This window comes from Aplidium turbinatum, chromosome 9, assembly GCF_918807975.1.
Source record: "Aplidium turbinatum chromosome 9, kaAplTurb1.1, whole genome shotgun sequence".
NCBI classification, from domain to species: Eukaryota; Metazoa; Chordata; class Ascidiacea; order Aplousobranchia; family Polyclinidae; genus Aplidium; species Aplidium turbinatum.
Window position 1 is genome coordinate 3,963,208 of NC_137480.1, and position 111,959 is coordinate 4,075,166.

At 37.3% G+C, this 111,959-nt stretch overlaps 4 protein-coding genes across 4 annotated transcripts; 2 read left to right on the plus strand and 2 right to left on the minus strand.

Moving 5' to 3' along the window:
- Nucleotides 1–6,897: 6,897 nt before the first annotated feature.
- LOC145777536 (uncharacterized) lies at nt 6,898–9,161 on the plus strand. The gene is made up of 3 exons (XM_082588939.1): nt 6,898–7,084; nt 7,467–7,628; nt 8,096–9,161. The coding sequence occupies exons 1-3, from the start codon at nt 6,937–6,939 to the stop codon at nt 8,302–8,304; spliced, it is 519 nt and encodes a 172-aa protein (XP_082445065.1). The 5' UTR covers nt 6,898–6,936; the 3' UTR covers nt 8,305–9,161.
- An 11,818-nt stretch (nt 9,162–20,979) lies between these two features.
- LOC145777455 (tonsoku-like protein) lies at nt 20,980–72,792 on the minus strand. The gene is made up of 23 exons (XM_082588829.1): nt 72,693–72,792; nt 71,206–71,301; nt 70,502–70,596; nt 68,773–68,957; nt 65,237–65,452; nt 37,483–37,654; nt 35,923–36,028; nt 35,274–35,413; nt 34,607–34,759; nt 33,830–33,955; nt 33,391–33,610; nt 32,420–32,556; nt 32,141–32,213; nt 31,247–31,410; nt 30,580–30,687; nt 29,194–29,933; nt 28,732–28,961; nt 28,203–28,306; nt 25,786–25,986; nt 25,222–25,437; nt 24,723–24,904; nt 24,186–24,281; nt 20,980–21,255 (listed from the first exon to the last, which is right to left on the minus strand). Exons 1-23 carry the CDS (start codon nt 72,721–72,723, stop codon nt 21,219–21,221), a joined length of 3,828 nt encoding a protein of 1,275 aa, XP_082444955.1. The 5' UTR covers nt 72,724–72,792; the 3' UTR covers nt 20,980–21,218.
- LOC145776932 (uncharacterized) lies at nt 41,588–46,256 on the plus strand. The gene is made up of 3 exons (XM_082588174.1): nt 41,588–41,825; nt 42,396–42,557; nt 44,899–46,256. Exons 1-3 carry the CDS (start codon nt 41,678–41,680, stop codon nt 45,054–45,056), a joined length of 468 nt encoding a protein of 155 aa, XP_082444300.1. The 5' UTR covers nt 41,588–41,677; the 3' UTR covers nt 45,057–46,256.
- A 7,070-nt stretch (nt 72,793–79,862) lies between the features above and the next one.
- Nucleotides 79,863–103,241, minus strand: LOC145777456 (somatostatin receptor type 2-like). Its single transcript, XM_082588830.1, has 12 exons — nt 103,112–103,241; nt 95,546–95,644; nt 94,568–94,666; nt 93,002–93,164; nt 92,330–92,501; nt 91,155–91,370; nt 89,122–89,222; nt 88,431–88,560; nt 86,325–86,414; nt 85,789–85,977; nt 85,224–85,301; nt 79,863–80,368 (listed from the first exon to the last, which is right to left on the minus strand). Exons 1-12 carry the CDS (start codon nt 103,239–103,241, stop codon nt 80,288–80,290), a joined length of 1,548 nt encoding a protein of 515 aa, XP_082444956.1. The 3' UTR covers nt 79,863–80,287.
- Nucleotides 103,242–111,959: the final 8,718 nt, after the last annotated feature.

Consider the following 111,959-nt stretch of genomic DNA (forward strand, 5'->3'; position numbering starts at 1 on the left):
TAACATGATAAACGTGCTATTTTTTACAGGCTGTAAAGTTTGAAGTTCACTGGTTTGATTGATTGATTGAATCTTTATACTGGATTGAGAAAGCTTCTTAAAGAGTTTGATCTTGACAGGTTCACATCTAGGCTACTTGCAGAGGTTTGAACCACTGACGTAGGCCGATCACCGAAATTGATAAAGTAAAGTTTGCAATTGTTGTTTGTGAATTACTCCATCCACTTTGTGCCGTTGAGTAGAAATCAGTTCTACAATTGCTCAAGATCACACCCGGAGAATCGAACCAGCGTCTCTTGATCTTGCAGTTTCTTCGGTTAGGCATTTAATCAAACGAGCTGTAATTTTCAAGTTGAAATTTGTGCGAATCAGCAAATATTCATTTATTACTATTTTTACCACGAAGAGATTGGGCTAGTTTTTTGTGACGATTAGGATGGAAATTTCAAAAAATCTGGCAACTTTGTCTTTTGGTTTGTTTAACGATTTTATTTTCATCGTCGACGATAATTTCATGTTGGATGAAAGTTTTGGATGCAAACTGTTATCAAGTTAGCAACATCTATATTGTTACAGTCGTTGTTCTCTAACAGCAAGTTGTACAAGATTGCAAAGCCTTGTGTTCTGATTACCCCTTGCCACCCCTCGCTCAAAAACTATTTACTTTTAGTTTCATTCCCCTGGTTTCATTTCTAAATTTAGTTACATGATTCACTCCACAACATCAACAAGCAAACAGTTTCAGCATCCAGCATCTAGAAGAACAAAACGACCGTTGTTTACGTTGATTGAACGTCTGTAGTTGTTGAATCAATGTATTAAATGTGCTGATTTGCTGACTGGGTATTGCTTCCCCTCCAAAGAGGAACCTCTAACACTGAACCTTTAACTATCTTTACTGAATTACTGAACACATCAGTTGGAAAATATTTAACATCAACGAGGAAATTATTTAGCTTGCGTAGGAGCCGAACGTCAAGGTAAACAGTTAGATACAAAAGATGAAAGCTAAACGAAGCAAACAAAATAAAAGTTTATGGAGGTATTGAAAAGCAACCGTTTGATGAAAGGTTTTGATAGAAAAATTCCACATGCAAATCGTTTCTATATACAGAAATAACTAAATGGAATTTTAACAATATCAACAATTAATGGCTTTCATTAAAATTTTAATTACATTGTAACAATAAAGAGTGAATTTGTTTTCTAAGTCAATTTCTTTGCAATATCACGATTCCAATGTTATAAAAGATAGGCTATATTTCTTCACATGAAAAGCACTGACAATTTAAACCTTTTGTGGCCTCAAACTTTTTTATGATCAATACTGGTATTTAATTGAAAATTATTGATCCTTAATAATGGGCCGTTACCAACACCACATGGTACCATTTAACTAACGCACTTTTTTATTTTCAATGCATATCCCAGATTTTGAATTGAGCAGGTTTTTGATTTTAAGCCGCTGTATTGGATTTTGGGAACGGTAATTTAGAAGGAAAAAAAGCAAAACATTCAATTTAATGTATTTTGCTTTGTCGAATGAAAAAAGAAACGATATTGTGGAAATAAAATACAGCAACAAAACCAACAAAAGGAAAACGAGGCAAAATCATATTGGTATAAGTGGTAGCGTAGCATGTAAAGGGCACGGGGAGCACGTGCCCCCCAATCATTTTGAAATTACAGCAATTTATTTTATTATTTTTCGGTGTTTATGCAGAGAGAGAAAGGAGTCCCCAGTCACTTAAATGCGCAATTCAAGCACTTGAAGCTTTTCTGTTTTGAAAATTCCAATGCTAGTCAACAAATAGGCAATGACATTTACGTCACTAACGACGTTGGTGTTTGCAATAACATTGTTACCAATCAAGTATTTACAAACGTATTTATGACATCACTATCTTCTTTCTGTCACATAAACGGTTTGATCGTTTTTCGTCTTTTATTTGTCAGCTGAATTCGGTAGGAATAAATCAGTGGAGTACGGACTTGCTGTTTTGCAACATGCAGGTATTTTCATGAATTTCGGTATTCTCAGAAGCCACTCACTTTATCTGGTCCAGGGGCCACCTACTATGCTCTTCGTACGAACACGAATATTCGGCAATTTGGTCTTTGCTACAAACAAAACTTACGAGTATTCGTACAAAGATTTTTTTTGTACGAATATTTTGTTTTGTTCATGAAAAATCGTTTTCTTTGGCAGAAGAAGTTTTCGTTCGTACGAAGACTTTGCACGTCACAATTTTTAAAAAATCTTTGTAGAAAAGACCACTTTTTCATCGATTTTCAGGAAGATTTTTTACCTATAAAGTTAAGCCAGACCCAGGCATGCTTGCTTAATTTCATTGCAGTTTGTAGGGTATCCAAGCAGAAAATATTTATTAATATACTTGTAGAGCAATAAAACATAGTAACTTTAGCGGGTTTAGCATACTTTATTTCACACAAAATATAACATAATTAAAATAAAATAAACTCAAACGTTTTCGATACGTAGTACGTGTGTCCTCATCAGGAATTAAATCTGCAATACATAAAATGAAAAGTCGTAAGATAAATTTGACCATGCACTGTAACTGTAACGACACTCTGGACTGAAAGCATAATTGGGCCCAACACTGGCCAACTTTTTCTTGGCACACATCGAAACCAAAATATTTAAATTTTATTGTGATTTTTATCCCAAACTGTATTTACGTTATGTTGATGATATTTTCGCCATTTTTGATGATGATGAATCGTGCTCAAAATTTTTAAACCTTTTAAATTCGCAACATAAAAATATCGAATTTACACTTGAAAAATCCAATGATACCATCGCTTTTTTAGATGTTGAAATTGAAATTAAACGCAATTCTTTTGACACCTGGATTTGGTGAAAACCTACCAACACTGGCTTGCTTTTAAATTATAACGCTCTATGCCTTGCAAATGAAAATCTGGTTTAATTTTGTGTCTATTATCTCGTGCTCGTTTGGTGTGTTCTGATGATCAGTTGTTTCAGAAAGAAATCAAGAAATTAAAAAACATGTTTTATTTAAATGGATATCCTTCTCACTTTTTCAATAAAGTCTTAATTGAAAAAGTCTTAAAGTCTTAATAAAGTCTTAATAAATAATAAAATCTTAAATAATAAAGTCTTAATAAAGTCTTAAAGTCTTAATAAAGTCTTAATAAAACCTTCATGGCTGATGAACCAAAAGACACGCCTGAAGAAGTAGATTTTAGTTATTTTATTAATATACCCTTTCTAGGAAAAGATTCAACAATTTTTGCGAAAAACCTAGCTAAACTTATAAAAAAGAAATTTTCATGTGACATTCATCCTGTGTATAAAACATTTAAAGTGCACCAATATTTTCAACTGAAGTCGCCTACCCCCTTTGCTCTTTCTTCAAATGTTGTGTATAAATTTAGTTGTTTGCGTGACGCAAACCAGACATACATTGGTATGTCAACCAGACATTTGTTGACAAGGGCCGGGGAGCACTTAAACCCAAACCTAACAACTAAAAGTGCAATTAAAGAGCACATCGCCTCTTGTGAAACGTGCACTGACAATGTCTCGATCGACCAATTTAAAATCATCTCTCGAGGCAGATCTGATTTTCAGACTAAGATCATGGAAGCCTTAAGAATCAAACGTAACAATCCATCTCTCAACCGGCAGTTATTCGCTTGTGGCTCATCGTTCCTTTTGTGTATGTTCTAATTGTTTTGTCCAATGCATGTAGTCTACACCTCACGTGATCTGTTTCCCACCGCATAATGTACTCGCAATCATTCTCGTATCATTTGTTCAGTTTGTGCTTTCAGTCCAGAGTGTCGTTATAGTTACAGTGCATAGTAAAATTTATCTTACGACTTTTCATTTTATGTATTGCAGATTTAATTCCTGATGAGGACACACGTACGTGTCGAAAACGTTTGAGTTTATTTTATTTTAATTATGTTATATTTTGTGTAAAATAAAGTATGCTAAACCCGCTAAAGTTACTATGTTTTATTGCTCTATGGTTCAACAAAGCAAACTCTCTACCAAAGCTTTATAATATACTTGTAATGGCATTTTATACCTTTTTTTTTGTTCTTTTTTTTGGTAGAAGATGTTACGATGTAGAAATAAGCAGAAGTTAGAAAATCATAATTTTGACCAACAAGACTAACCAGTACAGGCTACTACACCTATTTCTTCAAAAAGCCGTTGGGACATTTTCGTTGTGACTTGTTTGATTACTAGACTGGTTGAAAACAACAGAAAATTTACGCAATATACATTTGAGTAAAGGTTTAGACCAATGGTTCTCAACCGGGGGTATGTGAAGCGATTTCAGGGGGTCCGCGAAAGTTTCCGAGTTTTCTGCATGGTTGATAAATTACGAACTTTAAGCATTGTTTGCGCTTTGTTTATATATTAGTCTACAGTGATTCTCAAACTGTAAGTCGCAACGCACTTGGTGCGTCGTTTGAAATTGCAAAGGACATTGCACAAAGGTTTGGTTTCTTAGCCTTATTAAAAGGTTTAAGTTATTTATATGATTTTTTTAGTTTTTTAGTTATTTATGTTGGCTATGTTCAACTTAATTCTTTTGAGACAACGGATTGTTGATCAATGATTTACTTAGAAATGCAAACGTTAGTCACCAGTCTATTACCACTTACAGTTTTGCAATGACTGTGATTATGAAGAATTAATATTGATTACAAATGAAAAATGGGAGAAGTTTTTGTAACGGTGGTAACATTTTTATTTACTTTTGATAAAATTTATAGAAAAACATCAAATGAGAAAGATTACTGATTTTTGAAATGTTTGTCAAAACATTAAATGTGTCAACGTATAGCTCATAACATAATTTCGTCACTCTCATCAATCGTCAAGTGCGTTGCGAATTTAGCAAATTCCGCATAGTGTGTTGCTTCGAAACGTATGAAACATATGATTCCATAAGGAGACGCGATATACCAAAATTTCATATATAAATTTTTAGGGGTCCTAGACTGCTTTGAAGGCACCAAAAGGGGTCCACTAAGACAAAAAAGTTTAGAGCCACTGGTTTAGAGTTTAGACGGCATGCTTGTTCTTGAGCACGCTATTTATTACTAACAGTAATCATTGTTTTAAATATATTGTCATATTTGCTTGTCAGTAGATGACGTGTTTTTTCCGTTAGCAAGGTTTGCGCTTCAAATGCGTAAGTCATTCGTGTTTAAATATTTTCTTCGGAAAGTTTTCTGCAACTATTTTGAAACATGAAGATTTTAGTGACAAATGTTTTGCTAGCAGTCATAATTTCTGAAAATTAATTATAAGAATAAACAAATGATTCGGGAGTTTTTGACATAAAAAATCTTCGTTTTCGTAAGTTTTGTTCTTGTATTTGGAGCGCAAACGCTTGCTAACGAATAATCATAACCAGTCATAACAAAAATGCCACGACGACTGCTTTTCGAAGAAATTGATGTAGTAGCCTGTATACTGCTTAGTCTTGTTGGTCAAAATTATGATTTTCTAACTTCTTCTTATTTCTCGTATTTCTACATCGCAACACAAATATTTCGCTACGAAAAAAAAACGATTTTTCACGAACAAAACAAAATATATTTGTACCAAGAAAAATATCTTTGTTCGAATATTCGTACGTTTTGTTCGTAACGAAGACCATAGTATATCAAATTGCCGAATCACGAATATTTGTGTTCGTACGAAAAGCATGTGAAATAAAGTGGTTGTTTTGAGTTAGGCCTACTATTCTTCGATGGTTTGAGAGTTACCAATGCCCATTGAGCGTGTAATATCCTGAACTTTTTTTATTGTTTTATTGCTATTGTAGCTTTCTTACACGAGCTATTATATATTTTTCCATATCATCGCAATAGGCCTTAACTATTCTATGTAAATCGAGTTTAAAGAAGGCATTAATTTTTGACAACGGCAACTTATAACTTAACCAAAAAATTTTCTGTGGCGGATTTTAGCAAAGAAAAAAAATGTGTATCGAAATACGGTATCTAAATTTCTAAATTGCCTTTTATTAAGGTAACCTTTTGCTTTTCATAATCCTAGTTTGGCTGGATAAAGTAAACCAGGGTTCATTTGCAGAAAAGAAATTCGCTGTAAAAAATTGTAAGTTATAGAAAAAAATTAAAAACGAACCTAGTCATTTTTTTAAACTTCTAAAAGGAACAAGCCTTCTTTCTAAACAAGTAAGAACCGTGTATTTTGTCAAAGACCAGAGTTAAGAGTGTACCCTGATCCACAGTGGAGTTTCCGCGCCGGAATCCAGCTTGCTTCTTTGGAAGGAGCAAGTCGATGATTGGGAACATTGATCACGGTTGACGCCGGCATATATAAGCCTTTCGAAGATTTTGAAAGAAACACAAAAAATACTATCGGACGATAACTCCTTGGGTCCTCTGGTGGATTGTGTTGTGAGGCTAAGGGATTGCAACCATTAAAGCTCTTCTCCAGTTTTGGAATAGTGAGGTCCTTTCAAAAAGTGAACGCACTTTTGTATCGATCATACAAGACAAGAAACATCGACAGAAACGGAGCTAGCACTTGTGCCTGTCTTGGTTGTTCGTGTTTTAGAAACATGGTATTCGTAAAATAAACCATTACTTCAAAAAGCGTATCTGAAGCTAATGAAAGTGGTAAAAACTGCAGATGTATGTTACCATTACCTTGACACAAACAATAGAAAACAAAAAATTAGAGATTTACGGCGTACCCACTGATGGATAAATATGTTGGAAAGTTATAGGCCTACCAATACAAGAAAAATTGCACCAAATTTTTAGAGAATAAAATCTATTCAACTCAAATATTTTGAAAACTTGCTGATAAAAAATAATGACGATTTTTCAGATTTCTTGAAGTAATTCTGATTATATCAAGGTTTACAAAGCCTACCAGGAGTAACAAAAAGAATGAACTGGTTAAAAGTTTCTTCTGTGACTGTTACGTTGCTGGCGTTCCTCTGTTCCATAACGGCGACCTTTGCCCCAGCTTGGATCTCATTGAATGGGCTCTACCAAGGATTTTTTGGAGTTAGTGGCAAGAACATTTATGTATCGGGTGAGTTGTCTTCAACGAGACTGATTGACTTATTCAGTAAGTTTAAGAATGAAAGTGACTACCTGTCTTTGTCTAGCCCACAATCGAGTGTTAACAATTTGTTAACAATGCGATCAATATCAGACCCCTCTATTGTGTATATTCACACTTCAGCTGCATAGCCAAGTGGTGAGAGCCCTGGAACGGCACTCGAAAGGGCGCCGGTTCCAGGCCAGTCACCGCTCAAGAGCATGTGGCTGTGTTTTTGGCAGAACACTTAAAGGCATGCTTAAAAGTGGGTACGAAAATTGGATTCCTTGTCTTCCACTTACTCTAATAATAATCTAAACCTTCAGGCCTACGACAAAAAAGCATCAAACCATTTTGTGCGTGTTTGTTTTAGATACTACTCTGCTGAAATATTCGAATGGGACAAGAGCTTCGTTCGCTTTCATGATCATTGGGACAATTATACTACTTGGCGGGGTCATCCTTGTTAGACAGGGAACAAAGAAATCAAATTGCAATGAAATTAAATGCGGGGGAATCAGCTCAATTTTAGGAGGTGGGAAATACTAACTTTGTAACTATTAATAGCCTACTGTTATCATTTTTAATGGAGAACTGTTATCATTAAAGATGATATCAGTAGCCTATTAATAGTCATGCCAGAAGTTTCGCTTTCTTTTGAATTGATGTAACTACCTAAAGTGACAATTACTACGGTGTCATCCCCAGTTTGTTAACTAACCAAACAAAAAGTCAATCAAAAAACCTAAAATGTAACGTAATACCTAATTGTTATCGAACGACACATACGCTATTGCTCGAATAGTTTATGATTGGGATCATACCTAATTCTAAAGAATTTTTATTACTGCACATTTTCTTAGAACACAGTTACAAAATGGCATGAAAACTATGAAATCGCAAAGTTAAGCAAAATCGGCTTTTCTGGTTACCTCCTCGTAGCCTATTTCTTTGTTTCACAAGTTGGTTTAAGACTAGAATAAACGCTGTCATCTCATTCAGGAATTGCTGTGATGATTGGAGTAGCAGTATTCGCGGGAAAAGTTGGGCCTATTCTGGCTCCGGGTGTGCAGTTTAGTGCAAGTTTTGGTCTAGCTTGGATCGCCTTTGTATTAGGAGTAGTTGGAGGGATCATGTCAGTCCAACTATCTAGAACAGCGTTTCTCAATTCCCAGTCGGCGTTTTCAAACTTCGCCGAAGGTTCTGGATGAATCTACAACCACGTCAAGTTTTAAAAAGAAAAATTTTTAATTACTTTCTACATTTGTCGCGTAATATGTCTTTAACTGATGTAATAATTTCTGTAGCTTAATTTTACAAGACTGTCAATCGAACATTGAATGACGTCAATTATTTTTTTTTATTCCAAAACTCCGCAACCCAGTGAGTTTCGAAAAAGCAAAGAGAGCTTTCTGTTGCTGTCTTTCTAAGTTTTTGTGATGTCACAGTCGTTTGATGTGCTTTTCGGAAATAAAAATGATTTTACCAGCAGCAACACAAATCTTCGCTGAAAATTTTTTGACCTGTGGTAAGTCTTTGCTTTGTGCAGTAGCCTACTTAATTCGTGCATCCTGTAACGAAATGAAAGAACACAGTGAACTTTGTTGCATGCCAATATTCTTTGGCTATCGGGAAGAAAGTTGCTCGAGACAATGGATTTTAAAGTGAAATCAGTAGGTTACCTCCCTGAAAAAATAATATCATGTAGGTCCAACTTAGTTTCTTATCGTTGTTTCCGACAATTGTTCACCAAATCAAACGTCATATAGAACCGTTCGGGTCTACTGAATCTTAGCGTATTACGTCATGGAATTTTTCCTAAAAAAATGAGCCAAGATTGCACCATCGTTCGTAAGACTTGTATCACACCTGTTGAAACATGAAACATTGCATCATCACCTTTGAACACCTGTTGAGAATTGCTTCACAATGCCTTTCATTATTACGTCACAGAAACTGCTTACGTGCGTTTGGAAAATTGCAATCTATTCTGGTCATTCTTAAAATTGTTGCTTGAAAAGGTGCCAGCTGGACGAAATTTCCGTCTTTTATCCAAGTAATTTGCATTGTACTGACAAGTTTAGTGGTGTATCGCGTTGCACCACAATTTCGACAGCCGTAGGCTATTTTTTACAGAAATACAATTCTCGAATAGACGTTTCCAGAAGAGTGTTTCTTTCGGTCACTGCATACAGACGAACGGATCCGAGAATCTTATGTTACAATTTTCCCACGAAGAGATTATGGCTTACCGCTGTGACCAATCGTGTCAGCGACAACAATTGGAATTCCAATTTGTTGGAATTCCAATTTGTTAGGGGAGATGTGGGACCAGTGGGTCACTTTTTACGTTTTTGCATGTGCAGCTTTTATTTGCCTCGTAAAATTGGATTTAGACGTCTTAACATGAACTTTAGTCTATTCTTCAACATACCACAGCATTTAGCTCAAAATGTAAGAAGAGAAAAGTTGTTTATTTTGCTTGCAAAAAATGCAACTCAAATGAACCAATGGTTTCCATGCACCGTCAAATACAAATGCATTTTTTATCTGCATTATTTATTTTTATTACTATTTACATAGTCTGGCAGTTTAATTTATATTTCCAGCAATCAAAATATATTAGGAAATTAATGTACTTGCCTATGTCCCTTAAAAGCTATTTTGACGTCATCACGTTCGAGTTAATGATTGCATGGTGGTCTGTTAATACGCATAAGGCTACAACCAACTTTCTTCTTCGTCGTATGAGCTGTTCTTCCGGACTATATGTTTGGGAATGATGTCATCAGCCACTCGACAGTCTCGTCATCCAGGGCCTTCAGTCCAAGCGTTCCATGTGGTGGTTGATGGATTGGGCAGTCATGGACGACATGATCTACTGTCTGGTCTGTGGCGCCACACTCGCATCCCGGTGAGGGAGCCAGGCCCCATTTGCACATGTCTGAACGAAAGCGACCGACGCCGGTTCGTAGGCGGTTAAGCCGGACCCACGCAAGTCTTGCGAAGGACATTCCCGGAGGGTGGGGATCGACGTCGGGTAGGAAATCACGGAGTCGGGAGGTGTTGTTTTGCCACTCCATGTTCCATGTGTAGTTCGTCCAGTGTGCCGCACTTATTCCAAGATCTTCAACGTTGTTCAGAAGCTGTCGTGCGGCGGGCACAAATGGGCGTCTTGATTTCAATCGCTGCTGTCCTCCAGGTAGGCGCTGGAGTGTACTGTGGAGGAGGTGGTCGGGGTCCAGTGCGCGACGAGCAAGGGAAATCATGGCTCCTTTACGGCGAAGCTCAGCAGGTTGGATGCCTGCAAAGATGGGAAGGCAGTCCGTTGGAGTGGGACGCTGGCATCCAGTCACAGTGCGTGGTGCGTCATTGATGGCGGTATCAATGTGGCGGGTGTGAGAGCTGCGGCACCACACTGGTGCGCAGTACTCGGCGGTAGAATGGGCGAGGGCCAAGGTAGCTGTGCGAAGGGTTTTCGCATCAGCTCCCCAGCCGGAACCCGCCAGCCGCCTCAAAAGTGCAACGCGCGCAGATAGTTTTTTGCGCAGTGACTCCAGGTGTCGTCGGTACGTGAGTGACCTGTCCAGGGTTACGCCGAGGTAGGTGGGTTCGGCGCAGTAGGGGAGGTGTTTGTCATCGGTGGTAATGTTGATCACACGTTTTGCTTCCTTGTTGTTTAGATGGAAGGCCGCCGACACTGTCTTTGCCTTGCTGAGCTGTAGCTTCCATTTCTGGAGATATGTTGATATAGTTGACATGTCCTGGCTTAGGTTCCTCTCCATTGACTGCCAATCTCCGGCTGGGTGCAGGAGAGCCAGATCGTCTGCGTAAGCATACTTCCTGGAGATGGTGTCAGGCAGGTTATAGATGTAAGTGTTAAAGAGGAGGGGAGCCAGGACAGAGCCCTGTGGAACGCCGTTCCTGAGTCAACGTAGTCTACTTCGTCGGCCGCTACCGGTGGAAAGGGTAAAGCTGCGGTTTTGCACAAGTTTCATAATCATACGGACCATGTGCCTGTCAGGAAGGAGACGGAGTAGTTTGCAGGTATAGTGCAGTCGTGGGACCTAAAAAAGTGGTGTTTGTGGGAAATTTTTTTTATCAAGCTGATACGTTGTTCAAACCTTCCCCATATTATGCAAATGGCTCAGAAAAAAATCCCCATCAATCGGATGATGGGAAACCACTTTTTGGGCCCTTTTTCGAAATGACGTCACAATCTCTTTTGAGTCCAACATATGAAAATTTCAAGTTTTTCAAAATAGGACATATTATTTATTATATCATTTTTTAGCTTTTTTCAAGAGGAACAACTTTTTCTATTAACCAGAACCCTGAAAATGTACAGAAAAAAAGTTATTACCGATTAAGCAAAAGGATAAATCCATGAATTTCAGGAAAATTTGAAATTATTCGTCACTGTTGGACTTATTCTTCTATATTCTTTAACAAGAATTAAACAAAGTAAGCGAAACATAAATTGAAGCTATCATCATCATCAAAAACGTCAAAGATGTTGCTTTCCTCCTCGTCTTGTCCCGTTTCATCTTCATTGTACGAGCATTCCTCTTCTTCAGTACCAACATCGACGCTTTGCAGAAGTGAAAAAAGTCTTCATTCTTAAGTTTTTCGTCTAGTCTCTGGAGTATGTCGTTCATACTAATTATTACTTTGATACGAAAAAGATGTGAAACTATCTTTGTATTTCAAGTACTATACTATCACATTCAACACCATGACATTCACCACACGAAGAAACACATGCCATTCCATACATAGCATCTTTTCACAAATTGGGACTAGGTGGGCAAATTTTCAAAAAAGGGCACTTTTAGCGCAAGAGTTATGTTAAAAAGGACACTTTTCGCGCGTAAATGATGGAAAAAGGGCATTTTTTTCCGAGCGTAAAACATGTAGGCTAAGCTTAAAAATGTAGATTTCTCAGGCAAATTGTGGGTAAAAAGGCATATTATACCTAGACTAAACTTTTGAGACCCATAATTGATTCCTATGTTCATCCCCCCCACAATATTTTATAAATAATAATGTAATAAAATTTAATCTAGCAACATTTAGTTGCAGAGGTCTCTTGTACTAAAGTAAAAAGAAACAACTAAGATAATCTATGAAACACAACTGATAAGATATTATAATGAGTTGAATCTTTGCGAATTAGATCATTCTAAAGAGCTGGTATTTTATTTTGATGAAAATCTGGAAACAAAGTTCGGTAAATTTGAGGTAGGCTTACCAGGGGCTCCGAGAGGGGAGGAAGTCGGCAACTTTCCCCCTAGGATAACGATGTCAAGGAAAAACGAGTAGTTTTTATTTTTTCACTTTTAAGGGGGCCCATTTTTGCTCTTAAAATAAAAATGTATCAACTTAAAAATGAATAAATTTTGAGTGAAATGTTTCAAGTATTTTTCGATCATTGTAAATGCTACAATCAAGAACAAATCGTTTTCGTATTGAGGTAGGCTATGTTAAATTGCTTTAAGGCGTAAAATATGCTGCTTTAAATCTATTGATTTCTGTATCACTAAACAGTTTCTGTTGTTTTAACTTAGAAACTGATTTTGTTAAGCGTGTAGCCTATTTTTGCTTGACCAACCGAATCTTGACTCCAAAAGCTGCGTTGGCTAGGCATATTGATCTAACTTGTCTGGAAAGGTGAACGATGTTCAAGCAAGATCAAAAGAAGTAAACCTTTCTGCCTATTTTCTGATGGATGGCATTGCTTAAATCTAGCTGGAGTTCATAGTGTACAGTGTTGTCCAGATGTCATATCAATTTAAAAGTAAATGATCGACTGTAAGCTTATGTCATTTTCGATAGTAACTCGGCCAGATAGGAAATTCTAAAGAAAGCTGTCCCATAGTCCAAGTTGACTACTTGAGCTGCTTAAAATCTATGCTTCTTTACACGATGTGGATTGCAGTCCCAAACGAGATTCACACGACTAATCAATTCATATAGCGATAAAGAACTGGCAGAACTGTTTAATGGATAATCAGAAGAATTGAATGAAATTATAGGAAGATATAATCAAAGTTAGAGAAAGCTGGAAAGAGTTGGATGCACTTGGCTGCTCGCAAGCTTAAGTTTTTGTAGGAACTATGAAATGAAAAGAATTTTCTTTTATTGGGGACAGAACTATCCAACAACTCCACTTCACCAGCTCAATCATGCAAATGATATTTATTCTACCGTGTGCTATATTGCAAAGGATTCGCTAGCTGTTGGTAGTTTATTAACAAATGTATCAACAAACTCAAACATATTTTCGATAAGTTTAAAGTTTTATGGAAATATCATCGTTTGTCTGATGTGTAGTTGCGGGCATGTGGAACAAATTTTAAAATGTTATAATATCCCCTACAATAATGAAATTTTGGATAAGTTGGTACTTTTGAAAGAAATCTACACAGTAAATTTAACTGAGCTGTAAACCGGAACGCACCACCTCATCGGTAGCCACTTTAACAATTCGAAATTCTGCCACTGAAATTGACTAGAATGAAACCGCCAACCAATCATAAGCTACGGTTTAGTGACGTAAAAAATGGCGAAAAGAAGATCATAGAAAGCAAATTAAGTGATGGATTTTTTGTCAGCTGGTTGGCTTAGGGGTTAGGGCTAGAAAGTAGTCATTTCATTGACGCGTGTTCGATTCTCACCACTGCTATTGCTCTTTTTCTTCTGTAATTACCAAATAAAGTTCAAAACAAGCATTAACTCTCTGGATGAGTGCTAGAAGGGTCACAATTGGACGGTAGCCTCTTATAACACGTTCTCATTGGTTGGCGGTTGCATTGTAGTCAATTTCAGTGGCAGAATTTCGACTTGTTAAAGTGGCTACCCACCTCATCATCTCTACTCAAAGATGCTGTGATCCGTAACGTTGCATTGCAAAAGGTCCGAAACGGATTGAATGATTTGTTGAGCTATTTTCAATGCCTGTATTGTGTGTTTACAATTTCTTCTACAATTTCTATACTAAAATTACCAGCTAGAACAAATTCGATTCGCATCATGATCGAAACCAATAGCCTAGGCTACTGGCCTGTCACGTAGATTTGTCAAGGGGAGGAGACAGTTATCACCGACCCAACAACGGCTCTGTTCCACGCAACAAACAAACAAGAATGTGTCACAGCAAACAAGATCATCAGCAAACAAGCTCGCACTGCCCAAACATTAGATACTGGTAGGTGGGGTAGGCTACTCTCAGCAGCCCTGGATGTTCACACTGCGAATCAAACATTCAGGACATCGATCACTTGGTCAAGAAAGGAGTGCTCAACCACCAAATCAGTGGTGGATATGGAACAGCACATCCGATATTTTTAAACACTGGTTGCAACGCACATGAGATGTGCACACTAGAGATGCAGCGAACCCAAAATTTTTATCCGCACACCGCACCGCAACTGACTCATCTATCCGCGCACCGCACCGCACACCGCAATTTATCTGGAACTTTGACACTGCACCGCACCGCACACCGCAAATTACAAAATTAAAAAAAAATATTTTAACGAGTTATTGTTTAGAAAGTCAATTGTAGGAAAAAGCATCCATGGCATATAACTGGTAACCTAGTACCAATACAGTTGTGCACTAATTGGCCAGGCTAACCAGATCATATTCTCTTATCAGCAATGCATCTAAGTTCTAAGACATAATACAAACTAAGACAAATAGAATGTTCCTGGATCCAGTATCAGGACTTTTGAACACTTTTTGTAAGCAATAATGCAATTATAATGCCAGTGGCTATATGAACTACACACACAAGAGTAAAACTTATAGCCTGAACTCACTGGGCTAACTGATATAGTAAATAATGCGGTAGTTGCGCTAGGCCTATAGCCTGGTAACTGAGCTTATCAGCTAGGCTACTAACCAAAAACATTCGTACAACTTCCCTGACAAGCAAGCCCTAAAACCCTGTCAACTGCAAGCCATTTGCAATTTGCATTTGCATAGCTTTCCATCTTAGGGTTTCCGAAGGGAAAAATAACTGATCCGTGTTTCCAATTTAAATTTGAAGTTTCATAGCTGATTCTTGAAAAGTTGAAAGTTTACGTTTACGAAAGTTTAATTTCTTGAAAGTTTACGTTTACGAAAAATTAATTTCTTGAAAGTTTACGCGGCAAGCGGCGCGGCGCGGCTTTGTCATTTCAACCTTCCACGCGGCGCGGCGCGGCACGCGGCGAAAAAGTCAAAAGCGGCCGCGTACGCGGCGCGGCTTGCATCACTAGTGCACACCATACGACCCTAGGCCTACTAGGCTACAAGTTTTTCTAGGCAAAACAGTGAGCAACAATAGCAATTTTGCTGCAAGTGTAGTCGAGTGATTTTTGTTGATTTTCACATTGAAAGTTTTTTTTCTTGACGATAGGTAGCCTAGCTAAATTTTAATTTCAGAGGAATTCAATTGTACGCTGAGGAAAGCCAAGTTCAGCTTAAAGCATATGATGCAATGCAACGCATGATACAAAGTGGTTGCTTTTATTTTTGCTGAAAATTTTTTTCCGAGGCCCATTTTTCGTATTGTTTCCCGACCAGTCCTGATTTCTCTCGGAGGCCCTGAGGCCTACTCACAACACAAATTGCTAATTAATCTGCTTGAATGGAAAATTAAGGATATTATAAGTATAAGGTCAAAGGTAGGCTCATAAGTTCTAAATGTATGCTGAAGCTTTCCATTTAGCTGTTCATTCTTTAACTTGAATAAAATTTGGATCTAACTTAAACAAAATTAAGTCTTAAAAATTGCCCACCTAGTTTCAAACTAGGTGGGCAAAGAAAGGGCAAGGTGGACAAGCAAAGGGACTAGGTGGGCAATTGCCCACCTAGTTTATATGTGAAAAGATGCTATGATTCCATAGTTACGACAGGTGCAAGTTTTCGTTCCACATGGATTTTTCCTTGATTTCTTACATCTGCATCTAATTACTTTGGTCAATGCTTCTGGTGCTATATGCATATATCCGTCATTATTGGGACAAGTTCGTTGTTGCTATTGTTTCTCCATTCCCATTCACAAACATTGAATTTAAAATTTTTCACCAAGTAAAGACGTAGCCCATGGAAGTAGGCTGCTCTTTGGCTTGGTGTTAGCTTTTCCTGTGCAATTATTTACTTCGTCCAGGAGCGCTTCAACAAAGCCTGGAGCATCAAAGAAGCCAACCCAAATATTAAAGATATCAAAGAAGATCTTCTTTTCCTCCATGCATAGTCAGGATGCGACACAACGTCATCGATATTTGGAAAAGGGAAAGGGAGTTTGGTTACAAGTTTGCGAAAATCAGAAACGCTGAAAGAGAATTCTGTAATTATCAGCAATGTCTAGAGTTCTCAAAATAAGGTCAGAGAAGCATCTATAGCTGCATTCAAGATCTGGTATGGTGACAATGAAGATTCAACGCTTACTACACTCAGGTATGTATTTTTACGTAGGGATTATAATGTTTAATAATGTTTACACTTTTAAGATATTGTCCAATTCTAGATACCCTGTATGTAATATTTATCTTTGTTTACTTTTAGACATGGCAAATACATGCATATGGCATGCAAAGGGATAACATCATGAGTGCCAGTCTTCCAATGATGTAGTAACATAATAACTACATCAGTATCATCAGCAATGACATTTACTGGACCTTTTCGAAGAGAAGCATAATCAAGGGATTTCGCTGCAATGGAACTGTCAGCATCATCAGAGCAGTTGTGAACTTCAACTTCGGATTGTCTCAGCAGGGTAGAAACAAACTTGATGAATTCAGCCTTGTTTTCGATGCAGATGAGGTAGCTATCTTGAGCAAAAGGAAGTGAATTGCTCGGATCTATTTTCACAAACGTGCTCTGTGGAACGGAATTTCGGCGCAAGTGCTCGTAACTTTTAGTAGTAATGCACCACCGTCGATAATAGAAGTCACTTGCTTGTTGATTTCCTCCAAGGCATGCGACGAAGAACCAGGCAGAACTTTTCGAAGGGAAGGTTTGTCGGGCTTTCTCACCATGCCTTCCTTGAACATCGACATTGGCTCTGAAGCCAACTCGAATTCGAAAAATTCCTCAAGGCTTTCCTCTCTTTCAGCAGCAGCAATCATCCTATTGAACATGACTTTCGAACCTCTACCACTTGCACCACTTTTTGTTTTGTTTACTTCCATTAAGGATTCTAATTTCTTGATCAATCTTTGGGATTAAATGATGCGTTAGTAACTGCTACCCCATCTAAACCTTTCTGGATATTTTGACCAATTTGCTCCGCTTGTTCACAATTGACGTCATCTTTTCCAGCGATGGACACTAGACCATTTGAAAGAGAAGATAGGTTTACATCTGGTACCAAGAATGGGTGTTTCGTTGTTAACCAGGCCAGAAATCTTCGTAATCCCTCTTTTTTCTTGAAGCACCCAACTCTTCATGCTGGTTGCTTCATAGAAACTGAGCCTTGCTTAGTTGGGTCATTGCTTCATGAATACTTGCCGAGAAACACCGTACGCTATCTGCTGTCAGAAAACGAGAACATCGCAAGGCCCGAGCCTCAAACAACCCTGGCCCTAGCCAACCATCCTTCCAATGTCCATCCTGCAGCAGAAGTTTCACCGCACAGATAGGCCTCATCAGCCATCTCCGCACTCATGTAGCCTACACTGACCAAAGTCAACACTAAAAAAAGAAAAAAGAAACTTGATCTCAGTCTCATTGGCCATCTTCGGAAACGAAGGGCGAACATCATCATCATCACTTGCCGAGTGACTCACACTCAAAACCCAAAGATGTCGAACACTTTTCTGTCATACTTTTTCCTTCCGTCAATCCTCCACGCGACTTATTTGAGCGCATAAGACTTTTCTCGATCGCAAGATCTGTCCAAATTCCAGTAAAGCTTTTTGCTGTCCTCTTTACTGTGTGCTGCTCGGTTTGGAATTGATCGTACAACCACAGATGAAAAGAAAAATTTGCAGTTATCAGCAATAAGCTATCTGGAGTCATGGTGTTGAATGTAATAGTTTAGTAAGTATGCTTGAAATACAAAGATAGTTTTACATCTTTTTCGTATCTAAGTAGGCTAATAATTAGTATGAACGACATACTCCAGAGACTAGACGAAAAACGTAAGAATGAAGACTTTTTTCACTTCTGCAAAACGTCGATGTTGGTACCGAAGAAGAGGAATACTCGTACAATGAAGATAAAACGGGACAAGACGAGGAGGAAAGCAACATCTTTGACGTTGTTGATGATGGTGATAGCTTCAATTTATGTTTCGCTTACTTTGTTCAATTCTTGTCAAACAATAAAGAAGAGTAAGTCCAATAGTGACGAATAATTTCAAATTTGCCTGAACTTCATAGATTTATCCTTTTGCTTAATCGGTAATAACTTTTTTCCTGTACATTTTCAGAGTTCTGGTTAATAAAAAAAGTTGTTGCCCTTGAAAAAAGCTAAAAAATGATGTATAATATGTCCTATTTTGAAAAACTTGAAAATTTCATATATTGGACCCAAAAGGGATTGTGACGTCATTTGGAAAAAGGGCCCAAAAAGTGGTTTCCCATCATCCGATTGATGGGGATTTTTTTCTGAGTCATTTGCATAATATGGGGAAGGTCTGAGCAAAGTATCAGCTTGATAAAAAAATTTTCCCACAAAAAAGCTCCCACGACTGCACTAGTAAGGCCGCTGTGCCATACAGTGTCGTAGGCAGCCGTGAGATCGACAAACACGGCGCCAGCCTTCTTTTTTGCCGAGAAGCTGTCCTCGATGTCTTGGGTCATCAGAGTGACCTGGTCTACGGTTGATCTTCCGTGGCGAAAGCCGGCTTGTTCCCGAGGGAGCTGAGGGTCTATTATCGGTTCGACACGGGCGTAGATAAGTCTCTCGAGTATCTTGAAGGGGATACAGAGCAGAGAGATGGGGCGGTAGCTCTTCGGATCCCCTGGAGGCTTCTTCGGCTTTGGGACTGCAACCACTAGGGCTCTTCTCCAGATTTTTGGGATGCGCAAGTGACGCAAGCAGCAGGAAAGGAAGTCTTTTAACCAGGACCTCATAGAGGGGGCAGCTTGGAGTATTAGTTCCGGGCATAGGTGGTCAAGGCGCGGGGATTTGCCTGGCTTTAGGTGCTGGAGGGCGGAGGCAAATTCAAAAAACCAACTTTAGAGATGCCGTAAAAGATGTTGCAAAATTTGCTTATCTCTGTGGTTTGTTTACTCGGTAGGCGAACAATACTGCTGATCCCCACCAGGTTGTGAACCATTGGTCCCCACTGCGGCCACTTGCACTTAGCATGGCTTCAGTTGAAACTTGGACTAGATTTTCAGGTCTGCTATTTGCCATCACCTAACTAAAATGTAATGAGAATTTTTCGTATTAAACCACATTCCATAAGCACTTTGCTCTAGCACAAAATACAAATTTTATTAGATGTGAAAATTTTACTTTTTTGCCTCAAAAATCGTTTTACTGTCTCAAATCTTACACAGACTTCTGTCTTGTTCAAAAACTCGTAGATAAAGATGGCGTTATATGTCGATACCACAGTCAAAATTTCAAATATCGATTTTAAATGGAAAGAGGAAAAAAGCTCCTGATTCACTGGTTTGATTGAATCTTTATCCTCGGACTGGGAAAGCTTCTTGCAGAGCTTAATCCTGGCAGTTTCGCATACTTGTAGAGGCTTTGAATCACTGACGCAGGCCCGGTCACCGAGATTGACAAAGTGAAGTTTCCGATTTTTGAAGTTTTGTTGCCGGGGAATTACTCCATCCATTAGGTACCGCTGAATGGAGAGCAATCCTTAACGTGCGTTGCTCAAGCGCACACCCCGAGAGTCGAACCAGCGCCGCTTGACCTTGAAGCTTCTTCGTTCCAGAAGTCACGCGCTAACCAACTGAGCTATCGGTCCCTATGATCCACTGGTCCCACATCTCCCCTATGTGAACCAGCTGAACTAGATTATTTTATGGAAAACAAAATAAATTTTGAGATTTTACGAAAAGCATTCAAATGGAAAATAAAATTGTGTGTAACCTACATTGAATCAAAAATTGATTGTTTTTCGACGTTTGTTTGTAGAAAAGACGTGATTTGCGCGCTGCTTGTCGAATCAAGCTCTCGGATCGAACCTTGAACATTTGTTTGAGAGTTAGATAGGGTACGTAGGCGCTATATTCTTTCACGCAGTTACAGGCAAGCGCGAAGCGTCAGTGAAGCAATAAAACAACTTGTATGTTTCTGCTTTTAATTTCGCATTCATCAGATGAACGTTGCAACTGCGGCTAGAAAAGTTAATATTCCTGATGAACACCCAATCTTTTAGTATTCAATTTCAGCACGTTTGCATAATCACGATTATGCTGTAAACTACAAGCAAATTAACTGCTTACAATGTTTTATTCATTTCAAAATGTGCATGTTTTAGTTTGTATGATGTTAGAAATAACTTCAGCTGATTGAGATTTTGGATAGATGGATATGCTAAAATGTTAAACTTCTGTTTTCAAAAATAATATTTAACTTGTTGAGGATTGGACTGATTTGCTAAAAGTTCGATACAAAATTTCAGACCTTTTTGCAGTTTTTAAAAACCATCAAAATTGAGGCCTTGTGAAAAAAATTGTGCATATAAAGCTTTGCAAATGTGGCAAGTTTCTAGAATGGACAAAGTATGATACATTTCTGTATTGCACTCTGTGGTAGCAGGTGGAAACGTTTACAGTAGATTATATTTCGAGAAGAATTTTTGTGTATCCTGAAAATTAAGATTTCCCTACATCTATGTCAGAAAGTCTATTAAAGTGTAATATTACAAACTAAAAAGAAATTACAAGCGTTTGCACTTGAAACATGAAGTCACATCAGCTATTTCTGAATTGTTTCAAATGCTCATCAACATAATTTCTGACTAATTGACTTTAAATTTCTAATGGCTTAACTTTCCGTTGTGTCTACCATTTGCAAGTTCGTCAATTTGTGTAGCAGTGTAATAAAACAACAACAAAAACAAGAATAAAGCATGAAAACAACGATGTAGAAAAACATCACATTTTCTTCATCACAACCCAGAAAGTGCATAGCGAAGGAGAATATAAGAAAACGCCAGTGACTAGATTATGATTTCTTTCACCAAATGCTCCACTGATCTGCGAAAACATGCATATGTCAACAAAATGTCTAAACATGGAACTGTAAAGAGTTTCATATCCCACTCGTAAGCATTCACTTGCACTTCAACAATGATCATAACAAAAAAAAACTAATTTGCAATAAGCTATTTATATCCATGTGGAAAATATTAAGCTATGTTATCGAAAAGTTAAGCAATAGATTGAGTTTCGCTTTTAGCAGCATGATCGTTGCTTACTTCACAATGTTTTAGCTTGATGCAACGAGTTCGCTGTGGCAGTAGTGGTGTGCAATAGCTTTCAAAACACAGTTCCTCGGTTGTGCTATGACGATACAGGACATGACTAGGGAACTGTGTTCCGAAATCTAGTACAAACCGCTACTACCACAGCGAGTTTGCAGCATCAGGTTAAAACAGGTTGTTAGTATCTACATTGTGAAAGAAGGCCCATAGTTTGTTACTAAAACGTCACCACAAAGTTAATAACTGATAATAGTCCACCCTTTGAATAGTTTATGTTCATTAAATACATCCAAATAACGTCAGGTGGTGAGACGTGTAGCCTTGACAGGGGAGTCCAGGGGGTACTTTTGGACCCGGCCCGGGATAATTTGAGGGGCCCAGAACCTTTTCGAGGGGCCTAAGAACATGAAGAAACCACAGCGTATTATTTGGATAGAGCGCACTTTTCTTACAAAATGTCTTGATTTGGTGCCCAAGGATCTCATTGGTACCGGGCCCAAAATATCGTTTCAACGGCCCTGGTGAGAATTAAATGTCAAAATTACTTTTCTGAAAATGAATTAAGTGATTAATTAGATCAGGAGGTTTCATCGTGAGTTCAAAAAATGATAACAGTTTACCCATTGAACTATCCTATCAAAACTTATGAGGTGACCGCAGTCTCTCATGAAATGATCAACACTTTGTGAGGTAGCACACTTCTTAAAGAACACCCATTAGATCAGGGGTGGGCAAACTTTTTATCTCGAGGGCCGCATTCAGAATCTGAATTTGTTCGAGGGCCGCACAAAACTATAATTAAGATTATAAGCCAAAACATAAAATCTAAAATAGTCGAAACACAAGTCTTTATTTGATTTTATAGTAACCAAAGAAATGGAGATTTTATATATTGCATAACAGATAGCTTGGAGTGCAAGATAGATGGGCAAACGACTTGGCAAAACAAAAGATGAAATTCGCGGGACACATTTTGAGAGGATCGGCAGGACAGCTACATCAATTGGTTATTGAAGGTATGGTGGAAGGAAAGAGGTGCAGGAGAAGAAGGAGACGAACATGGGGAGATGACGTGATACAGTGGGCTGATTTGTCAAGCATCGGAGAAACAAAAATAGTAGCGGAAGAACGTGACTTGTGGAAGAAAGTGACAGCCAACCTCCGGATCGGAGACGGCACGTGATGATGATGATAACAGATATATAAAACGTTTGCCTCAATTATTTATTTGAATACAACCCACATCAAGATCAAACGTTGCCAGACGTACTTGGAGCGAATTTTACAGAATATATCTTTGAGCGAATTAACATTATCAGAAGAACTTAGTTTCTGTTTCTCGGCAGTCGAGTGTAGCAAGATCTGACAGCGATAGACACGTGTTTCGCCCATGAGGCTGGCTCATTTTTTTCGCGCAACGGGCTCAGCAGTATCGCACCACTAATTCATGCCACATACTTCTTAACCGCTGCTTTTGTTAGTCAATTAAAGCCTTAGGCGTTTGAGGAAAGAAAACAGCTGAACCAACTGTCGCCAAGGATATGCACAGTTGAGAAGGAGCGATCTTCCTGGCGTTAGCACTACCTAACTACTCATTATAGAACAGCGAGCATTGTGTTTCGCTAACCATACCGGTGTAGCCTCCACACTAGCCATGAAGACTTTTTCAAAAACATGTGTTTCTCGGCAGTCGAGTGTAGCAAGCTGACGCCAGGGAGATCGTTCGTTCTCAACATCAGAAAAACGGTCGCAATCGTCGCTCCTCTCTCTACCAAGAGTCTTGGCTGGGTCCAAGACTAAAACAAGAAAGAAAGTCTCGTGATGCGACAGGCCGAAGTCAGAAATTTCTATTGTGACGTAATCGGCTGTTTAGAAATCGGATGCTTGGACACGATAGCGGTGCGAGATGGCTGAGTACACAAATGACAAGATGCACATTGCTAAAACTGCACATCACTTAAGAACACAATGTGGCTGGGGTAACAAACCACTACAATGCGATAAAAAGACTACTGCATATTTTATCTTTATCAAGATGACATACATGAGGAAAAAGTTCAATTAAGTCATTCTAGCAATTAAAATTGTCAAGCAATTTTATTATTATTTTTTTGTGTAATTGCTTCAGGCTTTCGCGAGCGCACAAAAATTGTCTCGAGCTGCTTACGGCCCGCGGGCCGTAGTTTTCCCACCTCTGCAGTGGATGGTCTTACTAGACCCAGGTTGAAATTTAGACAAATCAGAGCACTGTAGCCAACGTACTCGCTCCATCGGTCCATCCGGTGAAATAAACAAGATTAATAAAGTAAGAAGAGAAAGTTCTTCATATCTTCCATCATGTTGATGGAATGAGTGCTCGGGCTGAGACCGTTTTGGAAGGTTTACCCCGTTCCTGGAAGTTTCGCATACTTGTAGAGGTTTTGAACCACAGACGCAAATCAAGCTACCGAGAGAGACGGCGAAAGTTTCAGTCGAACTGTATTTACTGTAAATTGTTCCATTGATCTTGCTGTGTTTTTGTTGGCACAGCAAGTTGCTTAACCTGCTTATCCACAGAGGTGTCAGGCTGGGCAGCCAACAACGTAGGCTACATCAGGGATGGCTTATCAATAAGCAGATAGGACATAAACTCTGCAAAACCAAACAACGTTTGCAGTTTATGAATTTATTTGATACGAAACCTCACAAATATTTGCAACGCACCTGAGAGGAGCAACGTGGCTTTGAATCAAGTGATTGCCTGAAAGATCAAGAACTTCGATGGCCTTGGCTGACTTGTCAACAAACTTCGTAATGTGGCTGAAAAATAAAATGGAAAGTTTGGAAACAAAAAGTGAAATCCAGCAGATGAATATACTGTGATGACTGCCTAAGTGCCCATGGCCATTGGCCAATTGTAACTGACAAAAAAATGCCATAACACAAAATATTACTCACACAGCAAGTATAGCCTGTAAAATATAGTATGTATGTATATTGTATAATGTATATCACCCTGGGCAGCTTCACTTGCATCAATTGTTCAAAACATTTACAAGCATGTGAAAGTGTCAGAATAACTCTTCAAAAAAGGGTTCCGAGTACTCATTACATTTATAACAGATATTCCTTTGACATTTGATTTGCGTGCAGCCATCGTAAGCCAACAAATCACATAAAGCGTGGGTCTGTGGGTAAAAATCTTCAATAAAAGTGGATCAAAACATATATTGTAGCATCGATGAATGATCTTTCTCTCACTTGATGATCACGTGATCATTGGAGAAGTCGGCCACTTCACTCAGATCAATGATTTTCATCTTGGATCGATTCAGGATCTTGAGAATGCTCCGGACTCCTCTTGCACCGATGCAGTTCTTGGAAAGATCCAACTTCTCCAGCTGTTGGAGCCCTGACGTGTTGAAAATATTCTTTAAACGTTTCTACACAATGTAAAAAAAAACTTCCAGAAAAACAATCAATTTTAAGTTGGCATAGAATTGTGATGATCTTTTTAATATATATAAATAGTAACAACAACAAAAATTGTGAACAAACAAGGATTGTGAGGAGTTCTTGCTACAATCGGCTGCAGAGAAACAACAAAATATAACAGAAATGCATGAGCTAAAATTGCCGCAGCCTAAATACTTCGAAACGTCACTACTGCTTTGTATACTACTTTGGTTCTATTGCAAAAGAGACATTTACAAAACCATCTCATATCTTAAGACTATTTAAACACAAGGTTTGGCTTCACTATGAAAATCGCATCTGCAACTGAGACATGAAAAATAATCTTTTGAAATGGCAACAGATTACCTTCAAACGGGTAAGAAAAATTTGAAAATGAGTTTTCCGATAACCAACAATTCCTTAGGATGAGAATCTTCAAACTTTCCATCACCTTTAAAACCCCTTCAAGATGTTCGCAGCCACCCAAAGGGTTATACGACAGATTCAAATGGGTCAGGTGCTATCATAGAGAAATTAACAGCGTTAATCAAGTTAGTTGTTCGTTCATTAAATATGAAACAAATGCAGAAAACTTTGATAGCTACTGGGAATCTACAAGAAAATAATGTAAAAACCTATCAACAAATTTTCTCAACACTGTATAGTTTCTGCCTTGGTGGAAAGATTACTTCAGTTCCGACCTATGATCAAGTCAAAAAATTTCAAGAATTTTGAACGTTTTCTGAAGCATGAGTGCAGCTTCTGGGTTTAAAACTGTATTCATCCGCCCAACCTTCCAACTATGTACCTTCAATTACATTAAATCAATAAAAAGTGGTTGCGGTATAAAAGCATGTAGTGTACCTACCTTCGCAAAGCCACATTTTGACATTGCGTTCAATGAGCCATTCCCCAGTCCGCTGCATGTTAAGTCGAGTTCGATCAGTTGGACTTTTGCGCGTGGGGACGGTTGGCTTAACACGTCACAGAGCAACGTCATTCCAACGTCACCTAACCGGTTGCCAGGCAACAGAATCTTTTCTAATTCTTGTTGTCCTAAGCATTGGATCTAAAAGATGGAAATTCAATCACAAAAAGTATATACCTACTACCGCTGAGCAATAAGTTTAAAATGAAAGCATCCTTCAAACCAATTGAAACTAACTACACGGAAAGGTGAATTTACAAAACGTATCTATAAGAATCGGCCACTCTCACTAGTGGACAAAACCGAGTTTAGATGATGATGATATCTACTATAGTGTATAACTGTATATCATTATTGAAATGAAAAAAGGAGAGGAAAAGCAATAATTCGATCAATAAGTAATTTCTACAACATCGTTGTTTCCGCTGGAAGGAAAACCAGTCCAAGCCATGACGTCACTGATACTGAGTTAGCCCAGAATTTGACTACAACCGCAAGGGCGCGGGAAGTAGGGGTGCTCAAGGGGCTGCAGCCCCCCCTGGAATTTTCGATAATTGCTTCAGCCCTCCCTAGAAAATTCTGACAATTTAAGGTACATAACGTTGTAAAGGAGGTGAGGCTTGTTGCCGATGCCCACTTCGTTTAAACAGTTGCAGTTGTAAATATTTATTCATGTCGCTTTTTGGTTCCGATGAAGTTGCCTGCAATTTGCTGGTTTTGTGTCCTACTCGTTGGTGCGTTCGTGCTTCTGCCCTCGCTCGTGTTGTTAAGTGCTACCCTACCCTGTTGCAATGTCTGACAGACATGACAGAAGATAGTGCAATGAGAGGAGACGCACGTACAAAGATATTCGGCTTGGTAAAACAAGCACGCACGATGCGACCTTATTTTGCGATTACCTGCAGCGGTAAAGTTTTTCAGCCTGCAGAAGCCGTCGCAAGATAGCTCCAAAACAAGAAGATCTCTGCTTCTACAGCTTTAGAATCCATCACCATTCTCCACAAACGGATAAAAAATCTCAGAAAATATGAATCCGTTTACAAGCCTATAGAAGCAGCGAACGTCTTTACGTCTGCTAATAACCTAAAGACGCCAAAAGATCCCGGAGTGAGCAAAACTCCAGTAAGATTTCGAAACACAGAGGAATCGGATGCTTTGTCGTCTGCGGGAGGAGCGTGGAAACGGCAATAAGGCCTACATCGAAGCCCTTGATTTGATTCAAATTGAGCTTGATCGAAGATCGACCAGGCGGATCTGCTTACAGTAGATAACAGAGAGAAGGCCCTTCTGAGCTGTGCAAACGGTGACGAAAGGTCTGATACTGAGATCAGCTTACCCGATGCCATCAGAATAATCTCCTAAAAACGCAACTTACCTTGCTCAGCGATGTTGTAAGTGGAAATATCGCAAACTCCGTTAAAAAGGTTGCTGAGATACTATCGCAACTAAACCTCCAAGCACTAGATCTTTTCAAAGAAACGCGGAAATTCGTGGAGCTCTGTCTTTGCCTCCCGATTTCAGCTGCATCATCAGAACGTTCTTTTTCTGCTCTAAACGCCTGAAAACATGCTTGAGAAGCTCAATGACACAAAAAAGACTTACTCATCTTGCGTTGATGCATGTCCGGCTGCGTAGTCGTCGGCTGCGTAGCCGAGTGGTGAGAACGTCTGCGCGACGTCCGAAAGGACGTGGGTTCGACACCGCTCCAGAGCACGCGGCTGCGTCTCGGCGAAAGACACTTAGGCTAAAGGCAAGCCAAAATAAGGGGAGCAGCTGACTCGAAAACTATATGTCACTTCGCTGCTTCCTGTCGTATCGCATCTGTGATCGCAGTGTACTGTATGTTATCGCAATGGGCGCAAATAAAAACATGATTATGTCCACCAAAACACTGTCGATGTCAAAGAACTCATGACACAGTTTATAGAAAAAACACTTGAGCGAAAAGCACTCTTCGGAAGCGTATTTCATATTGATTTCCTGAACAGCTGCTTTGTTGTTACCGTTCTTCATTTGTTACAATAACAAAGTGTGTGATTTGGCGTCGTTTTTTGCACAGGAGGGGACCGAATTCTTACAACCCGCTCTTAAAGTTCACCTGCATAAGGGGGGTCTGGGGGGCGAAGCCCCCCAGAAACTGACAACACTACGGAAGCTTCGGCCCCCCCTGGAGAAAAATAGTTCCCGCGCCACTGTACAACCGTGCAATAGATGCGGCCATGTCTAGACGAGGAAGACAAATCACTACCCAAAGCGGCAACGTAAGATGCTCAGAACACTCGCGGACTTCAATAATTTCATGGGCAGAAATAAATAAGCAAAATTGCTGTCCAACCAACCAGCTGCTTGAGACTCACCACAGGCTTCAGATGCCTTGTGAACGAGAAGCCGAGGTTTTGAAGCTGAAAGATTTTCGTTGTTTCACATTTCTTGCAAGATTCCTTGATTTGAGGTAAAACAGCTGAAAATGATGACAAGATTTAAAAGATATAAAATGTTGAAAGTGTGAATAACGTTCCATCCATCGTCGCTATCAGTGGTTTGCAACGCAGGTAGTTCTGGCCTTGCCGTGTGGAGGTGCAGCATAGAATATTATTATTTTAAGCCAACGTTCCCAGTGTGAATTGTTCAGCAGGGACAAAATTTCAGTGCCATTGTTATAAAGTGTTTGGTATGAATCAACACAGGGGATCAAATCCACGTGTACTGGCACTAAAACAGGCGCCTGAATAAATGAGCTAGAGAGATAGTGCCAAGTGGGCGCAAAGTGAAAGCTAACACATAAAAAAAATAATTCTTCAGCATGCGGGTTGTTTCAAAAGGTAGACCTAGTTTGAAATATTCTAAACAAAATGGAACCTTATTTATAAGTATACGGAGACTTACGCCGTTTCTCTTTAAAACATGACTCAGCATATTGTTGGGAAAACGGAACTGCAGACCATGACTCGACGTTTCCTTCCACGGTGTCATTGTTGTTGAGAACGTCGCAAACAGCGTCATCAGGTGATAGCAAGCATCCATCAAGAGTTGACAAGGAGATGTTCGGTTTCAACTTGGTTACTTCTTCGAATCTGTTGGAGGCTTTCTCGGTCAGCCACAAAATCGTCTTGTCCCTGAAATAGTTGTGTGTGAGGCAAGTTATATTTAAACGAACAGCAGTGAGCCACGAATATGATGAACCCGCACACAAGCATGCAAACTCCACTAGCTGATATTTCTTGAGTATCAAGATCGTTCTTGTAATTAAAACCACTCGCACTGTTTCGTAGTAAACTTCAATTGCTAATGTTTTATTCAGACCACGAAATTTAATGTAAAATTAACATAATATGACGCAACACTAACCTCCCAGGAACAGCAAACATAAAAACTTTATCGTTGACTTTTACTTTTATTCGGAATCCCACAGTGGGGGGAGATATTGTCTGAACTGGCGGGGGGGCTTGAGCAACTTCACTGCTTAGCGATGTTGCTGTTTCATCCGGGATTTCATGGTTCAACCACTGACTTAGTGAAGCTGGGTGAACACGTGGTACTGCTGTGCTTCTTTTATGTCTTTTGATTGGCTGAGATAAAGGATCGTCATCAAGAACCAACCAATCATCATCGTCCACGATATGGTCATCATCAGCCGTTAAAGCGTCACAAGGAAGGGGTGGCACAGTTTCATTGGGAATCGGGAAATGATCTTTGAAGAACCTTTGCGCAGTAGAACTATTGTGACGTCGGTTGGCATGAGAAAGGCAGCCAAAAGCAGAGACAAATGACGTGTCAGACTGGTTCGGTTGCACAGAACCTGCTGCCAATTTTGGTCGTTGCTTTCTAGGTGCGTTTGAAATTCTCTTCAAGGTCGGCAACTCGTCGTCAAGATCATTAAGAGATTGCGTCGTTCTCTTCCTGCTGATGCTGTATGAGTCCCGATGGAAATCTTGGGGGGATTCTTGTGATGCTACTGCATCCATGTCATCATCAGATATCAGGGCGGAGACGTTTGAAGTTGAATTTCCATCCGTTTCTAAGTGAAGGAGATTAATTGAAGATTCTTCAGTGGGATTCAAGCAGTTACTCTTCACACGTAGAGGAATCTAAAACCAGCGCAGTTAGAGATAACAAGGAAGATGCCACTTTCATCCTTGATGAGCAGTTGCAAACGCAGTAACCAGAAACTCACATTGAGAAAACAGACCAGAATGCGCAGTGGAATATTCATCTTATTATTAGGCAAGTTTTGGTAACAACCAACTGTTTCAACTGAATTCTATCTTTGAAGATAGAAAACAGTTTGACTTTAAAATGTTTGTTGGATCATGAGGAGTGGAATTTTAGGTTCAATAGTTTCTCAACTAGTCCAACCATCGTTTCGAATTCATCGCGATTTTCAAGCATTTCACATCAACCAAACGTAAGCAAATGAAAATTTGAAATTTTAACTAAACTCGGTTTCGCCACCCCCGGTGGTTTCAATAGTTGGCTTTTGCAAATATACGGATTAGCCCAAAATGAAACAATCCATGCAAAGAAGCATTCGTTTTATTTCATGTTCTAATGTGTCTAAACAAAAAATGAAAACATCCCACTTACTTAAACTTTATGACAGTGAGGTAACTCTTACGTAAATAAATGTCACCATGATGGCATCCTTACACAAACCTAAGTGCGATGGGATGTGACTAGATTCATGGCAACTATTCCTAATAACCAGGCTGCGTCCAGGCATAACCATTCACTTACGTTTTTCAGCCGAGCATACAGAGCCTTGTAATCTCGCTTGCTGCTGCTGTCCAGATCTTCTTTGTGTTGCTGGTAGTAGTGGACGAGGGAGTCCAGTGCTGTTTTGCCCTAGTTGGAAAATAAAACACAACACTGTTGGGTACAAATGAAGAAATACGTTTGTAGGTGCGAGGCGGAAGAATTTAAAGCTTTGGTTGTTGAAATGCTTTCAAAATTTAAAGCGCCTTTTAAAATTACAACGTAGTTGCTGGAGTTAGGAAAGGATCCACGCAAGTTCTTTGAGTCTTTACCACACCTCAGGAACGAAAAATCCCCCCTGACCATCTCAATGCACCAGAAGCAAAGGCCAGTATATGTATTGCACCCCATGTCCAATAGATAATGATGATAACCAACATAGTTCAGTTGCTAATAATAAAGAGATGACGAAAAAAATAAAAAATTAAATTTTAGCGACAAGCTTGAAGAACTAATTGGCTTTCCAGTTCCCTGGTTTATTAAATGAACCAATATTTACATTAACAAGAGATTTTTTGTCCGTGCTGACGCATTTTAATGTTATAGTTTCAGTGCCATTATAAAGATTTGGTTTAGAATAAAAGCAGAGCAGTCAAGACCCACCAATAAAAAATGTATCCACCCCTGACAACCCCAACCCGACCCCCACCTGTGTGCTGGCTATGCTTGGGTCCGCCCCATGGTCGAGAAGAAGTTCAACAATGTTGAAATGTCCGTTGATGGCTGCGTCGTTGATGGGTGTGATGCTGCCACATAAGCTGCCTCCACGATCGTTGACATGCGCTCCGTTTTGGAGTAAAAATGTGACAATGTCTGGATACAAAGGGTCACGTATCATTCAAAAAATATAACCGTATTTACAACGTCTGAAAACGTAGAATAGACGTAATAGCGTACAAAATTTGTAAAAGTCTTTATTGGAATGGCTATTCCACCGTTAGCAATAGCATCGGCTTGTCAAAATGAGGAAAGTCGATTGGTACTAAAGGCGAGACGTCATAGATGGGGATTTAAGGTCAATGAAGTCACTTTTCTTGGTCATAGAAACACAATGCTACAGTAGTGGGATCTATATTTACAAAGTGATTAATCTTAACAGGCTGTTATTTCAACTGAATTCTCAAGTGACGCTCATTTCGCATAAAGTTTAAACGCTAGTAGCCATTTTATCACAACTCCAATGATTGTCAAATTTTGACAAACAATAGAGAAATTATCCAGGATTACAAAAATTGTCATTCAGTTGCTTAAAATACTCTTGGATTTAAGATATTTTTTGACACATTTTCTGCATAAATCAATTGTGGTTTAATGTTAAGGTTTAAAACGTGATTGTTCAAATGTTCATGGCTATTCGAAGACAATAAAGACACTTTTCTTAGCGGAAGACACATAATGGGTGAAGATGTGGCATCAATATCTATGTGGCGAAAGCCTGATTGAGACAAAAAATACATGATCAAACTTTCATGATTGGTTGCTGCAAATCCTGCGTTGGGAAACGTTTATTTGAAGTTAACAAATATTTTCGCATTGAACCAACCTTCGTAGCCATGGTTACAAGCTTCGTGGAGAGGTATCCAGCCACAGAAGTCACGTGGGTTCACAGAATGACCCTAAACAAGAAGAAACAAATCAATACGGAAAAACAACATCGTCTACGGGTAAAATGTTGATTTTTGTTGGCAGTAAAAGCATTCATAAACATTTTGTGACCCTAGGTCTGAAGTTCTGAACAATGTGTTGTCCACTGTAAACTGCCTTAAAGAACTCCTGAACTGAAATACATCATATTATGCTGTAGTCTTCACTCTCAGGTTACCTGTTTGATGAGGACTTCCACACTTTTCATTTGGCCTTCTATGCAGGCACGGTGTAACAGAGTTTCTCCCTTTTCATTTGTTTTTGAAAAGTTTGTTTTTTTTCTTCGTCGAAGTCCTTCCTGATCTTCCGAGCAATCTGAAAAACTTGGCATCAAATCGGCACGGGTCACCATAGCAATGGTTCACGGTCCACAAAAATAATTCAGAACTTATTTAGATACTAAATTCTCATCAGTGCAAGTACGTTTATGAACGCACCAACAACGGTCACATTTAAACTCAATACAATACATTACATGTCCTTATAATCTTTGTAATGTATTGTACTGAGTTTATGTAGAATTTTAGATACTTACTTAGATACAAGATTATTCTAAACTATTATGCTTATTATCAGTTTTATAAGCATATTCAAAAACTCGCTCATCGCTGCACAGTCACGAAACAAACACGCAAGAGTAACAAAAAAGGCCAGTCCATCTGGACTGTTACCGACGTTGCGCAGTTAAACGCCTGAGGACGAATGAGAAAATATATAGAATATAGTCTTCTCTAATGTTGCACTGACAATAGTTTAACGTGATTTTTAAGATTGATTCGATAACTGCAAAAACTACAGCAAGTAGGCGCAACGACTGTGACACGGTTTAAAAGTGCAGGAAAACAATCTAAATGAAAAATCACAACTGACAGAGATTGGTTCGGTCGAATCGAATGTCAGGTGGCCCTCGCTATTGTCATCACTCAGAAAGGGTCTACTTCCTGATAAAGGAACTGATGATGTGGACTATTAGTCGTCACGTCCATAAAGTATCAGTCTATAGACTGCGCTACCAGGTGGTTACGACACAGAGCACCAATGCGAAGATATTTTAAAAACTGGCTTAAAAAGACGTGAACCTACAAAAGCGTCATACATCACTGCTGCTACTAGTATCAGTAGTTTGTGGATAAATCGAAGTTTTGTCACCTTCATCGGACAGTAGCATCTCAGCATTGAAAAGCTCCTCACTGTCTTCCACAGGGCAAGAGTTATGACATGGCTCCTCTTCAATGCTCTCGTCGTTCAACTCATCCACACAGACGCCTAGTTTCATCTCAAAAGCAGCGATCTCCTGCCTGGTTGAAGATGCTTTCTGACGTTGTTTGTAGGAAACCTGAGCCTCCATAAGTACCACCAACAATCGCAGCTGGTTCAGTACAAAAAAATGATGATTTCTTCACAAAACACTCTTCTTCATCTGTTTTTATATTGGATTTATACAAAAGCTACGTAGCAATACAGAGAAACGATAGGGGATATCCTTTACTGAAAGTACTGGAGTATTGCTTCTTTAATGAGGTGGTAGATTTCGACAAAAAACCTTCAACGCCTTGTTTACATAAATGATAAATCGTAAGTTTGTTACCTTTTGTAAATCGTCTTGAACATCTTCACAACATTTCAATGCTTTCTGGAAAGCGTTTTCCACTTTGCTATAAGCGGCTTCTTGTTTTTCAAGGCAGTTAGCGATGTGTGACCAGGTTTTGCAGTGCTGAAAAATAAGGAATTACCAGCTTACAAAAACTGTCACTTTACATTGATTCAGCGTCTGTAGAAAATTTAATGGAAATTTTAGAACGACAAAACATATTTTTTCAAGTATTTAAATAAAACAGCTCTAATGGTGGTGAGAATGTCTGCGCGACATTCAAAAGGAAGTCAGTTCGACACCGCTCCAAAGCACGCGGCTGTGTGTCAGGGAGTCATTTTAGCATGAAAAGCAATGGAACCAGCTGACTACGTTTTTTGTTGCTTCCTGTTGTCTATTGAGTTGAGTATGTGAACGAAGCGTTTTGTATGTCATCGCAATGGACGTAAAATAAGACATTCTTATTTGTATTATAACGAAACCGTAAATTGGTTGTTTCCAAATCGTCAGTACGCGCGGCAACAGTGAAGTATAAACGCTTCGACGTTCTACCCAAACTAGATTTGTAAACAATACGTAAATAGTACTAGAAAAGATTAACTGTTGTAACAATTTTTCAGCAAATTCAGACAAAGATAGCAGTCATGTGGTAATCAAGTTCTTGCAAGAGGACTTCAAGTGCTTATAAAAACAAAGGTTTTCTCGGCGCACTTAATCCGCTGCGATTGCCTATTGGAACAACGAACAAGTACCATCACAATTAGAAGATCAAACCTCGCTTTTGTTGGTCGTGCTGTTTATCTCCATGTTGTAATAATCTATCGCCTCTTCAAAGTCGCCAGCATCTTCCAGTGTTGATGCGATTGAGAAATACACGGAGCGCTTCTGCTGGGAGTCGACCTCTGGTAGGTCGTTTAGCAATTTTTCCTAAGAAAGAAAATGAAACCACTTTATAAGTTAACAAAAGTTCTACAGATAGTTGTTTCTGGTTATCAGCAGCTGAACACTCACTAGCTCCAAGTTTAGAGCATGTTGTGTTTGACTAACCGTGTCGGTGTGGCGTCCACTTCAACTTCTAATGAACCAGGGGTGGTCACACCACTAAGGGTGGGAGAGGTATTCCTAGACATTAGAGAGTACGTGGATGCTAATTCATGAAGGTTAGTAATAAAATGGCTTCAGAAACTGTGACTTGATACCAGGGGTTGTAACCTATATCCTGAATATGAGTGACTACAGCTTTTTTGCCATTTTAAAAGATGTGCTAGAAGCGATTGCAGATTTCAAAGTGGTGTAAAAATAAGAAAAAAGGTTAAAAACCACAGCAATGAACTATATGCTCGGCAGTTATGTCATGTCTGTCCCAGGCGTAGGTTAGGACACAAGCATATTAATTTACAATGTTGCGAGAAGCACTGAAGCAAATAACAGAAATGTTCACCTGGATTTTATAATGGTTCACAGCGGGATTGTAACAGGCCATGGTGCAGTACATATCGGACAATGCCTCGTGCAGACCAAACAATCTCTGTTTGTCTTCTGATGACGAAATCTCGGAATGAACGCGACACATTTTGACGACTGCAAGGTTTGAGAAATTTAACGCAAAGCTTGAAGTATTGAGCAGTAAAGCACAGCTACTGACACCAGCAGAAATCAATCAAGTAAAAACTTTACAACACCAGATAAAAAAAAGTTAGTGGATCATTGCAAAATCTCCATATCAGCAAAAGTACATTGACAGTGTGTAATAAAACCCTTCATTCACAACGTGAATCCAATTTTTATGAAATGTTTTACAGAGAGGAATATCTTCCCTCTGAATTATTTTTTAAGAGAACATTTTTTGTGAGAAAATATTACCAGGGCTAAGGAGTCGGAATGAATTTGGCGTGTCCGGAGTCGTATATTTTTCGACCGATATATTCGATATATACCGGTATGTTTATAGTATAAACAGTAGCCTACAAGTCAACATCATAACATATGCCCATTAATAAAAGAAACCTTTGTGACAAACAGTAATGTTGATATACGCAAATCAATTTGAATCCCGTTTCATTGGATGTACAAGAGTGAACATGAAATACCTGTTTTAAGTTTCGGCTCAATTTCATCCCGGCCTTTCACATTTAGCTTATATAGCCTTTTGAGCGCAGCTTTGGCAGCAGGAATGTTCTCCATCATCAAATGTACCTGCATGAAAATGTTTTGTTCAATCTTGCACGACACAGCCTTCACACCAGCCTAGGTTGATTCAATCTGCCAAGAGCAGTGCTTCACAAACTGTGGTGCGCCGAAGTCTTTCAGGTGGTACGCGAGAAACTCACTTAAGTTCACAATACAGCACTGTGTACAAGTGTACAGTAGACAGTAGTTAAAATAAAATAATAGAGTTTCAGCGAACTTTCGGATTACACAATATGCATTATTACGTCATAATCAATTTTATTTGAAGGGGATTCAATTCAAGTGTTTATGATGCAACACCTAGATCAGCGGTTCTTCAACTTTTTCGTTGGAACGCCTTTGGAAAATTTTGTTGGACTTGCGCCGCACCCAGCGATGGAAATTTCAGCCATTTTTATTTACTTGTTTGTGTCTCCATCCTTCATTTGTCTCGCAGCGAAGTGAATTAGAATTACGCCATGTAATTGTTGAACCATAATCGATAGCTACAGTTTCGTACTAATGACTTCTAATGCACATGCCAAGGAATAAAATATGTATAAGCGTTTTATTATCGCAATTGAGTTTATATACGAAGCGGAATCATTGTGCGACGTCCTTGAAAAATTGAAACCACGCGCAGTTTGAGAACCTCTGACCAAGGTTGTTCAAGAGAAACGCCAAAACTTGTCAGTTTTCAATGTTGCTACTGATGCTAGCAGTAGTAGTGCAGCCTATTTATTGGTCTTCTACTTATGCGACAGCTAAAAAGCTTAATTATCTTAAGCCACTCAAGGTACCAGTGGAACCAATGCTGATATTCGTTAAACTTACTTGCCTTTTGTTATATATTTTTGAGATTTTCTGGTTGTAGCGTTGGTGGTGCGCAAATAGAAAAAGTTTGGGAATCGATTCTCAGGAGATTGGGCAGAAAAACTGCGTCATGCAGGCACTACTACTGGATCAAAGTTACATTTTTTATTGTCATTTTTCTAATTGGTGTTTTCAGAAGACTCAAAATAGACTAACTTGAAAATCAAAATCAGACTTTAAACCTCCAATAAGTTTTACACAAATGCAGAAAATATCGCGTAAGCAAGTCTCGTTGGCCGATTCAGCATTTTATAAAAAAACAAAAAAAACAGGAATGTTACACAAACTTCGGCTGCATAAAAATATATTTTAGTCTTCTTGTGTGAAAACGCCTCTTCGTGAGATTAATCCTGGCTGTAGAGCAGTACTGCAGTACCGTGCTTGGAATGGCAATATTTCTAAAAGTAGTTTTAAACCAGGCCTGGTCATGTCTAGATTGACCGAGAGGTGTTACCACTTGCTGTTGCCGCTGAATGAAGAGTGGAACCATTGTTGACTGGCCTTGTCGTTCCTTTCTTTGCAAAGTCAAATTTGTCGTCGTTTCCACTAATTCACAAACACGAACTTCACCCTGTATGGTGTGAACGAGGCAAATACAACAGAATCACCTGCGCGCAAAGGTCCAAGGCTTGAAACAACAGGTCTTTGTTGGCGATAGTTTTTGCGAGCTGCACGGCGGCTTCTATATTCCTCACAGCGTGGCTGTATAGTTTTCGATCTGTGTTGACAGTTGTCAAAATGAAGTTTGCCAAATAGAGATCTTCTGTAAAGTTATAACGTCTGAAAAACATATAGCACGTACATACACTTTAAACAAATTGCATGTTGCAAAACGTTAAATATGTAAATAAAAAAATTCTCTTGTAACAATTGTAGCAACACAATAGAATTGATAAGGCATCACATGCCTCAGCACAAAACCTCTTCTCCCAAAAGTATGGGAAACAAATAACAGGCAACTAAATCGTAACATTTTGTAGCAGTGAGAAAACTATTTACGTTTAGTTTCATTTCTAAATTTAGTTACATGATTCACTTCCACAACATCAACAAGCAAACAGTTTCAGCAGTCAGCACAGAGACAAAAAAGTGTTTTCCATGTTACCCGAGACCGAGAGTTACATTGTCGCGTTACTACATTTTACGCTGTCACATAGTTGCGTTTAACTTATAAGTACAGTAATACCGTAACTGATTAATAAACGTTATATACTAAGTAAGATGTAAGAGATATAAAGGTGTTGTGCGACTAGCACTTAAACTGATACATGGTTGAGCACAACTGTCTCTTGCTTCCGAGTTAGTTCTGACTTTTTTGCTCGTGATGTGAACTTTTCACCCATCAAAGTGACTCATTCTACGCCCACATTGAAAATAGTTGCACTCGAAACATGATTTATTGACACTATCGGTTTTCAAGCGACTTTCCGATGGATCAGAAAACAAATCCACAATCGATATTGTCCCCCCGCAATCTGACAGCCACCAAGAGCATGACTGACAGGACATGAGGTTAACTCACCCCTGAAAAAAACAAACCCTGTAATAAGACGGAGTTTTTTTTCCTTGTACCTTACGTCAAAACCCGACAGCCAACAATTCAACGTCTCCAGACGTTGAATTAATGTATAAAACGGATTGATTTGCTGGCTGGACATAGCCTTGATCAAGCACCAACCTAAATCTATCATTGTGAAATCATTAAACACAGCAAGAAAAAATGTTCAGTATAAATACTTGTCTTACATATTAAGCTTGTGCGGCAGTTACCGAATGAATCGGTGAACATATGGATACAAAAGATGAAAGCTTAATAAAGCAAACAAAATAAAAACGTATTATATTGAAAATTATTAACGGTATTAAAATGCAACCGTTTGATGAATATTTTCATGGAAAATCCCACATGCAAATGGTTTCAAGAAAGAGCAATAACTGAATGGAATTTTAGCAATATCAATAGGCGCCTCAAATTACTAACACCATGTGGTATTAAACACACAAAAAAATAACCGACACATATGGAAGTAGAAAAATGGTTTGGAAAATGAATTCACACAGGTCGAAAAATCACAATTGAAATTTTGAATAGTGAATTTTGTTGAAACAACAGTCTTCCTCAAACAGCCAAAATAAACCGATGTTTTTCGATTGCTGAAAAACGTAAAAATATCAGACTTTGGTGACCCACTACTAGACCAAACGAGACATACAATTCCAAGAGAACGAAACCACCGTAAAACAAGAACGAAAAAGTGATATTCACTAAGTTTTACATCATGTGTTTGTAGTAGGAAAAGCGACCACAAAACAGACAACTAGTGCATTCAGACCCCATGCAATTTTCTTTAAAATTGTACACAGCCATGATGCACGGCGCTGTTTCAATGATTAGGAAAATGCAGAGATTTTGACCAAAATAAGTTTAGACTCAACTAAATTCTGATGTTCGCTGGCAGCCACTCATTGCTTTATGGGTCGTAAAACACTGCCAGCTACGAACGTGTGCAACGAAACTGAATATCGGTAAACTTCACAAATTGATTCAAGTCAAAAACCACCATGTGAGTAAAATATTTGCTTGGTCATGGAGGATGAGGCCAAAGACTGGATGCTCTCTAATATTAGCCTAATCTTTCCTTTCAGTGACAGACTTGCTCCAACTCAGGCTTCAGAAACGAGAGGAATATTTTCAAGGCTGCCAAACGTTTTTGCATTATAGACAAAATGGCCATTTTTCCAGATTAAGGCCACAATTTTAAACACTTGTAATGATGTTATCATTGAAATATATTGCTGCCATAATATTTTTCATTTGAAATTGCCCCGGTAACTCAGTGGTAACGCGCCCGACTCACGATCAAGCGGCACTGGTTCGGCTCTAGGGGTGTACGCTTGAGCAACGCATTTCAGGACTGTTCTCCATTCAGCGGCAATTAGTGGACAGAATAATTCCCCGGCAACAAGACTTCAACACAATCCGAAACTTGATTCTGTCAACCTTGGTGACTGGGCCTGCGTCGGTGGCTCAAACCTTTTACAAGTAAGCGAAACTGCCAGAATCAAGCTCTCTAAGAAGCTTTCCTAGACCAAGGATAAAGATCAAAGCAATCCATCAATCAATCTCAAAATGTCTTTCAAAGGTAAAATGTTTTTAACATAATTGTGTTCTGATATTCCTGCTACACTCCCAACGCATCGTTATGTCAGTTGTAGTGATTACTCTATTTCTAACAAAAGCAAAAATCAATCACTTGCTACAAGTGGATTTTTCCGGTTAATAAATCCTAAATCCAGAACAGGATTCACAGCTCAGAAAGTGTGCAAGGATGTGACGTTTTAACAATCTTCGAGGCGATATAACAGACTTTTTTTTCAGAGTTGCTATGAACATTAAAACATGTTTCAAGCTTTTCAAAAACGTCACTAAACTCTTTGTGTTTCAATCATCTACTGTTTGGAATGTTTCAAAAGATCCTGCCCGGCTTAGCAGTGTGCTAGTGTGCATGACATAGTAACGGTTAAAACATAATCGGAAGGATTTGAAGTCGCTACAAATTTCACAACATTTTGACAAGTTCATTTACTGCTATTTGAACGAAGATTATTGTTAGTTTGTTCGTAGCAAATTTTAAACAAATGCTTTTGAGGATCATAGTATCAGTTGAAAATATGCACAACACGAAGGAACAAATCAGACATAGAAACAGATTAAATCAGACCAACCTTCAATTTGGGATATTTGGGACATGTCCTATGGAACAATTCGACTTTAGGGTAAAGTAAATAATTCAACAATCTTGTATGATAACAATGGCGCATTGTACCCAACTCCAATCACGAGGAAATAACATGATGATGGTGGTGAAAATATTGTGTGAATCATAGAGATGTTAAAGCTTTGGTAGAGAGTTTGCTTTTTTGAACCATAGACAAGCAAAACAAAGTAACTTCAGCGGGTTTAACATAATGTATTACACACAAAACAAAATATATAACAAAACAACTCAAACGTTTTCGACACGTTCGATTTATGTATATTGCAGATTAATTCCTGATGAGGACACACGTACGTGTCGAAAACGTTTGAGTTATTATGTTATATATTTTGTTTTGTGTGTAATATATTATGTTAATCCCCCTAAGGTTACTTTGTTTTGTTTGTCTATGGTTCATAGAGATGTCATGACAATGTGACGCAGTGTTAGAAATGTTGATCATTAAACGCATCACGGGAATGCGACGCGATTTTCTATCAAATGCAATAAAAATAATGTACGAGTCATTTCTCTGCTTTTTCCAAACGATTTTGAAAACAAGATTCCTTTATAAAGGGAACGCACTTTTGAATCGATCATACAAGGCAAGGGACATCAGACGAAACTGAGCTAATACTTTCTGCCTGTCTTTGACGTTCGTTTCAGAAACATGGCATTTATAAACAAAAAATCGTTAACTTCAAAGAGCGTATCTGAAGCTGATGAAAATAGTTAAAGTGTAGATAAATGTTACCATGACGCAAACAATACGAAACAGAAAAAATAAGAAAATTACGTCATATGCTTATGATGGATAAACAATTAAATATGTTGGGAAATTGTATCAAATTTAAATAAAGAAAACAAACTAGACATGAAACAATGATTCCGCCAACTACCTAGACTATTCATCTCAAGTATAAAAATATTTTGCGATATTTTTGCAGAAAAAAAAAACAGTGAAGATTTTACAGATTTCGTGTAATTTTGAAGTAATTTTGATTTGTTTCAACGTTTACAAAATAAGCCAGAAGTAACAAAAATAATGAACTGTTTAAAAGTTTCTTCTGTGACTGTTACGTTGCTGGCGTTTCTCTGTTCCATAGCGGCGACCTTCGCCCCAGCCTGGTTTTCATTCAATGGGGTCTACACTGGATTTTTTGGGGCTTGTATCCGCGCCACTTGTGTATCAAGTGAGTTGTTTTTTCTATTGCAAAACTCTTAACCCAGGACAGTTAGGCCAAAACATGTTTCACTCAACTCATTGACTAATGCAACTAAACATTCAATAATAAGTATATGCTGTCTATCAACAATGATGAAAAGTAGCCTACAATGTATTAACCAAATTCATGTCAAGTTCTAACAAACAAAAATGAAAAAACTGTGCAAAAAAGTTTGACCCAACTTTCTTGAATAAGATTACAGATGCTTAGTTTAATTTAAGATATTTCCTATCAAGCCATCATAATTTAAAATTTTGAGAATAAAGTAAATCCGCAATCACTTCATAGGAAAACGTAAATTGATTTGAGACAGTCTTCGGTAAAGGGAGATCCTTGACGCGTCTCGTGATAAATAAATACATTTTATTTTGGCTTCTTGTTTACATTTCATTAACGATATCGATTTTCTTCTTCAGTCAGTTAAGAAAGGAAGCGACTGCTTGCCAACGCCCAGTCCACAAACGAGTGCACATGAATTGTGAATAAGATAACGCAATGCAATCAATGGGTGACTCTTTTCTTGTGTCTTTTTTTCAGCTACCCTTGTGCTGGAACTTTTGGACGGGACAAGAGCTTCGTTTGCTTTCATGATCATCGGGACCATTGTACTACTTGCCGGGGTCATCCTTGTTAGACAGGGGATAAAGCATTCAAAAAACAAAATAACTAAAAGCGGGGGAATTACTTCAATTGTAGGAGGTACCGTAGGAAAACTATGCGTTAACTAACTAAACAAAAGAGAAGTAAACTAGTAAATTACTGAGCACTATGACATTAAACTTTAGATTTGTTGTGAGCAGATGTTAAAAACGTTTGTCTTTAGTCGTTGATGTTTTTTGGTCGTGCGTCTTACTTTTTTTTTTGCTATCGTTTTTTATTCCAGTGCTACTCAAACTGTGGGACATGTACCGGTACACAAGCACTTGACTGCCGGTACGCGATCAGCTTGAAAATAATTTACTGAGTATTGATCTTGATCAATACTCAGTAGCATTGCAGCTTGAAGCATTTTGATCAACACTGAGTTTTGTGTTGATCAAAATGTGTTTTTTGCCATGCTCATTTTTTTTGCTAGATATAATTTCTGTATTTTCTAATGCTGCTAAAGTGGTATTGCATTCCATTTGCATTCGCTGACTTGGCATGGTTATGTTTGAATAAGCTTAACTTAAGATTCGTTGAAGATTGAATTGATTAGCGTAAAACTAAATTTGTTTTTATAGCACGACATGTAACCGAGTGGTTTTGCGGTCTTAAATTTTGCGCTGCTTGCGAGCAAATAGAATTAGGCTACCACAGATCAAATGTGACAGCAGTCAAAAGATGTAACTACAAAGGTTGTAGAAACAGATTTGTTTGCTTGATTTTACACTGGTTGAACTTGTCGAATTGCCAAACAAAACATAACGTTGCAAACTTAAGACATGAATGAAAATCGTATAGTGGGCTACTCATGATTTAAACCCCGTTGGCTACTTTTTTGCGGGCCACGGTTTGCACACCCCTGGTTTAAACTATTGCGAAATCAATGATGCCACTAAATACAATGTCATAATTGGTTTGTTGTGGCTAAATAAACACACAAAAGAAGATGTTGCTAGGTTACACTATAGCTGGTATGAAGGTAAAGATTTCATACTAAGTTAATGAGGTTTGGGGAATGAGAAGATAAGGTTCTCATCATACTAGGCTTTCCGCACTAACGAGAGTAGGGTGGCCCATTCTTTTCTCTCGGCCGCTTTTCCTTCAGTAGCTATGCCCATTCAATTTATTACACCCTGGGTAGAAGTGAGCCAGAATGGCCCGTTTCGGCGAGTCCGATTCGGAGAGTTTCCCGTTCGGCGACAGCCTTTTTCGGAGAGTTCCCTATTCGGCGATTTTTTTCTTTTGCATTCCGACAAAGAAAAATAATTTAAAAAGAAATTTAGCGAAAAATGTTTGAACTATTAAATTAAAATGTTTGCTCACATAAAATGCTTTTGATGTCAACCCTCCAAGGTCGGCGACCTTCCAAAGAATGGACGCGGACAAATTATTTCGGCTTGAGAGGGAAGTGTTGGAAAGCATGTCCATAAGTTTAAACAGAAAACTTTGGTAAATTTTTTTTTTAATTGCTGAATAAAAGTAGCCTACTGTTGTGAGATGTAGTGCGTTATTTCATTTGTGCAGTTTCGTTCAGTTGAAGAACATTGCAAACTATTAATTATTTTACGAGACAGCGCAATAGACTTGAAAAAACAACCTTTACGATTTCAAAACAAACAGTGAGCGTGAGAGTTGTTTTCCACTATACCTCTACCTGTATTTTCGTAATAGCAAGCTTGAATCAAAAATTTCAGCGTCAAAGTTCGCGTTGTGACGTCACAGAGATTGGTGAGATGAAAAGAAGTCCGATTGCCGCAGTTTGCAGAAAAATGCTTTGATCGTACCCTGTCAGCTAAGTTTGCATACAGACGGTGACGTAGGATACATGTCAATTTTATGTGAGCAAACATTTTAATTTAATAGTTCAAACATTTTTCGCTAAATTTCATTTCAATTTATTTTTCTTTGTCGGAATGCAAAAGAAACGATATTGTGGAATAAAATACAAAATTCTCTAAATAAACAAAAGGCGTCGTTGGATTTTCAAAAAATCGCCGAATAGGGAACTCTCCGAAAAAGGCTCTCGCCGAATAGGGAACTCTCCGAATAGTAGCAGACCCATGTGAGCGGTGTTTGATCAACAACCACCTTAAGCTGGGAGCCGAACCAGATTAGCATAATCGGAAAGCTTATCCGCTGCTCCGTCCCACCATCCATGGTTGGTATAGTTACATTGTCTTGACTTTATATTTTCAAAAAATAAAAGTAAAATTGACGACGCCGACCTTAAACCTATAGGTTTGGAAATCTTGCTTGTGAAATTTTATGAAGAAAATTTACGAGCGTGTGAAACGTTAGCAACCATTATGGAACTCTCGTAGTCTATTGTCCGCCGCTAATTTCTTTGTTTAGCAAGTTGGTTCAAGACTAGAATTAACACTGTCATCTCATTCAGGGATTGCTGTGATGATTGGAGTAGCAGTATTCGCGGGAACTATTGGGCCTCGTCTGGTCCCGGGTGCTCAGTTTAGTGCAAGTTTTGGTCTAGCTTGGATCGCCTTTGTATTGGGAGTAGTTGGAGGGATCTTGTCTATTCAACTATCAAAGCAATGAAGATTCAGAACTACACCATTTAAAAATAGTAAATAATGAACAAACGAAGTTTGTCAAATCACATACGCTCGTGTAAGCATAGTGCTTTTCGTTGCAAAACTTTTCGACTCAAATGATAAAAAATAAGTGTCTTTAGAAATTAAGTTGTAAGTCAAGCATCATGGACAGTGTTCCCTCTAAGGTGCGCAACTGAGCAAATGCGCAGTACCACCAGACTATTTGCGCAGTAAAATCTCATTCTTGCGGACTGGCAATTTCCAAATTTAAAAGTAAAATGATCTTCAACATTATTTTTGGAGAAAACGCTTCTGCGCTTATCGCATTTATACCGTGTGTGTGATTAATGTGTAATAAATGTGTAATTTGTTCGCTTTTTATTAAACTTCTTCTAGACCAGTGGTTCCCAAACTCGGTTCACAAAGTTGGTAATTCATTTTAACTCAGCATTAAAATGCTCATGCTCACTAAACCAAATATTTCCTCAACGTAAAATTTTCTTAGAGGGAACACTGATCATGGATTTAAAAAATTATATTTTATATGGAAAGCAGTGCAAAAAATAGTTTGCAAGCATAAGCCTACAAATTATCCTCAAATGAGCAAAGTTGCTGTTAGTAGTAAATGTAATATTTAAAAACGTTCATAACAGGTAATATCGCACCCTGAAAATTTAAGTCATGACAGTCAGGTGCAATGACTATTATGGGATAGCGAAAAATTACTGAACTTTATGAAGTGTGTCGTAAAAATATTTAAAATTGTATTAACTTGTAAATTGAGCATGAGAAAGTGCTTGACTCTTGTATACGATGTAAAAAACACGTTTCTTTGTGGTGATATCACCAAATTTATTGCCTACAGAGTTGCATGGTCAACATTTGCAAGTGGTGCAGACAAGAACTTCACAAGTATAATACTCAATTATTATACATATTTCGTGTTTTTATCATATTATAGCACTTTGTTGTATTTTTATAGCACTTTGTTGTATTTTTTAAATGAAATTGCTCCTCTGTACAAATAAAATTTCAGCCAATAAAAAATATTGTGTTTGTGTAAGTGTTTGCCGTTGTAGCTTGCATATTTAGTAAAATTAGGTTGTGCTTTCAAAGAATGAAATGAGTATCATAAACATGTTTTTGTTTGCTCAATCCAGTAATTCACATTCGGGAATGTTTGAGCAAAACGATATGCACATTATTAAACACCACAATTGTCTCTATCTGAATATATGAAATAGTACTAGCATTATGAATTTTCACTACTCAAAATGTCCAGGACTCTTCTAGAAAGATTGTTATTCAAGTCTGTAGTCACCGTGAGATTAGACGTTTTACTTATGTCGCAGCAAGTATAACGACCAGCAGTGGGAAGTTATCAGAAGTACAAAAATCTTAAAACAAGCAAAACTAGCACGGCAGCTCTCTCAAATAGGCAATTTTAAACAACCACGCGAAGAAGTGATTTTAGCAATGCAGCCGGTCAAAACACGATATGGCCGACCTTTTATGGACATGAAAAATACGCTACTTCACGAATCCACACGAACTTTTTGTTCAGTTTCGAATTATATATTCTATACTTCTGTACATTGAGAGCCAAGAAATGGTCTGTGCTTTCATACAGTCATAATGATGATGATTATGGGCCTGATCTGATACAGACGTTGGCGATCATGGTCTTCCAAACTTCTCTGTCATTTGCCATTCGTATAAAATCGTTCGTTTTGACTGTTGTGTTTGTGCCCCATTAATTCAAGCTGTTTAAATAAGTTAATCTTTGTCGACCTCTGCTTCTTTTTCCCTGTATCATCCCCAATAATGCTAATTTTTCCAAATCTCCATCCGTCTGTGAATATGACCTACAAATTGCATCTGGCGCCTTCTAACTGTTGTTATTAATCTCCTTTCTGCATTTGCCAATTTCATAACTTCGTCATTACTCTTCTTTTCAGTCCAAGATATCCTCAACATCCTTCTGAGAAACCACATCTCAGCAGCCTCTAGTCTTTTTTTTATATCTTTACTTATTGTCCAGCATTCACATCCGTAGGTTAGAATTGATTCTACATATGCTTTTAAAACTTTAATTTTGGTCTTTATTGTCATGTTGCGATTCCTGAAGACTGTGCTCATTTACAGTCATAATAGTTATTCAAAAATAATCAAAGCGTCGATTGAGATTCGCTTTTAGCAGCATGATCGTGGCTTACTTCACAATGTAGATTTTTACAACCTTTTTTAGCCTGATGCTGCGAGCTCGCTGTCGTAATAGCGGATTACACTATAGCAGTGGTTCTAAACCAGGGTTCGATCGAACCCCTGGGGTTCGACGAAGCTGTTTCAGGGGTTCGGCGCGATGGTTAATAAACATCTGTGTGTTTGACGCGTGATGTAATGGTGCCATCTGCATCTGCATGTAACACAAAATGCAAAAATATATACTGTATTTAGTGTATTATTACGTAACATTGTAAAAACGATCGGTAAGAAAAACTTGATTTTCTCAAAACACATGAATTTCCTCACGTTTGCTTTTTGCATGTTAGTTCTATTTTCAATTTCTAAGGAAATTCTTATTTGTAAGGAAATCGAAGAAATTTTTTTAGCCTACGCTTACTTTACTGTATATATTTGTACTTTTTTGTAGGCAGGTTTGCTTAAGGCAGTGGTTCTTAACCTTTACTAACCTGCCGAACCCTTACGCTAATCTGCAAGGTTTCATTGAACCCCAAATTTTCGCGGAATCACAAAAACAAAAATCTACCACATTGAGTAGTAATGCATTACTGTATTACTGTACTGTATTACTGTATTAACAAGACTTCTGTTGTTGTTTTTCTGTGACCAATAGTGAGATTCGAGGCTTTGTCTCGGAAACAGCAATTCTCATGTCACTTTCGTATGCAAGCCGGTTTCGTTTTTCTGTTTTAACATCCACACGAATAGAAAACGCATGGTTACGAATGGCATGAGAACTTCAAGGGCAACTTTTGTAATAAGAGGATAACTTTCAATTTGTTGGCACCTGTCTTCGTGCTTACTTTTATCATTCTTTGTTATTAAATGTGTTATATTTAAAAAAATGTGGCAATCATGAGCCTTTTTTTTTCTAGCATAAGTATCTGTGTCTTAATACAGTGAAGAAAAAAAATGTAGGCCTACCGGTGCGATACTGACTAATGGCTGACTACTGAACACTACCTTCAGTCAATAAAAGCCTTAAACAAACCTGCCTACAAAAAGTACAAATACAGTAAAGTAAGCGTAGGCTAAAAAATTTTCTTCGATTTCCTTACAAATAAGAATTTCCTTAGAAATTGAAAATAGAACTAACATGCAAAAAGCAAACGTGAGGAAAATCATATGTTTTGAGAAAATAAAGTTTTTCTTACCGTTTTTCTTTACAATGTTACGTAATAATACAGTATATATTTTTGCACTCTGTGTTACATGCAGAATGCAGATGGCACCATTACATCACGTGTCAAACACACAGATGTTTATTAACCATCAAGTAAGCCACAATTAAGTTTCGGCTGGACAATATTTTCCAAAAATATTCGCTGATATACCATTCAGTAGGCCGTGTGTTAATGTTTCAGAGGACGTTCGCGCCGAACCCCTGAAACAGCTTCGTCGAACCCCAGGGGTTCGATCGAACCCTGGTTAAGAACCACTGGTTAAGGCTTTGTATTGACTGGAGGTAGTGTTCAGTAGTCAGCCATCAGTCAGTATCGGACCGGTAGGCCTACATTTTTTTTTTTTCTTCACTGTATTAAGACACAAATACTTATGCTAGAAAAAAGAAAGGCGCATGATTGCCACACCTTTTTAAATATAACCTTTTTTAATGTAACATATATAATAACAAAGAATGATAAAAGTAAGCACGAAGACAGGTGCCAACAAATTGAAAGTTATCCTCTTATTGCAAAAGTTGCCCTTGAAGTTCTCTTGCCATTCATAACTATTTATTTATGCGAGCATGTGTTTTCTATTCGTGTGGATGTTAAAACAGAAAAACGAAACCGGCTTGCATACGAAAGTGACATGAGAATTGCTGTTTCCGAGACAAAGCCTCGAATCTCACTATTGGTCTCTGTCACGATTTCTTTCTATCTCTTACCAGGAAAAAGACTTGGAAAGGTTCAATGACGTAGTTTAATAGGGTGGAGTGAAAAAATTTTTTTTTTCCAAATCAAAAAACATGGGGTCTGCATACAGGCCAAATGACCCAAAACGGCTTTTAAAAGCATTTTTTGGGGGTAGCTGTCAATATTGGCAGCGCTACCACCACCTGGTGGCCACGAGCGAGCAAAAATTCTCAAATACGCCATAACTTTTGATACAAACATGCTAGAAGGTTGGTTTTGGTGTCTATAGATGCAGAATACATATGTTTATATCTGCTCTAAGAGACATGTTTTCTTTAAAATGCTTATAAATTAAGTTATGTGCAAAAAATGATTTTGACGAATTTTACTGATCATTTGTAATTGGAATTTACTATGTACTGTAGTGTAAGGCCCTGGTATGATGGTATAATGTTGCATGTGTAGAAAATGTAATATATATGTATATACATGTTGACTAGTGTTGAGTTTTATATAATGAATTAAAACTTTTTCAATTCAACATTCTTTTTGTAATCAGTGTCAAATTGTATTTGATCATAAACCCAATAGCCTATTATTCAATTGGCAATTAATGGCATTTTAAATTTCAATCAAATTCAAATTATTTAAATCAATGACATTTTAGATTCTCACAATATAGTTTACTAATTTACTGTGATAGCAATATTCTTAACATTAGCTTACCAAGTTACCAAAAGCAATTTACTATTAATTACCTATTTAATTTACATCAATTTTGTTGTTCATGTTCGTATTATCATTCATAATCAAATCAAATTATTCATTACTTTCGTCAACAGGAAAATTGTTGTTTCGTGTCATATCTTTTCATTAGTTTTCTTGATTCAGTTTTTGACCAATCATTTCATCACGTTGACCAAAACCCCAAACAGATGCACTTGCTTCAGTAACAACTTGAATATGACAGCGACATTGATGACGTTAGGAGAACACCCTTTCGTATGAATCATCCTTGTTATAACCGAGCCATGGAAAGTCATCATGTCGCTATTAGATAAGCTTCTTAGAATGGGTGGTTCTGTCAGCTCCAACACATTCATGTTTACTGGTTTGTAGTAACATTTTGCACTAACGTTTAACTTGGGAATCATGAACTTCCTGACAGTAGCTGTAGAAGCAGGCGTGTCTGATTGTTCATTCTCCTCACTATCTGATTGCTCCAATGCCCCACCATCAAAGTTGTCTGAATCAAAGATTACGGCTGATGTTGTATTACCATGCAAAGCATCTATTTTATTGATGGCTATTCTTTTGGTATTTTCGTCTCCAAGCATACCAATTAATTTATTTTAAGGATTCGCGAAGAAAGCATTTCGTTGCAGAGTTTTCAGAGCAATCTTCTGTACTTTTGAGTTTGGAAAGGTCATTATGCTTCTAATCATGTTGTAGAAATTTTTGGCATTGTCAGATATCGAATGTTTGTGTTTAATTACAAACCAAGAGGGGAAATAAACCTTTATGCAAAATTCTACAATAATGACAAGGTTTTGAGATGGCGTTGATACAGAAACATAAAACCTTAAGATCCTACACGCCAAAGTTAGCCATCTTGAGTGACACAGCCCACCGACTTCTAATAATGCAAGAAGTTGCCGCCCAACATATTCTGTATGAATAATACTGAGCAGAACTGAGATCATCCACAATAGCATTTGGTAATTCTGGAAAATTAACACTAGAGATTGTTATGGGATGGGCCTATTTTCCAGTCTGAAACATAACCAGATAAGTATTTCCCAATATTTCCAGAAAAGGAATCAGGCCCCTTGGTTGTGCCATCAATTTCCATAAAAACATGAGGCAAAGGAAGCTCCTTGCAATGGAGCAAACAAATGGCCTACCTATTAATTGTTCCAAGCAGTCAATTGCCCTTCGATGGGCTCCCGACTCCCGTCATGGATGCTGTGCCATCGCTACCTATCACGCAAAGATGATCCAAGAGAACAGTTCCTTTCAATTCATCATGAAGCACTTTTGCAATACTGATGCCCTTTCTATCTTCAAGAATTACATGAGACAAGTAGAACTCACCAGGTTCCCCTACTATTTCATAATGCTCTTCAAGCACAGAATTGCAATAATATTTGCTGTTAATTTGGGTAACACTTTGAGTTGAATCGTTCCTTCCATCTACATATATTTCATCGACTTTTGAATACAACTCATCATCGTTCTTACTCATTTATTCTCTGTATTGACACTGTCTGCTTTGTAAAGCGCTGTAGAGCAACGCATTCTGCGATGGATACAGCGCTATATAAAAACTAACATTATTATTATTATTTAGCTCGTTTTCTTCGCAACTTGCAACGGTCTATAACAGGGCTACTCAACTGGCGGACTGCGGTCCGAATCCGGACCTTCTGGGTGTTGAAGGTGGAATTCGGGCTTCTGGAAGAATAACCTCATTGCCACATTTTAGGGCCTCTTTAAACAGATTTCCATTAGGGAAAAGCAATTTTTTGTGATTACCCAAGGGTCTTCGGGCTTCGCCCCCAGACCACCCAACACTTTGCCGTCTTCTCTGATGTGCGATCCACACAGCTACACTACAAAGAAACACAATACATTTTTTCCTTTTTTATTTGTTTGTGTCAGACAAAAATCCAAGTCGTGTTACACACTACCTGAAAAGTGTTTCGGTGCTCGCAGGCTACTGGTTGTTTAATTTTCGTGGTTGCATATGAAATATTCACCGGACTGCAAAAATATTCAACTTGTCAAAATGGACCTTTGCTAACATTAGTTGAGTAGCCCTGGTCTATAACAAACGTGGTTTCTTCATTTGTTATAATACAATGGTCTTTCAGAGTGACGGTTGCTATTACAGAGGCAGCTAAAATAAAAGTTATACTTTTTCATTAAAGTTTAATACAAAAAATCATTTTTTGCAAATAACTTAATTTATAAGCATTTTAAAGAAAACATGTCTCTTAGAGCAGATATAAACATATGTATTCTGCATCTATAGACACCAAAACCAACCTTCTAGCATGTTTGTATCAAAAGTTATGGCGTATTTGAAAATTTTTGCTCGCTCGTGGCCACCAGGTGGTGGTAGCACTGCCAATATTGACAGCTACCCCTAAAAAATGCTTTTAAAAGCCGTTTTGGGTCATTTGGCCTGTATGCAGACCCCATGTTTTTTGATTTGGAAAAAAAAAATTTTTTCACTCCACCCTAGTAGTTTAATGGGTCAAACCGAAAAGCAGTCAATTAAATGTCGAATAATTCTACTAGCGAAATGATAATCTGACTTCTTGAAGAACTTTAACGAACGGCTTCTCAAATAACTTTAATTTCTGCATCAACTACCCATCCACAACTCATAGCACAACTCTCATAATCAACTCATAATAAACACCATAATAATCATCATCATAATCTCAGAATAAACATTACACAAACTACACCACTATTTATAGTTGGCTGTTCAGTCCAATAACTTCGAGAAGATTACATCATAAAGAACCATCGTTCGGTCACGTAGCATTTAAATGTCAACAAGCAGAAGCTTATAGAAGGTCACGTTCGCAAGAAGATTCTTACATAATAACGATTTCGTAATCAGAGGTCCATTCGTAAACATCCTTGTGACATCATGACAAACGATATTGGCAATTGTGAAAACAACAGAACGTTCCAGATACAGAATAATCTAGAATTACGTTGCAGAACAACGACTTCACAATTAGAGGTTACTACTGGTCATTGACCGATAATAACATACCGCTCAAGAATTCCATAATGAAAACAACACGCTTGTTGAAGATACAAAGCAAGCCATCGCGAGGCATTTGCACCTTGATTGTGACATACGCCCCCCCTTAGAATATTGTTGCAAACAATATAACAACACAATCAATACAAAACACACCATAAAACAATTAATTACTCAATAATCAGTTCTCATAAGTCTATCGTTGCATGATCTACCAACGATAGCTTTTCTTAAAACAATAGTCACGTTTTCTGCGAAAGTCTCCAACGTCCTCAATGTCTTCAGTGCATCGGCGAGCAAGATGACCCATTTTCCTACATCGGAAACACCTCCTCTCCGGACAGTCCTTGGCGAGATGACCTTCTTTATGACAATTGTAGCAAGCCTTTTCATCAAAAGGGCAGCTCCTGGCTATGTGTCCAATCTCCCCACATCGGTAGCAATGGTTGTCACGGCAACGTCTGTTTTCCGAATGTCCGCCGTCAGCAACGCACTCCCTGGCGAAATGTCCGCGTCTACCGCATCTATAGCAAACTCCAAATGGTCGTCGCCTGCCTCTTCTCCTCGGTTCTTCGCGCTCGTAATATCCGTCATCGTGAGATCGTTGCTGATTATCTGCAGAACAATCTCGAGCAAAGTGACCATTCTTGCCACAAGAATAACAAGTAATTTCAGAATCTCTCTCAAAAACATTTCCGATTATCAGATCAACTAAAGAGTTTTGTAAACATAACGCTTTCACAGTCCCACTACAATACGGAGTTTCGATAGATATCATCGCTAACGGTCCTTGGATTGAAGTGGTATCTATTTTTGTCACATGGCCAGTTTTTCCCGTTAATTGACTGTCTTTAACCAAATCTCTCCTCACTATTATACCAGTAGAACCAGAATCACGTAAAACTTTTACCTTTTTGTCTCCAACTTTTCCATCCACTACTGGCAGGTGATCTTCAGGTATTATTTTTCCGCAAACATCTTCATCCGGATTCTCCTCGTCAAGCGTTGGTTTAGGAATCATTAACGCACAACCGCATCGATAAACGTCCGTGTCTTCATCTTTTCTAGACTGATTGGATCGGGACAACGACTTGTCCTTGCATTCCTTCGCTTCGTGTCCTTGCCTATTGCAACGATTGCACCACTTCCTCGATTCCTGATGATTTCTGTTAGTCTTCTTCCGGCAGTTAACAGACTTATGACCTAAGCCATTACAATTAAAACAACGTACTTCTCTTGGAACCGCACCTCCTTTAAAATTATTTGTTTGCTCTTCGTCATTATCGCATGACAACGTTTCTTCACTCGACAACTTTTCATCATGAGCAACTAAGTACTGTTCTGCCACACTGGCTATTTCTTCTAGATTCTTTGGACTTCTCTCCATTAAATAAACAGACAGATCTTTTGAACATGAATCTGTGAATTGTTCCTTAACTATAAGGTTTGCCAATCCGTCCAATGATTGTTCGGCCCCCGAAAGTTCAAACCATTTTAACAAAAGGTTTCTCAAACGTTCAATAAATTGACCTGGACTTTCGTGTCGTTCAGGCTTTGCCTCACGGAATCTTTGACGGTATCCATGCTCGGTAAAATTGTATCGCTTTAACAGAGCTAACTTCAATCTGTCGTAGTTCATGGCTTCTTCTTGCGAAAGTCTTGAATATACATCAAGAGCTTGTCCCGATAATAACATGCTTAGCTGGGTAGCCCACGTCGACTTCTCCAATTTGGCTATTGTAGCATATCTTTCAAATCTTAACAGATAACTATCCAACTCATCTTTTTCTTCAACAAATGATGGCAAATCTGGACGTCTAACTTGCGCCACAATAACATCTCGAGCATTATCATTACTAGAATTAGATCGCTCACCAATGTCCAGCTTTTGTCTTTCTAATTCAAGTTTTAACTTTTCCAATTCATATTGCGCTCTTCTTTCTTCAGCTTCTACTTCGCGCTGCGCTTGTTTCTCTTCAGCTTCTCGTTGAGCTTGTTTTTCTTCAGCTTCAGCTTCTCGTTGAGCTTGTTTTTCTTCAGCTTCGCGCTGAGCTTGTTTTTCTTCAGCTTCAGCTTCTCGTTGAGCTTGTGTTTCTTCAGCTTCGCGCTGCGCCCGCTTCTCCTCTGCTTCAGCTTCAAATTGTGCTCGCTTTTCTTCAGCTTCAAGTTCTGCTTTCCTTATTTCACGAGCAGCTCTTCTATCTTCTCTTTCGTCAGCTTCTCGCTGAGCTTTTTGGTCCATTATCTTGTGATACTCTTCCATCACAAACTGAGACTTCTCATTACCAGTCAGCCCCATTCGTTCAGCCATGCTCCCTAAGTCTTCAATCATCTCATGTTTGACAGTATCCGCCATCTTGACATTAATTTATTATTCTTTCAATAAATCTTCGGTATTCTTCGCTTTTTCGGTTAAATTTTTTCGGTATATCCCGGACGAGCCCCCAGAATGCCACGAATCCTTTCTATCTCTTACCAGGAAAAAGACTTGGAAAGGTTCAATGACGTAGTTTAATGGGTCAAACCGAAAAGCAGTCAATTAAATGTCGAATAATTCTACTAGCGAAATGATAATCTGACTTCTTGAAGAACTTTAACGAACGGCTTCTCAAATAACTTTAATTTCTGCATCAACTACCCATCCACAACTCATAGCACAACTCTCATAATCAACTCATAATAAACACCATAATAATCATCATCATAATCTCAGAATAAACATTACACAAACTACACCACTATTTATAGTTGGCTGTTCAGTCCAATAACTTCGAGAAGATTACATCATAAAGAACCATCGTTCGGTCACGTAGCATTTAAATGTCAACAAGCAGAAGCTTATAGAAGGTCACGTTCGCAAGAAGATTCTTACATAATAACGATTTCGTAATCAGAGGTCCATTCGTAAACATCCTTGTGACATCATGACAAACGATATTGGCAATTGTGAAAACAACAGAACGTTCCAGATACAGAATAATCTAGAATTACGTTGCAGAACAACGACTTCACAATTAGAGGTTACTACTGGTCATTGACCGAGAATAACATACCGCTCAAGAATTCCATAATGAAAACAACACGCTTGTTGAAGATACAAAGCAAGCCATCGCGAGGCATTTGCACCTTGATTGTGACAGTCTCAGAAAAACAACAACAAAAGTCTTATTAAATAATAGGAGATGTTCTACTGGTGCAAATTGAGCTAAACCATCACAAGATGTATACAGTGATAATTTGCTTTTATTCCGACGTTTCGTCAATCATTATTAAAATTAAAATCTTTCCTTTTTTTCTAACTTAATTCAAACTTTGCGCGCGATAATTTTGTCTAGAGTTGAATTTTTCATTTTGCGTGTTTAGTTGGTTTCAACAACATGGTCCTGTGTTTTGCCATGCTAGACAGGTAGTCACTACCTGATCTAGCCCCTGAAGAAGTCAGTCGTGTCTGATTGACGAAACGTCGGAATAAAAGCAAATTGTCACTGTATACATCTTGTGATAGTTTAGCTCAATTTGCACCAGTAGAACATCTCCTATTATTTAATTTAATGCCTGGTGAACAGCCTCATTCAATTTTCAGCAAAAGTCTTATTAATACAGTAATGTATTAGGCTACTACTAGATTCTTGTTTTTGTGATTAGGCGAAAATTTGGGGTTCAACGAAAGCTTGCAGATTAGCGTAAGGATTCGGCAGGTTAGTAAAGGTTAAGAACCACTGCACTATCGCTTTCCGAACACAATTCCCAAGTCAAAGCATAAACGGCGAAAATTGAAAAAAAAACGTTCTAGCAACCTATCTCAGTACCTTCTGCTTGGTATGCTTAGTTGTGCGTCATCGTTTTTGTTTAGTTTTTTTTTTATAAAAAACGTATACGAGTTATAATTTTAAAAAACGTTTTTTTTTATAAAGTGATAAAGGCAAAACGTCAAGTTTCCAAATCAAAAGCTGAGCAATAGTTGGTGAACACAACAAGATTAATGTTCTAGTATGAACCCTCATACCACAAGACCTGGTATAGAAAAGCAACATTGCGTGAGTAGTTTCTACTTACGAAAAAACGCCTTTCAAAGCAAACTTTTGAGTGGTTTTAAAAACATACTTATAAAACATACAGGCCTTAAAACTCGTGTTTTTTTCCGGCAGCCATCGTGGCCTACCGAGAGCTCCTTCTCGGCGGCCAAATCTGCGTGCTTGGAGGCCAAAATACTGTACAATAACGATAGCACAAGTAAATAGCATTAAACTTGCAATTCAATGTTAAAATGATCACTTAGCGTTGTTGAAGTCTGGGCGACGTCCTGCAATAGAATCGTTGTACCACGCATTAAATGCTTTATCGGGATTGTAATCCGGTATTGCGGGACCATCTAACGACCCTAAATTGATTTAACTGCTCGCAGCTCAGTAAATTGTTTCAACTGCATACCGCCTTTCATAAAACCTGACCATTTATTCCGTTATGATGTCACCATTGAGGGTGTGAAGTCACTAACCCACAGCGTTCTCAACTATGAAGACATGTGTTTTACCCACGGATGTCAACTAACCTAGTTCTCCTTTTTAACAACGATTCAATGTGCGACAACATTGAATCGCTATAAAAACGACAATATTGCCAGCTGATGTAAATTAGCACTTCGGATTAACACTTCGTTAAAATAAACATCGGGAATTGCAAACAAGACTTACAGCGCTGGTGATCGCAGCTGGATATATTCAATACAACAGTAGTAGCAACTATGATGCGCTGGCCTAATTCTGCGTCACTCTTTGATACTACATATTTTCAACATTTAACCCACGATCATTCTAATGCGAAATTAAAGAATTGGCTAGAAGAAACCTGCGGCCAAACTTGGCCGACGGAGGAGGTAGCACCGGCGGTCATTCAAGCACTACTTAGCGGCCATGGCCGCGATGGCCGCCGGCTGCTTTAAGGCTTGACATATACATTATCAAACGTTGTTTTTATTAAAATAGCAAATGTAACTTCACTCTCGACAGACAGGCCACACGGTGAGTGGAGAGGAAGACTTCGCTCACAATAGACAGGCCACACCCTCAACATGAGGATTAATTCATGGCCTGTACAGTGCACAATCAAAACTAGTTGATGGTGATGAATGAAAAAAACTTTAATAACTTTGTTGAGAAAAGGATTCCTGAAATAACAAACAGATCGAGCATGTCGGTTGAATCGCCTTCGCCTTCGTATGTCTAAATTCTATGAAATCTGAGACAAGACTTCTAACACCAAATCCGTTTTTAATTCCATTCTATACACAACATGAATTGCTGTATATCTAGATTTCAAGTATTAAACTCTCTTCAGTACAGCTTGAATAGCGAATGAATAAACACTACAATGAACCAGTATATATAATAGGGTGGGTCGCGAAATGGACTTTTTCACCAAATCGAAAACCTCAAATGGTTATTTGAAAATAGGCCCAAAAAAACACTCCATGCCAAATCTGAGCTCATTTGGTCTAGGAATGGCTTGCGAAAATGCATTTGAAATTTCCCAAAAATCCTGATTTTTCGGGAAAAATGCCATTTACCATTTTTTCTCCAGAACTTGAAAAAAAATTTTCTGTCACACTATATTGATGAAATGCATGCCCTTATACAATTTAGATGTCATTGTACTCCTTTAACGGCCAATTCAACTAGGATTATGTCTTAAAACTACTTGTTTGAAAATGTGAAAAAAAACGCCAAATATGCATGATGACGAATACAATTGGAATAACGTGTATTGTATACTGCAGTGTATTATACTGTATACTAGTGTGTGTATAGGCTAAAAGTAATTGATTAAATGCTTTATTGCAGCACACATTTAAAGCATTTTCTCAATTGTTTGAAGTTTTGTACCATTCAAGCTGAATTACATAGAAACATATTATGCAAAAGCATCTATGAAAGCAGTTCGGCTGCAGTCAGTCAATTCATTCATCAATGGTTGCTCCATCATAACTGCCACTTTGGTGCACAAATGAAATGAAATCCTTCTTCGAATCAGATATTGGATGAATGGCTCTTGAACTAAGCTTCGACAGAATTTGGCCCTCCCTAGTGCCTCAAGGTTGGCCTTCACATTACCAACACGACCATGTTCACTAACGTACAACCGGCAAACTCTGGAGGCCAAAGTCAACCATCGAGCATGGTTTAAGAGGCAGATATTGATGCTCTCTAGTCGAGCTGGTACAGATCCATTTCGAATAGCTGCACAAACATCATACAGATACCGTTGATCATCCGATAAATCATAGACAATCTCTTGAGGTAGTTCTCGAATAGGTGGGGCATTCTCGATCGGTTGGAAATTGATATCAGGTAGGTATTCAGCAGACTTACAAAGCTGCCCAATAGGTCCTTTGAATGACCTATTGACCTATCACCGGTAGTTTCTCCATCAAGTTTGATAAAAGGATGCCGGAATGGCAACTCATTCATGTGCAGCATACATATCAGCCAGACAAGCCGATGGTCCAAATGCTTTTCTTATAATGCGATAACCCCGCCATGCATTCCAACGTTAACATTTGTTGAGTCACATCCAATGAACTTCAAACTGGTCAGCCATTTTTTTTTCTTTTAGGGCAGCCGATAAGAATTGCTGAATGTCCTTACTCTGTCCGCTTTGAGGAGTGAAGTAAGTTAGGTACCTGCCACCAGGCTGTTTCACTACAGAATAATGTTCTTCTTTGGCCACGTGCTTGCCGCTGGGTCATTCCATTATATTTCAGGTCATGAAAAAACCAATACTCTTGGAAATGTTTCATACTTTGGCAGTAAGTTCACAATCATTAACTGAGCACACCAAAAAAAAAATTTTTGAAATTGACCAAGTGGTTTAGAAGTTGTGGGGGTTTGAAATTCACCACCTGACAGGGGCATCGTGCCCCCCAAAAATTCAAGTTTTGCTAATATCTCGTAATTTATAGCTAAAAAAACAACCAAAATATGTAGAATACCATTTTTGGGGGCAAGGAATCTGAATTTCCTGTCAAAATTGGTGAAAATATATCATTTATAGATGAAAACAACGTTTCAAAAATTTGGGGGGGGATAACTTTGGGGGGTGCTTTGGCCATGTAGCCATGACCAAACTCAAATTTTTTTTTTCTGAAATTAGTTACCTGTTCATATTATGTCTTTATGATGAGTTATTTTAGTTGTTCCATCTGTTTTTTGAGAGGGACTGCAGTTTAAAACTGATACTCAGTTTGGCAAAATTCCAATTTCTTTGACATGAAGTTTTGGCATTTTTGAAACAGCAAATTGCAATGTCTGTCATCTGACAGTGATTTGTTTCAATCCATATGATCAAAAAAGTTAAAAGTATAATTAAATCCCATAGGTACAGCTTAGAACTTATTGAGTGAGGATTAAGCAGTAAAAAATACACCAAATTGCACATCAGTCTAGTTAAAAAGTTTTTCAAGTTTGTTCAGTTCTTGCGAGCTAAAAGTGTAACTTCTACCATTGGATGTAACCATTGGATGTAGAAGGTGGAGTTAGTTTCAAAAGTGCAGAAGTGGGTGGCATCCAGCATATCCTCTTTTCCAAACCAAACTGTATAACAACTCCTTTCCTGCTGAATAATAAAAACATCATAGCCAGGCAGTTTTCTACTTCAATGAAAAGTTAGTTCAGAAATGATAAGGGTGCAGGTGCTGGTTTGATAAGAAACGGTAGTAAAATCTTTATCAGACTAGCTGTGTGATATCAGCTGAATAATAAAACATTGGTAGTTTGACACATAAAACAATTCTTAAAAAAATGGACCATAATATGGCTGAACCCTGCAAATATTGTGACAAAGCATCAGTTATGTTTCAATTATTTTCATTTTTTCGATATATATGGGATTATGGGTTGATATTTTCTAAGTTGAATATTTTGGTTTATGCAAAACTTACATCAATCAAATTTCGTGAAAATATTATACTGTACTTCAATTGCTTTGTTTGAAAAAAAAAATTTTTTTGGGATCTTTTTCTGAACGCTCCGAAATATTCCCCCAAACTTAGCGTATCAAAAATAAATTAAGAAAAACTTTAAATCTAAATTACCATTTGAAATGTTCATCTTAGCATATTTTTAATTGCAATTTAAATGAATTCCTTAGATCTTAAATTGGTAAAATGCATGTTTTCCAGGGTTGTCGGTATTTTACCCGACCCAAAAAAACCCGGGTGGTTTTTTTTAAAAAACCCACTTAAAAAAAAACATAAAAAAACCCAGAGCATCATATTTGTCCAATTTTTATCAGAAAATTGAAAAAATGAACCAAAGTACTCAGGGTTGGCTGATTTAAATCAAATGATTTAAATCATTGATTTAAATCATGATTTAAATCAAACAATAAAAATCAAAAAAATCAATTAAAAAAATCAAATGATTTTTTATTTGCTAAAATAAAAATAAATACATCAACAAACGTTTTACTGCTTCTTTGTCATACAAAAGTTATATTTAAATACATAAGGCTATAGGCTATGCATGTTTTGAAAGGCAACTTAGTTTACTTGGCAGTTCACACTTGGGACTTGTATACCAGCTCCAACATAGTATATTAGGCTAGAGCTTTTTAGGTAAAAAAAAGTACAATCAACGATTCAGAAAAATGATCTGTGACTTAGTAAGGATGGTACTATCATAATATATCTGTGATGTTAAGGACAATAACGTTAGTAGGTGGGAATAATTGCACATGGCCAGGGTGACTGCTCTTGTCATTTATGAGAAAGGATGAGCCTTGGTCTGAAGTTGCAGCAATGTAATAGCTCAAAGTATAGCTGTGATTTAAGATACTGATAATTAAGTATAATACGGAGTTTCAGTTGTGCATTTCAACTCAGACAAAAAATTGTTTCAGCATTTTAATACAAAAGAGGGTAAGCTGCACTATTCTGCATTGAGGCTCAGGGTTTTCAAATGTGAGAGTTTGAGCTAAAATTTTTATTAGACCTTTTTTAAAATGCCTGTCCAGGTTAAAAACCGTTTTAAAAGATTGGTACTTTTTAGATCATAGAAGTATTTTGCAAAATGTGTTTCTTTCTTTTTTCAAAAACATGTTACCATTCCACAGCTATTGATATTTTGTAGAGCCATAAACTTTAGCGCGAATTTTTCCTTTTTATTCAACACAGATGTTGTCATGCAATGTGACGTCACGATGGGAGTTTTGCGCTCAAACGTAAGGAAAGATCTTAGTGTAGTGAGATGACAGTCTGAGACTCACCTCAATCTCGATATGCACAATAGTGATTTAGTATAAAGCAACATATCACACCTACTTAAAAATATGTGCAATAGACAGGCTAGCCTACAATATGATAATAAAAATGATTAAACACTTGCAAAGCAAAGCCTTTCAATCAATCAAGGGGTTAAAAATGATTCTGCTATCTTACTAAAATGATCTCTTCCCCCAAGTAGACTCGACGCTTTTTTATCTAAAAAAAATCAAAAAAATCTGATTTAAATCAAAAAAATCCGATTTAAATCAAAAAAATCCGATTTTTTTGATTTTTTTAAAAAAATCATAATTTTTTCCAACCCTGAAAGTACTACAAGGTACTTAAAACAAACTTCAAATTAGGACTTGAGGATGTGATTGTGAAGGAAATTTCCAAAGATAAATTGAAAACACAGTGGATATTTCTGTACACAAAAATCAAGTAATGCCACTTTGTACTACACTAAAACTCATTTATGCAAGAAGGCCTCATCAGCCCTAGTGCATTATTGTGTTGAGTTTTGCCAGCTTGTACTGTGAGTGAGAGGCACTTCATTGGTAAAAAGTAGTATTTGAGGTGAAATAAGCATGAATCTACCTTTTTTGCATCTTTTTTCTGTGCAATCCTGATGTTTTCAGTGCGAAAATCGTTCAAGGTAAAAAGTTATTGTCAAAAAATGAAGGCGCAAAATGAAAAAATGACTGCTCAGCTTCTAAAATCCTACTAGTGGCCGAAAATTCAAAGTGTAAAGTGTTAAAAAAGCATTTAAAATTTTCAAAATTTTAGAAAGAATTTTGACCACCAGTCCAGGCAAAGAACAATATGGAACAACAAAATTGGAGTGTGTTTATCAAAATATAAGTCCAACTTAACATCCCCCCCAAAAAAAATGTTTGTTTTTTCTTCGGCTACATGGGCAAATTTCTCCCCAAAAGATATACCTCAAAAAATATTTATAATCAAATTACTCCAAAACTACATGTTTTTCTTATATTCTGTTTGCAAATTTGGATTCCTCATCCCCCAAAATGGTATTCTACATATTTTCATCAACTTCCTAGCTTCAGTATAACAGATATTGGGGCATTTTTACTTATTGGAGCTGAAATACTGCCACCGTGCGGTTAAAATTGAAAATGGTGTAACTTTAAAACCCCTCGACCAATTTCAAAAAAAATTTTTTTGTTGAGCTTAGTGGGTTGCCATCTCTCACATATGTCAAAATCAACCAAATCGGAGAGGGTGGGTGGCATTTTCTCTAATTTTGACCTGAAATATAATGGAATGACCCCGCTGCTTCCTGGTCGTGGAACAAGTGTTTGATCTTTACGGCCATCAAAATACACATCCTGGATCAAAGCCGGGCACACTGCGATGGAATTGCAATCCACATTTTCATTTCTAAGATATTCCCTATCTCTTTGGATTTTACTCTTATCAATTATTTGTGAAGTATCATCTTCCGTAACGATGCCGATATCAACTAAGAGAGCGGTACATATCACTGCTGTTGCTCGAATGGACACACCATATCTTTCACTTTCGCGTACAGTATTTTCAAAAATCTTCTTTTGTGAAGCCAATCGAGAACTTGATACGTTTTCGACATTGACAGTTCTGGCACATCAGCAACAACATCCCTAAATGAAGACGTAACAGAGGAAACAATTGACAACGAGTCATCGGTATCATCAGTATTGGTACAGTCTCCCTGAATGTCACTGGCAAATGTGCAGCTGCGGATGTAGATCCTTTCTTTGCTTGTTTCCGTACTTGCTCTCTTAGTGCTGCAGTACCAGTTGGATCGACACTTTGAATTTGAGAACTTGAACAACCACTATCTCTTAACCGCTGATCCCACACAAAATGCAGATCAATCAATGGTATTTGATCCTCTTTTGGGCACTTGCATTTGATATGAGCTTTTATATCACATCCACAATTGTGTCCTTTTGAAGTAAAGTTAGTCCGTTTTTTCTTGGTGAGATGGTTTCTTTTGAGATTTTCATATTCTGGAGCCTAACCAATTTGGTTTTCATAATCTTGTCTGGAATTAGTGGAATATTGGTACAGATTTTGAGGTTAATTGATTTCACATCTGACATTATCTGTGAAAGGACAGCTTCTTCGTCCCCATCCCCCAGGCATCTTTCCCTAAGGAGATTCACTTTCTTCAAAATATCCTTAGATATTGGCAGTTGTGCCTAGGGTAGCTCTCTAGAAGGACCAACGATCGGGCATGCATTTTTTCTGGTTATTTTCAATTTTGACAGCATTGTAATCAGTCTACATTAACACTACCGGTACCTCTCTCTTACAGTATAATTTTGTGAATGATGCAATATTGCATAATTTAGCAATTTTTCCACATTTTAAAGTAGTTTTTAACATAATCATGAGGTGAATGGTGACCTTGAAAAGGGTATAGTGTGATCTAAAATGTATAAGGAGATGCATTTCACCAATATTTGATCACAGAATAATTGTTTTTAAGTTCTGGATAAAAAAATAATAAATGCCATTTTCGCCCAAAAGTCTATATTTTTGGAAATTTCAAATGCATCTTCGCAAGCTATTTCTGGTCCAAATCAGCTCAGATTTGGCATGGAGTATTTTTTCGGGCCTATTTTCACATATCCATTTGAGGTTTTCGAATTGGTGAAAAAGTCCATTTCGCGACCCACCCTAATATATAATGCGAAAACAACACGTAGGCAACAATGACGAAACAAATGCTTCATCATCATTGTCTACCTGGCAGGAGATTTGACAGTAGCGAAACGGTTTAAGCGAAAACTCCGGTTCAATACAACGGGATACAGTAGTAGGCTACTTGGTTGGAAAACAACTGATCCCATTTTCATTTGTCCATAATACGCATAACATATCAATTAACAAAGTATATCAAGTCATAAAAAAGCGCTTGTTTTCCCCAGTAACAAATCAGTCCTCTTACATTGATCCAACCGGTGCAGTCGTTAGATCGATGTAAAAAGGGGACTGATTTCCTGACTGGGTGGTAGCAAACAACACCGACTTACTTTGCAAGGTAAACAGCTTTTTGAAAACATTCTTTGCTTTTTTCATTGGCTGAAATCATTTCGTTTGAGTTTGCGATGCCAGAAAGATGATGGTAACAGATCCCAAGGTTGATCAAGCTCCTGATCTTCATCGCATTTGTCTCTTTCTGGGGAGCTCTTCCTTCTTCTTTAAGCATGGAAACAATTCTTAAACTTTTTTCCAACATGCTAGAAGATCTAATGCAAAGTTTAAATCAGGTCTTAAGATCTTGTAAAAGGGACTCATTAAATTGTTTATAAAAAAAATGTCTATACTGTACTCGGGTCTGCTACTATTCGGCGAGTCCGATTCGGCGAGTCCGATTCGGCTAATCCGATTCGGCGAGTTCCCTATTCGGCGAGAGCCTTTTTCGGCGAGTGCCCTATTCGGCGAGTTTTTGAAATTTTATTTTTGAAAGGGAATTATCGGGTACCGTAGCCTAATTATAATTGCCATTTGCTAATAACGGCAATTACAATTAACGGCAATAATAATTACAATTGCTAATAAACGTTGAAATCGTGCAGAAAGGAATAAAAATAAAATGTTTGAACTATTAAATTAAAATTCGTTATGTCAGTTCAGTTGAGTTGTTTTTATTTCTGACCATCATATGAAAAACAATACACGTCAACATAGCAAAGGTAGAAGCGACAAAACGCGAACGTTAAAACGTGCTTAAATTCGTCATGTCAGTTCAGTTGTTTTTATTTTTGATCATGATATCAAAAACAATTCACGTCAACACAGCAAAGGTGTAGAAAAAGGTAGAAGCGACAAAACGCGAACGTTAAAACGTGTTCGTGACCGAAGTAAGTTATTGAGTTGAAAGAAATTTGGCACGGTCGCAACACCTTCAGAAAAATTTAAGAAATGAAGGGAAAATGAAAAAGAAAATGTTACAAAAAAAAATCATGTTTAATCTCTATAAGTTAGTACTTTTGAATAGTTAAAATGATTAGTTTGGATCAACAAATGTGTGGCCTACAGCTTGGATTGAAAGGAAATTATCGGGAACCGTAGCCTAGTTATCCCGACCAGCAGAAATTGCCGTTTTTACATCGTTTTAACGTCGCTAAACGTTGAAATCGTGTAGAAAAGAGAACTTTGCTGACTAGGATACGTTGAAACTGGGAAACATTCACAGAAGCCTTTCGATTTGTTTCAAGAACCCATTTAGCCTAACAGTTCATTTGTGCATTGATTCAACGTCTGAATACATTATCTTCAAAATGCATAATCTTAAAAATGCAACGTATCGAAGGACTTCTGTGAATGTTTCTCAGTTTCAACGCAGGCCTTAAAACTCGTGTTTTTTTCCGGCAGCCATCGTGGCCTACCGAGAGCTCCTTCTCGGCGGCCAAATCTGCGTGCTTGGAGGCCAAAATACTGTACAATAACGATAGCACAAGTAAATAGCATTAAACTTGCAACAATGTTAAAATGATCACTTAGCGTTGTTGAAGTCTGGGCGACGTCCTGCAATAGAATCGTTGTACCACGCATTAAATGCTTTATCAGGATTGTAATCCGGTATTTGCGGGACCATCTAACGACCCTAAATTGTTTTAACTGCTTGCAGCTCAGTAAATTGTTTCAACTGCATACCGCCTTTCATAAAACCTGACCATTTATTCCGTTATGATGTCACCATTGAGGGTGGAAGTCACTAACCCACAGCGTTCTCAACTATGAAGACACGTGTTTTACCCACGGATGTCAACTAACCTAGTTCTCCGTTTTAACAACGATTCAATATCCGACAACATTGAATCGCTATAAAAACGACAATATTGCCAGCCGATGTAAATTAGCACTTCGGATTAACACTTCGTTAAAATAAACATCGGAAATTGCAAACAAGACTTACAGCGCTGGTGATCGCAGCTGGATATATTCAATACAACAGTGGCGACTATGATGCGCTGACCTAATTCTGCGTCACTTTTTGATACTACATATTTTCGACATTTAATCCACGATCATTCTATTGCGAAATTAAATAATTGGCTAGAAGAAACCGGCGGCCAAACGTGGCCGACGGAGGAGGTAGCACAGGCGGTCATTCAACCACTACTTAGCGGCTATTGCCGCGATGGCCGCCGGCTGCTTTAAGGCTTGCAACGTATCCTAGTCATCAAAGTTCTCTTTTCTACACGATTTCAACGTTTAGCGACGTTAAAACGATAGGCCACACATTTGGTTAGTCTTTTCATTCTGTTACTACAATGTAAAAATGAACTGTTAGGCTAACTGGGTTCTTGGAACAAATTTTTGCTGGTAGGGATAACTAGGCTACGGTACCCGATAATTTCCTTTCAATCCAAGCTGTAGGCCACACGTTTGTTGATTCAAACTAATCATTTTAACTATTCAAAAGTACTAACTTATAGATATAAACATGATTTTTTTTTTGTAACATTTTCTTTTTTTTATTTTCCCTTCACATCTTAAATTTTTCTGAAGGTGTTGCGACCGTGCCAAATTTCTTTCAACTCAATAACTTACTTCGGTCACAAACACGTTTTAACGTTCGCGTTTTGTCGCTTCTACCTTAAAAACAACTGAACGGACATGACGAATTCAAGCACGTTCAGCGACGTTAAAACGATGTGAAAACAGTTAGGCTGCGGTACCCGATAATTCCCTTTCAAAAATAAAATTTCAAAAACTCGCCGAATAGGGCACTCGCCGAAAAAGGCTCTCGCCGAATAGGGAACTCGCCGAATCGGACTAGCCGAATCGGATTAGCCGAATCGGACTCGCCGAAACGGGCCATTCCGACTGTACTCAGTGTATATCTATTGCCCGTATTGGAACAGGGCCTGATTTTGTGTAAATTGGCTAACACACTACGCAAATATGAAAACAAACAAGATTTAAAACTTAACTTCATCTAGTGAATACAAGACTAACTACTGAACTGTGTAGTATATCAAAATAAACTAGTGTGATAAATTTAGCTGGCTAGTTCATAAAAGTGCGATTCGGGAAATTAGGGCCATGTCTACAGTGTAGCTCAAGGTTGGGATCGGGCTGTATCATTTTATTATGTGTCATATTTTCACGCATTTCACACACAGGGCTTTATTGTGGCGCAAGTAGTATTGGAATCCTGGACGTCAACCGTGACGCACGTAACTTCAAGCAAACGACTTGGAGCAACAAGTTCTAAAATAAATGCAGCGCCTGGTACTGTGTTTACAGCCAGGTGTACACACACCACCATGGTGTGTGCACCCTGATGCTAGAAGTGCATGGATACTGAAACACCACGAGGTGAGTTAAAAAAGGAGCCAAAAGCTGTGATTTTAAAACGGAGCTTTCAGTCCACCCACAGTGTAGATAGAAGGCAATTATTCGTCTTGTATTAGTCTTAGATTAATAGTCTGGTACATGATTATTACTTTTCGGTTATTCTAGAAAGGGTACGAGAACTGGCTAGTGGTTTAAAAGTGGTACCAACAAGGAAAGGTTAGGAACCACTGATTTATTATATTAACCAGGGAACTCTTACTTAATGAAACACTTTTTAGCTTCCTGGCGGTTGTTCAACGAACGACCAAACTCAAGATAAGTTCTTCCGAGTGAAGTATGAGCCCGCTGGAGTTCGACATTGTTTTCAGATGACAACTCCAAGTGTTTTGTATGATGTTTGATCGCTTCATCAAACTTATTCATTGCAACATACACATCTCCAATCTGCAAAGAACAATGTTATATTAAATAGCAACAGTCTAAACATGGAATTATGATCAAAGGTTTATTACTTGGGATATGCATTCGAATATAAATTGACAAAATCAATTACAACTTTACATGACAGCATTAAACAATACAAAAATAGTATTTTTAATGTTCAATTGTTCATCTGTGCAGTTTTTTCATTCAAAGTATGTATTTGAGCAAAAGTACATGGCAAATGTTTAATTGAAAAAATATTAATTTTTTTTTTTTTTTACTTATTTATTTGCATCAGGCACTAAAGAAACAGGCCCATATTCATAAACACAACACAAGTCACAAAACACACACGGTTACATATACAAGCAAAACTTATGCGTACATAGTCACGTTATAGTGAGACGCATAGTCAGAAGAAGCATAACACTCTGAGGTAAAAACTGCAACTAACCACTTGTTAGATGAGACCTGACAGCGGTTGACAAAATTAAATATACGATTTCGGAATAGGGCATGAAACGTAGGAATATGATGGTACGTCTGAATACTACTAATGCTAACACGCCTCGGTAATTTATGCAATGTTCGAAATGCATTATTGTAAGCCACACGCAATTTATTCATACTTGAGGATAAGTATCTGGCCCACAGTTGACTGGAGTACATAGGTAAACAATACGTGCGAAATAGTACATTCATTACAGCGGAAGAGCAGTTAGAAAAGCGTGAACGTAGCATGTTCGCTGTACAATATATAGCTCTAACTTGGCGCTTAATGTCATCGTCATCAGACAAAAACTTGTTTACAACAATGCCTAGATACTTGACTTGACAGTGTCAACAAATTTGATATAAGAGGTTCCCAATTAGACTTTGGGCTGCAGGTTTAGTTTAGCTTTAATATAATAAGTGAATAAAAAAATAACAGTTAACCTCTCAAGTACATGTAGCTTGAGAGGTTAACTGTTATTTTTTTATTCACTTGTTGATTCATTCATATCAGTTTGTATCCTCTGGGGATCCTTCTCTTGTATCATGGGCCAATCCTATAGATGTTTGCTGGTACACCCCTTCATTTTCTTTGAATTTAATATAATACTTGGAGAATAAAACTCTACTTTGAAGTTTAATTTAATTTAGGTAGTTTGAAAGACTGTAGTTTAGAGACTTTAAACCATTCGCAAGGATTCAGTAATCAAACTTGACTGGTTTACATTTTTGTTAGCATTTGAAGTGTAGTTGTTAATCAACAATTGCACCCTCTAACAAAGAGCTGTCATTGAAGAACAACACTCAACCAAACATGAAAATAGCTAAAGTGACGAATTATGATTGGTCAATATTTCTATTGCGATACTGACAAAGCCAGGGAGTAATTGTGATAACCAACTTGAGAGCTGGGAGTCCATGTTTAACAATTGAAATAGATCTTATTTTTTGTACATCCAGTCACCCATAAGATGAAATCCATTCAGAAAAACAAAACCAGCTAAATTTGCCAAAGTTTCAGATTAGTGAATCAAGAGATGACACCTTTATAAAAAATTTAAAGACAAAATTACATTTCTGTTGGCAATCGCTTGTCCTGTGGCATCCCCAAGAGATTGACAGATATTTAATTCGCTTTTGTGCATGAGTAGTGCTTGGGCAAAGTCACCTGCAACATGGTTAAAATAATTTAAAAAATCCTAAGAAAACACTGCACTGAGAAGGCCGGAACGGTGTGCACTGTCTGCAGTTACATATAAATCATACATTCTAAAAATAAACTGTAGCAAATGCAAAAAATAATAGAAATAATACATGATACATGTTTTTATACAGTGCTGTCATGACTGATCATAGACATGCATTGTAAATGCATTGGTCTTGCCATTTTATGAGGATGACTACTGGAGCGTTAGTCTTAAAACTATTTGCTGTATCAAAAATTTCTTTGTTTCAACTACAAAATCTAAACAATCTTATTAAAGAACTAAAAACAGCACTATTTTTAACTAAAATTTTCATTTTGCCACAGACATGCTTTATGAACGTAACATGTGTTCAGATGTTCATAAACTGCAGTCAGCTAAACATAATAACGTCTAGTTACCACATCAATTTCTGTGACTAGGTACAGTTTCAAGCCTCAATAAATATAAACACTGTGATCAAAAAAATGGATAACAGAGGTTCAGCGTTTGAAAACAAATCTGCTTACGACACATATCACAGTAACTATGATAAACTATTCTTTAAATAATTGCATGGAATTACATACAACCTTCTTTTAAAAACTCATTTCCCAAAACATTGCAGCATTCAGATTCCTCTTTGAGGTCAGTCTTTTCTTGAGCTTTTGCACGCAATTTTAAAAAACCTAAAGTTGACATTTTTGAATTAGCATAATATTTTAGACAATTAGACATCATTAATGGGATCAAAACAACTCCAGACTTGCAAACCTTTTTGAGCATAGCACAGCATGGTTGTAAAAGACTGAGAAAATAATAGTAACTTGTAATCCTTATATATACTACAAGACTAAACAATGTAAACATGCATGTTTAGAAAATTCCTGAATATATTATAAAGAGACTTTAAGATAGCCTATTCAGTGTATTCACCCATCACAAAGAAGGACAACTTTAAACAAAAACTTTTAACTACAGTAGAACTTGGATAACTCGTCTTCGGAAAACTCGTCAGTTTGCCCAAGTCGTCAATGATTGCCAGGTCCCGGCAGAAAGCCTATCTTTTGTACACAATCAAGTTCGGTTAAGTGGTCATCGCATAATTCGTCAATTCGATTAAGTCGTCACTGTTTTTCTTCCCCTGGGACGTAAAATTCGTCTAAGTTGTCATCCACCCAAATGCTGGCGTGGCATTTACAGACTCTTTCGAGAAGAAATTACTGCGCTAAGACGTGTGCACGCACACACTCTATCGGGCCAGACGCACATGCGTGGAGTATGTAGGTCTGGTCGATTGCGGGTGTGCGAGCACCGCGCACGTGCTCTGTTGCCGATAAGAGAAGCGCTGTTCACCACGTGCGTGATTCATTTGCGACAATACCGTTTCATGTAAACAAAAGTTGCAGCAACGTAGGATGACGAAGAGAAAGGTAAAGTGCTTAGACTTACAAGCTAAGTATGAAATTGTAACGAAATTCAAAGAAGGCGAAATTAGGAACAAGACTAAATTTTCTGAAGAACAAGACCTACCAAGGACGACGTTGAACACCCTCCTAAAAAATTCAGAAAAAATTATTGCGGATTATGAATCTGGTAAGAATAGCACCTCAAAAAGGAGAATACCACTATCGCATTTAATTAGGTCGCGGAGCACCATGAAATTAATGCGACACGAAAAAATGGCAAAATTTGGCTGTTTGCATTGGTCGTCAGTTTGCGTAAGTCGTCACTTTTTCTGTTCCCCCTAGAGTGACGAGTTATCCAAGTTCTACTGTACCTTTACAATTTGACTGTAATTGCACATTATTTTACAATCAATCCATCAAGTTTATTTCGACCTAGTTCCAGATTCATTTGCATTGACATTTAACAATTAGCAAAAAATATAACATGTTATTTTGATTCATATGGAAGCTACAACATGGAAGCATAAACAAAAACATGCGGTTATCAAAGTCAAGGTACCCTTACTTCAAAAGAAAGACTCTTTATTTTTACAGCCTAATTATTTAGCAAAAAACTTCAAATTTAACAAGTATATAACTAAAGCTTTCAACTTTTTAGTATAACAACTTACGCTTAATTTCTTTGGACGGCTGGGTTTCCATATTTATGCAAAAACTAGTTTTTAAGCAACAATGAGCTGTAGACAGCTTTAGGCATCATTGAGTAAAAACATTCCTGTTAAAATTTAAGACAAATTTCGTTAAGGCGCAGTAAAGAAACCACACCCACAGGATATCAGTTTATTTTCCCAGGTTGATTGATCTTTAATATGTTTATTTTGGTATAGCATGGTTACCACATGTCAATTTTCCAGCTCTTTTTGCATGAATTTACAAAGCTTCTTGACGCTTGTTTTGCTCATTTTTCTTCAACAACCATTTGAATAGATGAATTCAGTTAAATGTATTTTGGACAACAACATAATAGATTGTATATATCATACTGTACAGACGGATAAGTTGAAAAAATTCCCAAACAAGATTAAAAAAACAATGTAAAAATGTAGATTTTTTTTATTTAGGGGAGACTGGGGATAAGTGGGACAAAATTTTAAGGGTTCAGAAAAACGCAAATTACGATTTTTTGCTTCACGAGATTTTATTATTAGCACTTGTATTTTGTGGAGTTTGATGCCTTTCATCAATCTTGGATTGATGAAATCATAGGTTTAAAGAAAAATGAATGGTTTGAATTTGAAAGCAGTGAATCAAATGGGTATATATGGGACATGTGCAGGATAACTGGGACACATTGTTAGGAGAAGTGGGACACCTTGGGGTGAAATGGGCATTACAAAGAATGCACACTAATTTTGCTGTTGAAAGTTGTCTTTTGGTTTTATTACAGTAATAACAAACTCAAATAACGAAAATGATGATAACAGTTAGCATCACACTATAGAAATGCAATGTTTCAAACATGTTTGTGAAAAAATATCTTCAATCTTTCAACAAATATCAAGATCTCCAAACTTGAAGGCAAATACTATGCTGTCCTTGGTAGTCTACGAAGTTTTGTTCCTTTCAAAGATGACTTTTGAAGAATGGGGAAATATAATAATATCAAGTGGAGAAATAGGGTGGGAGTCAGGGACTTGCGGATGAACAAATTTGTTGTTGAATTTACTAGTTTACCTTAAAAAGTTAACCATCACCTCTTCATCTTCAGTAGATGTTTCCTCAACTTGAGCCACATATAATAAAGGATTGAGAGCCTTTTCCATTTTAAATTCTACAAGAATATATCACCCCATTTGCAATGCATTTGGATCCACACCTCCTAAATAAATTGGATCTAAAAATTCATCTTCACTTTTCTCAAGTTTGTCATCTTTGCTATCCGCCATGACCGTCACAACATTGTCATCATCTGAGCTTTCATCACAAGCGATGTGTTTCTTTTTTGTAGACGTTTAAGCGACACTGCAGAGTTAGACTTTTTCCTGTGTCTTTTCTCAAGATCTAACCCTACGATGAGAACTAGCACTACTATCGGGGAGAACTAGGACAGCCTGTCCCAGTTCTCCTGCAAGATGTTTTTAGGCCATTTTGTAGTTCTACCATTTGTGTTGCAAAAGGATGACTTCTTTACTACCATCAATGCAAGCTGATACCTGAAGCAACAAAACCCATTCACTAAAACTAATATACCTTTATTATTCGAGCACTATTACAAAATAATGCCAAGCCTAAAAAATAACTTTTATCACTCAAAAACTACTTACAGCCACTAAAGTTGAATAGCCTAGTTGCTACAACAATGGTCTCAACTGCACACAAGTGAAAGGAAACTGATGTTTACAGGGTTCGATCTTAACGCTAGTCCGCTAGCCAATGGCTAGTGAAAATTTCTGCGGACTAGTAGAAATGTTGCAGTACTAGTCCAATTGGCTAGTGAAAATATTTGCCGGTGAAAAGTTTTGGTTTACAAAATGGCGATTGGTGACGTCACTCTGAAATACTGCAAAAATTTGCTTGCCAGGGGCAAAATTGCACAAAGAATGCTGCAAAGTCAGTCAACTGAGCACGTGACTACTTTTTTCTCGCAACTTGGCTAGACACAACAATATTTTATTTGACTTTTATTTCATTTTTTCCCTCTTCTTTGGATTGCTACCTTGTCATAGTTGAAGAGGTCGTGTGCCTCCGTGAACTAAACAGTTATGCTGACCCAACAAGCCAGACAGGTTTGACGGTAAAGGCCTGAAGCAAACGCAATCCATCCAATAGTCCACTTCTTTTGACAGTGAACGAATATTATGTATTGTACCACCCTGGCGAGTGGCGTGTCATCTCGTACTACAGATACACACAATGTAATATTAAAACATATATAAATAAATACCGGTATTAAGCACACAGCATGCCACATTTATTTTTTATGTTTTAAAATTGCACTGTTTGCGTCTGTAGTACGAGAAGGTGTTTTTGTGCGTATTGTTGCTCTCTTGTCCGTACTGAAATCTGAAAGCCTTTACTTTAGTTAGTTTCAGTCTAAGCCAAAACACTTATCTTAATACGTCATCAGACAAGTGAAAAGTCAGTAAACTGGTAGGACTAGTGAAAAATCGTGCGGGCTAGTGAAAACGGGGAGCAACTAGTCCGGTAGCCTAGTGAAAAAAAAGTTAAGATCGACCCCTACGTGATCGTCAGCATGACTGGATGTAAAACGCAAGAAATATTGCAGGTGTCCCAGTTGTAACGCGTCCCAATTATCCCCACACTCCCCTATTCTTATCTTTTTTATGAAAGCAGAAAAATTTGTGGTGCTGCAGCACCATTAGTCCACTGTATGCAGTGTATACTAGTGATTGCTTGCTTACTTAAATATTTTTAACTTACTGTAGGCCTAATCAAAATTAAACTAGAAGTTGATTTGGATATTATTAACAAATTAGTACCGGTAATTAATTGCAAAAAGTAGCCTATACCTATGATTTGTATAGGCCATTTGCCCTTTATCCTCTCCCCTAAATACGCTACTGCCACTGCCCACTGGGCGCTCATGCTCAATTATGTTTATATGACAAATAAACTGATTGATGATACATTTTGATTGATGTGATTACAATTTTCGTTCCCACTTCCCGAACGAATTCTCGCGTTAAAACTACAAGCAACTGTTTTTCTTTAGGGTATTACCCTTTTATGAAACAATAATAATAAATTTCTAATATTGATAGGTTTTTAAATAACAGCTCTATTTGATGAACTTTGCTCTGCTTGGCTAGTTTACTTTGCATTGAGTGCTTTTTTCAACTGGTAATAGTATTTATTGTTTAATATGTATTGGAAGCAAACTATGGGTTAACTTTTTGTGCAGGGATATATAAAAGCATTTTGATTTCCCTGTTTTCATGTTTTAGTTTTCATCGTTTTTGAGTGGGGTAGCCTATTATAATAATTTACTTTGCACTGCTATATGGACTGCCTTGTCACATCAATATCAGTAACCTAGCTTCAAATACTTTGTCACATAACTTTTCCTACTGCTGTTGCTATCTGTTGCTAAAGACCACAAATAGGCTGAGAGTTGAAGACTTAAGCAACCTTGCGCCATTTCTAGAGTTACCCCTTGCATTATAATAATTTATTTGCATCAGACAAAGCTGTCCATATCCAAAACAAAACAACAAAATAATACACAAACTGCAAATGCACAAATAACGAACAACAACAACGAAATAACATCAAAAAATAACAAAATAATACACAAACTGCAAATGCACAAAATCTCAATAAATAGGCTATCTACTGTTACAAGTTTACAGACAATGGTACGGTAGCGTTACAAGTTAGAAGAACTGAAAGTATTGAGAACGATAAAAACAATCAGATGACATGGCAGCCATCAAAACTAGTTAATAGCATACATAGAATTATTATAATGAAGACGGTAATTTGATATACGATGGCAATCAGACCTCATCAGGGAGGCAACAATAGAGTTAGACGATACTTCGCATCTTCCAACAAAAGAAAAAACATATTTACGAAGTAATGCATCAAAGCTAGGCATTAAAAATGTAGTCCCTCAGATTCAGTTTCAATTATCTCACCAATATGTAGCCTATGCCTATCGTCATGAACAAAACGAAATTACTTTTGGTTTTACAGTTGTTTGTAACCGGGAAGGGAGAGGCGCAGAACATATAATTATTGTTAAAGATCTATCATATAAAACGGATAAATTTTGCATAATATTTATTCGCTCAAAATGTGTTCATTTAAAGCTCAGTTCATGATTAGGTAGGATAGGATGGACTGAATCTATCCAACATTATTATTTTCTTGACAAAACTGCGAAATCAAAACTGCGTATTTAAAAAAGGGAAAGCAGAAGACTGCAGTAATTATCGACCTATCAGTTTATTACCATCAATTTCAAAAGTACTTGAGAAAATAATGTACAATAGAATATACAATTTTCTAGAAGGCAATAACTTCTTCTATGGTCAGCAGTTTGGTTTCAGATAAAATCACTCAACAAGTCATGCAGCATTACATCTTGTTGATAAAATTTCAAATGCAATTGAAAGAAAAGAAACAACACTAGGTATATTTTTGGACCTGTCCAAAGCATTTGATACTATCGATCACCACATTCTGCTAAACAAACTTTACTATTTTGGTATTAGGGGTATAGCCCATGACTGGTTCAGAAGTTAATTACAAAACAGATTTCAAGTTGTAGAAGTATCTCACTCAATGTCTGCTAAAAGAGAAATATGTTATGGAGTACCACAAGGATCGATCCTTGGACCACTATTATTTTTAATCTATGTTAATGATTTTTCGACATGTTTAGTAGCCTACACTCTGAATCTATAATGTTTGCTGACGATACCAATTTATTCTTTTGCAGTAAAAATTATGATAAACTTTTCGAAATGGCGAATGAGGAAATGACAGGAGTAACAAATTGGTTAGCAGCAAATAAGTTATCACTAAATGTAAAAAAAACAAAATACATGTTATTCAATAATACAAATAAACTTTCAAACCTCTCTTAAACGCTGTCTATATGCAATCAACCCATTGAACGTGTCAACACTATTAGTTTTCTGGGCATTTTGCTGAGCGAAGACTTGTCATGGAAACCCCACATGCTATCTTTACTGCAAAAACTTCGCAAAAACTTTGGAGTTATCTGCAAGGTTAAGCCCTACCTAAACACCAACAATTTGATTTGCCTTTATCCTTCCTTAATTGAAAGCAATCTCCGGTATTGCATAAGTGTATGGAAGCATGGTCATGTAACTGTTTTAAAAAAGGTTCAAAAGATTTGCAACAAATTTATAAAAATGATTGCAAAACATGAATCAAATCACTCTGAATCCCATAATTTTTTCACAATTGACGAACTATACACAATAGAAACTGCAAAATTTATGTTCAAACTCAAACACAATCACTTACCCCAATGCTTCAATTCTCTATTTCAACTTATTAATAACAATTTACACTCAATATCAACCAGAAGCAACAATCACTTTTTCCTCCCCTACTTCTCCAAAAGCTTGACTCAACAATCCGTTCAGTTTAGTGGAGTTAAAGTGTGGAACCATCTCCCGAAAACCATCACTGAAATTGAAACCTTTTCAATATTTTGCAGTACCGGTAACTTGAAAAAGCACTTGCGTTTTGAAAATTAACCTCTAACAACCTATGCTGTAACTCTTTAATTATCTGACTGTATTATTGATTGTTTGTTTGTTTGTTTTTCATATCTTTACCTTGCATTGCGGGAAAGCGGACTTGAGCGCTATGCATCGGTGTATGCCTTCCGACGTACACCTGACCCACGCTGCAGCCGACGGCAATGTCTGTTTCCGGTTGTCTACTCTACTTATTACTGAAATTTAGTACTACCCATTACTCGAAATCGATCACTGGGTAGAGGCAATTATCGTAAAGTTTCTTGCCCAGAGAAACAACAGCAAGTGCGGGTGGCTGGAGTCGAACATGCAGGCTCTCGACTGCGAGCCCAACGCGCTAACCACTCGGCAACTGCACCATATCCTGGTATAGCATGCCTTTCCAAATGCCACTTTTGTAAATTTATCCTACATATCATATATTACTATATTATACATTAACATATCTTACTATACGTATATTTTATACATTACACCCGACCGGATAAGGATGATGATTAGCCTACTATCTTTACTCTTCCATGAATAAGCTACTATACCATTTTGTATAATTTAATATTTGCCAGATAACAATAAGTTATATCACTATGTTACTACCAGCTTGCATCTAACTATTCCCTGATTATTATAAGCTATTATGTTCGTTCAGAGGATCGCTTGACTTTTCGTAAGATTATTATTTAGGTTGGTTTGGAAAAGATGCTTGAAACAACTCAGACACTACATCCTTCATCGGCACTACCAAACAATCTCCACCTCTCATTAGCGATACCAAAAACACTTCATCCCTCATTGACGCTATAAAAGATGATTCAACTCTTATTAGAAATACCAAAAACACGCTGCTATATCATCATGCTTCTTATGCTCTCACATGCGCAGGAAATTAATTTAAAAAACAAAGCTTTTTTAACTATTTCATCTTGATAATGAGCTGCCATATTATCTATTTGTTCTGCAATATATAGGCTACTTAATATCGTTGCTGCGAACACTTTACTTCTGTATGAAATCTGTAAATAGTCCTTGTTTTGATAGTCCGTTACGTAATTTCAATATGTGTGTGTAACTGTGTATATTAGTTTGTTTTTGTGATGTTGGATTCAGTCGTGTTCTCATTGCTTTAAGAATTGGCGCTCCAGTTGTTCCAGGAACGAGGAGGCGACTGATTCTTAACTAATTCATCAACTTATTTTGAAGTATCAGGTTTGGTGGCCGTGCTTAACTATATTTATTGATGCATATACCGCAATAGTAGATCCTTTCATGCACGTCTTAAACCATTAAGGTTTTGCCACCTTTTCCTTTTGTTAGTTTTGTTACTGTATTTCTTTTTCACAATATCATTTCTTTTGCATTCTGACAAAGAATTAAATTGAATTAAATAGTCAGACTCAAAACACTGCAGTTTAAAACTGTCGGAAGACCCATAGATCTTTAGCCTTTCTTGGTAACACCTATCTAAGTGCTAGTTTTAGGGAAAAGTTTTGTGAACCCCTTTTCTAATTTATCGATTTGAAGTCTTTTCAGAAGCAAAATTTAATGTAATTGAAGTAGCCTTGGTTTCATTACAGTTTTGCGTTGAAGGTACAGAACATTGAATCCTCTTTCCCTTTCTACTAGGTAGCCTACAATAAAAGTTTTTAGCCTACTTGGGAAACTAAATAGCGGTCATGGATAGAGGAGCCCCAACGTGGGGTCAATTTATGTAGGCTACAACTCTTAAAAGTTTAATCAAACAATGGTTTACTGGATGATAAATGCATAGGTTTTGATTCGCAAATGAGAGAAATTTTGTCAGTGAACATACTTCCAACGTAAGGAAAATACAAGGTTTGAGAAACTCTGAATTAACGAGACAAACAAATGCAACCTAAAAGTTTCCACCTAAACTTTGAGACAATAGACGGTTCAGGTATTGAAGCCTTCATTGCAGGCAAACAGCGTAAACAACAGGTTATACATTCAGTTTGTAAGGTACTGTTCAAAAATCCAATTCTTTTCTTTGATCATTGCAAAATTAATGTGACATCAGGAAATGATTTGCTGTCTTGTCCAGATTCATTTGATCGTGTAGTGGTGTATCTTACCTGCAGTAATACTCTAATGTTAAAACTGTTAAACACTGTATTGTCCAAATATTCTACCCTTATGTTGGCTGAACCTGTGTTCAATTTGTGCACTAACAGTAGATACATCAAAATGACGTTTATCGTACGACAATACTGTATATCTAAAAAACAAAGATAATAATCAAAACAGCATTTGATTTATATTCGACCGGGAATATTCGACAGAAACGATTAGCCAAAGAAACCATTCTTTTCCGGCCCTTTAGTAGCCTACAGTAGATTTCTTTCATATAAACCTTATTTGGTAAATTTTGAAACGAAGACTATTTTGGATATTTAGCTGCATATTAGCTTAAGCCACGGCCTACTAGAACACGGCCAAATATGTTGCTAATTGGGAAAACTTCTAAGAGTCTTAATTGTTACAATCATAGCCATGACAGCCCTGTCATTTTCCAATTAGAGAAGTAGGCTATGTAAAACAAGCAATATTTGCATCTAGACACATTTTTGGCTTGTTTTGCCGGAGATTGTATATGTATTTTAAGCACAACTTATGCAATAAAAATGTGAAATATGTAAGACTTTCCAACTGCATCCTGGAGGTAGTCTCATCATACAGTCGTTAGGTTTTTTTGTATAGCAGGATCTTTCGCCAAAAGACATATTTTACTTGCAAATTTAAACTTCGAGAAAAACAAAACAAACTAAAGTTTAAATTGGCACATCAAATAAACAGCTTACAACATAAATTCCACAAAAAATCCTTCATATTTTAAATGGAACAAGCAATTGCACCAAACGATACTACCTCCAGGGTGCAGTTGGAAAGTCTTACATATTACATTATTATTGTACCTAATCTTCGGTTAAACAAGCCATACATATGTCTAGGTACAAATATTGCTTATTTTACTTAGCCTACTTCTGCAAATGGGAAGATGACAGGTTTGTCATAGCAATGATTGTAACAATTCAGACTCTTAGAAATTTCCTCAAATAGCAACATATTTGGCCGTGTTCTAGTAGGTCATGCTTAAGCCTTTCCAAAGAGAGATCAATACGAAAAATGACAAAACGCATTGCAGGCTAAAGTAATCTTAGGTTTAACCTCGTAGCCTACTTAGCAATATGTTAGTGGGCAAAGTTAAAGATTTGAAGCATAGCCTAGCCCTAGCTAGTCTATGCGATGGAAGTAGCCTATAATCAGTTAAAGTGCCCCTGACAGGTTGGACCCAAGTATAGTAACTTTTCTAAGCATTTCCTAGCGCAGAACCATGCTTAGCAAAAGTTTTAATCTTAACCTCAAAGCTCAACTGGTGAGGGCGAAATTTATACAAAACGACTGCTCCGCAGCGCTACCACAGGCGAAACTCCATATTTCACTGCTCTGGGACGACTTTGGTGGTGTTACGTCATCCTGGGTGGGCGTCGTTAGCGACGGATGAAACAAATGCTTTCTAGATGTAATTGGTGGATCACGGTTTGGTCGGAGTTGGTACAAAAATGAAGAAATCGTACGAATCATCATTCATAATTATTTAATTCATCATTATTCATCACTATTCATAAATAAATAAAAGTTCTTTCTCTCTCTCATAATGTGCCTTCAGTTGGCCATTGAAATCCGGTGTAATGGCCATCTGGACTTGAAAATTGTTTCGGATTCGCCAAACAATGCATGACGGCATGATTGTTGCTTCCGAGAGCATCATCTTGTAGTAATGTAGTATCTACTCCAATACATGCCTGTAAGCGACTAATTACCGATACTGCCAGCAAGGAAATAAAATTACTTCTTTTAGTGTGCATTCTTTAGCGTTTAGGGTATTTTTAGCCTAATCTTAGGCTAAAAATCTTAGCATCCTTAGGCTACTCTTTTGATAGGTCTCCGTTTTCTCCTTTCGGTTTATTGCTTTTTCTCCAGTTCTTTCTGCTCCTCATAAAAAAAGTCTTCAGAACTACAGGATGTAAGTGTGCCTCAAAATCGGCAAATTGGTAACACAGGTAGATGCGTCTTTCTTCAAAAGTTCTTTCGTCTGTGGCACTTCATGGCAACATACACACAGTGTTGTAGCCTACGTTGACGCTGAGGCTAGCGCCGTCAGTTTATTTTTTAGTTGACGGAAGTGATAGCGCCGTCAACTATTTTGCCGATTTTAAGCGTCAAGCTCTATGCGTCATTTTTTGTTGTCATAGAAAATCTCGTTTCACAATGTATTCTGGCCAGCGCGACTCATTCGAATTACCCGCTTTCGCGTTGGTTGGAATGGTTACCTGGAATACAAGCGGAAGAAGTTCGCCAAATGGTGATCACTCATATCGTGAGCAGCATCGAGAACGAGGGATCAGAGAGAGAAAGCAAAAAATCAATGAATGTCATCGCGGAGGTTAAAGATACTTTATGTCAAGAGCTCTATGCCCCTGAAAAGAGCGATGCTGGTGCCAGTAAGCCTATAGACCTCGTTAAACAATTTATATAGCCTATGCTAAGCCATCACAGGACGCTTGGAACAGTGATAGGCTACATTTCCGAATAAACGTTTTCAAGACTTGTTTTTGAAATACAATAAACCAATACCATCCAGCGCTGCTGTGGAACGCATGTTTTCACTTGGAAAGAACACCATGCGTCCCAAACGCAGCAGATTGTCGGACAAACGTTTTGAAATGCTTGTGTTTCTACAAGGAAACAACTAATAAGCTAAGCAGCTAATTACAATACAGTCTCAAACAGGGTAACGCCTAGAACATCACACGCCCAGGGCGAAAGAGAAAATTGAATTGAGTCCTGTCTTTGTCATGAGTTAGGCTACCATGGGGGGTGGGGGCTGGGTTTTTTTTTTCGGTCATTTATCGGTCATTGACCGATTTTTTAGCAAAATGTCCAAAAAAATTATAGTCAATTCGGTCAAAATGTCCGAAAAAATATAGATATTATTCGGTCAAAATGTTCTTTTCTCAGATAAAACACGACAACGTTTCTCAGCGAAACTTAATGTTGTAGCTAGTCAGGAAGTGCAAATTTTGGTTTGTATCAGCATGACCACCTAAAGATACGGCCTGGTTTGTCACATTTTGCAGAAATTTCCAGGTTTTTCTAACTTTCGGTGAACGTTTAAATAAATTTTTCTAAAAATTAGATTTTTACACTTTCTTTATTCTTTTCCTCAGATGACACAATAGGTTTTAACATCCTCACATGTTGAAAACCAAAAATAATTTGATTTCGAAGATTTTAGTCAGACTGTTAATTTTCAATAACGGTCTGATTTTGCGTTTTTCAACTTACTTTTTCTCATTTGCTATTGCTTCCCCAAGGCAACAAAAAAGTTTTATGTCATTAGGAAACCGGAAAAAGTAAAAACATCTCAAAAAATGTCAGTCAAGCACTAGCAGTAGCTGTAATCAAAATCTGCAAAATGTGACAAATCAGGCCGCATCTCCAGGTGGCCATGGTATCAGCTACTTCAAAGGAAATATCTTCATCAGAAAAAATGACTGAAATAAACAAAAAATGACCGAATATTTTCAAGTCATTTCGGACAAATGACCAAAAAGTCTCAGCGAAAAAAAAACCCAGGTGGGGGGACAGGTTATACCTGGGACTGGTATGTAAGTCCCCCCCCCCTCACCCCCATTTGTAACTCATGACAAAGACAGGACTCAATTAAATTTTCTCTTTCGCCCTGGGCGTGTGATGTTCTAGTCTTTTCCCTCAAACAGGGATGGTCTCAAAGCATAATACCTGCTCTTTATTTATAGCTATTGTTAGCCTAAACTTGGTTGAAATACTTCCGTTTTGTGAGATCTTGGCTAAAATAGCGCTAAAAATTAGCGCTGACGCCGTCAATTTCTTTAAGAGCTGACGCAGGACTTTACGCCGTAAAGTTTTTAGGCAATTCGCGCTGACGCTGACGCCGTCAATTTATTTCATTGACGTGTACAACACTGCATAGCCTACACATTCATTGGGCTGGGACATAGACTCGCACTTGTGGCAAACGCACCACCTAGAGTTCCCAACACGCCACTCATTGCTGGGAAGATCCAAATCGGGTTAGTGGTGTTAACAAAATCATCTACAGTGAAGTGAACATATACGACTAGTTTTGTATGGTTCATCCACTTTCAAACACTTGAAGAAAACTTTGACTATTTTCTTCTCAGCACCCTGTTTTGTTTGAAAGCACGAAAAGATAGCACACGTCTTTGTCACTGACACTGTCACATAAACAGCAATTTGCAGGCATTACCTCAACCATTAATTAAGGGTACTGTTTGTGAGATACTGCTGTTACACTGCAAATGGCTATAGCCAGATTAGGACAAATAAAAAATTATCAAAATTGTAGCCTTAAAAGAGTTTAGAAAAACTGCAATTTCAATTGAATTGAGATGCTGTTTGATAAATATAAATTCAACCTATTTGATCTAAACCTGATAGTAATAATAAGTTGACTTTTTCATTTCAGTAATTCTCATTTTGCACATGCTTTAGACCAATAGAGCCCCACACATTGACGTTTTGTAGTAGTCGTACCATACCTTACCAACTCACCACAAAGAAAGAAAGTATCCTTCCCACCCATGGTGACGTCACAGCGGTGTTGCCGTTTCTATTTTCGCAATTAAATGAGTGCCAGATTCGCCGAAAGTGAAAGAAAGTTTGCAAGCGTGTAACTTAGTAGCCTGTTGATATTTTTTAGGAATTTCTGGTCAGGGAAGTTTGTTAGTGTCATCTCTTTGGTATCTTAGGTAAAGTTAGAGAATTTATTTTCCTGTCAGAGGCACTTTAAGTCGATAGTTGATATCCTACTAATATTGCGCATATATCCCTTAACGGGGTTACAACATGTGCTTCAAGACTTACTTTAATACTTGAATATGATGATGACCTTCCAAGATGCGTCACTTTCTTCAGCCATGATGATAATATTTGTAAACGTTCCTAGTAAATCAAATAGCGTTTCATACTTTCAGCCCATAACAATTTGGTGACTACATCCTTTAATAAAACTAAATAAGTGAATATTTTTCCTCAAGGTTCCACATAGACTTGAAGCACTTTCAAATGTAAACCTTAGTGTTATCTCTTCAAGACAACATTCACCTGTTTAACTCATTCAGAAAATTTAAGCTAGGCTACTTAATGTAGGTAATTTCAAATAAAGCGTAGTTGTTAAAGTTATTGTTTAAATTTTTTGGTAATTTGATCGTAAATTACTCTAATTCTAATAGATCTGTTCCTCAGGCGTAGTTCAAAGGCACACGCCAAAACTTCAACCATCGTTGCGTAAATTTTGCTTATTATTTGTTCGTAGAGTCTTTTTCATCTAGAGATTCGGACAGCTGAATAGGCTTTGTAACAGACGTTTGATGAAGTGGCGGTTTGTATTAAGCACGCTTTACTGGACTTGTGTGTTTAGCCAAGTTACCTTGTTGTTGAACAGGAAGAAAGAATTGAGTATTGGGTTGAGCGCGCTGTTGAAAAACGCCAGGCAAAAGGTAACATCTCTTATTGCGCTACATGTAGTTGGGTCAACGTGAACGCCTTTGATTTGGACTAAATGCCACGTATGGTAGGGAAGCCAACAAACAAGAAACGCCAAAATAAGACAAGGAATCTAGAAAATACAAAACAGGTTTAAGACGTTGAAAATATTGCGGCTCTTAAAGTCGATCTTAGTAACTCATAAAGTAGTTCACGAAATAATGCGTCCATGTCTACATCTTTTCAAGGCTGCCAGATGTCTAATTAAACTAGTGTACAGATATTCTATTGTCCGTCTTTGGCATAGACATACTTTAATGGCCCACTCCGACTGCCTGATGTATCAGGAAACCCATACAACGGTTTAGTTGCCAGAAGCAAACATTGAAGGAGGATTCTGTTTTTGATCAAACTTAAAATCGATCGGACAATGCAAGCGATAAAAAAATGTGTACATGGAAGCAATGTTCCACCACCTACCAAAACGCCCATGATCATTTTTGCTCGACTGTTGAATGTTAAAATCTTTTCTTTTTTTCGTTTAATAATTTCACCTGGAATTTTTACGATCTGTAAAAAAATAAGAAGCAACTTAATTTTAACAACATTCAAAATACAAAAGATATGCAAAGTCCTCATAAAACTATTGTGTCAAAGATATTAAATTAAGTTTCTTCCTTATCGACTGTAAGTTTGGCTGTGGTTTATCTTCTATGATAACTAGGCTCGAACAGTGGACTTTTCGGCCTTTGTATACCGAAAGATCTTTGGTTTTATCACACATATCGGCAAAAATGTTTGATTAAATATTTTATCGAAAAAGTTGCTCAATGAAACTATTTTTAACTTTTTTAATTGGTATTTATTTTTCATGAAAACTTAAGTTAGAAAAGGGTACAAAAGCAAGTAATATGTAGCCAGCAAGAGATTGTCAGCAAGCAAGTAGAAAAATTAAAAAAAACAAGAATTTTAAAGGGAGCCAACGCATTTATGAGATTAAACCTTCTGAGACTACAACGAAGTAAACTGAAATATTCTACTGGTCAGTTCATACAATTGCCTTCAAACATCGGCCGTGTAAAAAAGTATGACACTTTCTAGACAGCGTGGCAAGTTGATGGGAACGTCGGCGCGATGTTCGAACGGACATGGGTTCGATACCGCTCCAGAGCACGCGGTTGTGCCTCGGAAAAGACACTTATGGCATTCCAAAATAAAGGGAGCAACTGACTCGATGACTTTCTGTACCTTCGCTACTTCCAGTAGCGTGTTGTGGCATATGAGATGTCAATGTAGGCTACACGTATGTTATCGCAGTGGGAGTTTTATACATGTCTTTAAAATTATTGTCTGTAGTTTCTGTAATTGACAACATCTTCTCTCGAGATCCATCCCAACCGGGAATAGTTACACAAACAACAAATAATTACCCAGCTAGAAAGCCAGTCCTTTTTTTCATAGATTTGATTCAACATCTGCAGTCGACAAGGACTGGTTTACTGTCTGGGTAAAATGCGGTTGAAAACTTTTCGGACGAATATTGCAAGTTGCAAGTTACACTGCAACTTGAAAGAATAATTAAGGTGGAGGAGATGTGGGACCTATAAATCTAAAAGTGTATTTTGTTTTCTCGGTCTCAGCTGATAAATTTTGAAGTATGGTATGCCAAATGTTTACACAACATAGCCTAAGTGATATCTACACGCTATAAATATCATAATTATTATTTGAACTTCTACAAAGAATGAATGATTGCATGGAGGTTATGATTTTTTTCTAATTTTGAAAAACGTGGTTTGTCAGTCCAAACCATCAATTTTTCGAATAATAAACCAATTGCTCCATGTAAGGTTGTTTTGCATTAGATATCGGTGCAAACTCACAGTATGGATGTTTTGCTTTCTATCAGCTTCAAGTAGCCTACACCAATTCCGATATTTATGGCATATTTGGCAATGCGATCAAATCGTATGTAAAAACTACATTTCAAATTTTTAAAAGTTGGCATTTTTGCTTTTAATCGTAAAAGTTATAACATAGAGACCTATGAATCAGTGCTTCATTGGTGCCTACAGCAGCTGCTTTATATAGATACCCTGGTTGGCAAGTTTTTCTTTTAGGTCAAGAAAAAAGTATGGCCAATGCTTGAGAAACATGTATTTCTAGGCAAATATCTGTATACGGTGAACATTGATTAACCAGTGCTCCTAAAACAATAATTTACTTGTATCTCTGTACTGTGAAACTTAGACGCAAAATTTTTCTTTGACCGCAGCAAAACACAAAAGAACGCAAATCTTTATCATCAGAGACAGAGCACTGCCAAGCAGTCGGCATTGTCAGTTTTTTTGTTTTCGCAATGATTCAATAGAATGATAATTGAGAATATTTATTTCGTGAGGGAAAAAATATCTCCCCTATTTCCCCCCATTTCTGCCACATCTCCCCTAAAAATTACAATAGAGCTTGAAATACAATTAAAGTGAAGTGAAATTTACAATACTGTAATCTGACAAGAAACGAGGAGTTACAAAAAGTTTAACAACTTTTGTGAAATAAGTCACTGCTTGTTTTCCAAGTCCTTACTTTGTTTGTGTCATCTCCACGTAACAAAGAATTCCTTCTGTCACTGTGGCCACTTGCTGGTGACGTTGTAGAGCTTAACTTCATGATGTTGAGGTAACAAACACTGATGATTGCGAAAGGAAAGACAAATCTGCAAAATAGAATCGCAAATATGTTTAGAATGGAAAGGGTTAAACCCTATGATTATGTTACATTAAATTTTAAGTGATCATAAGATTGTTTATACACATAGTAAATAATTTCTGTACAAGAGCTTGTATACTATAATGGTCACTATAGACGTTAACACAACTAGTCTAAAAGTCACGGCTACATTCGATTGTGTGCAATAACTTGATCGAAAGACATTTACAATTTCACAAGTTGTAAAGGGAAAGGAATTTAAATGTATGCTCGGGCTTTGTAATCACATTCAGGCACAAGCACCCTTATATTGTATGAAGCAGATTCTTCAAAGTTTAAGATAGGTGATGGAAATCTTAATATTTGATAAATTTGTGATTATTTGATTCCAATGTTATAATTGGCAATGTCCAGGAAAAGTCAATGTAATGTTCCTACAGCCTACAGGACCAAAATAACTTTCCATCAAAAATAAGGGTTTGTGAGATATTGATGTATTCCTTTGAGCACAATATTGATAACTAATATGATTAGTTATGAAATTATTAGAGATAATTATTTAATTTACCCAATCACAAAGTTGCTTATAAGCCAAATATGAAGACTTTTAAATGGCGGGTGGCCGCAGTATCCCATAAATATGTCTTCATAATCTCCTTTCTCAAAACTCTATAAAAGTTTAACAAGGTTAATTTACAGATTAGAAAACTACTGCTACAACTCAACAGATATAATTGGTATCAATATGGTACAGTTTCTGTTTTTTCTTTCCATTATAGTTATTTTTCTTGTTTTTGGACTTAATTGTTACAAAATCATAGAAACAAGTTCTTTGTTTGTTCAAATTACATTTTTAAAAATCGATTTGTGAAATTAGTTTCATATCAAAAGCATACTAATCCAAACAGCAGCAGGACAGTTATCATCCCAGACAACAAAGTACGTAATTACATTAATTCAACGTTTGCAGACTTGAATAAACGTAAAAATGTTACAAAAGAACAAACCGCAAACGGTTTCGGCCCTTTTTCCGGCATTTGAAAGAATTATTTTACACAATACTAAAATAGGAAATAGTGGAAGAAAGATTGGGTCAAAACAGATAAAAGGACAAGTAATAATTTAATCAAGAACGCGTATGCATGAACGCCCCAGCACGGGGCGTGTTGTCACAACTTTTGTTTTTACAAAAATTTGATTTTCTTGAAGTCCTTTTGCGATTAAAAAGTTTAAGTAGTGGCAAAAGGAAGTGTAAGTGGACAGCGTACGAATGATATAGCCTAACCAAATAACTTGCATTGTCCTAGCAAAAGCACAAATCGAAAAACTCCAAACCTGTGACAACACGCCCCGGTTTGCCTTACAAAATCAAATTTTATTACGTGGAATTTACACATTTATAAATAAGTTGAAATTAATTCAACAACTGCTTTGGGTCTTGTTTCCTTGCCTTCACATATCAACCAAGGGTTCGGTAGTTTATGCCAAATTTTGCTTCTGCCTCTCGTAAGCTGTGACCATCATCACAGCTGTGACAACTCACCCCGACGTACGCAGTCGGACAAAAGTTTTAATGGCGACTAGAAAAGGCACGCTATTAACTTCTTAAGTGTCAGCTAAACTCCTAACATAATAAGCTATAAAACTGATTTCATACTTGCGGTCAGACTGCTTTTATGAAAGCGTCACACAATTTTGAAAAGTTAGTGAAATTTACATCGATTATCAAATTTTTGATACTAATTTAATTTAAGCTAAACCTGCTGTCTTTTCTTCTTTGCTAACCTCTAAATGAAGATGACTCTTATAAGTACATTCAATATAATTCTCTTACTACAGGGTAGCTTTTCTTTAAAAAAAGCAAATATAGTAAATTTCATTCAATGCTATTTCTGATCTGCTCATTCACATTTCTGCTCCAATCATAAGCGTTACATCTTGTTGTTTCAATAGTCCAATTTGATTTCATGTCATCTCCGGGTTGCACATTTCATATAGCCTACCTAATCTTAAGCAGTTGCTAACATCGCTTAACACATTGTCTGAAACAATTATTGCTTTGCAAACATTGGTCTAACAATTTAAAGCGATGTATGAAAGCCGTCGAAGAAAATTTGCAAAAACGTTTTTATTTTTATGGCACCCTGCTGCAACCTTAATTTGTTAAGCGCGTGACTTTGAGAACGATGAAACTTCAAGATCGAACGGCGCTGGTTTGACTCTCGGGGGTGCGCATGGTCATCGCATTTTAAAGACAACTCTCCATTCAGCGGCACTTAGTGGATGAAACAATTCACAAGCAACATTTTAACAATCGGAAACTTCATTCTGTCAAACTCAGTGACTGCCTGACAGGACCTGATTCAGTGCTTCAAAGCCTCTATGTGTACATTGTGCATGTTTGCTAAACTGCCAGAATTAAGTTCTCAAAGAAACTTTGTCAATTCAAAGATAACTTCAGCTCAGTAGGCTACGCCATAGCCCTAAGAAGGGCCGTAGACATTTCTTTCCAGAGCAGCGTACTGTTCAAAGACAAAAACTCCTACAATTAAGTCAATCAATCATACTCGTCATACGTCTTTCCGGTTCCAAGTGACTTACTGACAATTCCATGGCATTAGGTTTGTTATACAAACTTTCGTCGCTCATGTGTTCCCCATAGTATGCAAAATAGTCCGCAAAATCAGCTAAGTCTTCCATGCAATCTGTATGATAATTGGAAACATCCTGGTTGTTGTTTAGACCAAAAAGATCTTCGAAGTAATTGGAATAATCCTCTTTTTTATTGGGACCATGAAGATAATCGAAACTGATCATCTGAAGAGGAAGATAAGGTGACAGTGACATGTCTATCAGTCAATGAAACTACACTGAAAAATGTTTTGACTAAAACGCCGTTCAAAATTTCCTAAAACGCTGGATGGCAGGCTTTTGTCTAACTGTGATATAAAAACGTTACAAAACTACAAAATATTCAATTTCTTTTTAAATCATACTTTTCAATTACGTAGTGAAAAATTAACCCGAAGGTCAAATTATGTTCGGTTTGTTTCAAAGCTACACAAAAACTTTTACAAGTTAACGAAATATTAGACAAGGTTTAAACTTATCGTTTAATAAATCATTCTGTCAAAGAGTGTCAAATCACACAAAGCATGGCATGGCAAGTGGTGCTGGCTTCTCTCGGGGTGTGTTTGAGCAACGCATTTCAAGAAGAGTCTCCAACAAGTCAGCAGTTGTAAACTGAGCAAGCGACCACTTAGTTAGTAACATTTGAGCAAGTGGCTGAAGTTGGTAAGTGATGAAACTGCCGAAACTTGGAATGTCACAGTACAAGTCATCAAAATGAGTTTGACTAGCGGTGACCAAGCAAGTCCGACATGAGCACGTAAATCTCATTTGCTGACTTGGCAGTAATTGAAATGTAGCCTACTTGCTGAGTTGTCACATGCCGAATGGTCCGACGACCTTCAAAAACAGCCATCCATTCAGCCTCTACTAGTACGGAGTAGTTTACAAAACAACACTTTAACAACAAGCAAAACATTCACTCACTCAGTCTAGGTGACCGAGCTTGTGTCAGCGATTCAAAGCCTCTACAGTCCAATCATGCAAAACTACCAGGATTAAGCTCTTCAAGAAGCTTTCTCAGTCCAAAGATAAAGATTCCCTCAATCAATAAATGTGACCGATTGTGAATTTGTGCATTGTAGTTGTGGCTTAGTCACATGTTTAAACAGAAAGCCCAGAAGGACAAATCTGACAAGAAAACTTACTTCATTCCCAGGGAAATTCACGTTGCAAATTCCGAAAAAATCTACTCTAGCGTACAACATAATTGGGACGTCGATCAACAAAGCCAAACACCAGATGATCACGGAAACTATCCATAATGCGATCCGCGCTTTTTTGCGATCATACTTAGTTGGTCGACAAAGGATGCAATATCTACAAGACATATTTCTCAATTTGCTTATGTAAGTAATTGTGTCTCAAACATGTAGAAAATAATGAATCTGTAACACAATCAGGAGTCTACCATTGGGCGACGTAGGCGATATTTAACGTCATGCTTCAACTTTAATGACTGTTGCCATTAGAAAGTCAATACTAGCCTACTAGCCAGCCAGAAATTCACTCCTTTTCAACCTTTCAAAAAGGGTTTCTTTTTCTCTTCTTTTAATTTAACGTATGCGATCATACAAAAGTTTGAATCAAAGCAAGGAAGAACTGATTTACTTGTTGGGAATTAAATAAAAGCACATTCGCCAAGATAGTTTAATAGATAAGGGTCGGGTTTTAGAAACCCCCTAAAAAAGATCAGATATCCACAATTCGATTCTAGGCATGCGCAAATGAGCTACACATTACAAGTTCAGGGTCTTTATTCAAAGATAACCCAATGACACTTTGCGTTTTTGAAAAAGGAAACTTTATTTAAAACTCACCTGTCGACAGCCATTGCTGTAATGAAGAACACAGAAGCATAAAAACTCATAAATTTAAGGACTTCTTCGGTTTTGCAAAAGAAGTTTCCAAACACCCAGCGGTTGGACAACCGATGGACGATCGCAAATGGCAATGTCAGCAAAAGCATCGTGTCCGCAATCGCTAAAGAAATTGATTGAACACAAAACAGGAATAAACTGTGTAAAATCAAGTTAATTACAACTTAACATCATCAGAGATCGGCCTTTGACTAAGATAAGATGTTTTTTCAAACTGCTTGTTTTACAGTACACAAGCCGCCTGAAATATGCCCCAATGTAATGCTATCATGTCTGAACATCGACGAACTTTCTGACTCGTAAACAAATACTGCAGCCTGTAGCCCCGATGGCTCAGTTGATTAAGCGTTTGAGTTTACAAACGAAAAAACAATTGGATCAGAGTCACTGGTTCGACTCTCGGGGTGTGCGTTGATCAATACATTTTAAGGACTGCTCTTCATAGATGGAACCATGCAGCTCAATGGCGGAGTGATTTCGCATTCGGCTCTGGTGCTGGGAGATCTGAGATCGATTCTAGGTCGGGTCATACCAAAGACTTAAAACCGGTACCGATTGTGTTCTTTCTGGCATAACGCAGTGAGGACAAGTCGGGTAATAATGTGATGACATTGCAAACTTGATATAAAATTAAAAATGAAGCCTGTTGCTAAAAGACTTCAGCTGTTGTAGAGCGATAATGTATAAAATCACATTATTATTATTATTCATAAATGGAATATTATGCGAAACTGCCAGATTAGGCACTCAAAGAAGCTTTTTCAATCCGAGGATAAAAGATTCCCACAATAAAACAAATAAAAAGCTGTATCTTAATCATTTTTACATTGATTCAACGTGTTTGTATGTATAGCCTATCTTGTGTAGAGAACAGAACTTATATGTATGAACAGTCAAGTTCACTATCTTAAAAATTTGCTGCCATTAAAGCTTTCCTAAGTTTAATTATGACAAAGCGATTTGTAATTCAATAACTTGGTATGTTCTTCTGGTGTAAACTCAGCTGAACTATCACAAGATGTATAAGGTGATGATTTGCGTTTATTCCGACGTTTCGTCAATCAGACACGACTGACTTTTTCAGACACCACATCCTCATGTTAGTGAACTACTGTAAATGCCTGAAGAATATCTCTCATTCACTGTTAAATGCGGTGGGATGGTGCAGCAGATAAGGCGCTCGCTTTTCAATTATGCAATCCTGGTTCGACTCCCGGCTTCAGCTATTTGTCGAAGAACACCGCTCACCTCTACCCAGGGTGTAATAAATTGGGTGGGCGTAGTTGCTGAAGTAAAGGTGGTCGAGAAAAAGGAACTGGCCACCCTACTCTCCTTAGTGCCGAAGGCTTAGTATAATGAGAACCTTATCTTCTCATCTCCAGATGGGACGCACTCACTCACTCTGGATCAAGTATGGGACTCACTCTTTTTTTACTTTTAAAACTATTTGTATTGTGCCAAACAACTTGAAGTGGCAAGATTTAAAAAATAATCTCCAACACTTACCTAGATTTAAAATGAGAATTGTTGAGGGGGCTCTGGACACTGTGCTCTTTTTGTTTCCGGTTAGAAGGGATCCAATCAGGGTTACATTAGCGGTGAGGCCTATCAAGAAAATGAGGCCATACGTCACTGTAACCACTTTAGTTCCAACTGATATAGGTTCTTTAGAAAAACCTTCTATCAAAAAATCTTCGTAGTTTATTGGCGTGCAATTAGCAGTCCGGTTAGTTCCATTCAAGTGATGGCCATTCATTTTTCCTCTTAATAAAAATGCAATACGCCTATTGAAACTATCAAAAGATACTTAACACAAATAGAAGTTAGTTATATTTTATGTAAGCTAATAGTTTCGTATTAATTTATTCATAAAAGCTTTTTATTTAAGCATAGCCAAACCTACAACATACAGCACGCAGGCCAATACTCTCAATTTCATATTAATTGATATATCCTAGGGACCCCATGCGATTAGACAGCAACTTTTCGTCTTGAATAACCTCCACTTTGTATTATCAGTAATTTTGTATCTGCAACTCACATTGCTCAGCTTGTTGAATCAACCTAACAATGAAAGAACATCACGCTTCGGATTCATATTTTATATGTAAACAATTCTTTTTAACATTTGGAACTTTATTTAAACGTTTCACATAAAATAAACATAACAATAACTAAATAGAAATAAACAGAATAATCTCAACGTGTATTGAGTTTTAACGGTAGAGTTTGTTGGTCGTTGTGGTCAGGTATAAAAAGGTTTTAACATTGAGCAAACACCATGCAGTAGCAGAGAACAAAATGTGCCATTGTGTGCTAATTTGCATTAAAATGGCAAAGAGCAAGTTTTGCCACTCTGGACTTTTTGATTTAGAAAAGTGGTCTAAAAACCTTACAAAGACCCATTTTATAGCCATGTAATCTACAGAGTACAAACTTTTGTTTAAGAAAATTTTGTTAACTCTTCAGCAGAAAGTAGCTTACATAACTTGTAAATCCTCGTTGTAAAACAGATGGACCTAAATGACCGCATCAACACTGGCCTGTCAACATCACCCGAGAAAGAATTAACGTTGTTCAAAGCTGAAACAAATTTCACGCAAAATTCTTTTTGTTACACTGGTACAATTGCATCGCCTTGTTTTGTCCGATTTAGTTGATTATAAAAATCTTTATCTTCAGACTGAGAAAGCTTTTTTGAGAGCTCAAACCAGACAGTTTTGCAATACGTGGATCCCAGTGATTGACTGAGTGAAGGCAAATGATGAAGACTACTATTTCAACAAATCTAGCCTTACCATTTAAACTCAAATCAGCTCAGTAGCCGAAGTGTTTCGCCTTCGACTCTGGTGCTAGTAGACCTGAAATCGATTCCAGGTCGGGTCATACCGAAAACTTTAAAAGCGGTACCGATTGTGTTCTTTCTTGCATAGCGCAGTGAGAATGAGTCAGGGAATAATGTGATGACATCGCAAACCTAATATAGAATTAAACATGGGCCCTGTCACTAAAAGACCTTAGCTGTTGTAGAGCGACAATAAATAAACCATACGATTATGATTAAAAAATTATGATTTATATTGTTATATAATTTTTGATTATTTTATGATAATTATTTAAACCTTAACTTAAATTAACCTCTCCACTAACATGACAACAAGGTATAACATGCACATTCTAACTAACAACCAGCATAAGACCAAGCACTTCTTAGCGCAGCAAAAATTTGTGTTTCACTAACCACATCAGGGTAGCTTCCACACTAGCTGTAAAATTCCAATCACGCAAATAAGTTGACCAAATTTCACTGCTTTGGTTTTCTTTTTTTCAGTTTTACGTTTTCTTTTCAAAAGAAACTACATGTTGTCAATTCGATGATACCTTGTTGTTTTCGGCAGTAACCTAATTGTCAGGTTTATAAAGATGGCACCTTTTGCACTCTCGTATTATAATCTTCCAAATTGCGTCAAAGCAATTGCTGTAATTGGCTGTTGTTCCCAAATAAAACGGTTGTTTCATAGCACTGCTGGTACAATTGCGGTTTGTGACGTTGTTTTGAAGACTTTATTTACGAGCATAATTATTTCGAACATCAGAAGATAGAAAAGAATTTCTTCGACCATAAAAATCATTTGTTTTGATTTTCTGTGTAATTTTTTTTTTTAATGTTTTCAAACTATTAGCCTACTACTGTTTTATTATTGCTACTATACTTCTACAGTAGTCATTATTTATTACAAAAATACAAAAATACATGGAGAATCAGCAGAGTCCTATTGGCATATGCAATTCGCTCTACTAGTGTAGAGCATCATTAGTGCCTTATTCAAATAGAATCTTCTACAGTAGTTATTGACTACTGAAGACTTTTGATAGGATGATGCAGTGATGCTGTATGCTGGTTGATCACGATTGACTTACCTTGTTGTTTCGACAAACTGATTTATTCTCACAATGTTATAATAATTATCGTATTATTTATTATCGCTCTACAACAGTTGAGGTCTTTTAGCTATAGGGCTCATTTTTAATATTGTATCAGGATTGCGATGTAATTACATTATTACCCGACTTACTCTCACTGCGTTATGCAAGAAAGGACACAATCGGTACCGTTTTTGAAGTCTTCGGTTTGATGTGACCTTGAATCGATCTCAGACCTACCAGCACCAGAACCGAATGCAAAACTAATCCTCCACTGAGCTGGTACTTCCAATGTGTGATTGGCATTCGCTTTAAAAGTTTTTTTCAGAGCTAACAAATAAGTTGGACGATGGCACAACTCCACTACTTAGGGAATATTTTCCTTTGTGCTTTTGTGCGTTACTTTTGTCACTTTATTAAGAAAGAACATGTTTTTCTTTATCCAGCGCTGTATTAACTCCGGCAATAGTCTGGTAATGTCGTTGATGTATTCTGACTGTTTTTACAAATCAGACCACTTCAAACATTATCAGCAGGCTCTTTATCTTGATCATGAATTGATCGTACTCTCTGGTTTACTTAATTTGTCGTTTTTGTGTGGTTACTATTGGTAAGGTTTTGTCTGCAATAAAATTGTAACACTAAAAACTACACCTTGTTGTGTGTCCTAAAAAGAGGTTCTCGGACTAGGTTTTCTGTTGCTAATTGATAACGATACTGTAACAGACATACTGTTTGCTGTTTGATGCACCACAAGAAGTTAAATTCTTGACACAACTCAAGGTAGGCAAAATGCCAATGCGGCATGCGCCTGTTTTTTTCCTCTTTCTGTGGTCTACGTCTTCACGACTAATAGGCTAGTTTCTACAGTAGTTTGTTCTTCAGCTTTCGTCTTTTGAGGCCACAACGACTAGCAATCAAGCACACCACACCAGCTACAACTGCAACAGCAATAAGGTGACTCAGAAACTCGGTACCAACAAGAATCTAAATTTAATCGTTATTAAATGTTGCTTCAATGTAAAGGAGATACATATCCAAAACTTTATTGCTTTATGGGCTTAACTTGGCAAACCAGGACACTTAGAAGAAATACTCTCTAGGTTGCCATACAATGCAGGAAACAACGGTGCGTAATATTGCTACAAATTTATCATAATTGGCATTTTCCATGATATTCTGAATTAAAGAAATCCGGTTAAAAGCCGAATCTAGCATTGCCACTTCCACTGTCAAGTTATAAGCAAATTTTATTGCAATGTAACGTTAATAGTTTGTAAACAAACGTTGCTTTGAAACAAATATTTTTTTGTTTCATGACTTGGGTCTTTTAGTGAATAAACTGATCACGTTGAATTTCAAGGTAATCGGAAAAAATCAAACTCCGAATTACAAAGTTTATGCCAACGTTGCGAACTAAAAGACTTGAATTGAAATTAAAAATATCTCCTCCAGTTGAAAACTTTTCTTTGGCGTCAAAGTTGGCTTTCGAAATGAAGCCGAAGAAACCTAAAAATAAATTTTGAAATGAGGAAATTAAAATCTTACGCTTTTTGGCGTTTTATATATCATCTGTAATGTTATTTATCTTTATAGACACTGCAAGAGTTTGAAAAAAATATTTAATAATTCTTATACTGCTGTTGATGTTAAGATAAGTATATTTCGTACCTCAAGTCTACTCTAGGTTACATAAAACAAAGGTTTTGTTTTCAGACAGTGGAAGTAGCCTATATATTCTAACAAATTTGCAAACATTTATTATACTCTACCAAAACATAAACATCAGCAAAGCTTGGTATTCAATGCTTTGTTCCAAATTGCAATAAAAATCAATATGTCATTTAAATCTTCTCTTCAAAGCTGCATTAATAACTGTACAGTGTACAGTATGTTCACATAGCCAACACAGCGTCTAAGGCTGCCAATTGCATTGTGTTTGAGGTTGGAAAGCTTATCTCCTCTTATCCTGCCCATTCATTTCTATAAGTAATAACGAAATGGTTTTGAATGTCTTTGCAATCAATTAAAAACCTCTATAATGTTTTTTTAACCTTTATAATGGTTTTGCTCCGAACTATCTGGACACTTTGCTTGTTCATTATAAACCTGCCAGAACTTTGCGTTCTCAGCATCAATTGCTCTTGTGCAACCCTTCATGTAAGACACAATATGGAAATCGTACCTTCCCAGTTGTTGCTGCCAGTTGCTGGAACTGTTTGCCTATTTGTGTGAAAGAAGCTGAAAATTTAAATGAATTCAAAACTCGCTTGAAAACGTTCTATTTCAATGAACATTATGACTGAATGTACCGTATAAATTATCACCATTGTCATGTACAGCGCCCAGGAGCATAGTTTGACTGTGGATGTGGCGCTATATAAATATTGTTATTATTATTATTATTATAATGCTTCAGATAAATCCAAATTCAGTTGCTAAAAACAAGAAGATTAACATTTTGCTTTTGTAAATGTACTTGTTGTTTTTTGTTTTTTTATTTATGAAAAAAATTGGTTTCTAAATAAAATTAAAGAAACCAAGGTAAAATAATTCTATATTAACACGCTAAATTCGTGTTTTAAGATGCACCTGTCTATCACCGACATACTAGCCTACTGCAGGCTACAAAAGCACAAACACAAGAGTAGGCTACACATATAATTGAAAGAAATCGTAATTATCGTTTCTGCGGTACAGCGACATCAAAGATTCATCTGAACTACAGAATAGATTCCTTTTTCCACCTTGTTCGTTCATTGAGGCATTGAGCAAGACCTCTTGCGGTTGGTCAGTTACCACCTACCAGGCTTACAGGCAAATGGCGTCGCCAGAGCCAACAAATTAATAGTCAGATCAGTATGAGGTCTATTGCAATTGAGTGACTTCAACTACTGTAAATGGTTTAATCCGTCCAGAAAGCTCAGTTGGTTAGCGTGTGACTTCGTGAACGAAGAAGCTTTAAGATCAAGCGGTGCTGGTTCGACTCTCGGGGTGTGCGCTTGAGCAACGCATTCTAAGGACTTCTCTCCATTCACCGGCACCAAATGGATGAAATAATTCCCGGCAACAACACTCAACAATTGGAAATTTCACTCTGTCGATCTCGGTAACCGCCTTGCCTCAACAAGTATGCGAAACTACCAAGAATAACCTATCAAGGCTTTGTCGGTCCGTAGTTAAACAATCAAAACCAACCAATATAGCAACCTTACTGGCTATATCTGTACTCTGCATTTTGCAATACTAATCATTCTGCTATGTTGTAAGTTAGCAATCCAATCTTTATGCGTTTATGCGTTAAGCATGGACTTCTAAATAGTAGCATCTGGACTGGAAACTCAGTGGGCAACATGAGGCCAAACAGTTGGTACAACAGTTGGCCAACAGTGGGCCAACAGGGTTAGTTACTTGGCTGTTGGCCCACTGTTGGCCAACTGTTGTACCAACTGTTTGGCCTCATGTTGCCCACTGAGTTTCCAGTCCAGATGCTATTATTTAGAAGTCCATGCGTTAAGCCTCATAGAGAAAAATTTACCACAAATTTTGAAAGATACACCTGATAGGTTCACCAGGAACGTTTTTGGCCAGTCGCAGGTAATATTATCATGCCGAATTGTGACATTGTCGTGCCAGAATAAATTCAGTTTCTTTTTAAATTCGCTTCAACGATCCTAGCAGCGCATGATTGTAGAATTAAACCTTTGCCTCAAGTGCCATCCAAGATTGCTTTTCTTTCTTTCCACCACTTAATGATGGCTGCAAACGTGTGAAGTCAAACTTCATTGAGGTCACTTTCAGAAAGCTATTGGAAACCGTTCAACAAGTTCCCATATTTCCGCTTTTGAATGCATTACTAAGAATCACTATTGTTAAGTGTTCTTGGGTTTTTCATCAGCTGGATTGGCGCCACAACGGTGTTTATAAATTTTCTCAGACACCCAGGTGGCAAAAAAGAGACAGAATTTTATTTCCACATAATATGCAAAAGCACATATCTACTTCAAACAAAGAAAGAGAATTTGTTTTGTGATAATAGCCAATCTAACTATTTCAGGTAATTTAAAAAAAAAAAGTAATTTTTTTTGAGTGGGCGTAAGTGTGTGCAAAATTCTTCGGCATCGCACAGCCACTGATATAAAATCTAAATCAGAGGTTCTTTGTTGTAGACTAATTCGAAAAAGTTCTGAAAATTGATAGCTATCTATCACTAACATTTATTGCTTAGAGCAATAAACATTTATTGCTTAGAGCAGGGGTTCCCAACCTTTTTTACACTGTAGCTCCTTTTGAAAATTTTGAAAAATCAATGGCCCCCCCTATTTTTTTCAACCTTTTGAAAAAAATAAGAAAAGTCATTTTAATTAAAAAACTTGTTTATACAGTAACCAGTAGTTACTTAAGTTAGAGTAACTAGTAGTAACAGTAATCTAAAAGTAAAACAAAGTAAGTAAACCAGTGTTGCCAGATGAAACTACTGGTAAAGTTCAGTGATGTTCACAGCAGCCGCAACTGTTTACAACTTTACATAGAAATCTTATATAATTATCTTTGAAACAACCGGGAATTAAAGACCATTTCATGAAGATTTGGGCAAAATGTACTAGTATTTTATTAAATTTTAATTTATTTATTTTGTTATATAGTGTGTTGGAGTGGACTTAGAGATGATAAATTTAAAAAAGTATTATTTTTCAATTTTTTCCATGGCCTCCTTGAAAACGGTTCATGGCCCACTAGGAGGCCACGGCCCTCAGATTGGGAACCCCTGGCTTAGAACCTTGGTAGAGAGTTTGTCTTGTTGAACCATATGCACAGGAAGCCCAGCAAGGAAATCAAATTTAACACATTCAAGTTTATTACAATAATAATTACAGAAGTAAAAAAAAAACTACATAGAAACAAACTAGGCTACGAACGTTTTTGACATCACAAAATATCCTCTTCAGGAATAACAGTAGCCTACTATTACATCTAAACAAAATACAATGGTTAAATATTAAATCTATCAACAGGAAAAAATATATTTAAAAAAAAATAAAATATAGTTATTACTATGTGAAGCCTTTACAAATTGTTTCACCTAACGGATCATCAGAAGGTCTTATTCTATTTGAATAAGACCTTCTGATGATCCGTTAGGTGAAACAATTTGTAAAGGCTTCAGATAGTAATAACTATATTTGATTTAATTCGCTCTGGTTTGCTTTTTTGCTTGGCATTGAGCACTTTTTGTAGTATTAATAGTTTTCATTGTTTTATTTTAAAAAATATTGCTTAACATGTAAATCTTTTCATGCTCACTTTTTTAATTGCAAATGGCGTCTCTTGTTCTCACTTTTCTATCATCAAAAAGGTGCAACCACCATAAATTCAGGTGTCGATTGAAATCCAAGATAAATTAGTATTAGGCTCTAGCACTTATCTATACAACGGAAATGTTATATAGTTAAAGATACAGGACTAGTTAGAATATGAATGACGGTAGTTAAATGATTAAAGTTTTAATTTCTTTCGTGCACCAAATGTACAAATGTCTGGCCATATCTGGCTTAATGGTGAATGTTGAAACGTTTCGCTATTTTTGTTGACATTTTTAAGGCCTAACCAAACAACAGTGTAAAAAAAGACTGTTGTTTTATAAAATAGAGTGAAAGGTCTAGTGCAGGGCGGGAAACCTTTTTAACACAAGTTAGAAAAATGTAATGCTGACAGGAGGGCCGCACATCACGTAAACACTAATTCATATTTTCGAAATTGTGTAAATCGAGATGAAAATTCCTCACACAGTACTGCCATTCTTCGAGCATAAACATCCAGGCTTACATTACTGCCATCAAAGACACCTTTTAATGTGGAAAAATGGTCAATTTTGTGTTCACGCAAGCTAAAAAAAATAGCTGGAAGAAGTTGAAGGGCCTCACAAAAAAAATGGAAAAAGACCGCTTGCGCCCGCGGGCTGCACGTTGCCCACCTCTGGTCTAGAGGTTTCGGTTTGGAATTAGACCGTTAAACATCACCAATCCGCCTACAAAAACACAAACCCAAGGCTCCCACAAGCTCAACGCAGAAGACGATGTAGTAAAGGAACAGTTTCTATTATTTTCTGCAGTAATTATTACAAACCGAAGATCGATTTTTGAAAGAATTGATCATCAATGTTGATAAGACAAATATAAAACGATTCCAGGCGCTTTCCACTTGACGTAGGGAAGCCAAGACTTCCGGAATGCGATCGGGTCCAGTTTGGCTTCATGTTTTGGATCTTGGTCATTCGCAGCGTAATATTGAGGAAGCAGCAGTCTCTGTCAAAGCATTTCTCGACTTGTCACATTTTAATAAATGACAAGTCAAGGAATGATTACATTGAGAGCAAAATGATCGACGTGTTTCTTTTTTGACCCATTCGGTGTTTGCTTTGCTGCTATTTTTTGATTGTAATTAAAGTTTTCAAAACAAACTTTTTTTTTCTCATGAAATCTGAATAAGTCTGATGTGAATTTGTAAGGAGGTTAAACAAAAATCACCAAAAATTCTTTTTTTTTATTTAATTTATGAGTTTAAAGTACGAAGTTTATTTTAGTAGATGATATCCTGCATAGGCCTAAATAGTATATCAAGGTATGGTATGAAATGGAATGAGATTTTCTTCCATCCCATTCAATTCCATCATGGAAACATTCCATTCTATTGGCCTATTGCTGTGCTCAGTGGTCGTTTAACTAATGCCTTTCGAAAAACAAGTTTATTTTTTCGTGCAACATATTTTTAAAAACATATATAGAAACATATTTTTGAAACAAAACCAAACAATTTGGAGTCTGAACAAGAAAAAATTCTGTTCAAACATAAGTTTGACTTTAAAATACCGCCCAGCCCAAAAAAACGAGTAGGCTAATATAAAAGACACAGCGCTTGGCCATGCAATCAGATTGTTTTGAAAATTTCTGCTTCCTGCGATACTTGTGAATGTCATTATCGCTTCCAAGCCAACACAAAGTTGTTTTCCCTTCGAATAGAAATAACAGATGATTCTCATATCGAAACGGAATTACAGCCAATGACGACATGTTACCATCTTCCTCTTCTTGATCATGTGGTGCTGAGCAATAGACCGCAGACCACATTATCAATGATTGCACCATCTTTAACCCACCTTATTATGCAGAAGGACGGTGTGTCTTGGATACTGAATTCAAAGACCGTCTGCTCTTAAGTAGCCTTTCAGTGTAGTCCGAGATCATTGCAAATCTGGGGTAGTAAAAGGATAGACCCTCGGCCCTAGAGGCTCACACGACGAAAAAGAATGATAAGTTTTTGTACAGCTTACACCACCATCTAGCGGTACATTATTTAAAACTATCATCTGCTCAGTTGTTCAAAGTGGTCGACAAACAAGCTTGGTTTTATTGGAAATGTTTTTACAGCTTCTTCAAAATAGCAAGTTTTTTAAACACAATTTTCAAACATCTCTTTGCATTTTAGTGATTGTTATTAGCTGCTTCGTATTCTAATTATTTGAAAACACTTTAATTGTTAAGATAACAAGCACGATTTTGGCAACGACTTCTTGATACCTACGTTAAGCTTCAATCTTTTTCAAAACTTTGATATTTTTATTAGTTAAACTACCATTCAACGTTTTATAGGCAGAGAAAACTTTTTCTCGAACCGTAGAAAATTTCATTGTCAGATCACCGCTTCAATGCTTGATGGAAATCTACAGATAAATCTGCATCAGGCATTGCAGAGTGCAAAAAACAGTGTTGCAGAACGCGTTTTCGAATATTAAATTCTCATCAGTGCAACTACGTTTATGAACGCAATAACAACGGTTAAATTTAAACTCAATACAATACATTACAAACATTATAAGGACATATTCTCAGTGTTCAATTGAATATTAATAAATCCAGAGACATCAGAAAATCACTTCCCGCATGCAATTCCAGACCGACATTACTCGCTTAAGGTTTTTTTTTTGTTAAAACAAACTTAATGTTCAAAGCAAAAAAGCCATCACAAAAAAGCCATCACAAAAAAGCCATCACAATCTACTCTCTCCAAGGCGTATATGATCAATCAGAGTTGACTCTGTCAAGGAAACAAGCAAAGATGGTCCTGTAACCGGTGGTAAAATCTTTCTAAAATGACTGAGACTTTTGATAAATTCTTATTTCTGTTCGAATTAACGTGTACTTTAGAAGGTCGTCGCTAATTAATTGGATACGCTACTGTATTACATTGTATTATAATCACTGAAATCATATTGAATTGATATTAATAACAATACCGTCTATTAATTTTCAGTGCTTATTTAAGTATTGTAAATTAGTATACTTCGGTAGATGTTCATTGTGATGGCTTTTTTGCTTTGAACATTAAGTTTGTTTTAACAAAAAAAAAACCTTAAGCGAGTAATGTCGGTCTGGAATTGCATGCGGGAAGTGATTTTCTGATGTCTCTGGATTTATTAATATTCAATTGAACACTGAGAATATGTCCTTATAATGTTTGTAATGTATTGTATTGAGTTTAAATTTAACCGTTGTTATTGCGTTCATAAACGTAGTTGCACTGATGAGAATTTAATATTCGAAAACGCGTTCTGCAACACTGTTTTTTGCACTCTGCAATGCCTGATGCAGATTTATCTGTAGATTTCCATCACGCATTGAAGCGGTGATCTGACAATGAAATTTTCTACGGTTCGAGAAAAAGTTTTCTCTGCCTATAAAACGTTGAATGGTAGTTTAACTAATGATTTCTGAAAGTTCCTTGGTTTCATGTTATTTGATATTTTTAGAAAATGGTCAAAAGCAAACATAGCGATAACTTTTTTACCAAAGTTTGTACTGAAATACAACCAAAAGCGCCAGGGAAAGACATTTCGCTTTTCCTTGCAACATAACATTATTAACAGAACAATTTCCGTTTCCGATGTTACACGCGTGTTTGTTGCAGCAGGAAGTACAAGTTTCGAACATCATGCCCACTCCCTGCCACTTGCAGCCATACAGACATTCCTTGGCGCAAGACCTTTCCAGCCTGATAAGAATTCCATGCGTTCTTCTCCGCTCAATCTGAAGTAAATATATATTCAAGATTAGACTACGATCCTCGAAAGTCGAGTGTATTTAAGATTTACTTAAAGTGTATTAGGCACCTAGTGAATGGAATAATTCCCCGGCAACAACACTTTAACAATTGGAAACTTCACTCTGCCAATCTCAGTAACCGGTCCTGCGTCAAGAGCCTCTACAAGTATGCGAAACTGCCAGGATTAAGCTCTGCAAGAAGCTTTCCCAGTCCGAGGATAAAGATCCAATCAATCAATCAAGCGCACACCCCGAGAGTTGAACCAGCGCCATCTGATCTTGAGCCGGGCGCGTAACCACAGAGCTAACTGAGCTAATTTCTTTAGGTGTATTAAAGATTTACTACAGCAGGTGCTGCTGAAGATACACCAGCCTTGAATGTTCTTTAACTGTTCACTTGGAGGGCTGTACTTATTGTTGCTTGAGGTTGTCTTCCTTGTTCATAGGACTGAGGGCGTATCGACTGCGGTATCGATTTTATTTACCTTGCAGTAAATGTCTTCAGATTTGCAAGTCAACAATAAATTGCCACGTGATTGGACATTATTGACAATGGTTTGGCATTCATCGACATAATATTGACGTTTACTGTAGTAGAGACAATCATAACAAGTCAGATTGGCTCTAATCTGCCCTGAAACACAAAACAATGATTAAATTAAAATGGAAAAAAATCCTGTAGGTCTAATTAAAGTTAAATTTGAAATTTATGGTGGACTATGCTATTTTGTATTTGTTGTTACGTTAGCATAATTAATGTTGTATTAATTTTACATGGATGCAACATTGATTCAATAATGGAAATTTGCATATTCGATCTGAAACAATGTAATCTTGGCAGTTTCACATTCTTGTTGAGGCTTGAACCACTGACGCAGGCGCGATCACCGAGATTGACAGAGTGAAGTTTCTGCTTGTTGTTGTCTGTGAATTATTCCATTCACCTGGTGCCGCTGAGTGGAGACCAGAGATCCATTCTTGGAATGCGCTGCTCAAGCTCACACCCCGAAAGTTAAATTAAAGTTGCTTGTTGCTGCCATTTTTTATTTACAATGTAGTACGTTGATCTAACAAAGCTATCGCGGTCGATTAGATTTTCCTTGGATCTGCTTGTTGGCCTACATCTACATCTACAAATTTCCAACCGTAAATCGCAACGTTTTACAAACATTTTTTTACATTTGTTTTATGTAACTAAGTAGCCTACGGATATATTTGTATATTGCAGGAGCTCGATTAGTCAGCTGGTTTGAGAGAGATATGGTTTATGACATTTGCAGGAAAAGTCAATTGCATGTCACACTACAAGAGGATTGTGCCGTCACAACAGAACATCGTTAAGGTTGGTTTAGTTACAAGACTACTTACCAGAAAAAGCAACAAGTGTCAACAAGATTGGGAAGATGGACATGTTTTACCACCGGGATATACTTAATGGTTGGTTACTTAATGTTTCTTTAAATTGAATACGTTTCTGGTATATTCTAAGGGCAAGCAAAGTCGGAAAACAACACTAAGAAGCTGTTGATAATATAAAAAAAGCTTTTGAAAACAAGCTAATTGATTGATTGTGGGAACCCTTATCCTCAGGATGAGAAAGCTTCATTGAAAGTTTAATCCTGGCAGCTCCGTATACTTGTAGAGACTTTCAACCAGACCCTGTCACCGAGATTGGCAGCGAAAAGTTTTGTTTGTTGCTGAATGTTGTTGACTGTAAAATATTCCATCCGCTAGGTGCCACTGAATGGAGAGTAGTCTATGAATTATAGCCTATAGGCTACCCACTTAATTTATTGAACCCTGGGTAAGGTTTACAAGTTACTTTAGACTTAGCGTTGTTTTTCAATCGTAACTTGGTGTATCATAAATTGATATCATTCATGTTAATAAAAAAAAAAGACTTGCATCTACTTTCACGCACGACTATAAGTCTCATAATAATAATAACACTTAGGCCTATAAAGCGCCTCATAGCGGCAGACAACCAAGAATTTGGACTAATGATATTAATAACCGGAAAGGATTTGATTGTAAAATTGCAACAACAAAATTTAACGCTTTTTTGCTTCTCCAGACCTCGACAAGAGGAAAGGAACCAATGATATAATTAACACTTCATCCATAGCGCATACCATGCTCCTGCGCACTGTAAATCAGTGCTTTTTAACCGGTGTGCAAGGTGTATCAAAATATGCATTGGGTGTACCATGAAAGGGTACAAATCGTTCTGTAAGCCAATATTGACAGCCTTTATGTACGCCTTATTCAGCTAGATGGTACTACAATCCTCTGCATTTTTTAATGTTTACTACCACTACAGTATCATAGCCTAGCGGCCTTTGATAAACTATGATGGCAGCCTTTGGGGGTTTTTTTCCAGCGATCCCTGTGTCGTGCAGTAGCCTATGACAAAGTGTTCTTGGTTGGCTCATTGATTAATTTTATAAAATGTAATTTTGTCTAATTGATCATTAATCAGATTTTGCAATAAAAGCATTATTTAAAGAGACTCCATAGACATCCACTGACTTTTGAGGGCACCTGTTCAATTTTTTAAAATACAGAAGAATAGCTGAAGATGAAATTCCCATGCTTCATCAAATGTCAATAACGTAAGCTACTGTATTTATGCAAAAAGTAGTTTTTCTTATTTGTGTGAAATCTAATCTTGAAAGAGAAATTTAATCACACAAATCGATGCCTTGATCAAGGGAACAATTGAAAGGAAATCATTTTTGCAATTATGTCATATTATAGGCAGGCTAGTGTAATAGTCTCTTTTAAAGATAATTTCCATATCTTTGATTACTTCGGTTTAACATTTTAGTAAATAGGGTACACTCTGCGCGTATTTGTAATCTACAGGTCGCTGCAGCAAATGAGGTTTATTAACCAATCAGAAGGCAAGATGTAAACTAGCTGATTGCAGTCATGCTGCTCACACATTTATAGAAAGTAAATCAAATGAACGTTTCGTCGTCGCCAGTGAGGCCTAGAGGGTTAGGGCTAGGGATTCGATGGCGTAAGTTCGATTCCTGTCTCTTTTTTTCTTTTGTAATTAATAAACATAGTACAATTTAGGTAAAGATGTTGCTTTTTTAACTATAAAAAAACAATGCTAAGCAGCATCACAACATTATATATTATAACAAAACCAAAATAAATTAAAATCGCAAACGTTTTTAACTATTCATATAGTCCTTTTCAAGCCTTTAAAAGAAAAAACAATACCAATACCAAACATAGTTTAAAGCAAGAATCAACTCTCTGGCTAGATTCACAGAAAAAATTGGCCTATTAAAGTTTATAGCACTCAAAACACTCCATCTGCTGCAGCTACCTACAGATTACAAATACGCTAACAGTGCACGCAGGTTGAAGAGCACCGGCCTACACTACAACTCCTCCAGTGACTACACCTTGCAGAACTGAATTTACAACACAGTCTGGTTGAGTTTATTTATTGCTGGTTGCTGCCGACATTAGACTGCTCCAACCCCATCATGCACAAATAAGGTCAGTGTATTCAGTGGTCTGCAAAGTGCGTGCGAGATCAGATGAAGGTTGGTCGACCAAAAAGTTGCCTAGTTTGTCACCTCTTTTGCTACCGTGTCATATTATTTGTTCTCAACGTACAACCTGTTCGTAGTATCCCTAGCTATTGAAAATTTCAAAACTGGCATCGTTAATGTGGGTTGCGTATGATAACACTATGCTGGCTTCTGTAAGACAATGGATGTTTTTCCCAAAAAAAAAAGCATTGGAATGCCTCTCCTCAATACAATCCTGCGTACATCACTGTCAACACGTGACAGTTGATTGTTTAATAAACGAGCTGATATGTTATTCTTACAATCCTGAAAGTTTCGAACAAAATTTCACAACATAAAAAACAAAATTGAGCAAGAATATCCTCGAAATCGATGAAAAACTTAAATTAGTTCAGCAATATCTGTCCAGTTAAACCTTGTGCAGAGTTGTAGCGTTTTTGATACAACGTAGTGTAAAGCTAAAAGCACTGACAGCATAGGCTCATTCATTTCCTTGTTATACTACATTTTAAATGAACTCGTTCAATTTAAAATATATGAACAATTAAATTGGTATTTCATTATTTTAGAAATCAATTTGTTTTGTACTGAAGCAATCGGATATAGACATTTTAAATGCGTCTGTTTCTTTCCATTGTTTTGTTGTGGACTCAATATGTTGAATTTGTGCTTGATTTGGTAAAACTAATATTTGTCTACCGCAGGCATCAAAAAACATAGTCACAATAATTTTCTTGGTATATTGTTGGTAGATTTTATTCAAAGATATTTTAATTTCTGTTTTGTTCTGTTAAACTGATTCTGACATATCATCGTGACATCATAGTGACAGACGAACAAAAATCAAAAAATTGCATCATTGTCACAAGTCGTAGCATCACACAATCTGTGGTTCGTATTAAGACTGATGTCGGCTGTGTAGCAAAATGGTGAAAACTATGGTACTACAGTCGAAAGGGTACTGGTTCGACACCGCTAAAGGGTATGAGGCTGTGTCATTGGCACGACACTTAAAACATGCCAAAAAGTGGACACAAAGATTGGCTACCTTGCCTTCCACTCATCTTAATCTTCATCTACTGTTTGCTTTGGTGTAGGATATTTTAGAGTTTATTACAAAAAGCGACACTTGTTTTTTTCGTATAAACTTTACTTTTTATAGGTATGGTATTACACTAACATATTTACTTTCTTTGGTGATTTTCGCGCATTCCGAATGCAGTGAAGTTAAACAGCACTTTCCCAGATTTAACCAAGTTCATTTTATAAAGACGACTCCAGTCGTCGAAACATTCAATCCGAATTTCAAAAAACTGTTTGCCAGTGAATCAACCATGAATACTTCTCCACAAATAATGACCAGTCTTTTAGCCTTTTTACCTGTCCATGGTTCGATGTTATATGTCGATATATGTCGATGTTATATGTCGAGAAGAACTTTGAGAGGTGATATGCGACATTGATCTGACTCGTTGAGTATCCGAGAAATAAAGAAAAGAGCAGAAGATCGCAATTTGTAGAAACAATTTTGAGAGCTAACCTTCGGGTTGGAGATGGCACATGATGATGATTTTGTGCTTGTAAGCCAGCCACTCGACAATTTTAAGCTTGCTGGTCGTGAGCCCTTTGACGTTCAGCTTGAGGAATCGAAAAGACACTTCGAATCCTCGTCTCTCTGGCCATTGGTCCAGTTGGACGACCGTGTGCCCTGAAAAGGGCTGCTTTTGCTGTGACACGTCGAGAACGTAGTTTTTTTGCCCAGACAGCAAAATCAGTTATTTTAACATTGATTCAACGTCTGCAGACGCTGTCTGGGGACTTGTTGATAAGCTTCACTTCCTTTTTTTTTTATTTGGAATTGTTCTCTGCTACTCACAGGAGGGACCGCAAGAAGGTGAAACAAATTTTCGAAACAGAAAAGAAAAGTAGCCTACGATTTAAAAGCGAAGACAATGCATTTACCCAGCAGATTAAAACTACGGCGTGGGTTTAAATCATTGCTTATCTGTTATCCATACAGTTCTACTGTAAAAGAACCACACCTAATCAGATATGGTTTGCTTTCGAGATTCATTTATTTCTAAAGAAATAATTAAACAACGCTGTTTTCACAGTAAATATGGTGAAAATGAGTTGATGCGTGCATTTACAACTTCGTTGTTGTTCTGAATGACGATTAACTTCTAATTGTTCAGAAAAATGTTCGCTTTTAGTGCTTTAAAAAAAAGGACCAACTCCTTTTGTTCAAGAGCCAAAGTTGCCTTTTTTGGTTTCTTCTTCTTCAACAAATTGATCATGTTTGATCAGCTGTGGCCTCCCATATGA

What these genes read in the sequence shown, in the direction of transcription:
- LOC145777536 (XM_082588939.1), top strand. Translation starts at nt 6,937, where the DNA reads ATGAACTGGTTAAAAGTTTCTTCTGTGACTGTTACGTTGCTGGCGTTC. An exon ending in CAAGAACATTTATGTATCGG is followed by an intron (nt 7,085 to 7,466) that starts GTGAGTTGTCTT and finishes TGTTTGTTTTAG; the next exon opens with ATACTACTCTGCTGAAATAT. An exon ending in AATCAGCTCAATTTTAGGAG is followed by an intron (nt 7,629 to 8,095) that starts GTGGGAAATACT and finishes CATCTCATTCAG; the next exon opens with GAATTGCTGTGATGATTGGA.
- LOC145776932 (XM_082588174.1), top strand. Translation starts at nt 41,678, where the DNA reads ATGAACTGTTTAAAAGTTTCTTCTGTGACTGTTACGTTGCTGGCGTTT. An exon ending in CCGCGCCACTTGTGTATCAA is followed by an intron (nt 41,826 to 42,395) that starts GTGAGTTGTTTT and finishes TCTTTTTTTCAG; the next exon opens with CTACCCTTGTGCTGGAACTT. An exon ending in AATTACTTCAATTGTAGGAG is followed by an intron (nt 42,558 to 44,898) that starts GTACCGTAGGAA and finishes CATCTCATTCAG; the next exon opens with GGATTGCTGTGATGATTGGA.
- LOC145777455 (XM_082588829.1), bottom strand. Translation starts at nt 72,723, where the DNA reads ATGGAAACCCAGCCGTCCAAAGAAATTAAGC. An exon ending in CCTTGGACCTTTGCGCGCAG is followed by an intron (nt 36,029 to 37,482) that starts GTGATTCTGTTG and finishes ATTTTCATGCAG; the next exon opens with GTACATTTGATGATGGAGAA. An exon ending in TTCAAGACGATTTACAAAAG is followed by an intron (nt 33,611 to 33,829) that starts GTAACAAACTTA and finishes GTACTGAACCAG; the next exon opens with CTGCGATTGTTGGTGGTACT.
- LOC145777456 (XM_082588830.1), bottom strand. Translation starts at nt 103,241, where the DNA reads ATGAAGCCAAACTGGACCCGATCGCATTCCGGAAGTCTTGGCTTCCCT. An exon ending in CTAATGCCATGGAATTGTCA is followed by an intron (nt 89,223 to 91,154) that starts GTAAGTCACTTG and finishes AAACTTTTATAG; the next exon opens with AGTTTTGAGAAAGGAGATTA. An exon ending in TCTTCCTGTTCAACAACAAG is followed by an intron (nt 85,302 to 85,788) that starts GTAACTTGGCTA and finishes TTGATTTACTAG; the next exon opens with GAACGTTTACAAATATTATC.